Source organism: Amphiura filiformis, chromosome 1 (assembly GCF_039555335.1).
Source record: "Amphiura filiformis chromosome 1, Afil_fr2py, whole genome shotgun sequence".
In the NCBI taxonomy this organism is placed as follows: Eukaryota; Metazoa; Echinodermata; class Ophiuroidea; order Amphilepidida; family Amphiuridae; genus Amphiura; species Amphiura filiformis.
In genome coordinates this window covers 49,089,182-49,212,821 of record NC_092628.1, presented here as the reverse complement: position 1 = coordinate 49,212,821, position 123,640 = coordinate 49,089,182, and the positions used below count along the sequence as shown (strand labels likewise).

The 123,640-nt window shown below is 38.0% G+C and overlaps 3 protein-coding genes and 1 long non-coding RNA gene across 4 annotated transcripts; 2 read left to right on the top strand and 2 right to left on the bottom strand.

Annotated features, from left to right (window-relative positions):
- The first annotated feature begins 21,668 nt into the window (after window positions 1-21,668).
- LOC140161322 (ileal sodium/bile acid cotransporter-like) lies at window positions 21,669-23,090 on the top strand. Its single transcript, XM_072184805.1, has one exon. The coding sequence runs from the start codon at window positions 21,669-21,671 to the stop codon at window positions 23,088-23,090; it is 1,422 nt and encodes a 473-aa protein (XP_072040906.1).
- A 3,829-nt stretch (window positions 23,091-26,919) lies between these two features.
- Window positions 26,920-39,401, bottom strand: LOC140148249 (adrenodoxin-like protein 1, mitochondrial). Its single transcript, XM_072170139.1, has 6 exons — window positions 39,247-39,401; window positions 37,089-37,143; window positions 35,997-36,106; window positions 32,451-32,538; window positions 30,279-30,331; window positions 26,920-28,866 (listed from the first exon to the last, which is right to left on the bottom strand). Exons 1-6 carry the CDS (start codon window positions 39,392-39,394, stop codon window positions 28,763-28,765), a joined length of 558 nt encoding a protein of 185 aa, XP_072026240.1. The 5' UTR covers window positions 39,395-39,401; the 3' UTR covers window positions 26,920-28,762.
- Window positions 39,402-39,642: 241 nt separating this feature from the next.
- LOC140161312 (KICSTOR complex protein ITFG2-like) lies at window positions 39,643-53,701 on the top strand. The gene is given in 16 exon segments (XM_072184793.1): window positions 39,643-39,738; window positions 41,009-41,132; window positions 42,947-43,042; window positions 43,849-43,890; window positions 44,679-44,750; window positions 45,046-45,352; window positions 46,052-46,137; window positions 47,090-47,152; window positions 47,679-47,818; window positions 48,830-48,921; window positions 49,498-49,563; window positions 50,374-50,462; window positions 51,572-51,689; window positions 52,845-52,961; window positions 52,964-53,017; window positions 53,619-53,701. Coding segments are annotated over 15 exon segments (1,521 nt in total). The 5' UTR covers window positions 39,643-39,738; window positions 41,009-41,036.
- A 3,738-nt stretch (window positions 53,702-57,439) lies between these two features.
- LOC140148248 (uncharacterized) lies at window positions 57,440-59,064 on the bottom strand. The gene is made up of 3 exons (XR_011858459.1): window positions 58,859-59,064; window positions 58,363-58,451; window positions 57,440-57,919 (listed from the first exon to the last, which is right to left on the bottom strand). It is a non-coding gene; the product is annotated as an uncharacterized lncRNA (long non-coding RNA).
- Window positions 59,065-123,640: the final 64,576 nt, after the last annotated feature.

Below are 123,640 nucleotides of genomic sequence, written 5' to 3'. Positions count from 1 at the left end.
CACATACACATAATGACACATTTTAGGGAAACCTTTGCAAAACTTACATCGGTAATAATCTATAATGTGAGCAAGCGGGTAATTTTGAATTATTGGATCATTTTAGTATTATTTTCAAAATCATTTTTAGAGCGTTTTATTTTTTTTTAAATTCACTCCCTCAATTTTATCGTCCTCGGGCTCATTATTGCACTGCCCCCTATGATATGATTGATCTGGATTAAGACATGGATCTGGATTAAACACTATCGGGATCTGTGTATAACAGGGATGTGAGAGTAGACGATGTGCAAAGTCTCGTGTTATCTTGATTCAATTGCCACTTCAGAGTTGCAATATCATCGGGGTGGACGTATGGTGTTATGGAGCTTATTTTCAAGTTCAAGTTTGCAAACCAATAAATCCGATTCAATGTAAGTATATTTCAATTGATATCAGTTTGGCTTTTTTTTACATGCAGTCGTTTCCAGTTTTGTGTTTCTTTCATTCTTTCTTTCTTTCTTTCTTTCTTTCTTTCTTTTCATTCATTCATTCATTCATTCATTCATTCATTCATTCATTCATTCATTCATTCATTCATTCATTCATTCATTCATTCATTCATTCTTTCATTCATTCATTTCAGGTCTTTTGATGTGTTGTTTTTGCTTCCATTTATTTTGTTTTGTTTTCTTTATTTTATTTTCCACTCTTACTTTTTTCTCAAATTTATTAAATTATTGATTCTACACTTACTACACATAACTCATCCATTTTCTTCGATCAATCACATCAAAATGTTGTACATATTTATAGTGTGTGATCACTATAGATACGAATAACCGGATCTGGTGATGAACAAACTGGGACAGGTGGGATGATAGACTGGGATGTAGGCTTCGAGGGGTCATTTGAGCGGAAAACGGCAACCGATAATCGAAAATCGCAGTGACGTAACCAAAGGGGTCGCCGGGTACCCGCCGACGGTCTGCCATGATCGTAACCCGTCGGTACATTTCGTTGATAACCGTGATTGTTACGTGCACGAAGACTTTTCTTGATGTAAAATGGGCTAAAATCATATACTGTAAAATTGTTGAGAACTTATCGAAAATACACACAAAAGCAATTTTCGACGCTTGTCCAGAATGGGCAGTAATAATAAATTTGGAGATTTCGTGCGCGATGCCAACCCACAGGCTTTTGCACACTCAGTATAGATTTTCGCTTTTCACTGCTGATGTGGCCCCAGATGCACCTTGATAACCCATTTAAACAACAAAAATCGCAGCTCAACATTATTACAGTCGATTTTCGTTTGCTCTATTAAAGTGATCGATCACTGCTCTCTATATTTACGGCCGAACAAAGTTCAACGCAACAGCGTTAAATCTTAAAGGAACAGTCCGGCAATCACAACTTTATGCCTTATATGGTAGAAAAATAATTATCAAGCACGAATCACGTGGTTTTATTTGAAACAAACTCATATTGCCTTTAAAAACGAATAAAAACAACCGTCTCTCACCATGCGATATTTAAATTCCCCGGGCACCGAAATTACCAGTGGCAATGACGACCCAGTAACACAATGAAAGCTGACGACAATTGAGCACAAATAACCATGACGTCAATTGCCACAGGTAATTTTGGCGCGGGAATTTTGAATATCGCGTTTTGAGAGCCGGCTGTTTTTATTCGTTTTTATGGTCAATATGGGTTTGTTTTAAATAAAACCCGGTGATTCGGGATTGATAATTGTTTTTTTTAACATATAAGGCATAATGATTACCAGACAGCATGTTGCCCACGCTGACGGTTATTTATGAAAGTCGTCTTGATCTACATGCCGCACTGTCTTTTAAGATTCTAGACCCTGTTCGAATCGGACCGCGCAGCTACTGAACTTTACCAGAACAGAGCGCTAAAAGACCCTTGATTTATATCATATAGCTCTAACTAACCCCGGGGCTGAATAACAACACCCTCTAATAATGCATATTGCTCATTCCTCTATTTAGGTGATTTCAGCCAAAACCAAAAAAGACTTGAAGTTGATTTGGACAGTTTGCAGCTTCAAAAGGTCCTTTTCAACGACATGCCGCCAGTTCCAAAGACCCACCATTTACCAGTTCCGCGGGGAGCAATATAATCAACAACGTGATGGTGCCCCCCCCCGAAAAAAAAACCTTGTCCTTCGTAAATCAGCAAACTTGTATATATATGGTATCTTTCAAAGAATTTACTGCTATCAATAAATGCAAACTTTTCTAGTCTCAAGTGTGTCAAGAATGAAGCGTCAATAAAATAAATACTTTTAATTCTATAACACTTCTCTCTTTCGGCCGCGCGGATTCTTTGAACTTTCAAGAAATATTTTACAATCAGCAGAAATCATAAAGCGATTCCTTATTGCGATGATAAATAAATAAGACATAGATAAAGTGTAGTGTTTGTTATACTATTGCTTTCTTATAAATTTATCAGATGATATGTCAAATTTCGGAAAGAACTACACATCCATTGTAGACTAGAAAAAGTATACATTTAGTTGAATTCCATGGTATGTACTTCAGGAACCCCAGGACTGGATTTACCTTTGGGGGCCCCGGGTCAGGCCAAAATTTTGAGGCCCCAAAACTTAACGTGAGGAAGGCATGCACATGTGCACTCAAGTTTTGGTTTACTTATAAGATCAACATTAAAATTGAGAGAGAGACGAGCACGACATTTGCGCGCGAAGGTACAAAGCGAGAGAAAAAATTTCAATTTCAGACTATTTTAGCCCGAAATGATGTTGAATTTTGCTATGTAAAGGGATTGTGCAATATTTTGGCCCAAATCAGGCCCGTACGCAGGATTTCATTGGGGAGGTGCTGATTTTGAAAAAGTAAACTTTTTTCCAGGGGCGATTTTGTGAAAAGTGGACTTTCTTTCCAAAATTTGGACCTTTTTTGTCCAAAAAAGCGTACAAAACCTGATTTTGGGACCTTTTGTATACTTTTCCAAATTTGGGGGAGGGGGTGCGTCGCACCCCCGCAACCCCGTACGGGCCTGGCCCAAATCATGGTGTTTTCGGGCTAAAAAGTCAGATGCACATAGCAATTTTAGGGCCCCAAATTTTGCGAAAAAAAGACGCGAAGTCGGCCGAATAAATGATAAAGACCTAAATGCTGCTTCAAAATGAGTTCGATATACTTTAGGACAAAAGTGTATTCAGCTTTATACCAAATCGTCATCCTTTATGGAACACCAAATGGCCAAATCGTACAAATCAACTTCTATAAAACTGCGGAACATGACAAGCAGTTTTCGCAAATACAATATGACCCTTTTCTGAGGTTAAGTTGCTTTTTATCTATCAAGCAAATTGTTTGTTAAATAAAAGAATATTAATTCAAACATTTTAGTCACGATTTGGGCCAGACTTTGCCCGTCAAATAAAAGAATCGTCAAGATAACACACCCTGCACAGATTATATGATGAATGCATGCACAGTGACAATTCACACAGAAATTCACTTTTTTAATGGGCAATAGTCGGGATACTAACATAATATTTTTAGGGTAGGCCCTATGCTCCACGAAAAAAAAATCTTTATTTCCATAATTTCAGTTGATTAAGGTGTGGGGTATGAACGTTTGGACAGTATTTATTGTGGGACATTAGAGCACATCAGACATGTCGAATTGCATTCTGATTACGAAGAATGTCCTTCTAATATCAAATAATTTTGTGGCAAATTATTAAAAATTGATATTTTTGATATTTAACAGTACTCGAAGTAAACTTTATCAATCTGATGATTTATTCTTAAAGTGTATGTAGGTGGGATGAAAAGCCGATGATCAATTGAAAACGTTGACCTTTCGTATGGAAGATATGGATTTTTTCCCCAAAATTAGGTCTTTTTGGGAAAATAAGCAAAACAAAGGTTCGTTGTCTGTGTGGCAGGTCACATGGGAACAAGTGAACACGGAACAAGGGCACACGCCACAAGGGAACAGCCTATGGATACAGGGCCTTATGTGATGAGTGCAGCACATATATAAGTACAAGACAATACATTCAAAAATGGGTTTTCAACTGTCGCTATGGTAATAAATCCTATTACACCACTACTTCTACGGCGAATTGCAGATTGCAAACCTGATTTATGAGCATTTCAGCATACAAAACTGCGTCGAACTATTATTGATACCCACGTAATACCGATGGTAGTGACGCCACGGGGAGAGGGGACACTGGGAAGGGGTGGCCATGGGCACAATAATCAACAACAACAACAACAACATGATCATCATCATCATCATCATCATCATCATCATCATCACAAGTTATAGTCATCATCATCATCGTAATTCGTAATCGTCATTTTTATCATCATCTACTCAAATCCGCTAATCCAGGACTTCCATAACACACCGCCACACCCCACGGCTTCTTTATCGCTTTTGCATGCAACAAAATTTCCAGGTATTATAATCGACCATTATATATACAGTACCGCATGCGGTACTGTACTGCACATATCCGCTTGCAGTTCAGCATGCGGAACTGTACATTCCGTCAGACACTTCCGCATATAAAGCACAATAGCTAAATGTATTTTCATATTGTGACACTTGAAATGACAATAAATCATCTCTTCATTTTCTTTAATGCAGATACTCTCTGAATACTAGCAACGTCGAACATCCAAGATGGCAGCGTCTACCTCCACCGTACTTGTGACTTTGTTCGTTACGATCCTGTACATCCAATCATCATCTAGTCAGGCAATACCATCGGCCAATTTTTCTACTGGCATTAAGTTCGCCTTCTGGAGACCAGATGCTGTGTTTGTTCAAGAACGCAAGCAGGTCCCTGTTTACGTCAATATAACGCTGTTAGAAGGCGTCCAAGAAGTGGAAATAAAATTCTTCAATCCTGACTCTCAAGAGGGTAGGCCTATTTCGTACACCATCATTGCAAATGACACTGTGCATATATCACGGGATTCCCTCGGACCTGATGCGACTTTAATACACTCTTTCCTTGTGAAGGGGAAAAAGCTCGGAGTCGGGCGAGTTTATGCCAATGGACACCTTGACGGCGAGGAATACCTCAACGAATTTACAGGATACCTCATCAAAGTCATAGTGTGGGCACCCCCGTACAAGGCCCTCATCGATTGGCTCCTAATTGCATGGGTCTCTGTAACCTACGTGAGCATGGGTGTTAAGATAGATCTTCACCTAGTATGGGGTCGTTTAAAAAGACCATGGCCCGTGTTTATTGGCTTTCTCTGTCAGTTCGTTCTGATGCCTCTTACCTCGTTTTGTCTGGCCTTGGCCTTGAATTTAAACACGTATGAGGCCATTGGTTTAGTTACAGACGGTGCCGCCCCCGGTGGATGGGCTAGTAACATTCTTTCTATACTTCTCGGGCTCGATTTTGTACTTAGTTTAACGATGACCGTGTGCTCGACACTTCTTGCTATAGGAACTATGCCTTTTAATTTGTGGTTGTACGGAAGTCCTTTTTTGGACGAAGAATTAGGTGTAATTGTGTTACCATTCAAACTATTAATAATGCAACTCGGCTTGCTTTTGATACCAATCATTGTGGGCATGCTAATCGGGTATTTCTTGCCCAAAATTGGTAAGTATGTGGCAAAAGCGCTCAAACCACTGGCTATCGCTATGATTGTCCTCGCTATTGGCTTAGGCATCCCTGTAAAAATGTACGCCTTCCTGACAACCTGGCAAGTCTATGTCGCTGCTCTTACCTTGCCTCTTATCGGAGCTAGTCTTGGTATTGGTATCTCGCTAATCTGCCGATTGACAGTCAGACAAGCTCTTACCGTCGGACTAGAAACTGGATTGCAGAATGCGCTTCTCGCTACCACCATGTTGGCACTCGCTTTCTGGCCTCCCGAGAAAGATCTGATGGCTCGCGTACCGCTACTCATCTCGTTGCTATCTTTAGGAGAATGTCTAGTACTACTTATCATTAAAACTATCTATGAAAAAGTAACCGGAAAGACCCTTGGTGGCGATCAGGAACTCGCAACTTTGGATGACGAGCTAAGTCCTGCTGCCGTCGATGTAAATGCGAATTTCGAGAAAGGGGAGATGGAAATGAGAGAAGTTCATGATAATAAAGCTTTCGCCCATGGTATACCAGCTAAAGTCACTGTATATGACGGAGTTACCATTAGTACACAAACAATCAACGTAGGCACTGGTCGCCTTCATACACTAGATTATGATAAGTAAATCAACCAAGAAAATGTGTCAATCTCTATAGGCCCTACTGACTTTACAGTGCCAACCAGAATATGACATGTTTAATTATTGATTTATAAAGAAGTGACATTCTAAAAACGGAGATAACGGAACGCAAAAAGAAGAAGAAATCCATCATTAAGTACACCGACTCAAAGAAAAAAGTGTTAAGATTGGCTAAATATAATAAACATCTGTTTATAATTTAAACATGTTTCGATATAAAATGTATACAGACATTATCACATTTAACCAGCTTTGGCTAAACCTATTGGGGCCTGTTGTTGATATATCTCTAAACTCACGGGATTTGCGATGTATAAAATTTAAGCAACTTAAAGCCCCCGTGTACGTTGGCAGTCCCTTTTAAAGGGATTTCTTATTTACCGTGTCTCCCGGCTGTATTGTTCAGCGTGTCTGACCGTCATTTCGTTTGTTCGGCATAATCACCTGCCAATCAACAAAAAAAAAACCGATTAGCCCCCCCTACTAATGACTTTTTAATAGGTAAGGGGTAAGGTACGGTTTTACTGTGGTGTGTGCCGAACATGGGATGTGATGGGTGGGTGGGATGACGATTTGAAGACTATACATTGGCTTAGGAAGATTTTCAACATGGGGGGGGGGCTGAAACTTGAAAATGTTTTGGTGGGCCACCCTGGGGTGCCCGACGGGGGTTTTCCCCCTCTGAGTCAGAAAATTTTGCAAAATATAGGTCACAAACACCCATTTTCCCTCCGCTATTTTATCACAATTTTTTGACTTCATCTAGGATTATTGTGGGGGCTAAATGGTATTCCAGCCCCCGCACCAAAATGAGCTCCCAAGCCCCCCCGGTTCCTAAGCCTATGCTATACATTTTCACAGCACAGTGGAACTATTATAAAAAGTTTAACCTTTCATCATGAGGCAGAGGCGTTCCAAGAGCTGGGGACGGGGTGGGCAAGTTTCCCCCTGGCTCGAAATACCGTAAAACCCCGTCTACAAGGATATACCTAAGAAACGCCCTCAATAAAATTGGTTGCTTGTTGTATTTGGAGTTTGAACAAATATATACTGGCACTGGGTGGCTATGCATTCCATCTAAGTATGTTGTAACACCAATCAATTGTATTGACATAATAACGACTGTTTCGTATATCAGGATCGTATAGCTCAATTGATAGAGCGTCAGACTTTGGAACTGAAGACATGCTGAAGAGAGCATGGTCCGGGCACCGGTTCCGTTTTTTCATTCTCGTTTAATTTTAACTTTTGACATGTTCTTTTTATCTTTCTTCAAATCTACCTTTCTACTTTTAATTTTAGGTGTGTATTTTTTTTATTTTTTTTTATAGTTTTTTATAGTTTTTTTAGTAATTTTGTGGTTTTATAGAAACTAGTAAAAGCATTTATTCTAAATAATAGCGAAACCCACGGTTAGACAGATGTGTTGTAACTACTTGTCTGTCCTCTTCTTTGCAATAAAACCTATGTTGCACCTTTGTGCCATCCCAATTCTTGAGGAATGGTAGGTAGGGTGCGTTTTTGGCTTAAGCACGATTTTGTTTCTACTTGAAATGAAATCAAAATAAATATTGTTCTGTTGCCACAATTGCAGTTTTTAAATAAAAAAAAATAGATGAGGAATAATAATTATTCCATATTTGAATCTATTGTCCCATCAAGAATAGAGTGTCTTCAAAAACTTCAATCAATTCATCTGACAAAGGAAACTATTCTGGTCATTCAATTTTGTTTCGCTTGCACCTGTTATATCACAGGCGTTGGTAGAGAAGGCACACTTCTCTTGTCTTCACCGAAGTAGTGATGTAAACACTAACAACATGATTAATTACCATAGCTAGCAATGGACATACACTATTTTTTGTTCCACTTGAACCCATACTATAGGCTATTCGCTGTCGATGTGACGTAATTAATCGGATTAACTACCATAGCAATTGATGAATACAATTTCGAATATATAGCCCTGCACTTCATCGTTCACGTGGCACCTATGCATTAAACCATAGTTGTCAAAGAAATGCTAATCACTCGCCATGTAAGATTAGTATTTATGAAAAGAGTGGTATTCAATCTATGTTTGGTGACATACGCGGGTGATTAGTGCAATCTGCTTGATGGTAGTTATTGCGATTATTACGTCACTTCGACAGCGAATTGTAGTATAGACGAATCCAACAAGCCAAGTGATGGTCAGAATTTATTCGGCCATTATACGCTGGTGAAGTTGCGTAATTAATCGGATTAATTACCATAGCAATAGGTGAAAACAATTTTGAACATATCGCGCTGCGCTACAAGCAGGTTACACTCATCACCTGTACTGTGTATGTCTGCAATCATAGATTGAATACAATACTGGTCTTTTCAAAGATCTTACAGGTGCAGCATGATATGGTTCAATGAAGAGGTACCGCCTGAACGTATCAGTGTATAACGCGGTATATTCAAAATTGTTTTCACCTATTGCTATGGTAGTTAATCCGATTATTACGTAACTTCGCCAGTGTATTGACTAAAACAGGAGGATGTGAGTTCATAAGGGCAATGTCGGGGATTATAGGTCACAATCGATGTGGAGAGATGAGAGGTCCGACCAACAGCCATAGCGAATGGTTCATGTTCAACTAATTCCAGCGGACGGTCTGTGGCTATAAGGAATCGTCTTTGACCACATGCGCAGATCTGTCTCGTCAGGAAGATATTTAATATCCCGAATTTATAATAGGCCTATGCCTACCAGTTCCATCGTATAACCGATCTGCTAGAGAATATTTGTTACCATGTTTAATAAATTCGTATTTATCGTATAATAAAATGTAGCCAAATGTATATTATGTGTCACACGGTTTTCTGCTGAACCACTAGCAGGCTATGTTACCACATCTATGACAATGACAAAGGTGAATTTTGATGATTTTTACGATCGTCCGGATGAGCAAATCACTGAATGGGTCTTTAGTTCCTCCTCTCCTTATCCTGCCAATATTATATGAATCAAAGAAAAATAAAGAAAAATAAAATTAAACAAGAAAAAAGACAAAGAAAAGAAACAATAAAAGAAAAACAATAGAATAAATTAAACTAAATATGAAAAAAAAATGATCACGAAAGGAGTCTTTAGAAAATGCAAGAAAATATAAATGAAAAGTTTGAACAATATTTTGTTTATAAAAGTTTGTGTGACCGTGATGAGGCTCGAACTCACCATCTTCCGATCTGAAGAACCAAAGTCTTATGCCTTGCCAAGTGAGCTATGCTCGTGAGATGCGAAATAAAGATAAATAATACATTGTATACCTGCTTGTGTCGGTAAATGATTTGCTCAAATTCCATAATGATATAATATTGTGGAGGGCGCTAGCGTGACATATGCTATCATCACAGTCGCTTCTATTCCTTATAGACGGGTTTCTACGGTATTGGGACAAAATGTTCTAAATAGAGGGCAAAATGATACACCGGGACAAAATTGACGAATAGTTGTAATGGCCATATTTTTTTTTTTTTTTGGCCACTTTAGCATTAAAATTGCAATATTTGTTACTAGTTACAAACGAAAATTTCGATTTTATACCTCCACTTTTTAGATTCTGGAGCGCCTGGGCTTCGGGCCTGTCAGAGGAACGATTTGGGAGTTTTGCTCCCTTGCCCCCCACCACCACCCCCCCACCCCCCACCCCCAAATCGGTGGTCCCGGTACGCCTCTGCATGTAAGATTACTTTTCGGTAAAATTAAACTCGTCATTTTGGATATCCTGATACTTCCAAGTAGGCCTACTATAGGAACATGTAGGCTATAATTATTTATGTAAAAAAAATGAAGGTCTTCAAGTGAAAATTTGTCACATGTATATCTATACATTATAGATATAGGCCTGCTCTTGTATATAATATGAGGTTAAAATATTTTGTGTTACAGGCTGAACCGACGACAATAAAACGAGGATTCTCGGCTATGTATTTTACCACAGCCTCGTTTCCGATCCTCGGAAACACCCCTAATATAGTGCCTAACATACAAGGAACAGCATTTTGTCCTTTATATATCCCGGGCATTTAACTTCTTTTTTTACTTCTGATTATTTTACTTTTTTGTTTGTGTGTTTCTTTGTATATACGTTTACTTATTTTTGTTAAAAATATTATCTAGGCCTATACTGATTGTGTAGAAGTCTTTTAAGGGCTCGCCACCCACCATTTATACACAGTATTTTGGTGGGACCTGATGAGAGCACATCAGACACATCAAATTGTATGCTGAATACTTAGAATATTTTTTTTTTTTGAAATTCGCGCTATAATACAAATGTTATGGCAAATTATTAAAAATTGGTATTTCTGACATTTAACAGTCCTCGAAGTAAACTTTATCAATCTAATGATTAAATGATATGTACTTAAAGTGTATGTAGACATTTTTAGGTCTTTTGGGAAACTTCATGCATATCTTCTATACAAAATGTCACAATTTTTCATATGTTGGTCGGCTTTTCATCCCAGCTACATACACTTTAAGTACATAGCATTAGATTTACAAAGTCTACCTATATAGTTTACTTCGAGGACTGTTAGATGTCAAAAATGTAAATTTTTAATATTTTGTATAAAATTTGTATCATATATATCGCGAATTTTACAAACAATCTAAATTATTTGATATGGACATTCCCCGTATTCAGAATGCAATTTGGGGTGTTAACAGAAATGGCAGAGGGCTTAAGCCGGGGCCAATTACTTTTACGACAGATTCATTGGGGGTGCATTTCAGACTTTTTAGTATAACTTTTGGTCGCAATTTCCAGAAAAATGATAAGATGAGATGTTTTTGCAAAATTTTCTTCAAAAATCTCAACCAAAAAAAGCGCAGATTCTTCATTGTTTTTCAGCCAACATTTCCCCCAATTTACCGTAATTTGGAACAGCAATAATCGATAATTAGGATACCTTTGATTTCTTTTTCTTCAAATTTGGTATAGGGCCTATTATTGGGGTATGTTTTGGGGAATCTCAGCCGCTCAACTCTATCCAATCCAAAGAGCCCTCGTGATAATGCTGCATTTTCAACCATTGTTCCTTATAATTTAATATCAAACATAATTTTGAGGTCGTATATTGTGATGTATAAAATTCTTAGTTGTACATGTACACATTTTAATTATTTATATCTTCGAGTTTAAATAAACTGCATAATATTCTGCAAAGCAATAATTAGTCCATCGTTACATGGAAAAGTAGATAAGAATCTAGCATTTCCATGGTTATAACATGACAAGTATTTACTCAATGAATTATTTTGATATTATCAGGAAACATCAATGGCTAAAATATTCCGCATGGCACTGCTAAAATCACAAGTAGGCCCTACATGCTGAAGAAATCAACGCCATGACATGAAAATTATGGGTCAACCCCGTAGAAAAGCATATATATAAACTCAATTTTCCCAGGAAAATTTGTGGTCATTTTTTTTCAGCCCCCCCGCTTAGGAGGGTCGAAACCATTCAGGGGCCCCCTTTTTGCATCATGCCCCTAACAAGTGTTTGTGAACGGTCCCTTACCATGATTCAAAATCATAATCAAAATGTTGATACATGTATGTGCTAATGAAATATATTTAAAACATTCGATTTGCTGTATGTGAACCATTTTATAAAGTTATATTGAAATGTAAATAAATTGTACATAATAAATATCTTTATACTCACCAAATGATACCTAATAAGTTGTCCAATGTATACATTTTGACTGTGTTTATAATTAGTAATAAGTGCATCAACATTGTGAGATTACGAATATTGAGGTATCGTTTCAGATGCATGATCGCATATTATTTTTGCGAGTTGAAGGCACTAAAGAGAATTAACCATGATGCAGTCATGTCTACAGCAGAATTCAATTCGACCTTTGCAGGACTTAAACCCCATTAAAAGCTATTAAACCAAGATAACACTCATTGAAAACAGCTCAACTGATTAAATCATATCTTCTCTGGTTAAATACACACATCATATGTTTCTGCTTTTACACGTACAATGGAGCAATGCGCTGGGATTATCCTTTCAGTTGGGTGAACGATTATAAAGCGAGCGCTAGAGAACAATTGTGTGTGGGCTTTGTTTACGAAATGAGACAATACGTGCTTATTGTTAACCAGCGTTCTTGAAAATGAGAAACATGGTGGTTTGCAGACTTAACACGGTTTGGAAATAATTTTTGGTGTTATCTGTCGTTTACATATCCTTCCTAAAACACCAAAGTGCGAATATTTCCAAACATCTAAATTAGCTAAAAATTTAGGACATGTTACAAAACTATATTGTCTAGAATTTTAGAAGAGTACTTTTAATATTGGCCGGTTATTTTTCACACAGCGACGTTAACTAGGCAATGTACTATTACCTATAACATTAACTAAAACACCAAAGTGCGAATATTTCCAAACATCTAAATTAGCTAAAAATTTAGGACATGTTACAAAACTATATTTTCTAGAACTTTAGAAGAGTACTTTTAATATTGGCCGGTTATTTTTCACACAGCGACGTTAACTAGGCATATCCCCATACTTTTTACGTAGGCTATTTGTAGAGGTCACGCGTCAATGGGAAAGAGCACTGTGTATTATGTATAGGAAAACGGACAGTAACTGCAGTATGCCAGGCTTATTGGTGTTATTTAACATGTTTAATCCTTTGCAGAACCAACTTTGGCCTTTATTTTAGAACCTTTTTGGTTCGTTAAAAACCGCCGAGGGTTCCATTTAGAGGACAGATCCCCTTCCTCAGAGATGTGGAGAATTGGGCTATTCCAGCTGAAATCCATAGGCCTACACCCCTATGGAAGACATGTTCTTAATCTTCTACACAGGGAGTGAGAATTTAAAATAGATGACTCCGTTTGAAATCTACACCCCTGTGTAGGAGATTAACTTAAGGGGGTACTACACCTCTGCCCAAATGTGTGCCTATTTTTGCATTTTTCTTAAAAATGATAGCGCACTGGGGCAAGTAAGATATGTATATTATAGGGGCAAGGACTACAACTACTTCACTGTAAATTTTATTTCAGCACAGACAACAGTTGTGGGGTTACATTCAAAAATGAGGGAAACCCAATATTTGATCAATAAATCAATAACTGCTTGCTTTGAGTTGCTGAATTTTCAGTACAGTAGTTGTAGTCCTTGTTCCAATAATATACATATCTTACTTGTCACCAATGTGCTATAGGCCTAATGTTTGAGAAAAATGCAAAAGTAGGCATAAAATTTGCCAGGGGTGTAGTACCACCTTAAGGTCATGTCTTCAATATGGGGTGTATGGATTTCAACTGCAGGAATAGCCCTTTGTTATTGTTATATTAGGGTTATGCACCATTATCCTTCGGTTTTTATCAATTTATGAAAATAACATGATCTAAAACATAGCAACGCATTGAACACAACCGATAACCACAGGTTGCATGTGCTTGAACATTTTATGACACTTGAACTATAAATCTCCAATGTGATCCGATGCTCGATAAATCTCATAAATAAACAAACCATCACCTTATAAACCAAGACACGGAAACATTTGTCATCATTACACGAACTTGTAACATTTTGATGGATCATCATAAGGAGGAAATAGTTCACCGTACCAGTGGAGACTTCCTAATCCATCTTTTCTGGAATAACCAAACAAGTTGATAAACACCCAGAAATTTCAACATCGGATCATCATATGGATTAAAAGGTAGGTGCAACTATACTATATTCTAAACTACTCGTATATGACTGGGACAAAATATTTCATACAAAACTATTAGACGACTAAAACAAATACACCTGTTCTGCTAGCGGACGAACTTAGTAGGGTTACCGTTAGTCGCTCGGGATTTTTTTTTAAATTCTGGAAGAGGCTAAATTACCTAAATGACAATTAAAAAGTTTTATCAGGGTACACAATCTGACCAAATTTGAAGATATTTAGATGATTTGTTTGGAAAATCACCTTTACAACTTCAGTGTATCCTTAACATGCTTAATTAAGAGTGAGATGTGTCACAACATATTTCATCATGCGTCTCACCATACATGTAAAGCAACTTATACTCAGGCAATATTATCTTCAGTGTCAAGGGCACGTTTTACGCTAAACAAGTAACCAACGCAATGCTATCTACATTATACAGCAGTGTGTCATGGGCAGGCATTATACTAAACAAGTAACCCACGCAATGCTATCTTCAGTAGACAGCAGTGTGTCATGGGTAGACATTATACTAAACAAGTAACCTACGCAATGCTATCTTTAGTAGACAGCAGTGTGTCATGGGCAGGCATTATAAACAAGTGACCCGCGCAATGCTATCTTCAGTAGACAGCAGTGTGTCATGGGTAGGCATTATACTAAACAAGTAACCCACGCAATGCTATCTTCATTAGACAGCAGTGTCTCATGGGCAGGCATTATACTAAACAAGTAACCCACGCAATGCTATCTTCAGTAGACAGCAGTGTGTCATGGGCAGGCATTATACTAAACAAGTAACCCACACAATGCTATCTTCAGTAGACAGCAGTGTGTCATGGGCAGGTATTATACTAAACAAGTGACCCGCGCAATGCTATCTTCAGTAGACAGCAGTATGTCAAGGGTAGGCATAATACTAAACAAGTTACCCACGCAATGCTATCTTCAGTAGACAGCAGTGTGTCATGGGCAGACATTATACTAAACAAGTAACCCACGCAATGCTATCTTTAGTAGACAGCAGTGTGTCATGGGCAGGCATAATACTGAACAAGTAACCCACGCAATGCTATCTTCAGTAGACAGCAGTGTGTCATGGGCAGGTATTATACTAAACAAGTAACCCACGCAATGTTATCTTCATTAGACAGCAGTGTGTCATGGGCAGGTATTATATTAAACAAGTAGCCCACGCAATGCTATCTTCAGTAGACAGCAGTATGTCAAGGGTAGGTATTATATTAAACAAGTAGCCCACGCAATGCTATCTTCAGTAGACAGCAGTGTGTCATGGGCAGGCATTAAGTAACCTACGCAATGCTATCTTCAGTAGTCACCACTGGGCAGGCATTATACTAAACAAGTAACCCATGTAATGCTATCTTCAGTAGACAGTAGCGTGTCAAGGGCAGGCATTATACTAAACAAGTAACCCACGCAATGCTATCTTTAGTAGACAGCAGTGTGTCACGGGCAGGCAAGATACTAAACAAGTAAACCACGCAATGCTATCTTCAGTAGACAGCAGTGTGTCATGGGCAGGCATTATGCTAAACAAGTAACCCACGCAATGCTATCTTCAGTAGACAGCAGTGTGTCATGGGCAGGCATGATACTAAACAAGTAACCCACGCAATGCTATCTTAGTAGACAGCAGTGTGTCATGGGCAGGCAAGATACTAAACAAGTAAACCACGCAATGCTATCTTCAGTAGACAGCAGTGTGTCATGGGCAGGCATTATGCTAAACAAGTAACCCACGCAATGCTATCTTCAGTAGACAGCAGTGTGTCATGGGCAGGCATGATACTAAACAAGTAACCCACGCAATGCTATCTTAGTAGACAGCAGTGTGTCAAGGGCAGGCATTGTACTAAACAAGTAACCCACGCAATGCTATCTTTAGTAGACAGCAATGTGTCATGGGCAAGCATTTCACTAAACAAGTAACCCACGCAATGCTATCTTAGTAGACAGCAGTGTGTCATGGGCAGACATGATACTAAACAAGTAACCTACGCAATGCTATCTTTAGTAGACAGCAGTGTGTCATGGGCAGGCATTAAGTAACCCACGCAATGTTATCGTCAGTAGACAGCAGTGTGTCAAGGGCAGGCATTGTACTAAACAAGTAACCCACACAATGCTATCTTTAGTAGACAGCAGTGTGTCATGGGCAGGCGTTATACTAAACAAGTAACCTACGTAATGTTATCTTCAGTAGACAGCAGTGTGTCATGGGCAGGCATTATATACTAAACAAGTAACCCACGCAATGCTATCTTCAGTAGACAGCAGTGTGTCAAGGGCAGGCATTATACTAAACAAGTAACCCATGCAATGCTATCTTCAGTAGACAGCAGTGTGTCATGGGCAGGCATTATACTAAACAAGTAACCCACGCAATGCTATCTTCAGTAGACAGCAGTGTGTCATGGGCAGGCATTATACTAAACAAGTAACCCACGCAATGCTATCTTCAGTAGACAGCAGTGTGTCATGGGCAGGCATTATACTAAACAAGTAACCCACGCAATGCTATCTTCAGTAGATAGCAGTGTGTCATGGCCAGGCATTATATTAAACAAGTAACTCAGACAATGCTATATCTTCAGTAGAAAACAGTGGGTCACAGGCAGGCATAATGCTAAACAATTAACTAAGGCAATGCTATCTTTATTAGACAGCAGTGTGTCAAGGGCAGACATAGTATGCTAAACACCCAAGCAATGCTATCTTCAGTAGACAGCAATGGCAGACATTATGCTAAATAAGTAACCCATGCAATGCTATCTTCAGTAAACAGCAATGAAGTCAGGCATTATGCTCAACAAGCAACCCAAGAAATGCTATTCATGCTTCATATATCACAAGGCTGCTATTACTTCTTAGCAAAACCAATAATATTACTGCATCGAAGTGAACTTATTACCCCAATTTCTTGAAATATGAGCATGCAATCAGTTGAGTTTTGAAATTGGTTAAAAAGGGACTTACATTGTTTGCAAAAAAAACACCCAATATTTCAGTATAACAATTACACGAAACTGTATTAAAAAACCGCAGTGATTTATAGTGCGCTCCGCACGTCCACATGGTGATTCAAAATGAAGTAAACTCATGTTTGTGGTGCTTTTGTACGACATCTAGATTTTTAGGTGGTTTTATTCAAATGGATATAACTCGGTTTGCATTACCCAAATACAACCATTCTTTTTTATTTAAACGTTCAAAAACTGCTCTTGTCAGTGATAGTTTCTTTTAGATATTTTCCTTCTAGATTTTGTACAAAAGCGCCACAAACACATGATGCAGTCATGTCTACAGTAGAATTCACCACGACCTTTGTCGACTTAAACCCCATTAAAAGCTATTAAACCAAGATAACACTCATTGAAAACAGCTCATCTATGTTAAATCAGATCTTCTCTGGTTAAATCCACACTACACATGTTTCTGTTTTACCTGTGCAATGAGCAATGAGAGCTGGTATTATAGTTTCAGTTGGGTGAACGATTATAAAGCAAACGAAAGGTAACAATACTGTGTCGGCCTTTGTTTACGAAATGAGACAATAGTCTGCATATTGTTAACCAGCATTCTCGAAAATGAGAAACATAATGGTTGCAGACTTAACACGGTTTGGAAATAATTTCTTCATATTTGTTGGTGTTATCTGTCGTTTATATGTCCTTCCTAAAACACCAAAGTGCGAATATTTCCAAACACCTAAATTAGCTACAAATTTAGGACATGTTACAAAACTATATTTTCTAGAATTTCAGAGAGTACTTTAAATATTGGCCGGTTATTTTTCAGACAGTGACGTTAACTAGGCAATGGCCCTATTACCTATAACATGCACTGTTTGTAGAGGTCACGCGTCAATGGTGAGAGTACTGTGTATTATGTATAGGAAAATGGACAGTAACTGCAGATATGATGAGTTTACTTCATTTTGAATCACATTGTAAAACCACAAGCCTCAGCATACTTTATAGGAACTCGCTGGTCACTGTGGTCCAAGACACACCATGCACGTAAATAATTTAGTAACAAATCAGGGACTTGCTGCTACTGAGAAGTACACAGCCTATAGTACCACAATAAACCATCGCACCCAGGATCAGCTCCCCAAGTTCTGGTACGGGTAACAAGAGACAAACATGCATTTAGTTTATTGCCCAAGGGAATTTCGAGTTGCCTCAATAATTCAATATATCAAACAGAAATTGCGCGGGGACTTGAATCCGCATCATCCAACACCAAACATTGCCAAAGAAGCTTTCACTATGGTCATGATGATGTCCATGAAATATAATATTCGGAGAAGTAAAAATGCACGTTTATGGAACCTCTTTTAGTCAACCTTAAAAACCTGATGATTGTAAGGAAAGGATCAGAGGAGTGACCTGACTGACTGACTGGTACATACTGCAGTTATTGTCCGTTTTCCTATACACAATACCGGTACACAGTGCTCTCACCATTGACGCGTGACCTCTACAAATAGTGTATGTTAGAAGTATAGGATATTGCCTAGTTAATGTCACTGTGTGAAAAATAACCGGCCAATATTTAAAGTATTCTCTGAAATTCTAGAAAATATTGTTTTGTAACATGTCCTAAATTTTTAGCTAATTTAGGTGTTTGGAATATTCGCACTTTGGTGTTTTAGTGTATGTTATAGGTAATAGGACATTGCCTAGTTAACGTCACTGTGTGAAAAATAACCGGCCAATATTTCAAGTATTCTCTGAAATTCTAGAAAATATAGTTTTGTAACATGTCCTAAATTTTTAGCTAATTTAGCTGTTTGGAAATATTCGCACTTTTGTGTTTTAGGAAGGATATGTAAACGACAGATAACACCAAAAAATATGAAGAAATTATTTCCAAACCGTGTTAAGTCAACAACAATTATGTTACTCATTTTCAAGAATGCTGGTTAACAATAAGCAGACTATTGTCTCATTTCGTGAACAAAGGCCCACATAGTATTGTTACATTGCGTTCGCTTTATAATCGGTTACCCAACTGAAACTATAATACCAGTTCATTGCAATACCGCACAGGTAAAACAGAAACATGTATATTGTGGATTTAACCAGAGAAGATCTGATTTAATCCGTTGAGCTGTTTTCAATGAGTGTTATCTTGGTTTAATAGCTTTTAATGGGGTTTAAGTCCTGCAAAGGTCGTAGTGAATTATACTGTAGACATGACTGCATCATGATAAAGTACGAGACAAACCATTTGACCTAATCAGAACATAAACTGCATATCGTAAAATGTGCACTATCATCATAACTATGTTGAATGTTCTCTTCAGTTCAAGTAGGCTATGCACATATTTACAGCACTAATTTATAGTAGTCTAAAACAATAAAACACTTGTAATAAATGTAACATCTAAGCAGTATTTGCACTAAGACAAAATATATTTGAACAAAAGCTACCAGTAAAATTTTTCACATTATTTGTTGGTAGTTGCCTTCTTTTTTGTGTTCTTTATCTTCAATTCTGTGTCTTTATTTAGTTTTCTTTCCAAAAGACCAATCATCATCATCATGCTGCGGAGCAGACGACTACAAGCTTTCCCCAACTATTTGCGATCTTTGGCAAGCGCAACAACTTTGTTTGGCTGCAGGTTATACGCTTATAGAATATAATTAATAAACCATTTAGTCTTGCTCGAGCATTAAGTCTGGTCCCATCCACCATGTCCAACCTAAGTGTGTCTCCAAACGGAGCGACCGTGTAAACAAACAAACAAACACATTTTAGGATGCATATCCAATTAATCGTAACTTAGCCAATTATTTTTTATAATAAGGAATCTTAGAATGGTATGTTAGGCTACAGGAAGCTGTTTCAGTCCTAGCACATTCTCTTGCAACAACTTTTTGTCTAATATAAAGTAAAGTTCGCTCAAAATTGCGATAGAACGGAGTAGATCTTCTCAACTATAAAAAGACAATTTTCAATGACGAGCTGCCAGTTAAAAACAAGAATTACCTGATTACCCGACAAAAGAGACTTTACTCTGAACTTTAAACTACTACCGACTTCTTTATCCGCTGCCTCTTTGTAAACAAATTTGACGTTTCCCTTCTAAATTTGGATTATATCTCTATTTCAAGTGCAATCATTATACCGTAGTCAAGCAACAATAATTATTCGGGTTCACGATTTGAACTTCGACACTTCTAAAATTAGAAACGGGAGATGTTATCAAGTACCCAAATAGTTATACTATCAAAATCACGCCTGAGAACATGAACACGAAATTGTAATCAGACATATCATCAGGCATGTCTTTGTCATGTGCAATGTATCGTAGTGGACAAAATTGCAATGATTATTCAGTAAACACAGTACAAAAGTGTTTTTAAAACGTTATAAACATGCATGTTATATACACCAGTGGCGTTTTTCAGAGGGGTGGGGGTGGGGGTGGGGCAGGGTGCATGAAGGCAAATTTCCAGGGGGGGGGGGAAAAAGGTTTAAAATGACACAAAAAAAGGCCGGGGGCAAGACTTCTCACAGGGAGGAAGCTTCCCCCCTTACCCACAGTGTCCCATTAGCTCATGTCAACAGAGGGGTCACTGACTCTAGACACACTTGACCTGAAAGGGGAGGAGCTTGTTAGATATATATAATAGGTTCCTATTGGCTGAAAGTTTGCAAGCCTGGAACGTGACTTGCATATGGTTTTCTGGGTCACTGACTAGATTTTTATTGGCGGATTGAAAAAGGGTATAGTAGGCCTATGTTATACATGATTGTGAAAGGGATGGGCTACCTACTAAATATATAAATATTAAAGGAAGGTGACCTGGTATATGTGGAAAATCAAATTCTTTAAAACTTTTGTATAACATAAAATGTCGTCCCTTTAAAGCACTAGCATTCATGCAAAAAGATCATGTAAATGTCCTTTGTAAATGCGACTTATTGTTTATGGAATTACTGACATTTAATACAGTTGTATATACCACATGCAGTTGAGACTAATTCGACAGTTTTTTTTGACGATTTCTTCGGAACTAGACTGATTTGGAACACCTAATTTCAATGTTTAATGAAAAAATATGAGCTTTCATCTGATACCAAAATCTGCATTTTGTTAGGGTAAAGTTGGGGATGAGGTATATGTATAGTATATGTATGGTGTGAAAGGAATGTTTATGTTTCAAGAAAAAAGAATGAATGATTATCAGTTATGGTCTGCTAATAAAATAAATATACATCTAGGCCTATTCAATTATTGCTAATAATATCCTGAAAATTGACGTACGCGTTTCTCTCTGTCAAAAAAAGGGGTATAATAGACCTATCTTTAAAATATCATTCGCATTTTAACCAAAAAATGGGGCGTTGCTGAAAGTCAAAAAATCACTAAAAATATATTTCACCGATAATACCGGGTCAATATGATGTAACCGGGAATTTTTCTTAGTCCCCTGACATTTTTATTTTGCCCCCCCTCCACCGGGACCGTACCACCATCAAAAAAGTTGACTACGCCCCTGATAGCGATATACATGCTTGGTATAATCACTTATATGGCTCTTATACGACATGCCAGATATCAAATTCCTTAAAAATTTATATTCTTCCTTGTATTTCAGATACTTCAAATGTGCAAGACACAAGACAAAAATGTCAAAAATGGCGTCTTCAAAAGGATTATTCGTTACCATAGCAACCATCATCTTCCTGATCAATATTCATACAGCATCCAGTGTCGGAAACGTCACATTTTCATATTGGAGACGTGAAACGTACGTGCAAGAACGGACTCAAGCAGACGTGTACGTCAATATATCACTTACCGATGGAGCTGAGAAAGCACACTTAGTCCTCTTCAGTCCTGACGAAGAAACTTACAAAATTGTCGCTAACGAAAGCGTCAATCTTGCAGTGGAAGAACTTGGGAAATCTGCTACCTTGATTCACAAGTTTACAGTGGCTGGGAAGAAGTTGGGCGTGGCACAGGTGTATGTTAGAGGGAGCATTGATGGAGAGAAGTTTGAAGAATATTACACCAATTATCTGATCAAGGTCATGGTTTGGAGCCCACCTTATAAGGAACTTGTCGATTGGTTCTTAATCGCGTGGGTATCATTGACATATATCTCTATGGGGGTTAAGATTGATTTAAAGCTAGTTTGGAAACAACTTAAAACCCCATGGCCGGTTTTTATTGGGTTTCTTTGCCAGTTTATTTTGATGCCTTTGACAGCGTTTGCGCTAGCGATGGTCTTACAATTAGATACCTTCAGCGCTATTGGTTTGATAACAGATGGAGCGGCTCCCGGTGGCTGGTCCAGTAATGTCTTGTCTATCCTATTTGGGTTAGATTTTGTGCTCAGTTTGACCATGACAACTTGTTCAACTTTAGTTGCCATCGGTAGTATGCCTTTTAATCTTTGGCTTTATGGAACGCCATTTCTGAATGAAGAATTAGGTATAATCGTTCTTCCATTTCAGGTTTTAATCATGCAACTCGGGTTGCTTTTGATACCAGTTATTCTGGGAATGCTCATAGGTTACTTCTTACCAAAAGTGGGAAAGTATGTAGCGATGGGGTTGAAGCCCCTATCGATAGCACTGATAGTTTTGTCCATTGGGTTAGGCATTCCTGTGAAGTACTACGCGTTCTTAGCAAGTTGGGAGATCTACCTTGCCGGGCTTCTCCTGCCTGTAGTCGGAGGTGGTCTCGGGTTGGGCATCTCTCTTATATGTAGGCTCTCTTGGAAGCAAGCAATGACCGTAGCCTTAGAAACAGGGTTGCAGAACGCGCTCCTAGCTACAACCATGTTAGCACTGGCTTTCCGACCACCAGAGAAGGACCTAATGGCAAGAGTCCCGCTTTTGATCTCCATCCTTTCTCTTGGGGAATGCTTGCTTGCTTATATTGCAAAAACAATCTATGATTTAGTTAAGGGTAGAAGATCATCAGGTGATCCGGAAGATGATGTTAAGGAGTTGACTCCAATAGATGAAGAGAAGGCTGACGTTAATCACAACGAACCTGCCGATGGAGAGACAAATGATACGAAAGACATGTCTATGCAAACATCACCATGATTCATTGAAAGTCGGAAACTTTGTGAACAATCGTTTTTGAGACATTAACCTTTTAAATAATTGAACTACATTCCAGTTGAAATCCATACACCTGAATACACACATGGTCTTAATCTCCCACACAGGGATGTGAATTCCAAATGGGGTCATCGTTTTAGATTTATAACTTCATTTGAAATTCACACTCCTTGTGGGGACGATTAAGGTCTTGTCTTCCATATGGGGTGTATGGATTTCAACTGGAATAGCACATTTTTTTCACTAAAGATTTTATCAATCTGATTGGTACCCATCACTTTTGATGTGCACTGGAAAATCTGCTCCTTTCAAATAAAACATTTGATCCTCTTGCACAATTCATTTTATGACCTTTTACCTACAAATCAGGTAGATCTTATGATGCATTTTGAAATGGCATTTTTGTCCATAATCAGTGGAAACTGATGGATACCAATTATTTTGAGACAGCGTCTCTCTTTGAGAGAAGATGTAATTTCAACTAAACTTTGAGGATATTAACATAGGCATTCCACAGGGCTCAACGTTAGGATCATTGCTATTTATAATTTTTGTGAATTGTTTAAAGCAAGGAATGAATTTGATCTTCAAACATAATTAGAGTCAAACATAGGCCTACATGTTTATTCTTATATTCAGATGTTTAAGAAATCTTTGTCATCACATATTTGGAATAATGTGTCACCTGCTATTCAAGCTGAAATGGAAAATATGTCTTAAGGGCTATTCAAAGCAAATGTTTTGATTTCAAGTTGATTTACATTTCAAAATTGCATTTTCTGTTAATTATTGTTGAACCATTTCATTTCATTGTACAATGTACAGCATGTATTTTATATGCATGAGGGCCTGCTTGTAAATCAGTGCTAGTCACTGAACTTAAGTGTGTTACACCCTCAGTAAAGAAAGATTAAACTAAACTAAACTAAACTAACTAAACTAAGTCTGTATTACTAATAGTGTAGCCACCCTGTATGATACTCAGAATGACTTAATTGTAGCCACCCTGTATGATACTCAGAATGACTTAATTGCCCTTTCAATCTACATTCAGATCAGTAAACACTAGATATTGCTAATAAATAGATAAAAACAAACTTCAGGATTGGAAATAAATCAATTGTGCATATTATTGTATATCAATTTGACAAGTATAATCAGAAAAAAGATTCCCCGTTTGTTTGTTTATAGCTGGATTTCTTGCGCCTTGAATCCCTAAGCAAAGGGAAATACTTGTTATGTTTTGTTATGTTATAGTAAATAATGTCGATGTTTTAAGATTGTAAAAAGTAACACAATTTGCCTATTTGCCACGATGTTATTTTCAATAAATATGAAATGATATGTTATGTTATGTTATGTTATGTTATGTTTTAAATAAACCTGTATGTACATTTATGTGCACCGAACATGGTGATAAAATTAGCCACCTCATAACCCTGATATTTTATACTTCATAGTTATACCATTATACCAATAGGGCAATATTGAATACATAATATATTGTGTTTGGTTTTTACAACTTTTCCCATACATTTTGGAAAAATGTCAAAACCTTTGGCTACAGTGAGGCAAAATTGGGTTATTTATTGAAAAATAACCCAATATGATGCCACATGCAATAGCCTGATAGTACTTATATGAACTTATATTTTTAGAGTAATAGAAATACATGCCCATGCTCTCCAAGATTGAAAGTTGCTATAAAAATATGACCATGTCACTTTTCCACCCAATCCAGCTCAATCTTTTTCCCTATCTAATGAATGATAAATTATTATAGGTGTCATTCCAGGGATGTCACAATGAAGTACATAGCTATCGGTAGGTAGTATCATTCTTTTCACAATATTGAAATGAAAAACTTGGAAGGCTTTTAAGAAAAAAAAATGGTATCCATATTCAAACACCAACTATCCCCAAAATTTTCAAAAAAGGCATATTGTTTGATAACAATCATTTTGACCTGTCCTATCATGATAATCATCACCTCACCCAGATATCAATAATTGGTTTCTGAATTGCCGAATCTTTCATTTTAGTTCAAATGAAACATAATTGACCCAAACCACAATGACATACTTCGACTGCTTAGTGCCAGAAATGAGTAAGTGCAATAGCTGCCATGTGCAGCAGCCATATGTAGATGAGTACAATATACTGTGAAAATTGCCATATGTTTACACAGCAGCTATTGCACAACACACTTCTAGTATTGAACAGTCGACTTTCTTTATCATGTTTATGTGTTCAGTAGGAGGTGACAAGTTAGCCAATGGGTCAAAGATCTGCAACAAATCTTTCAACCCACTTTTATCAGTTCATTGTTACTTTTACAGGTTGTTTGCAGACACTTTTGAGTACTGCAAACTAATATAGTTAACAGATGTTTGGGTTATTTCCAAAAGGACACACCACTTTTCCATATAGCACTGAACAAGCATGATAATATACAGCCTGGTAAACAACCATATCTGAGAAAATACATGTATATGATCCTTATTTTTTGATAAATATATACTTATTTGTAAACAAATTTGGTGATATTTGCAAAATACAGACACATCTTATTATATAACTGAAAAGGATACTATATTTTTGTATGGTAATGGCAAAAACAACTGAATAAAGTCAAACTCTCAAATATTTCAATTGCACTATATCATATTGTATTTATAAACTTATCAATTTACAAGTTTGTGCTTTGACATTTATAATAAAAGATGGAAGTTCACATCTTTTTCAGCAACTATGATTAAAATCAACCTCTTTTATATCCCTTTCTTAATTAGGGTACAAACAAAAAGATCAACTGAGTCCCATAAACGCTTGAACAAAACTAGTTAAGCTTCATTACTGATCCCTTCTCTGTCCATGTGTAATGAAACCAGATGTGGCTCCATATAACATCCAATATTTCTAAAGAGCATATAATAGGAGAAATGTATTCAACAGGTCCCTTTAACAAAACTAGTTGCTTTCATAGGACTTCACTGATCTTTTGGCTTGTTTCCTTAATTGTTTTAATCAATGTTATAAACAAGATTAAAAACCTGAGCATGGGAGTTGCTCCTATCAATAAACAACCATATATACTTTTTGTATGAATTTTATATTAACTCATTTTGCACCTCTATTTATGAATTTTAGATGTTATATTATGTATAGTGCCCTCATTATGTACCATCAACAAGTGAATATTATCAGTTGATGGCTCCCATTCACCATATTGTATAGCAACTGCAGTGAAGCAAGGCCCGTAGCCAGGGGGTGCCATAGTAATCAATTCAAACCCCCCCTGCCAATCCATGAAAAAGTCAAATTTTTCTGTAAAAATCCTTTGAAACCAGCCTTTTCTTGAAGGAAATGTTCACAAAAGGTCTACTTTTTAACGCCATGCACCTCCCCCAAATAAATCCTAGCTACGGGCATGAGTGAAGCACACAATGGTTTACAGTACACACACCTTATGGCACATAATGTGACACTCAGTCAACATTATCAAGTCATTTATCATGAGACAACAGTGTGAATTTCTTTTAACATTCCTGGGGTCCAATTCGCTAAACTTTTAACCCTTTGTTACAAAAGTAACTGTTTGTAAATTTACGAATACCCAATACTAGATATAAATTTACAAATGGTCCCTGTAGTAAAACCCCATTACTTACGAAAGGCACCGTTCGGAAGTAAGTGTTGTGAAACGGAACTTACGACTCGTCGCAAGTCATGACGATTTTGAGACTTACAAAGCTTCGTAAAGTTTAGAGAAATGGACCCCTGCACATATAAATATTCTACAATATGCTCCATTAAAACTTGACTTCGGCAATAGAAACAAATTAGTTTGATTCGATCATCGATGCTTGGTTGATCCTTATTATTTATGAAATCAATTAGTTGACTATTGTTAATTGTGATAACATATCTCTGCCTGTATTGATATTGACCAATATAAATTTAGCATTAATTCTGATGAATTAGTTGTTAGTTCATTTTAAATAACAAGCATCGAAGCAGCATCGACGGTTGAACCAAAGATCGAACACAATTGTTTCTTGTTCCTGAGATAAGACTGTAAAGACTCTACATGCTTCATCCTGTCATATATGTAACAAGATCTGATCCAAGCACTGCAGAATGAAATAATGAAATTAATATATAGGGAACAAAAATAAGGAGGAAAAAACAATAAAACCATAAGAAAATGGACATAAAAGTTCATTAACTTTCCACACAAACACGTATGCCAGTGATTTAGGGATTTCAACATCAGTAAGCTGAAGTACTGAGCAATTCAAGATTTCGAACTTGTTCTGGGTGGAACAGATCATGTCACACATGCTTTTCCAATTTCATTACCTTCAATCAGGACATAGATCAATTATCAATATTGGTCTCCACTTCCCAAGCAGCAAGAGATGAATTCACTTACACTGTTGACAAAATGATGACATCTTAAGAAGAACATGATTTAGTAATTTTATAAAATAAAAGGATTCACAATTCTTTGGGAATCAAAGAATTCATTCAAGTAATGATTCTCCCAGACTTAAGAATTTTCACACACATTTTTGCTTCTAAACTTGCTGAAATTGAACCCCTGTTGAATACAAAGGGCTGTAACTGACCAACACAGTACATGACAATTGTGGGTTTAGTTTGCCTGTGGCCCACAGGCTGTGGACAAGTAAAAGTATTTGTTCCATTAACCACAAACAATTCTAGATCTGTGCAAGTAAGACAAAATGTCAGACATGTAATGTTGAAATTGGGTAAGTATTTTTTAATTGCTATATAATTGTTCATCCAAGCATGGTTGGTACTAGCCTGCATGTGTGTTTGTTCCCCACCTCATTTCCACCAAAATTCAACATCTCAAGAACCTATGGACCACTTCCTGGACCCCAAGTTTTAGAGGCTAGCACTGCCCCTGCATCCAAAGCCCAGCTCAATCAACTTATATATTTATGGTCAGCACCAAATAGGTAGAAATTGTATTGGTTTTGCCACTACCCCCATAGAATTAGACCATACTGTTATTCATGTTGTGTTTAACTAGAAGAATATCTACGATGTTTGTTGTTCACACATGGAGAAGAAGATAGTGTACCTCCCGATTATCACACATAGGTAAACATCCTATATTATGTGTGTGCAATTCTTCACAGATTATTGACTGATCTTGGGCCTTCATCAAAAATGCCATATACTCCAATTGTTTTATACAGTAATAACCATAACCCTAACTGTCCTAACCCTTACCCTATTAAACAGTCATAAGTAATCTGGTCTTTGTTTTTGATTGGCTCAGGGTTGATTATCATGTCAAACAAGTGGATCAATGTGGCCAGATGTACACTATTTCCGTCCCCATGCATGCTAATCCAATATGTCAGATTTCTCAAAGCATTACACACAGGGCTCTCCTAGTTTAACTTCTATTGTTTGTCAGGGTTACCTCTAACACTTACTTGTAGCCCAGCGTTCCTAACCTTTCATTGTTATGTAACACTAATTTGTTATTACCAGTGTGCTCCAGTCCAGTCTCAATATAAAATGTTGCCGAAGCTTGAAGTCAATCTAATTACTGGCCATGATTTATTCACAAGATGTGCAGATGTTTCTTGCTTCTCCTGAGGTACCTTGCTACATCAATGAGGTTGCGGTACATGTCCATCAACATAAAAGTTTCTTGTGGCATGAGGTAACTCCACCTTCATCCCATCTAGTTCTTTTGTCAAAATAATTTGGCAACCTGTGAAGATCCAGAAAAAAAATGGTTACTTTTTTATCAAAAAGATCTTTTTATTATGTCAAAGCCAGGGGAGTAAAAAATCGGAAAAGGTAATTTTCATGCACACACCATGACAAATGTCTGCATTCCTGCTACTCGGCCAAGACAATGCATCTACAGGGAGGTTATGGGATGTATGGAATTATGTGCACATCTGTGTTCATTCAAAGATAAAGACCCAGCCCTCGAATTAACCCACGGCACCCATGGCATTTTGCTGTGGGTGCCCATCCACACTGCCGTAATGCCCTCAAAATATGTCCTTCACCCAAGGCAGTCACTTGCCGTGCCCTCTAATGAAGTTGCCGTCGGTGCCCCAGCCCTGCCCCTTCATTATAAAATCATCTATCAGACTGTTTGTGTGTATTTTGTTCACTTTGCCTTGGTGCCCTTCTCAAATTTTCAACAGTTGCCATGATGCCCTCTTGAAATATTACAAACCGCCGTGCTGCCTTGCCTTTTCAGTGAAAATCCAAGGCAATTATCAACTTGCCCTAAAAAAGTTGCCATGCCTCTTCAGATCCTTAATTCGATGGCTGTAAAGACCTCAAAATTAGTCTGTTGATGTAAAGACTCACTGGTCATTTAGTGAAAACCTCATGCAATTTGGAAAATGTGAGGTCCTCTGGCATCAAAATCTGTGAGGATTGGAGCTTTTGGATCACAAATTGATCTACCAAGGTTTTTGGGTGACTGACCTATTAAAATGTATGGCCTTCCCGTTGAAATTACAGGGTGTTAGCTAGTCACCCATCCACTGGTCATTTTGGATGGGCAGTTTGCTCCAAGAACCAACAAAATTAATGACTGTGACAAATGCTAAATTTGTAAAAACAATGTTTAAGTAAGTTCTGTGAACTCAAAAACAGACTAATGAATTAAGGCTATAGCAATAGCTACTTGAACTGATTGGGGGGGGGGGGGGGGGGGGGGGGTCAGAAGGGGCAAATGTCTATGTGTTCTAAGCAGTGTATGTGGATTACAACCAACGTAAACACCATACACAGGTGCCCCAACACATCTCTATTTATTAACACTTGTACACAACCTCAGGGCCTAGATTTCGACGAGAATCACAGAATCGATTCTCGTAATAATTATCATAAGATTCGGTTGCGAGAATCAACTTCTCTCATTGTATCATGCAGTAAGTGCAGTGACTATGATGGATTTTGATTCTCCCAAACCAAGACGAAATCTAGGCCCTGAACCTGCAGGTTATAACCCATTATACAAAATATACTGTTCTAAGTTTGTTGTAATGAGTAAAAGTTGGTACAATTCATACTAACTGTCCTCACATGAAACATGTCAAACAATTACCATCTTCTGCCTATTTATGTGATAATCTATCAACATCAATATGTACTTACTTAATCTTGATGTAGCTGTTAAAAAGGGTGCTAGGTCTAACATATCTTCTTCCCTGAAAGCATAAAATACAACTTATTAGAACAATTATTCAGATATTATTTCGCACAATTCCTATGATCAGAATCTTGTTTACTATGATTTGAAGGTTTACACTATGGTTTTGGCAACAAGTCTGTCAAGTTTAGAAGACATCAGCAAACTCCTGTAAAAACCAATGTTCCGGGTTTAAATTCAGCTCAAGGGCACTTTCTTTTTCCATTCCTTCCTCAACAAAAGTCAATCAGTTGTTTTTAAAGTGCTTAATATAAACAAGAGAAGAGGCATGCACTGGAACATGGAAATATTCAAACATTAGAAACTAGCGCACGAGATCAAATTAATGATGCTTAATCGTTATTCTTAATATATCAATATACAGGGGAAAGAAGAATCACACATTGCACACTAGCACAATTAAACATGAAATTACAATTGGAAACATGTTATGTTGTACTATGTGTTGTTTGTACTGTTTACCCTGACTGCTCATATCCATAAGTACCAGACTTGAGTCCTGTTTATCAGGGACAGTCTGTGTACCTCAGTGTTTAGAGCACTCACCTTGCAAGGGAGAGGTCTGGGGTTCAAGTCCCAGCACAGGCAGGTAATTCACACTGCAGAATTCACTGCTGGCTAAAGGACTGAATTTCGCGGTATCGGTGGATAGGATTCCTAATGAGGATTTCATTGTTGCCACAGAGAAAGCAAGTTGGAAGGTAACATCAGGAGAAGTGCAAAACCTCAGAGCGGAAGACGCAGGAGTGTTAAAGTCCGCGAAAATTCCAAAATAGAACATCAGCAAAGATGAAAGACAAGCCTTAAAACAACTGAAACAGGCAGGTATGTTCCAAATTTTTTATCTGGTTTATCTATCTATGTATGTTATGTTTCCATTTGTAATTTCATGTTTAATTGTGCTACTGTGCGATGCGTGGTCCTTCTTTCCTTTGTGCATAATATACAAATATGACTCATTTTATACCATGATGGCAATTGTTGCAGAAATTACACAATTTCAATCTTGTTTATCAAATGTTACTGTATTTCAAGACAGTTTGATGATAAATCACATAACTGTTAAGTTATATTCAAAATATCTTTCTGCAAAAATAAAATTTTAATATCACGTTGGGGGCACCCCCCCCGCATATTTTCTATAATAGCCCCTGTAAACTGAGCAATACTTTTATGGACAGTGGTCTGAAGAAAACCAAATAGCTATATGAATTCTTTGAGCCCTGACCCTGCTGCATGTTTGCCATATAAAGTGTTAAATGTTCTGGAATAAATATCAGTTTTGCTAAAAGGACTTCTCATAATACATTGTCCCAATCTGTTTGTATTATTCTGATTGTAGACTGTAGAGGGCAGCATTGGGTTATTACCCTCTATGGAAGACATGACTGTAATCTTACACACAGAGTGTGAATTTCAAATGGGGGTTACATGAATTAGTGACCCAATTTGAAATTTACACTCCCTGTGTAAGAGATTAAGGTTATGTCTTCCATAGTGAGTGTATGGACATCAACTGGAATAGCCTACTGTCAAATTATTTACTAGTGTTACACCCTTTTGGCCCCAGATGGTCGCTATATGCATTCGGTGAATGACATAAGGCACTTCCCTGGTTATATAGGAACTTTAGAGTGCACACCAGTAGGAATCTCCTATACCCTTTGGAGGAAAAATCAGTGTTTCGAAAAAAGATAAAGTGAACAGCACATAACGTAATACATTAGAAAAGGCTTAAAATCCAACTATTAGGCCCTGATTCCTATTTAAATTTAATCCTCATTTTGTCTATAAAAAATGAGCAGAATCTGACTTTTTATAAAGATTTGGCTAAGCTTTCAAAATGTGTAACATTTCAGAAACACTATGCTACTTTAAAGCTGACGTAGGCTGTATGCGTATAGGGTGATCTAGTTGGCAATTTCCTTGGCAAAAATACTCCTTATGTTTCCTCTGCACTGGTTGTCTTCATCTGACCTTGAACTTGCAGAAAGTGCTCTCAAGTCAAGAAAATGATGTTTTCTTGGACGCTAATTGTAAAGAAAGTCAATGGCGACTATTTACTGGTGTGCCCCCAAAATTCAAAATGATATAAGACATGTTTTGAGTTGACTTACTCTTCTGTGGCTTCCGGTATTTTATCAAAGTATTCATCTTGGACTATTACATGACAGGTACAACAGGCTAGAGATGCTTCACAGGCACCTAAATGAGAATGCAAAATGACAACATAATTATAAATCCCGCTGGAATAATTACATACCGTAAAAACTCGATAGTAAGCACATATGCTTACTATCGAGTTTTTACGGTATGCTTACTGATCTCTAAAGCACACTGGCACATAGATTTATTTGCACACATCACATATACATGCAAACTATTGCATGTTCAGCATTTTGCTTCAAGAAGGATTAAGATTGTTGCAGTCTTTTCATCAAGAAAATTAATTACATTTCAGCTTAATACAGGGTGTATCAAAATGAGTGGTACCTGTCAGTTTATTATGAGCAAGACTGCCACATCAAAGTACAACATAAGATCTACCTAATTTGTAGATTAATGTTCTAAAAGGTCCTAAAACAGTCAGTTCTGATCATTTCAAGAAGACAAAATGTTGCATATAGAAGAAGCAGACTTTTCATTAAATATCAAAACTGACTAGGTACCGATCATTTTGATACAACCTGTATATTATTTATCAAACAAACATATCAACAAACAAGTATGAATAATGCAGCTCTCGAATTAAGGATCTGAAGGGGCACGGCAACTTTTTTAGGGCAAGTTGATAATTGCCTTGGATTTTCACTGAAAAGGCAAGGCAGCACGGCAATTTGTAAAATTTCAAAAGGGCATCACGGCAACTGTTGAAAATTTGAGAAGGGCACCAAGGCAATTTTTCAAAAGCGAATAGATGAATTGCTGTCAGCTGAATTCGACACCAAAGTAAAATTCGACTCTCAACTTTACACTAAAACTAACCTGATTGCTCAAAAAACCTGCTTTAATAATACAAAGCAGTCAAAAATCAACAGTTTAATTTACTTAAATTTTGCGATCCCTAGTTCTGAGCTGCAAAACTGACTCGAAACAGCGGTGAAACAGCTGTAACTTTGGTAATAATATTGATCAAATTCGCCGGGATAAAACTATTTCGTGCAAAACATATCTAGAGATGGGCTCACATGTACAAGATAAGACGATACCGGAAGGGTATCGCCATCGGTTTGCAATGGGAAGTCAATGTTTCCTAATCGAGAGATCAATTGATTTGCCCAGCACTCGGATTTTGTTCACGACACGAGGTAGCTTAGTTACTATTAAACAGCGTTTCTGATTGGTCGATAGTAAGCTGAAGGTATTTCTCCGACCAATCGAGAAAATGAAGTCAGATTTCTAGCAACCAGATAATGTATAAAAGCTGATGTGATTGGCTGAATATGTAAGCTTACGTAGGGGTACATGAATATTAATTCACAACAAACTATTGATTGATAGCTGGGTTACGATGCTCAAAATAGCGATCGTGTTCAAGATTTTCGATTTTAATTTTCCACAATTTTTCGGGGTTTTAACCAGTACTTGTTAATGATTTTATAATGAAGGGGCAGGGCTGGCTGGCTATGGCACCCACGGCAACTTCATTAAAGGGCACGGCAAGTGACTGCCGTCGGAAAGGACATATTTTGAGGGCATTACGGCAATATAATGGGGGTGGGCACCCACGTTAATATGCCGTCGGTGCCGTGGGTTAATTCGAGGGCTGGAATAATGTTTAAAACCTACATACCATATGGAATAAATTTAATAACATATCAGATTAGTGCGATGTTTTTATACCAGCTGCAAACTAACACTAGGTTTACAGATGTTCTACTTGGTTAAAAAACTAACACCAACATTAACAAGAAAGCAAACAAACAAATAAATAAATAAATAACTAATTACATTTACATGAAAATTCAAAGAAAATAAGACAACAAACAAACTAACAAATAACATAAAATTATATTCCTTACTGTTACTCTTTTCAGGGTCTGTGGTGCCATACCCTCTCACTTCACTAAACTACTAAACTGTATTCATTTTGTGACCATTCATTCATCATTTCATTCATCATTTCAATTTGCTGAGTGAATATAAAATCTACACAGAGGTCCTGCATGTAACATAGTATGTAACAAGCCATGTATCTCTAACATACACAATAGTTAGCTCCACAGAAAATATATAACTTGCACCACAGGTGGATCCCAACAGCATATTACCGTAACCACCCGGGTATAAGCCCACCTTCAGGTATAAGCCCACCCTCTATTTTTCAAAACATTCTGGGAACAAGGGTGCAGTACTAAATTTGGCCAAGTTCTTAAATCAAATCAATGCTTTTCTCTCACATTTAAGAACAAATAAAAAAAATATCTGTTGATAATTAACATTCCACACTTAGAATTTTAAGAAATTGAAATAGATGATACAAATTACTGGTACTTTGGGCATTTACAAATGGGGATGATTTTTCTTATTTCTAAATTCAAGTACTAGCCCCTCCCCCATTTTTGAAGTGAAATCTGCCATCTAGGGGGGTGGGCTTATACCAGTGGTTACGGTAAATACAGTATTACGGCCCGGGCCACAGGTTCAAACCCATTGTTTGAAGCCAATCGATAAAAGAGTACAGGGCATCTATTGGTTATTGGGGTTATAAGAAACACCACTTCAATTGAACCCAACAAATGTGACATTTCATGACAATCGACATGACATCAACTAAATAATTTTTTATTACCGTAACCACTCGGGTAGTATAAGCCCACCTTCGGCTATAAGCCCACCCCCTATTTTTCAAACCATTCTGAGAACAAGGGTGCACCCGGGTATAAGCCCAGTGGTAATTTTGGCTTAGTTCTTAAATCATGTTAATGGTTTTCTTTCACATTCTACAACAAATATAAAAAAATATCAGTTAAAAATTAACATTCCATACTTATAATTTTAAAAAATGATATAGATGATAGAAATTACTGGTACTTTGGGCATATTCAAATGGGGCAGATTGTTCTTATTTTTAAATTAAACTACTAGCCCCTCCCTGGTTATAAGCCCACCCCCATTTTTGAAGTGAAATTGCCCATCTAGGAGGGTGGGCTTATACCCGAGTGGTTACGGTACTTCTGTGGGCCAGGTATATATGCGCTGGTGATCGGCGATCGTGTAGAAGTGGCGAGGCCTCCTCACCTTCTCCGTGCTGACGACCAATGGGTCAACCATGTTATTGTCAGCCAATCAACATGATTGTTCATCACTTCTGTGTTTACATTCGGGGCACAGCACAGACCACGGTAGCAGAGGTAGCGCTAGGTTGCTTTTTGGGGTCCCGGACCCACCGAAATAGAGTTCGGAACCCAGTTTTAAAATTTTCTGCAAGTTCAGGGGTCCCTGCAGACCCCCAGTTTTTCAATCTAGCGCTATTGCAGACACACTATTTATGCTGCATTTGTGCAACTTGGACTGACCAAACTCTACTCCGGACCCCCTACTTTTTAATTTTCTGCAAGTTTGGGGGTCCCTGTGGACACTGGAGTGTTTAGTGCTAGCGCTACCCTTGCACAGTAGTAATGAAGAATTAACTTTACATGTATATCTTGATTTCTTGATACCTTCTACATCCAGATCATGTCTATGGGCTAGATACATAACATTGTCACCAACTTTCCCTTTGATATGATGTTCAGTTTCTCCATCTCTATCTAAATATGTTATATTGACTCTGAAAAAAAGAAAAGATATAACATGTCACATCACAATTTGAACAACAAAACTAGTTATTTACATACAGTTCTCTGTAAACACAAAAACAAAAAAGCAAGTAAAATTTATGAGCCATTATGATAACAGTGAGAGGTGAGAACACATGGACCCTTTCATAAGAGGGGCACAGAAACAAGAAAACAGAATGCAAGCTTGTCAATTTCCTTCATCACATGATAAGATGACTCTCTGATTTTAAGTTTTAAATGACACCTCATATACCATTAAAAATAATTTGGGAAGTGCAGTGATCCTGGAAAATCTGTTATCATGATTGCTAATCCTCACAAACCTTTTAACAGGATACAGCAGGGACAGCCTTTTGAGGAGAGCGAGAGCAATAGCTCTCTACTGCCCTCCTTAAATATGATATAGGAGAGTGATTTTAGCTCTCCTTAGTTAACCATTCTCTACTTAAGTTCTATTATAAATACCCTAAACAGCTCTTTTTGAAGGCTCCAGAAGACAGCCCTCGAATTAACCCACGGCACCCATGGCATTTTGTCGTGGGTGCTCAACCCCACTGCCGCAATGCCCTCAAAATATGTCCTTTACCCAAGGCAGTCACTTGCCGTGCCCTCTAATGAAGTTGCCGTCGGTGCCCCAGCCCTGCCCCTTCATTATAAAATCATCTATCTATGTTTGTGTGTGTTTTCTTCACTTTTGAGAAATTGCCTTGGTGCCCTTCTCAAATTTTCAACAGTTGCCATGATGCCCTCTTGAAATATTACAAACTGCTGTGCTGCCTTGCCTTTTCAGTGAAAACCCAAGGCATTTATCAACTTGCCCTAAAAAAGTTGCCGTACCCCTTCAGATCCTTAATTCGAGGGCTGCCAGAAGAGCTATTTAATGCTCTCCTTCAAATTTCAAAAGACAATCCCTGATTACAGATGGTATTCTGCATACAAAAGTCACTGATCATTCACATTTATAATACTTACATATCTTCTGGTGACTTTGGAGCTTCATATTCATATTCCCCATGTCTCAAAGGCCCTGGAATTTAAACAAAATAAACATGTATCAAAATCGTCACTTTATGTGAACATTCCACTGTCAATCTGATGCAATATCACATCTAAAACCCCCATTAAAACTAGTAAAAAAATGTCTAAATGAACTCCCAGACATCAAAGCCAAGTAAATAAATACAGAAGGTCATTTAAAAGACTAATACTTGCTCAGAATGATTGTAAATGTGGAAAAAAGATGTGGGGTTAAATCCCACCTACTTTGTGATTGTTTTTGCCCGCACTCTCTCATTTTTTAACCGATTTCCATAAAAAAAAGGTGTCAAAATGCTCAGGAGGATAAACCACTTCAAATGAGACGTGAAACATTTCATTTTTTTTACTATGTAACACAAAGGTACCCCAGGTTGTGACACAGGACCCTATATATACTGCAGTCTGGTATCTACAGGGATGTGTATGCTGATGCACCTGATTACTTAAACACCAGCCCGACAGCTAGAGGTTGGTAATTATATGCCCTTAGGCTGGTAAAATTGCAAAATTAGCAATTTGGCCTGTTCACTGACTCACTCTTGAGTAGAGGAAGATTAATGCCATTGGTCATTCCAGTTACAGTAGATTCACTGTGCCTTATGTTTCTATGTGCTGCCTAAATATTTTGGTAGAATATTAGTAATTAGTAATCAGATTCTTATTTTGATGATGCGATGGTGACACATTTCTGGTGTCGTATTTTTGTTGTATTTGTCGTGTTTTTCCGTAAGTCACATAGTTTGTTTGGCAGTTGTAAGCAGTTGCCATACAGGGCACATTCCGCCACAATGTCATGAATAAAAACTTCTTCCTCAAGTTAATTATTGTCTCAAAAATGACACATTGTGCTATATTCTTTCATCAATTCATCATGATTGTACTTTACAAAATGTCATCTTGTGTAATTTTTTCTGGAGTGATCATCAGACATCACAGTCGCCAACTCGCCATTGTAATATAGGCCCTACTGATCAACATATGGTAGTGCAGGGCTCACACGTTCAAGAAAATACGACACCGGAAGGGTGTCACTATCAGTTTGCAATGACGAGTCAACATTTGCCAATCGGGAGATCGATTGATTTGCCCAGCGCTGGATTTTCCCAAATATTTAATGAGTGGCGCTGTTTTCTAAGTGGTCAATCGTCAAAACAACTTTGATATTGAAAGCGACATCGCAGAATTAAAAGGACTCCAGCGCCTGTGTTTACGGTTAAACGTATAGTAAACCCTGGCCTTCTGCTAAGATACATAAATGTTAGCCAAGCTAAATTATAGCCAAATTGGACAATCTAAAAAATAGTTTTAATGCGTTTCAAAACTGATGATGACGATGCTATGATGACTTAAAACATGTTATACTACATGTAGCACCCTCTATCTTCTATCCACACAGCAACTATCATGTCGTCGTGGATAGTAAATAGATTTCTCGATTGATTTTGTTGCACCGCGAAAATATCCTGTTCATGTGTTTCATGGGCGCCGCCATCTTGAATTTGAACTTGAGGTCGGAAGGGAGTGATTCTTCAGAGATTCACGCTGATTGTGAAGTATGTTCTTTTTCACTGAAAATTCACAAATTTCGAACTTAATTTTATAAATGCCCCCTCCCCCTTTTTTTTTCTTTTGGAAAAATGCATTGCCATGCACGTCACGCGTCCCCGCCCCCAGCCTGCCCAGGCCATATACGCAGGGTTCGAATTCGTTTAAAAATTTTGTGTAGCAGTTTTTGGCCAATTCATCATAATCAGGATACTTCCATATATACTAAAGAATTATAAAAAGTGCTATACAAATGCAAAATTGGGTAGCAGTTACTTCAAAATAAGGAGCAAACTGCTATGCGATACAGCCGAATTCGAACCCTGAATATACATGTATACGGTACATCAAAGCAAAGATACATCCATACAGAATAGTGATTACATAGTCCCTTACATACGGCGAGACAAAAAGTAGAATTGTTATGCTAAAGTACAATGTACTTCAGGTTACAGGTATTGGTAGTTGGTGCCGAATTCGACATGTTTGTCAGCTCGTCGCTTTCGTAAAGTTAAAAGCTTAAATATAAACGCACAAAAACACTTACCACAAGCTGTATGAAACGAGTTTACGTGATATTTAGGTTTAGCTAACAAGTTTAAACATGATTTACAAAGATTTTGCGCAGGCGATGACCGTAATCTAGATAAAATAACAGAATTTGAACCGCGTAGTGCTGCTTTTGCGAAATTCATGAGCAGCGCCATTTTGGATTGTGCAAGACCAGTTGTTCTAGATTTTGGTACTAATAAAATGTAATTTTTTTCACAGGTATTTCCTTGTATGAAACCCTGATTTTAATATGATGTTAATCTACTATTATATACGCACTTTCTTGTCCGATATTATATGCCCTGAAAAGTGATAACGGTACTTTTTGAATTTATTTTAGATGAATTTAGAGATTTCATCAGGCTGTTGTTTGATTGCATACAGGCTGCGAATACAACAAATTGACGAAGTTTGCCGAAGTTTTCAGACGGATTGTGGTGGAAGTCAAATGTCTTTGCCAGAAAGACACACATTCAGCCATTAGAAGGTAACATATCAGCCAAAAACGAGTCCTTTTCATGTATGCTGGGCATTTGTTCTCAAAAGTGTAGCTATTTTGGGGCTGGTGCATGCACCAAAAGTGTTGAAATTTGAATATGTTTAAATTGAAATGGCAGGAAGTGTCACTGACACTCTAGCTTGCACTGAGTGAGAGTCTGTCAATTATTTTATTTATTATTTTGGATTCATCTGTTCATTGGTGCAAAAAGATGCAACGTTAGACCATGCACCAGATACAGCTTTTACAAGCGTGAAAATCTTACCATGTAATTTTATGTTCTGTGTGCATAATTTTGACATTTTGTACTAAAAATATAACCGTATCTAAAACATTGATTTCTCACTCAGAGTTTATTTTAGACAACATTGGTCATTGCACAATTTTTGAGATAACTTGACAAATATGGTTCCACGGGGCACGGTATGCAAGCAAAAGGTTATGCGCGGAGGGCTGGTTAGTATAGTGGTCTTCTCACTCGCTTCTCACCGCTGTGGCCGGGGTTCAATTCCCCGCGGTGCCACATGTGAGTTGGGTTGCCGATCCATGGTCGTCCTCACAGGTTTTTCTCCGGGTGCTCCGGTTTTCCTCCTGCATCTAAAATCGGACCTCTTCCCATATCCCTGTCCCGTCATATCCGGATGGCATCCCTTAAATTTAGTAGCCTCCGAGCACTATTGGGCTTAGCCTGGCTTCGGCCGAATGTTATTTAAATAAATAAAAAAATAAAATTTGTGCTGAATAGAGTGACAAAATTGCTTTTTACACATGGTTTTTTTTTCAATACTGGTATCATGGTATTAAAAAAAATGAGGCAAGTTTAAAAAAAATAAAAATCCTTCCCTATTAAATTTGTGTCTCTACTTTATGAAAAGCTAACTGAAAAAATCCTACTTGGAACTGATTTTGTGTGTGTGTAATGTTACCAGGGGTGTCTATTCTTCCAGAAAATTTTAATCATTCCCTCATGCTACCATGCTGTGGTCACATCCTTCCCCAGATTCTTCAAATTCTTAAAATTATCCCCCCCCCCCTTTGGGGGCAAATAACGGAAGAATAGACACCCTGTGTTATACACAAAAATGTTTGGGTAAACAAGTGTGTTTTTGTGATTTTTTTTTCAAAATCTGAACATTTTAAAAATGTAAATCTGTTGTTACCGTAGGAATTGGGGTCAACTCATTTCCTTTCCAAAAAATGTATAGTTTTACATGTAGACTCTAACATTTCATTTTGATATGTTTATGTTTGTTTTTAGGTTTGTTACAGGCTGAATTAGTAATATCATGAGGTCTGTTGTCTTCGTAGAACGACTTGAGTTGGATTTTGAAGGCAATTTATTTGCTAATGGTTTGATGCTTGGAGATGTTGACAATGATGGGGTGAGTACCTCTGTAAAAATGAGGGTTGATGATGAAAATATTGATGACTGCAGTGGCACCTCATGTTATATTCATGATTTCCAGATATTGCTGAATACCATATAACCATCCCAGTATGACCGAAGGAGTGCCTTTGGTGATTCGATGAGTGGTGATAGTGACCAGAGAAGATTTATAAGCAGTCCCATGATACAACTGAAACATCCGTGTACTTGAGAACCAGTCTAATAATCACAGAGTTTCACACAATTGCTCACTGTTGATTCCCGTTCCAAAGGCGCGATTTTCAAACACTCAAAATATGTCCAAAACTTGGGTCGATATAAAGCGTTTTGAGATGATCCCTGAAAATAGCATCGGTTCCCTGTTCAAATGAGCTATTTTGTGTTACTATCGACCTAGTCCTGCCAGCAAGACTTCAGTCTTTATCATAATGACATCTACGGACCTGAATGACATCTACGGACCTAGGTATGACGAGTTACAGTTACTGGAACTAACTATCGACCCACATTTGAATGAGGAATAAAAGTCTGAAAGTACAAGAAATCGGTATACTGAAAGTAAAATTTTCAATTTAATGGACACAGCTGCCAACAGCTGTACGCGATCGCGACCGATTTCAGTATGTCGCGATTTCAAAGTACAACGCGATTTAACGCATCGACCATGGATACAATAATGAAAATACTAACCAATCATGAGTGAGTTGGCAAGGTTGGATTCACTTCTGTGTTACGCACATGCGGGATGCTCATCACACAGTGTACGAGAGAATCATCAAGCTTTTGACAGCTGTATTCATTCAATTGAAATTTCTAGTAGACTGGTTCTCAAGTACCCAGATGTTTCAGTTGTATCATGTGACTGCTTATAAATCTTCTCTGGGTAGCGACCAATGCAAACATGGCTATGCACTAAATGTGATAACATCATTTAATACAAAGGCGTGTGAACTTAGGATGTTTTATTTGTCTGATTTTGTCAGTTCACAATGATATCAATGAAGCTGAGAATTATTTTGCAGCTCTCAAAATTAGTGTGACGATTTTAATACAGTATTTTTAGAGTTGACACTGACGTGAAAACTGTAAAATTTCAAATTGGATCGACAAACCCAGATTTTCTCATTAGAGCTGAAAGAATATAGGAAGAGGAGTGATTCACCCCCTTATTTTCTAAAATGGCCCCGTAAAATAAACATCACTGAATGGACAGGACGATTTTTCTCAAGAAAATTGATAAAATATCCTCCACACAAAAACATTATTCTTTGAGACTTGCTCTGCATACATGTAGGTCCACATTGCATACATGTAATGTGGGTGTTTATGGTAGTAAGACAAAAAAAATTGTTTGATTGTCCTCACCCGACTGACCCTAATCTGGAAAATCTAGAAAAAAGGTTGTTTTGGTTTTGCTATAGTGTATAAAATAATTACCGACCCTCATATTGGAAATTCCAGAAAAGTTTTTTCATACTTCTAAATTGTTTTAAAAACATGAATGAAGTGGTATACAGCAAATAAATATCCCACACCTATTTGTTTAAAAAAGCTAATTTGGGAAAAATGTTTTGGCTATGACCTTTAATTTAAAATAAAATCCGACTGACCGACACTACCCCTTTGAAAGGATCTATGGACAATTTTTTCTGGCATAAGGGTTATGTTTCAATTATGGTATAAATTTTGAATTTGCATAATATTTGCCTAAAATAGGCAAGGTAACAATTTTTTATTAAAGAATCTACACGACATGCTTCCAAGAATTTATAAGTGATATGATGATAATGATGTATTGTCTTTTTCCAGGAAAATGAATTAGTTGTTGGCAATACGGAGGGACAACTGTATGTGTTCAAGGGAGACAGTACTTCACCATGGGCAGTAGCATCTAACTTGGGCATAGTAAGTACAAGGTAGTTTCCATGTAATTTAATGATTTTGTATTGTTCTTGCTGTACCATTTTTCAACCGTGATGTGGCAATGATGTCAGTGCGCATGTCAAATTGCTAAGTGTATTAAGATGCCGCATAGACGTGCGCGTGAAACGGCTGCCTCGGCGCGTTGACGTCACTGCCACATCAAGGTGGGAAATGGTATACATTATTTATCATGAAGGAAGGCCTGTATATGAAATTAATGATGTACCTGCATTCGCAGAAAGAAACTTAAAAGAACTATCCCCTTCTAATTTTGGAATGCACAATATACTCCTCATCTGCTCACCACAAAGAACAGAGCACTTTACAAAAAAATCATACATTACATGTACATAGGCATGTAGATACATAGAAAACCACAATAATATACAATGATGCAAATGGATTAATAATAATACGAACATATAGCATAAGGCATGCGGATGAATTTTCCATAAATACATGTGTTTTGAGTTTTGTTTTGAACAGCCAGCGTGTACAGGCTTGATGTCACAAGGAAGTTAATTCCATAGCTGGTGTGTAACAGAATGATGGCCATGAAGTATTTTGGGCCTTTTTATCTCTCAGGATTTCTTTGTTCTTTATCGTTGGTTGCCTTCCTCCTATGGGTTCAGAGTCTTGGATTTCCGAATTACTCCTTGGAAGGAAAAGTTTAGGAAATCATCAGACACAGGGTCATATAGATGGCGCTGCTTAACTGCTAGGATCTAATTAGGGTTTAAGACTAAATTTGTTTCATTGAACCAATGGCATTTTTGTTTAATTTGCAGACAACTTGTGTAGGCATTGGAGATGTATGTAATAAAGGAAGGGTGAGTAGAAAACAGTATATATTGTGATCCCAAAATCAAACATAGCCAATTGTTGCGAGAATTGATATTAATATTAAGTATAAAGTTCAAAGGAAGTGCTCAAGTTCTTGTGTGTTTTGTTGTTTTCAAAGATAATTGTACATCAGGAATCAGATTTGATGGGATTTTCAGTAAATTGCAGCCTATTAAAGGCCTATTCAGCGATATTTGCTTCAGAAAATCATAACAAATCACCCAAATTAAGTTTTGATTTTGTAACGCTAAAAAGTTTTACACCTACCCGTCAAAGAAGTGATCGGCACAGAGCGGCACTCATTAAAGCAGGCATATGTCGCTCCTTAACATTGCACATATGTCAATCTAAGCAAGGGAGTGCCGTTCTTCTAGAAGCGATAATACTAACTGCATTTTCATGCACTAGACTAAAAATGTTTGTTGCTCCCAGAAAGGGGAATGTGTGTTTGATGTAATTTAACTACAGAGGAAGCCCAGAGGAATCTAATTGGTGCAATAACATTAAAACATCAATTAGTGCCTGTCAAATTCAGAGATAACCTTGTCACTGATTAATTTGATAACCAGGCAGGTTTGCTTCACCCCAGAAGAACTGCTCTAGTGGGGCTTCCTCTTTAATAGTGAATACTTGTTAGAATTGGAGAGATGTTTGACAAAACTGTCGTTAAAAATTAACAAGTTATTGGTGACAAGATTATTTTCCTCAAATCAGTGAAACTTCCTAAGCTTTGTACTAACATTAGAACCTGTTTCTTCTTCTCCTTTATGTTTAGAATTTCATCATTACAGTGAGTGCTGAAGGATTATGTCATATATTTGATCTTGAAACCGTCAAAAAATCAAAGGTAAGGAATGATTATTAGCTGAGCTGGCGTCCACTATATCAAATAATTATGTTAATCATCTGTCACATGGTAGTGGATAGTCAAAACAAAAGAAAATGATTTCTATATTTTTGTTTAAGAAACTAGAGGGGAAAATGGCCAGTTTTGTTCAAGAAACTAGACAAAAATACTCAGTCAGAGAACAAATGTCACACCTATTGCAACTCTATGTTAAGATGATTTAGTTCTGATTCAACTAACGTTTTACCCTTTATCATGCTAAAAGTGATGGTACAAATGTTTTTACCTTTTGTAGGAAGTGGAGGCTAAAGGTCAAAAAGATGCCAGAAATAAAACTGAAAGCAAAGGATCTAAAGATGTCAAAGGGCAGAAGGATGCCAAAGGTCAGAAAGATGCAAACCAGAAGGGCCAAAAAGAACCTAAAGCATCTAGAGATGGCAGCAAAGTACAACCAGATGGAAAAGGTCAGCCAGAAACTAAAGGTCAAGCTGAGGGTAAAGTTCAGAGTGAGGTCAAGGGGCAGTGTAAACCCTTTGAACTCTACCCTTGTCACACACAGCATTTACCAGCTAACACAAAAATGTTGCTGATACAGGATATAGGTAAGTTCATTTGTGGGAATCTCATAAATTAGGCTATTCCATTTAAACTCCACACTACTCCTAAGATTTTGGAAATACCTGCCACAGGGGGAGTATGTTATATTTTACATGGAAGTTACCCAATTGTCTATTCTATTCAAAACTTATACTCCCTCTGTGGAACACTTTAGCTAAATCTTCCACAGGGTAGTGTGGATTTTAGATGGAATAGCCAGAGATGCCGGTTTTAACCTGAATTCAGGTTTTTTGTGAGTTCAAATTCCTGTGTTTTTATTTATATTCAGCCTGTTTTGGGGCTTTGTGGCCTGCATTCACGCACTTTTTTGAGTGAAACTGACTGGCATCTTTGAATAGCCCATTGAGGGGTGGTTTCTTATGTAGATTGAAGGAAGTAATACTAGAGTATAATAGTGCATGTGCATGCATATACATACAGTATAACATTGCTAGCATTGTATTATGACATGCATTATGTAGCACTTCCTGTTGCAGTGATGCCTTGTGTATATTGTCCAAGATAGGATATGCTCACTGGATTGGCATGTCTTGATTGTAATTGTTAATGCTAAGCACTACGGCAGCTATAAATTGATCTTTCCAAAGTCAAATTCAAAGAAAAATTATATTGCAGGAGGTGGTCTGGTAATTTATATCATTGTGCCCAATGCAATAACTGTATCCCTTCAATTTGTATTGCAGATGGCGGTGGCAAAGTTGAGTTAGTTGTCGGTCACACAGATAGAACTGTCAGAGCCTACACTTGGAGAGACGCACCACCAAAAAATGTAAGACTGATCTATAATAATAAACAATAAGGGACTGTATAATTAAACATTTTGCTAGGCAAATCCAATAAAAAGAAACTCACTTCTTTAGCTTTCGCCATCTGGGCTGATGGCTTGATCACAAGTGTCTTGGTCCACTGCTTTTCCCGCGAAACGCTTGTTGACATTTCCCGGAAGTGATGTTATTTTTGTTTTGAGCAGTGGATCGTATACGTGATCGAGAGAGACGATACCTTCGTCACAGTTGATTGCTTTGGCCCCCTTTTTGCGGATTTGGATGGCTTCCCTTATTCTTCTGGTGAATGCGTTTGAGTCCCTGTCAAGTACTTTTGCTCCTTCCCATTCAATGACATGGTTTTTCTTTTTATTGGATTTGCCTAGCAAAATGTTTAATTATTTAATCTACAATCCTACAAAATGCATCTATTTACTGAAATAAGGGACTGTGCGATAATTATGTGTACCTCCAGGATAGTGTATTCTCAAAATTGCTTGCTCCTCTCTTGGCTTTGCCAAAAAAATCTTTGCCCCACTCCTTTGATGTGCCAACAAATCTTAGCTCTGCCTATACACATGTCAGATTTGTGGGAACTCAAATTTTGAACTGTAACTTGTATAATCATTTGATTGGAGCACAGCAAGCAGGAATTGTTTTTGCATATTTTAATGTTTTCCTTACATGTTTTCTACACCTGTGAGACCTCAATAGCGAGAATATGTGTACCAAAAATAGCTCCCCCTTTCGTCCTGGTAACAATTTGCCCCCCCCCCATACAATTCATAATTATTACACCACAGTATCATAAACAAGGAGGAAATTTAGCTCATAAGGGTCAGTGTGAAATGTCCTCTGCGAAGTATTCTTAACATGATACATTTATTTTGATTCAATTCTACTTAACAACAGCCATTTATTCAATTTTATTCTTATATTGTATCTCTCTACTAACAGGATGGTAGAAGTTTGCTCGGTGGGAAGTTTGTGTTGTTGCAAAAGTGGAATTTACAAGGCCAGGTAATGTTTCCTACATGATTTATCTCTAGAAACTGTTGATCTCAATACAACATTTTAAATTTGTAACTGTCACTTATAAAATAAACAGCAATCTTGAGTGGAATGACTTGATCTGCCTTGCTGATATAAATAAGGTGCAAGAATCGTGCATATATTTTGTATAGAAATCAAGAGTTTGCTTTTCTATGTATGGTGTATAAATTCAGTGATTTGATGTACTGACTGATATTAAGCCAAAAGCATGTATTAAAGAAAAATAGGACATTCTACATGTAAATGTAATATCTCTACTTAAAGTAGATACATCATTTGAATGGTATTCAACTTTACCAATACTGTTGTTTTCCTTGATGTTTTGCTAATTATTTCCTATCAAAAATTTAAAAAAATAGTAGTTTTAATGACTTTTCCTTTACTTTAAAGCAATTTGTACACAAAAATATAATTTTTGAAACACTTATTGTGGGATCACAGAATGAGCCTTTAATACAATCAGGAAACAAGCTTTGTTTTCCTCTAAATGCAGGTCGGTTCATTGTCACTGAGCAGACATGCAGATGGGTCACCTAAACTAGTTGTCTCACAACCAGGATGTAATTATTCCGAGTTGCTGTGCAACTGGGTCAAAGGTCAGGAAGTGGGTACTGGAGGAGCTGCCAATCAAAGGTATGGATGCTTTGAAGTTTTGAAGTTTCCAGATAATGTACATGTATGGTTGTACATGTATACATGTGATTGAGTGAAAAGTTTTTATTGTTAGTATTTCAAGAAAGGGTGAGTGATTGGTTACAGCAGCACTCCAAATCCTTTTAACTTGTAAAGAATAGGGAAGTTATTCAGATTTGTGGATTCTGTAATAACAGGCACTGTCCTTAAAATCAAAGATATCAATTGCACTTGTTACTGCCTGTGAAACACATTTATGCATATTCACTTGGAACTTATTAGTTTGTCAAAATGAACAAGTACCCCTCCTGATATGCAGTCTCCAGATGTAGAATGGACTTTGCTGCAGAAAAGTGAGCTTAGTGTGTGAGGCCTGAGAACTCAGGTGCAATTTGTCCTTGTTTTGTGCAGTCCCCACAGAATGCTCTTACGACAGATTCTCCAGGCATATATACACCTGTTCAAATTGTGATATCAGGTTGACTTGGTATGCTCATATCAGAGTGATGCTTATTGACTTTAGCCAATGTGATGGTCAGTGACATAAACTGGCCTCAAAAAGAAACTCATAATTTGTCACAAGGCCATATCTTAAAATCCTCTCCATAAAATGAACAAAAATTGCACACAGGATTACTTCAATACTCTACTCTAAACACATGTCAGTAACCAAGCAGTTGTCCAACTGACACAACAGCAAAATGCACTGACATGAAACACCTTCCTGAACCAAAATTCACAGCCCAACAGATTTCTTTTGTTGGGTTCCAATTATTCACATATTCATTGACATGTGTTTAGAGTAGAGTATTGAAGTAATCCTGTGTGCAATTTTTGTTCATTTTTATGGAGAGCATTTTAGGATATGACCTTGTGAAAAATTATAAGTTTCTTTTTGAGGCCGGTTTATATTTAGTGTGCAAATAACATGGCAGGTTTGGAGAAGTTCATTATAGATAATTATATAGAACATAAAATGTTCACTATATTTCTATTATAATTTTCAAACAGTGATGAAGCTTACATCAAGTGGCACCCAATATCCAGTAGAAGAGCTCGTAATTCCAATGTATCCACAGAAATTGTTGCCGATATCAGGTTGGGTAAGTAGACAGAATAGATGAGTTCAGTGTATGTTTATTAGTAACACAGGAGGATCATATGGGTTTGTAGCAAATAAGCCTAACATCTTATGCCATACCAGGATCTTGCTGTTTTCTAATTAAGGACAAAATGTGAACGTAGCTGAATCATCAGATTGAGGGAAACTGGATCACAAGATTGCCACTTGATTTTATGATTTGCCTTCCTACTATAGTTCAAGCTCAGTGAAGCATTTTAAGAATTTATCAGTGACCTTGCCACATTCTCAAAGTTGATGATGATAATGATGATCCAGTATTATATTACTGGATTCAGCAACCAGTCCAGTTCTGTCACACAAAAGAGTCTTTAATCTACATGTAAACAAAATGTGAAGAGCTTCAACAAAAAGAAAATTTCTTGTGAGAGTATGTTAGTTGATGGCTTTAGAATATAGTTGTTTCTTTTTATGGTGAGCCGTAACTTTCATTACATTTTCTGAAATGTGATCAGTGAGTGCATACAACTTGTTGACCGCTATCCAGTGTTTGTCTTATTATTATTATTTTGCTGGAATTTTTTGATTGCAGGTGAAGTCACATCAAAAGATAACCAGGAATGTAGACCTCATCTTGACAGGCTAGCATTGTGTACATTAGATGGTAAGGACACTAGTCATAAAGGAGTTTGGTCTGATTCACAGCATCATCCCCACTTTTTATCCATCAAAACAAGAGATTTTTTTGGTATCAGTGGAAAGTCCATGTTTTTCTCAGTGACACAAGATTTTACAGCTGAAAGATGTCTTGTTCTGATTTTGTAAGCCCCAAAATGTGTCAAAAGTTAGGTAACCCACTTAGTATTCATACAGTATTCTATGTGACTTTCAAATGCACATTGGTGGCTCTCACATCTAAAGGGATTGAAATAAAAGTATGAAACTTCATCAGTAGGGAATGGGGGGGGGGGGGCAAGGCCATTCAACCATGGGGGGAAAAGCACATTGTGAAAGAAGACAATCCTCTGTCAGATTTTCAACCTGTGTGACCTCAAACTGAATAGACATAATTTGAATAGTTGAGACATAAAAAAGCTAATGTTGTTACAAGTATGGAGAATAATTGAATTTGGAGTAACCTCTTGACGTAAATGGAGCAAATCAGAATTATGTAGCTAATAGAGGCTGTTAGCATTTTTCAAGCATAACTCATGACAAAAGTGTTTGTATTCATGATTCATACCCACGAGCTCCTCGTTCACGTGCTTGATATGATTGACTTCTAATAGATTGACTGACTGCTAGTATTGCTCTCTACCTAATTCATTCCCTGAAACTTTGAACAGAGTTTACTAGTACCCACAAGATGGCCACTGTGACGTCACACTGACGTCCTCTATAAGAAATCATGTGTCGTGAAATGACAATAATTTTGGTTGATAACAGTACTTTAATATTTTGGTCCCTAATACAGGAACATTAATGATGATAGAAGATGACAAAATCTTGTGGTCACTCCTAGTTGACCATCAGCTGTTTGCTGTCACAAAACTAGATATCAATGTAAGTAAGAAAATCTACTACTATAACTATCATCATAAGAACCAAAATTGACTTGATTTAATTAGTTTTCTGTATTTATTCTGGCTCATTTTCACAATAACAATAGAAAAAGTCATAGATTAATATCACATAGATTGGAATATTCCATGCCTGTGCCCTCTAAGTGTACTTGAAATAAGCTGACCCCAGTGCAGCGTTTGGCCCTTGCGACCAGGCTTCCTGTTAGTGTGCGTCATTGCGTCCAGACGCGTATTTTACAAATTTGGACGCCAAGTTTCAGATGGCCGGTCGTATTTTGCGTCCATGTCACTTGAATGTGGACACAGACAAAACTTCGAAATTTAATGATTAATTGATGATAAAAATAAGAAATTTCCATTCTTTTAACACGTTAATTTAAGAGGTGCAGAACTACGAAAATGGGTTAAAAATTGGCAGAGTTTGTGCATGTTTTTGCATCTGTTTCTGACCATGTTTTGAACCAAAACTGACACGGAAATGAGAAAATTTATCATTGCGACTGGAGATGGAATAATCATGGAAAATGCAATCGACATTTGAGGTGTAGACCTCGACCGTGGGGGTATGTGTGGCAACAGGGGATTGCCGACCGTTTTGATCATGGAATGCTGTGGCGTTTCCCGCTGTGGCGTTTCCCGGTATGATTGATCATGAATATGGACGCACATTTTTTAAGCCTTAACGGGAAGCCTACTTGCGACATCGGTCATCTGAGCATGCACACGGGCGCTGAACTTGTCAGCACTTATGCGCGAACTCTCTTTTGTGTATGCTCACACTATTTGCATTATTTTTGAGTTCGCTATAATCGAATCAAGTAAATTTGCTTCAAAATATTTCTCAGAATTTCATGATTTTACAGCAAAAAACTGAAAAAACAACATACCAATTGAATTTGCCGTTTCAGCTGAAATGTACGCGCTATGAAAGCGAATTAGCGCGGGCGCTTTGAGACATTTAGCATATTTTTATTTGGCCTTACAGATTTGAACATAGCATACGTAGCTACTGTACAAGTTAGTTATGGTAGTAACTCATTCTTAAAAATAGCTAACTTTAATTGCAGTTTCAATATGTTTCTGTTTCAGTGTGATGGTCGCGATGAAGTAGTGTTTTGCGCTTGGGATGGGCAAACCTACATTGTTGATCATGGTCAGGAGGTTGTCAGGTTTCAACTGGAAGAGAATGCTGCTGCATTTACTGCAGGTAATATGTCAAGTACTTTCTTTAATCCTTCAAAAATGGCTCACATCTTTGTGATGAGTGCATACTGATGAATCCAAGATAACTGCAAACGGGCCCTTTTGTATTTTAATGGATACAGAGGGCAATTTTATATCGACTTTTTTGGTGCAAAGGCGTTCTGCCATTGTCAGGGAATGGTTTATAATGATCTGTTATTTGTCAGTATGTACACCTGAGATTTACAAAATTGAAACTGCTGATGTACTTGTATGTATAATTGTTCAGAATGAATCATTTGACTCATATTGTGTTGGGGGTAAGGTAAGATTGTAAGATATTAACAGAGATTGATTAATTGGGTGTTTGTTGATTGATCAAGAAATATAATTTATTGGGAAATCAATTATAGCCATGATAGATTTGTTTTAAGAAGATACCCTCAATTTTTCTACAAATTATGGTTTTCACATGATTGTAGCGTAGCCTTATACTATGGTGAACTAAAATATACAATTAAATATAAAGCCCATTGTGTTGTAATGTGACATATTGTGAGTTTTTTTCCATTTTATTGTGGGATCCAATTAGCCAACCAAACTCAGTGATACATGCATTCACGGTTAAGAACAAGAGCAAAATAGACTTATTCCTACATTTTACCTCATTTTACCTCGTTTAAAATGAAAAGGGAAATTAATAGTGGAAACTAATATCAGTTAGTCAATAATTGTGAAAAAATTTGATTGAAAATGTATTTTTTTTAATATTAAAGTTGTTTGAGTTTAACTTTCATTCAAATCAAGTGTATGTTTAGCATAATGTAGGTTTTCCAAAATGTGAATTGGTCAGAAATCTTATATTAGGGCAAAAAAAAAATAATGGTTTGTCTCAAAGCTCACGAGTGGTTTGAAAACAAATCTGAAATGCAATTTTTTTTCATGGTATTTTGAGAAAAAAATCTGATTTTTGCCGAATTTTTCTGGAAAAACTATAAAAAAAAAAAAAAAAATTTGAAAAAAAAAAATTCTGCATTTCTTTTTTTCCAAATCTCATGATTTTACAAATGCCTTATCGCTTTGATTTTGGTCAAAAATTCTTATACTATTGCTTTGAGATTGGTCAGAAATGTCATATTATCGCTTTCTTGAGAGAATAAATTTTTATTATTCCTTACAGGTCAGTATAATGCTAAAGGACAGAACATGCCATGTCTGGTATATGTGACATTTACCAAACAGATTTATGTGTATTGGAATGTGTGCTTACCGCGCATTGAATCAGCAAGTCTACATGATCTATGGAATCTAATGATGAAGTGCAGGAACAACTCAAATTGCTAGATTTAAATGGTAAGTGTTTGTGTGCCTGCTTTGTGTCCGTTGACAGTTACAAAAGTGGAAAACCATTATTACACTCTGTTTTAGAGAAGAACAGCAGTTCCTTATTTTGCTCATATTGATGTGGCGCACGGTTAATGAGCATTGAGCAACATACGAGAGCGTTGTGTTCCCTCCCGATTGGTGGTATAAAAGTAGGTTAAAAAAAATTGGCTATTCCAGTGGAAATCCATACCCCCTATGAGAGACATCTCCCACATATGGGGTGTAGATTTCAAATGGAGTTGCCCATTAAGGTAACTCCATTTGAAATGCACACTCCCATGTGTGGGAGATTAAGGTGAATGTCTTCCATAGGGGGTGTATGATTTCAACTGAATAGCTCATTTCAAAATGGAAATAAGAAGGCAGTGGTGCACTGAGCCCTCGATATGTTAAAAATAAGAAGGCAGTGGTGCACTGAGCCCTCGATATGTTAAAAAAAAAGCGATTTGCTCTTTTATAATCATTTTTCCCCATGATCTTAACTGTAAAGTTTGCTGAGGCTTGTGGATCAACGTCTAGGCGTTGTGCCTGTAAATCACTGCGCTTTATTTAAAAATTGCATTTACAGGTTGTACAGCTAAGGACATGAGGCAGTTGGTGCAATGGTGTATATATGGCAATCACAGTAAACCTGCAGAGGAGAAGAGGTGACACCTAACAGGCTGAAAACAGGCAAAATATTTTGTATATGTTTTTACATCAAACATCACAGGAGATATACATACAATATTCTGTTATGATATTGGATGGACTAATTTGTAAAAGAGAGGTTCTGTGTCCTGATTATCTTTCACTCATGCTCTCCTGTTATTTTTGATCAAATTTCCATCAAAGTTGTCATCCATTACAGTCTTTAAATGCACTTACTATTGTGTAGCATGTGAATACGTATAGTCTGGCTGCACTAGCTAAACAGACATCAATAGAGGTGTGTAATGCCCAGCCACAAATCCCCCTAGAGGCATTGACCAATTAATAGTACACACAAGCAAAAGTAAGCTGTGCAGAATAGTAAGTTATCATGTAGATGTGCCAGAGTTTGCTCAAGCTATGAATCGGACCATAAGAGGCAATAATCCAATAGTGAGCAATTAGTGGTTTTTGCTCACTTCTGTCTCGTCTTAAGTTGAGAGAATGCCATGTTGGATTTTATAGTGACATATTCGAATCATGCACACTAACCTAATCAAGTGGGGCGTATACACACATAGAAGGGCGATTTATCCATACACCGGGAATGCAACCGTGTAAATATACTGATTCGAATCTGCCTTTTCTAAATCCAACATGGCGTTACTCTCAAGTTGAGGCGAGACACAATATATAAATGTATAGAATTTAAAGCAATATTGGGATCTTAATGTGTGATAATACCATAATACCATCCCTACCCCAGCATTGATGTCTCTATCATGGTTGGTGTGCATGACAGTAAGTGTGAAAAGTTTGTGATGACAATTTTATGATGGCAAAAGTCAGAGCCACTAATCTTTTTCACTTGATTACAAACCGGTTAGGTGCACACTATTGCTTTCAGTAATGTAAACAAAAAGTGCAGTTATGTACACTCTAGTTGATGGGAATGACCAGCAAACAACATGTATGTAAACCGGGAAAGAAAATAGTGGCACAGACTTCTTGTTAGTAGTAATTTACAAACCATATGTATATTTCATAAAATGGGTTGCTATATTGTATACATGTACTTACCTATTGAACAGCTTGACAATAAGTATGCACTTTGAGGTCAAAATGTCCCACTAATTTTGGAACTTATGTGTCATCAGTCAGAGATGCCTTGATCTTTTGGAAATTGGAGGTGAACAAAGAAATCCAAAATTGGTTAAAAATTTTGATGTCAGGTATATAGGCAACAGTATCAACTCATCATTGGCATGGAGAACAGTCTGCACTGTATGTAATATGTAATTCCACAAGTTGTCTGGACAACAACAGCTGCAGGAGCAACAAGATTACCAAAGGTTTGTAATACATAGTTTTAAGTTTAAAGAAGCATCCTAACTTCTGTCTGAGTTGTTACTTGAATTTTCATGCATGGAATGGACAAGTGCTGTTTTGGAAATCTAAAAACTGTGAGGCTCCTGATGAATGTTATACAATTTATTTACATTCCAAACATAAGCTGACCATCCCAGGTTTGAGTGAGTAGTAGCACAGACAAGTTAAAATCAGAGCCAGAGATAAAAAAAATACTTTTTTGTGTCTGACGATCAACACCCCACAGCTCGTGATTGGTTAATAGCACAGACAAGGAAGCTTGATTCATCTGGTGCCTTCATTGAAGAAAGGGAATCACAGAATATGAGGAAAAATGATGGTACTTGTACAAGGCTAAAAGCAACTTTTCTTAGGCATTGTTGACATGGTATCTTCGTGAAAGAAAGTTTACAATTACTGAGACCTAATGATATGGTTGCATGTTTGAAGGTACAACATTAACCATAAGGCATGCTGTTTAACAGCTGCCTTCAGAAATTTCAATCATCATATCAAATCGTAAACAAATCATTTCTGAACTTGATTGACAGGTGACATCAGATGCAAACTAGTATTTTTAATTCAGTTTCTGATTATAGTAACGTTATTTCTTATCAGTTTAACCATGCAGTTTCATTTTGTCAGCTGCACATAAACAGCAGACACTTTACCAAGGAATTTAATTCTATTTGTCATGTTTGAAACCTCAGCATATTTACACATTGCGATATCTAGATGTTCCCGATCGTTTTCAATTTCATGTGGTCAGTCCCCTCAACAAAATAACATAACATAAAACACTGCAAATGTTATATTGGAGGATTTGCGCATCAAAACTAATGTTATAATAATTGTTTAAACATGCTAAACTTTATTATTTTTAGTATACGCAAAAACTCCAAAATCTGAGTTTTTGCACCGGTCGCAAAAACTCTGATATTGGAGGATTTGCGCATCAAATTGTTGAGCAAAAATCTTCTAACCACCCAAATACTTGTCTGTAGTTGATGCTGCTTTGGAAACTGTAATAGTTCCCTTCATATGTGATACAAAGTAGACAGATACTCATTGTTGTTTATGTTGATGTCAGTCTGAAACCCTCTCCAAACACCATTGTTTAACACATCCTCCTCCAATAGCGCTTGAGCTTTCTGAATTTTTCCCGACTCTATGCTAGTCGAAGCCTCCTCTAACTTGTCCTTGATGTCCTCATTGAACTGGTACTGGTGCTGACCCCAGCACCGTTTCTTTTTAAATACTGCTGGAACAAGTCTGGCTGTTTTCACTGCTGTATTTAGCTGAATCAACGATTCTTTTCCATGACTCTACATGTATGTCAGCTTCCAGCATTGTAAATTCATGAACAAGGTGGCTCTTATCCACTTTGGGTAATGTGCTTGTGAGTAGTTTGTTCTTGATATCATTTAGCGTATCTTATAACTCTGCACATCTTTCACAAACAAGTTCATGATTATGCTCACATTTAGAACTGATTTATCTGGCTCTTCCTTCTCACTCAGCGCGAATGTTATGCAGTGGTCTGCACATTCATCATGTAAAGTCACATGTGACTTGAAATCAATCTTAAACTAGATATATTGCATCCTTAGTAAGGCTGCGAAGTCTAGCCGTGACCTTGAAATGACATCTGATGACCTTGAAATGACCTTCACCACATTTTGCATCATATCCACATAACATAATTATACTAATTTTCATTCAAATTGAATAAACTTTGTAATTTGACCCCTTTTGACCTTTAGTTGACTTCTGGTGACCTTGAAATGACCTCCAATAAATTTTGAATCATATCAAGATCACATATACTAATTTTCATCTAAATTGGACAAATATTAGAATTTGACCCCTTTTGACCTTTCGTTGACCTCTGGTGACCTTGAAATGACCTCCAATATATTTTGAATCATATCAAGATCACATATACTAATTTTCATTTAAATTGGACAAACTTTAGAATTTTACCCTTTTGACCCCAAAACAGACCCCTCCTCCATGTTTAAGCCAAATCTGATTACAATCAGTATATGAACATAATGCTAGAGCCCTTTTGGCATTATTCTGATGATCACAGCACGTAATATGCAGAAAATATTGAATTTTAAAGTGATTTTCAGTAATCAACCATTTTTGTCCCCTGTTTGACCTTGAACTCAAAATCTGTGAGGACCCCATAGACACCAACTAATGTCAATGCATATGTGTCAGTCGCATCTCTGTACCATAGAATCTGTAGGAAAAGAAGCATTTTGAAGGTATTTGGTTATGTGCCGGAAATACCCCCTTAATGACCTTTGACCCCAAATCTGTGAGGACCCCATAGGCCCCGGCTATAGCCAAGGTCAATGTATAAATCTCATTACTGTACTGTAACGCGCAGGGGGTCTTAGTTAGGATGGAATTAATAAAGTAAAATGCTGCCACCACCACCTAACTTGGAATTCCCCGGACCGAACTAGGGCTAAACAAATCAATGAAATGGACCCGTTTGAACACAATATATGTTCACCTGTCAACCTAACTCAAACACGTAAATGACTTATTTCCACACATAATCTTAAATCTGACAAACATTTTAATAATATAAATGCTACCAACTCTGGACCTGACAATATTCACAGTCACAATGTTATGGCTTTTGACCTGACAATATTCACAATCACAATGCAATGGTTTTTGACCTGACAATATTCAGTCACAATGGAATGTATATATGTATATGGCTCAGTATCATCACTTCTTACTAATTAATGTTCAGTGTTCATAACTTCATAAAGTTTCAGACTTGACTTGACTTTGCTTGACTTGACTTGACTTTGCTCCTGGTTTATAAAATCCTGACTTCCTGACGGCCTGTAACGTATCAAGAACACAATACCAGAATACAAATTACACACTCAAAAGATGACCCAGCAGGACATGGTTAACACTTACAATACTTGAAGATACACACATGGAATCTTACACTTTGTAACATTATTTCCATACTATTACTTTCCTTTAAAAGGTCATTGAGCTTACCAGCAATCAATTTTCATACACATCTCAGGTCGTTATCTTGGATACACAACTAACATTATGAACTTTGCATGCAATGAATATTTATGAAAGGTCTGAACAGCATTATGCATGGTTTAATTGGTTTTACCAAAACAACATCAACATAGAACAATCTTTGGTCTATTTTCAACTATGAAGTCTTAAATACTACGAAACATACACAAGTACAATGTACTAGCACTAGTATAAACAATGGATTTATCTTAACATGACACTTGCACTTTGTTTATACGCACCGGAATTCATTTTCTGTCGCATGAGACGACGCATGCGCACACCGCAAGCTACAGCAGTGCGAGTTACCTTCGATTATTTGAAGTCAGCACTACAAAGGGAGAAAGAAAGAAAGACAAAGAAATGCACTCATTTTGCCATTCAGTTATGAAATTCACAGAGCCTGTGTGTTAAACCAATGTGCATTCAGAATTTAGGTGTTTTCATATCATCCAAACTACAATCTCTATTTGGCCAACCTGAATTAATGTCATACATACATTTAAATCATATAAAGCAGTGATTAAAGATCATTCGTGCCATAAGTACTCATGCCAACACAGCTAACCTGTCAAAATGCTCATCACCAAATTAAGGTAGCAGAATTTTGAAGCTTGGACACGCATGTTTATTTTACAAAATGACCAGTCGTACTGCAAAGCTTATTTCACCTCAAGGATTAAGTCCTTCAAATCTATCATTTATCTACATGATAGAGAATACTTCTTACACTCTTACCACTTATTCCCGGCAAGATAATATATCACAATCAGAAAATCTGCAAACCATTTGACACTCGTAGCTTGTCAAGTTTGTTTACAAACACCCGCATGGTTCCTTTCATCCAAAAGCTGCCGTCTACGTCATAACTTTTGTGCTCACGGCAGCACATCAAACTTTTAATCACACATCGCTGGGTGGTGCAATGCCAAAAATGTAAACAGACTTTCTTTGATCTTGCAATATTGAACCAAGTTCTAAAATACTTAATATTACATGTTCTATTCGACACCAAGCTACTGATAATGTACCATTTTTAGAGAAGAATTGGCTTCACAATCAGTAATACAAATACATTCGCCTCTTGGCAGGTTTGGGTTGCCAGTTCAAAGTTTCTTCTGTATCTTAAATACTGTAACTGAAATCGCAAGTACATCAGTTTCACCGGGAGAGTTTTAGAATGACAAGAAAAAGCAAAAGAACCACAACCAATTTATGAATTTAACTACCCATTTTAAATGAAACAAAAGCAACTCTCCAGATAGATCTGATGATTTCTGATTTTTGTTACAGAGCCCCCCACCAGGACACAGGCGTCTCGACTGTTTGGTCCGAATACAAACAAAAATCAGTGTACAATAATCTCCTATTTACCTTAGGCACACATTTCCTTTTATGTACTAAGTTTTTAATATACAACACCTCTTTGAAGATCATGCATCATTATAAAACAAAATTATATATTCAAACACATGTTTGAAGTTGCAAAATAAAGTTTACTTTCATCCAAAACTTGACATGTGTTAACACACAATTTGTATTTGTAAACCTCAACAAAACAACAGTATTGTTGTTTCATACACAAAGAGTGACAAATTTTAGTCAACTTTATAATTATTTGGTACAAATACATTACAATCTTGAGGATAACCTCAACTTTACTCACCTAGAGGAACTCTATGATTGTGCAAACCCAAGATTTTGGATTCTTAAATTTGGGGTACAATCATTCATGGATCCCACAATTTATATCAAAAATTTACCATTTTAACTACCTGCATTCAAAGTGAGAGTAATGACTGGGAAAGGCAATGGGATATGGGAAATTATCCTGTTTTTGCATTTTAGAATAGTAGTATCTTTTGAGACAAGTAAACTTCCATGTCAGCTGTCCTTTTTTTCCAACTAGACAGGTACTTGTAGTCACCTACTAACTGGTGCATGAATTTCCAACTCCCATCACATGAAAAATATTTCCATCCTTCAATACACTTTGGTACATTTCAAGGCATAACTCCTCCATGTGAAAGGTAAAATTGTTACTTTAGAAGCTTTTAGAGCCTATTAACATCAAACTTAAAGTAACTCCAGTATCACCAGGTACCAGTAAACTTCCAGCACTCAGAAGCCTGCCAAACACAATTCCATACTGAACCTTAACTCATCTCCATACCAGTCCACTCACTGTGAAACAACCTCAAAACTATGGAACTCAATTGATGAATGAACTTTTGAGAAAACCTCTCAACCACCTGTTGCCTGTTTGTTGAGACCAGCTCGACAAGCCTTATTCTGCAACCTTAAAACTGTTCGCCATCAAACTACCAACAAAACCAGCCTGGTAAAGTTTGAACATGACAATTCCAAACACTACCAGCTAATTACCTGAGGACCAAATTTCACGAGTGACACACCATACTCTTGTGTTTTATACTTCTGATCAATGAACTGGAATTCACACCAAGCAACACTGTACTTCACACTCTGAAATAGTTTATACATCCCCCTTATACTGTAAAGTTTCACAATGTAACAGCATGGGACCATTATGAGTGGTGAATCTGCACCAAAGTTTCAAGTCTGATTTTTGCTTATTGAAATAATGCAATTAACACTTTTTTTTCTTATTAACATACTTTCAGTATGCTGCTACTTTTGTACTATGCAGCCTTCTGTAACGAGCAGGCAGACGCCTTTCTCGGGTAGGATTTCTACGCCCATTACCCTTTTCTTTAGTTTCAGCATCAGGGTCTATGGTTTTAGATTTCAATTTTGGCTCATTTTGATTTTCACTTGCGTTGCTGTTCCCTTTTCCTGCATGTTGGATGGGAAACTGTTTCTTTTCACCAGGTTTGTGTACAGGGAGCAAAGGTTTTCACCCACCTCATCCTGGTGCAGTTTTGTGTCAGCTGATTTGTCCTTGTTTTCTGTGGTTTCTACCCGTGGGGTACATGTTATGAGCTCATTCTCAGTTTGACATGTGTCTTCCACTGGTTTGATACATTGTGATTGTTCTTCAAATGACTCAGGGTATTTGGACGACCACTGGTCCAATTCTGGGCCCTCATACATCTTTAACCTGTCCATGTGGACAACTTTAAACTTGGCCCTGGGGCTGCGCTGTATGCGGCAGTGCACATCGGACAGCTTTGTGACCACCAGGTATGGCCCTTCCCAGGGTAGCCTTAATTTCTTGCTGATACCTGGCTTCCTTTGGAAGTTATATAGCCACACAAAGGTACCTTCAGATATGCTACTCCCGTAAGCTTTCCGATCATAATATTTCTTCTGCCTCCGAGCACTAGTTTGTATATCCGTCCGGGCTCGGTCATGGGCAGATCTGAATTTGTCTCGTAATGATTGGGCATAATCTGTCTCTTCTTCATCTTCATGTACTGCTTCCACCAGGAGATCAAGTGGGGTCGCTACCTCACGGCCAAACATCATCATGTTTGGGGTTTCTCCAGTTGATTCTTGAACTGCGGGACGGTACGCATAGCCCACAAATGGCAACTTTGTATCCCAGTCCCTCTGTTTCTTATATGGATCAAGGAGGATGGACACTAGATTAACGAGTGTTCGGTTATAGCGTTCTATCATTCCGTCGGACTTGGGGTTATAACCACATGTACGTGTCTGAGAAACTCCCAAGAGCCTTAATGACTCTTTGAAAACCTTGCTCTGGAAATTGGTCCCTTGATCAGAGTGCAATTCCAGGGGCATTCCGTACCGACACACAAATTCACCCACAAAAGCTGTGGCCACGGTTTCAGCAGTTTGGTCTGGGATGGGCAGAGCCTCCATCCACTTTGTGAAGTAATCCCCGATTACTAATACATATTTGTTACCCGACTCGGTTTCTGGGAGGGGTCCCAGGATGTCCAAGGCAACTCTTTCAAGGGGGCCACCCACCTGATACTGTCGCAACCGGGCCCTCCTTTTCTTTGGGGGAGTCTTACGTTTTGCACATCCAGTACATTGGCGCAACCATGATCGAACGTCTTCAATCATTCTAGTCCAATAGTACTTTTCCTGTAGTTTACCTAGAGTCTTCTTTTGGCCCAGATGACCAGCAGCGGTTGTACCATGGCATTGCTCTAGTACTATTTTACGTAAGTTGGGAGGGATTATTACTTTGTATACTGTCTCTTCTCCCTGGGTTGGCACCCAGCGCCTACACAGGACAGCATCCCGCACACACAACAGGTCCCACTGAGCCCAATACACTTTGAGATCAGGGACACAAGGTGAAATATCACTCCATTCTGGTCTGGGTTCACCTGCTTCCAACTTTAAGAGCAAGGAACGCATACTTGGCTCCTCCAGTTGGGCTTCCCTGATTTCGGCTAGTGTCAGAATGGGACTCACTCTAACTGTCCTTATGGTGGCAGTAGATGATGTAACCATGTCTTCATCTTCACTCTTTTGGGAAGTATGCTGTTGCTGCATACTGTCATAATTGGCTGCTGTGTCATAATTGGCTGTGTTGTCAAAATTGGTAGTTGTGTCATAATTGGTTGTATTGTCACAATTGGTGGTTGTGTCACAATTGGCTATGTTGTCACAATTGGTTGTAGTGTCACAATTGGTTGTGGTGTCACAATTGGCTGCGGTGTCATAATTAGCTGTATTTTCACAAAATGTAGCTATGTCATAATTGGCTGTGTTGTCACAGTTGACTGTATTGTCACCATTGGCTGTTTGTGTGAGACTTGTTTTCGTCCCATTTGTTTCACTGTCTTGTTTTACACAATTTGTTTCATTAGCAGGGGAACTTTCTAGAGTTACATTTCCTAATGTAATTTTCTCATCAGTTCTACCACACTGCTTACAGGGGGGACATGGCCGTCTTGATAATGCATCAGCATTATTGTGTCTGAGTCCTGGCCTATGAATCAACTCCATATCATAACTACCAAGAACTTCCAACCATCGGGCTAATTGACCTTCGGGATCTCGGAAATTTATCAACCATCTCAAAGCACCATGATCTGACCGTACTATCACTTTTCTACCATAGATGTAGTGACGGTAGTGTCGCAAGAAGTGCACAACAGCCAGCAGCTCCTTCCTGGTAACGCAGTAGTTGCGTTCAGGCTTTTTAAGCGTTCTGCTTCCATAGGCTATAACCTTGTCAACACCATCTTGTTCTTGGGACAATACCCCACCTATGGCATATGCACTTGCATCACAGTCTACTGTATACTGACCTTCAGACCTGGGGTAGGCGAGTATTGGAGCAGTGATCAGACACTGTTTCAACTCCTGAAAAGCCAATTTGCAATCATCAGACCATCTAAACTCTGAATTCTTTTCAGTCAATTTGTACAGGGCTTTGCTATTTTTGAAAAGTTGGCTATGAACCGCGTCTGTAGTACGCAACCAGACCCACAAAACTCCTTACATCTCGGACACAAGTTGGGGTAGGCCAATCTTTGACAACTTGGACCTTCTCTGATTCAGTGTGCACCCCATTAGGAGTCACCACATGGCCTAAATAATGCACCTCAGTCTGAAATAAATGGCATTTGCTGGGTTTCAACTTTAACCCTGCCGATTTCAGACGCTGGAAAACTGTCTCAAGTCGAGCAATTGTCTCCGGTACTGTACTACCATAGGTTATGACATCATCAAGGTATACAAGTAAAGTTTTCCAGTGAAGGCCACTCAACACCCGTTCCATTAAACGCTCGAATGTGCTGGGGCGTTGCACAAACCGAAAGGCATTACGTTCCAACAATACAATCCACCTTTGACTGCAAAAGCCGTTTTCTCACGAGCACTGTCATCAAGTTCTACCTGCCAGTACCCGGACGCAAGGTCCAAGGTACAGAACCACTGAGCACCCGCCAGCGCATCTATGGATTCGTCAATTCTGGGGAGGGGATACGAATCCTTCTTGGTCAACGCATTAACTTTACGCAGGTCAAGACATAGGCGTTATGTACCATCTTTCTTCATTGCCATTGTCACCTGCGACGACCAAGGCGAGTTGCTGGGGCTTATCAATCCCCTATCAAGTAGGCCTTTAACTTGCCGATCAATGTCAGCCTGCTGCATCTGGGGCGCTCGTCTAGGACGTTGTTTTACTGGCTTGGCATTGCCTGTGTCTATGGTATGTTTGACTAAGTCAGTCCTCCCTATGTCATCATCTGATTTGGAGAAAATATTTGCATATTTGCTCAACAATGCTTTTACCTGGGGAACATGCTCCGTTGGTATGCAACTAATACTTTCTGCCAACAAACCTTGCAAGTAATCAGGGACAGTAGACTCAGTCTGCGTCCCATCTGGATCAACAGTCTCCACCGTTTCCCTGACCGTAGATACCTGACTTTTGGCAATCAAGTTCCACGACTCCAACGGTGACATGGATGCAATCACTGTCCCCCTCTTGACCGTTCTAAATTTTTGACCCAAGTTGCAGACGGGCACAATGACAGTTTCCTCCACATTCACCACACTATGGGCGACTATAATATCATGTTCGGTAAGGGTGAGAGTTCAAGGGTTCAACCAGACCAACAATCCTGTCCGTCCCTTTATCAACAGCACCACCCGCCCACATTCTGTCCTTTGCCCGGGTAACAATACAAGTTTCATGACCGGGGGGAACTACAGTTGTTTCTGAAACAATCAAGCGTACACAAAACACTTCACCACTTGTAGTTTTGCACGGGACTCTCTTGCCTTTTACTACCAGTTCTAGTTTCTTGAAATCCAACTTGCACCCTTGACCTACCAAAAAATCCATACCCAAGAGACCACAAGCCTCCACATTTGAAACTCTTACTTCCACTGTTTGCCGAACTCCACCGACTTCAATCTCCATCCAAGCTGCACCCCATGTTTCTAGGGTTGCACCATCAGCAAGGGATGGATCTTTCTTAATTGGGATCAATGGAGGTCGTTGAACTTCAGGTATTGACATATAGGAGGCAAAAGAAATGGTGGTGTGTGTACACCCACAATCCACCAATAGGTCCAATTTGAGCCCCCTGAAACTAACTGGGACATACATATCAAGGACTGGTTTATTACATGTATCTAGTTCAATTGTGTCATGGGCCCTCCGTCCCCCTGTAGTGACCGTCCCATGGCCCTCGGGGCGGCCGACTGTCGCTTCCCTGTCTCGACTTGTTATACGTGGCATACCCTGCCGGATCTTGGCTCTGGAATTTAGGACACTGACCCTTGTAGTGGCCTGCCTCCTTACAAAAAAAACAAGAATTCTTTTTTGTTTGGTTTGCAGATACTCGACCTTGGAGGCCCTCTACCAAGGTCAACAGGGTATGCATCTTCTTCTCCAATTCCTGTAGCCGCCCATCATCAGGACTGGGCTTCACATGCGTTTCTACTGTACGCATATATCCAGATTTGGGGCCCACTTTTCTACTTTTCTCAGCCTTCAGAAAACACTCCATGTCAAGGGCTGCTTTTACAGCATCGGCTAGTGTTTTGGGGCACTGCCTAAATATGGCGGCCCGTAACTCACCATCCTCCAGCGACTCTTTAAATTGCTCTTTAGCTAGTTGCTCTTGGGAGTCAATAGGGATGTCTGGGTAGGCTCTTGTCACCAATTGTCTCAAGCCTTGGGCTAATTCCTGCAGGGTTTCCCCAGCTTTTCTTTTCCGATTCGAACTCTACCCGATAATTTTCTGGGGTACAACTGGGTCCAAAACAACGTTCCAAAATTTGCTTTAGCTCCTTATATGTACACTCCTCTGGCAACCACTTAGAATCTAATGCCTGTACGGCATCTCCCGTGAGGCAAGTGGCTAGCCAGGAGCACGCCTCGGTATCCCCCCAATTATTTAGCTTTTTACAAGCTTCAAAATGTATGATATAACTTTCCCAATTCCCCTTGCCATCGTACTTTTCCGGTTGTCTCTCCTTCCTATGTACTTTGACAGATGCTTGAGAATAGTCCCTTTGTACTGGTGTAGATTGATACCTCAGTACTTTCCGGGGACAATCTATTTGTTCCTCATTTAACTTACCCACTGAGACTGCCTTGGGTGTACTCTCATTATTACCAAAACCCTCCCAAGGACCTGGGTTCCCAAAACCAAAGTATGACAGACCCTCATTACCATGAGTTACCTTGAGTCTGCACTTGGGCCTCTTTCAAGTCCGCAAGTTCAGCTTCAAACTGTGCTGCACGCTGTTTTGTCTCCCAAAGCTGACTTCTGAGCTCAGAGAGTTCCTCCAGGGTCTCCCATTCTTTACTGTCAGACTTAGATGCACTCTTTGGTACCTTATTATCCATATCTTGACACTGAGCCATATTATCACAATTACTTGCCATTGTGTGCTGTGATTACTATTCAATGACTAAAATAAAAATTGCTGAAGTTTTCCGAACTGGCCAAAACAACACGTACGTGTTCGCAAAACTAAATTGACAGGATCCCACCGCTGCCACCAAAATTTGTAACGCGCAGGGGGTCTTAGTTAGGATGGAATTAATAAAGTAAAATGCTGCCACCACCACCTAACTTGGAATTCCCCGGACCGAACTAGGGCTAAACAAATCAATGAAATGGACCCGTTTGAACACAATATATGTTCACCTGTCAACCTAACTCAAACACGTAAATGACTTATTTCCACACATAATCTTAAATCTGACAAACATTTTAATAATATAAATGCTACCAACTCTGGACCTGACAATATTCACAGTCACAATGTTATGGCTTTTGACCTGACAATATTCACAATCACAATGCAATGGCTTTTGACCTGACAATATTCAGTCACAATGGAATGTATATATGTATATGGCTCAGTATCATCACTTCTTACTAATTAATGTTCAGTGTTCATAACTTCATAAAGTTTCAGACTTGACTTGACTTTGCTGACTTGACTTGACTTTGCTCCTGGTTTATAAAATCCTGACTTCCTGACGGCCTGTAACGTATCAAGAACACAATACCAGAATACAAATTACACACTCAAAAGATGACCCAGCAGGACATGGTTAACACTTACAATACTTGAAGATACACACATGGAATCTTACACTTTGTAACATTATTTCCATACTATTACTTTCCTTTAAAAGGTCATTGAGCTTACCAGCAATCAATTTTCATACACATCTCAGGTCGTTATCTTGGATACACAACTAACATTATGAACTTTGCATGCAATGAATATTTATGAAAGGTCTGAACAGCATTATGCATGGTTTAATTGGTTTTACCAAAACAACATCAACATAGAACAATCTTTGGTCTATTTTCAACTATGAAGTCTTAAATACTACAAAACATACACAAGTACAATGTACTAGCACTAGTATAAACAATGGATTTATCTTAACATGACACTTGCACTTTGTTTATACGCACGGAATTCATTTTCTGTCGCATGAGACGACGCATGCGCACACCGCAAGCTACAGCAGTGCGAGTTACCTTCGATTATTTGAAGTCAGCACTACAAAGGGAGAAAGAAAGAAAGACAAAGAAATGCACTCATTTTGCCATTCAGTTATGAAATTCACAGAGCCTGTGTGTTAAACCAATGTGCATTCAGAATTTAGGTGTTTTCATATCATCCAAACTACAATCTCTATTTGGCCAACCTGAATTAATGTCATACATACATTTAAATCATATAAAGCAGTGATTAAAGATCATTCGTGCCATAAGTACTCATGCCAACACAGCTAACCTGTCAAAATGCTCATCACCAAATTAAGGTAGCAGAATTTTGAAGCTTGGACACGCATGTTTATTTTACAAAATGACCAGTCGTACTGCAAAGCTTATTTCACCTCGAAGGATTAAGTCCTTCAAATCTATCATTTATCTACATGATAGAGAATACTTCTTACACTCTTACCACTTATTCCCGGCAAGATAATATATCACAATCAGAAAATCTGCAAACCATTTGACACTCGTAGCTTGTCAAGTTTGTTTACAAACACCCGCATGGTTCCTTTCATCCAAAAGCTGCCGTCTACGTCATAACTTTTGTGCTCACGGCAGCACATCAAACTTTTAATCACACATCGCTGGGTGGTGCAATGCCAAAAATGTAAACAGACTTTCTTTGATCTTGCAATATTGAACCAAGTTCTAAAATACTTAATATTACATGTTCTATTCGACACCAAGCTACTGATAATGTACCATTTTTAGAGAAGAATTGGCTTCACAATCAGTAATACAAATACATTCGCCTCTTGGCAGGTTTGGGTTGCCAGTTCAAAGTTTCTTCTGTATCTTAAATACTGTAACTGAAATCGCAAGTACATCAGTTTCACCGGGAGAGTTTTAGAATGACAAGAAAAAGCAAAAGAACCACAACCAATTTATGAATTTAACTACCCATTTTAAATGAAACAAAAGCAACTCTCCAGATAGATCTGATGATTTCTGATTTTTGTTACAGTACCATGTAATCTGTAGGAGAAGAAGCATTTTTGGTAAAAATCACATTTTTAGCCAAAATTACTCATGCATGACGTTTGACCCCAAATGGGTCATGTCAAATGTAAAGGCTGGGGTAGTGGAGCTTGTGCCCAAGTTTGGTCATAATCGGTCAAATAATAAAGGAGCTAGAGCAAATTATGTTAAATGTTGACAGAAGAAGAAGAAGAAGAAGAAGAAGAAAGAAATCGCCCAGAAACAGGAGTCTAGCCGCCGCTCGGCTAGACTAAATATCTTCTGGCTTTTCTGAGTTGCTCTTTAAGTCTCTTCTGCCAATCGTTGTCTGCGTTTCCTGTCTCCACCAATTTTTCAAGTAGTCCTTCAAGGTTGTCAAATGCCTGGATGCTATCTATAGCAATGTAATCTAATCCCTGCATCGATTTCTGCTGTGAAGCACCGCACGCATTTATGATTTTGTAAAGTGTACTGTCTGAGAGAGGTTCAAAGTTTGCTGTTTCACAATATATCTTATATTGCTGGATGATTCGGGATGGTATTGCTGTTCGAATAGCATTTGGAATGAGAAGAGTTTCTCCAGAATCAAGCTTCAGCTTCTTGGTGCCATAGGCTACATCTTGCAAAAGTGCTGGTTGTGAAATAAAGTCAATAAAGTGATCGGCCTTTAATGGATCAAGTTTTATTCTGGTTGTGGATACTTTTTCTTTACATGAATGTCCCATGCCTGTTGTTAAAGCATGTAAACGGGCCTGGTCGATACGCCAGATTGTTAGCCCAGGTATCAGTCTTTGAAGTTCACTCTTTGTAAAATCATTGGCAAATAACGACAGTATTTGTTGACGAGTCTACCATGTATCTGCTGCAAGGTATGCTTCAAGAAGAATATCTATGCCTTCTCCATCACACTTCTTTCGTTTCAGTCTTGGCTCTTCATTCTCAACAATGCTACGAGATGTTTTTACTGCTTCCCACAAGAGTTTTTCTTGTCCAGGTGCAATTATTTCTATTCAATGGAGAAAAATAAATTTAATTATATTTATTCAAGGGTAATAACACCCATTAGCCGACGAAAAGCCGGACGTTTTTTTTTTCCTTGAGGCTGAAATTACCCTAAAATGTCGCCAACATCTGACAAATCTGAAATAGATCTTTTTGCAGATATATTTTCTTAACATTTATGCCAAAATTCATTAATTAATCAATTTTGGCCCCCAAACGGCTGATTTGACATGCTTTTAGCAAAATAAAAAAATAAAATCAAAGTCTGGGTAGGTCGGGCCCATAGAACAGGGTTTTTTTCCGTTGAATTATGGTTAATTTGAACAAATAACCAATTCAAATGTTTTACCGAATGGATCGTCTTTGAAAAAATATTTAAAATGCACTACTTTGCCTTTGAGGTTGCAGAGCAATAATTCGAAAATATCATAAAAGGTGTAACAGATCTGCGGTACAGTTTGTTCGGCTTATACATTAGGAAACGAATTTGGATAAAACCTTCTGTTAATAAAATACTATGCTGAGCCACCAGCCTGGGTGACTCACGCTCCAGTAATTTCAGATGATTGAGCTCAGTAATAGCCCGGTCCCCGCACTCCGTGCATCCGCGGGTATACATGCTTGTCGAAAATTGTGCGAAATAAGGGGTGTTTTCAGATGAAGAAACGCAGTTCGCGAAACACACAAAAAAAGGGTGTTTTTTCAAACCACATGTTCGCGAATTTAAAAAAAAAAGAGGGTATTTTCATCGAGCAGCCTACGCGTTTCTGCCAGAAAAGGGTATATTAGAAATATCGTTCGCGTTTAAGCGAAAATAGGGGTATTGTCGAACGGCAAATAATTCGCGAAATCGCTAAAAAAATGGGTCTTTTTCCCCTAAAAACTTCGCGAAATGAGGTGCAAAAGGGGGTGCTTTTAAAGTTCACCGACAAGCATGAATACCCGCGGATGCACGGAGTGCGGGGACCGGGAGTAATAGATAATCAGCTTATCGGATTAAAGGCTTAGAGGGAAGGTCTTGCTGCTCAGCGAGTGTTTGTAATTATCAGAAGGTTTTCTCCAAATTCATTCTCTAATGAATTGGCAAAAAAATTAAACTTATAACATTGTGCATTATGATATAGAATGACGTTCACATATAGTTGGGTTTAGTACTTACGCTCATTGCATGTTGCGTAAGGTTGCGTTAGGCGTGACTGGCGCACGCTTTATGTAAATTTACGTGAGCGGGACTCGCGCAGTAACTAAAACCGAACAAACTTTAGAATATTCAATATACATTTAGCAAAATTATCTCCTTTTACTATGCCACAAATATTCCGGTAGAATTGTTTCACTTACCAGATCCTATGGGAAGTATTGACTTGTTGATCTCGAATACCTCTCCTGACATTGCTTGGTTGGCGCGCCGAAGTCGGTTAGAAGTTGTCTTTTTGCCGACGTGACCTGGATATTTACATTGTTGCAGTCTTGCACCAGACCAATTTCTTCCTAAATCACTTCTGTGTTTTTGGACAGATAGAGTTTTTCTAATTCTTGGTCATCACGTTTAAAGAGGCCAGCCCTGTTTGCGATCAGTTCCCACTCACAAAGTTTACTATGACCTTTCCCAAATAAGTGAAGAAAGTGCAAATGTCCAGTTATATCGTCTTTGCATGATTTTAGTGGAATTATTTTCTTGTCATCAACTGCAAAGTAGGCAGCTCCGCAAGGAGAGTCGTCACTGCTGAAGGAATTAGGGGTTCATTCATAGGATTGAGGGCATAAACAGCGATCATGCCGAAATCCTATGAATGAACCCCGCTCATACATACCCATACAACATTCTTAGCAATTCAATACAGATGAAAATAATAAGGGTTTACAAGTTTAAATAACATTTCCATACCGTTTTCCTTCATAAATTGGAAGAAAATGTGTAGGCTTACTTGCAGGAAGCAGCTCGGCTCATGAGGTCAACGGCCGGGAGTCAACGCGTGATATGCGTCATCTTTTGCGCTCCGCGTGAGATGGGCGCGGTGACATGCGCGTGTACGCAACACTAGCAAATCGTGGATCGTGTTAATTGGGTTCCAACGCTGCATGACGCAGCTTGTTTATGCCCTGCGTACTGGTCATAAACGGTATATATGACCAGCAAAAAAAGGCGCAAATCCAATCAGAAAAGTCGTTATATCGTGAGTATGTATGAACAACTCATCTTGAATATCAATTTGTAGAGAATTCGCCCTTGTGCTGATGCAAACCATGAATACCAAATACTATTGCAAATGAGTTACAGCATGCGCGTATTTTTGGGGGCTTTGGGGCACCAGCCCCGGGTAAAATGGGGCGGCGAAAATGAAAGGCGGCGGAAGAAGAAGGCGGCAAAAACAGGGGCTGCAAAAACGAAGGGGCGGCAAATGAATTAGTAAATAAAAAAGGGCGCAAAAATTTGATAAAGCATTAAAAAATGGTACTTTACATCAAAATGTGCTGCTTTTAGGGCGCTAGCGCCTGAAACCCTTTTTTTTCTTTTTTTTTTTTTTGCTCTTCACTTTTTCAAACGACCGAGAAAAAAAATTGGGTCAACCTTTTCGGGCTTTTGAGGAAGGGGCGGCAAATTGAATTTTCTTCAGCCCCCCGGGGTTGGGGCGATCATGGTACGCCACTGTACAGTGCTATACAGTCAAGTAGACAATGAACAGTACCACCTCTAAAAATAGATGTCTCATGTTAGGTTGCAACACCTTCTGATATCTGAGGATTCCCTTGGGGCATCTCCCTTGTACATAAATAGAAAGGAAATTTCCAGAAATGTAATGGAATTTCCCTTACACATCATGTACACAGTACAGAAAAAAATGGAACAAAGCAGCCAAGTTCTATGTTGATTATTATTTTGGAGATGCCATTTCAAGGAAGATTTTTTTATATCAATCGTAATTCAGGGTTCATTCATGAAAACTACGCATATACATAACATTTTGTGATTATTGTTTCATTAAAATGATTACAAAAAGTAACATTAGCATATAGAATTAATATTAAAACACACGTTTCTACCCGCAATTGTCACACATATCAGTCAGTCAAAAACGCTGTACCATCATTGTTGTATGACCGGCTCTCGACCAATCGTGCGCGCCGTTGTAACACGTGTGTGTAAATGTGAATTTTTAACCAAATACAGCCTAAAATGGGACTTTTGGACATTAAAAAAGTCGTTATTAGGTAAAAAACATTGCACTCAGTTGTTAATTATCTACATTCTGACGTTATATAGTAATCTCCTTTTGAATAATTCAGATTATCAATAGTATAAGACAATATTAATATATGGTCATTTTGATTTGAGTAATTTACAAACTAATGTAAAATGCCTTTTTTTAAAGACCGCTTGTTAAAAATTGAAAAAAGATACCACAATAGTGAAAGCAATTTTCTATACACAATTTTATCTGAAAAGATCATATCAAAATCAGCCTGAATAAAGGCAATAATTACCGTATTTCGTCAAATAAACGCCCCCGGGGGCGTTACATTTTCCCAAGGGGGGGCGTTTATTCAAGGTCAATTTTAGAACAACAATTCCCGTTAAAATCATTAGGTAAAGTAAAAACACACGCTAAAATGACGAACTATGAACTAGAAACGCTGACTTCTGGCTCACTTCCGGGTTTCTGATCCAGATTTTCGCCAATTATTGACACTTTTATCGACCATGTGCGCAACTTGGTAAGCTTACTACACAAGATAGCATGGAAATATCAGCATTTTTGAAACATCTTGGTTGAAAAATGTGGTGGGGGGCGTTTATTTGAGGGGGGCGACTATTTGACGAAATACGGTAAGTTCGAAATTAGGTAAAATTTGCATTTTTTCCCATTTTTGACATTTTGAAAATATTGCTATATTAAGTTGCTGAAAAATCCACCTTAATATAATTGCTGGCTTCTGAAAATTTGTGAGAAGATTTACTAATATATGCTTTTTCAATACCAATTAATTTGGGACCTGTTGAGTAAAGCGTTTTTCTACAGCATTTCCTGGAAATATGATGAAAAACTGCTTTTTAAAACATATTCTACATGATTTCGGGGCGGTTTTTTGGGGGTGGTCATATTTTTTTCCGGGGGGGCTCCAGAGAATTTTTTAGTGTTGTGATTGGAATGTGTTATTAGAACCTATCAATGTCCCAAAATATTATTGATGGCAGCCGACCTTCATCAGGAAATTAGAAAATATTCCACTTAACAACACCCGGCTGCAAATGTACTGTACTCTACTCGTAACGTAGAGAATTGATAATTCTAACTTCCCTTTACATTTACATTAATTATTTGGAGAATTAGTTTTGTACTTTTGCCACCTTTATCAGCGGACATGTGCAGCCAAAGTTGAAATAAGCCGGCATCTCGGAGCTTGTTCACCATTTTGGACATAACTTTCTTGACATCCTCCACTCTTACAAATGGAGTTTCATCACTGGTGTTGCTGGATGGAGTATGTCCCACACTCATACTGAAACTCCATTTCATGCATCTCCTCTTTCATCTTCACTTACGAACACATCATGTCCTACTTCTGCCTTTAATGTCCGCTTCAACATGCTCCACATTGTCTGTATCATGACCGTGTGGAGGACAAGGATATTTTTTGAAAAGCAGCCAATTATGTTCAGCCCTGCTTTGCTGTGTTTATGTATGTATCTTTATTTCTCTTGATGACAGATGCTATCTGGCAATATACATCTTTATCAGCAACTGGCCTACTTGAACGTGGAGTATTGTTACTTGAGCGAGAATTGATTTAACCGCTTAATTAATTTTGCTTGTCTTATTTGTGTGCTGTTTGAAGCATTAGAGCTAGAGAGTTGTGCATTCCTCAAGAAGCTTTGTGGAGGTCCCTCTAAATAGGTCCATACCTTTCCTTTTCAAATTATAGCTTTGTATATTAAAAACACAAAAACTTTTTCTTTTTTTTAGGCAGTTCAAAACTGACAAAAAAATCCGATTTTTTTTTCGAGTATAGTCCCACCTGATTTTTTAACCTAAAAAGGGATCAGTATGGTACGGTACAAATAACAATACTGACAATGAGAAAAATAATATTTGCTTTACATAAATTATGCTAAAATTTGTAGACTGTCTTACAGTTATACCGCAATTTCATGCAACATGAACTTTTTTGCATTTTTATCAAGCAAAATTAGTTGTTGACTGTTGCATGTACATTGATTTTGAGGTACCTGTATATATATGCATTCAATTAATGCAATAAATTTTGATTAAAAATTTTCAACAACAAAAAAAGCTGAAAAAGTTAACAGCAACACAAATTATTAAAATTGAATGTGATGAGACAACTTGTATTCACACAACTCAAAAAACAACATGCTTGCTGAACAAATAATTTTGCTTGAATTTTTGTTTGTTTTACTGAACACTTTTAGATGGAATGTGGCCGTGACTTTTTTCTCGGCAATGGAGAATTTACAGTTTCTCTATTAGGATCAGACTTTCTTCGCTTGGTGTTACCTCTCAAAGGAGCAAGTGCAGATGAGCCAACAACTCTTATTGTGATGAGGTGCTTAACATTGTCTATTGTGGGGTTATCATTTGCCCCTCCTTTGTGGCGGTAATGTCCAAAATGTTGCTCTAATGCGTCCTGATTAAACACTTCCGTTAAAACAAATGGTGCACCTTCCTTCAAAAGGTGCCTGACACAAGCAACTATCGATCTGACAGTAATTTTGAAGCCGTCAAGTGTCTGTTGACTTAGCTGCATTTTTGCATATTGTTCTTTTGAAAATTTGCCTGGCCTATTTTTTACACTATCTCTCCATGTGTCGAAGTATTTCAAAAAAGAATCGCTTAACCATGTAAGACGTTCATCGTTGCAATCGGTGTATGGATCCAAGTTTGGATTCCTTTTGTTTGTTCCTTCATACAAGTTTCTAGAATTAACACAGTCAAAAAATTTGTTCACATGTCGAATAAATTCCAGAGTCCCTGTGACTTCAGCGCCATACTCTTGTTCAAGGTGTGTTCAAGACTTGGGCAGCTAAATTGACTTTCATCTGACTGTATGAAGTCAAGTCGATGTATGCTCTGTTCAGATTTGATTTTGTATTATTATATTACTATTTGCTGCCACATGCAAATCGGATTCTTTTGTGTTTGGATACACATTGGTGTACTAGGATTTGTTTTTCATTTTTGTTTCCGAGGCTCCACCTGGAGGTCCACTATATAGGTTAGGGTGCATCTCTTGCCCCTCATGTTACCCAAATTTCTTGTCCCTAGTCTCAAAATGTTCCATTGGTCAAAATATTACCCCATACCAAATTTAAAATTATTCAAGTCGTTTAGGGGGCCTCCGTGACGTTGAAATTGTTGGTCAATGGCCATACCATATGCATAAAGCAGCTATTTTGTTTTGCATGGTTAACATTAGAAATTACTGCTGCCTTATGTATTTTGTTCATGTAGTCAGGACTATTAATGAATCAAGATGTTAAAATAGTCCAACTCAAAAAATAAAACATAAGGGAGCTATCTACAGAGGTCAAGTTTATGTAAACATAAATGGCTGCCCTTTGCTGTATTTACTGTGTAATTGTGAATTTGCTTCGATATACATATCTTTACTGTTTTCGTGCCAACTTTGACCTATTAGGCTGATACTACTACAGAAGAGTGATCGCACACTTGCAAGTTGTACAATTTCTAGACCTTGCTCAATTTGATGAGACAGTACAGCATCATGTTAAATACGTTTAAAAAAAGAATGGAAGGCTAAAGTCCTTCAAATCTTCAGACCGCAGCTCTCAGCAGAGATGATTTTGCGAAGTTGTGAATTGCATTAGTGAGCAAACTCAGAAGTTAAGTTTAAGATTCCAGAGCATTGTAGATGCTAGGCCAGATGAATGGCAAAACTTTTGTTCCCAAAATCTGCTTGAGGTTCCAATCCAAGAACTACATGTACCTCATGGAAATATTCATAGGCCTATACAAAGGTTAGTATGTGAATCATATAATTTCAAAAAGTGCCAGTTAAATCATATTACATAAAAGAAAGTTACAATGTAAAACCAAACAAAATGGTACACTTTGCAGTTGCATTCTCCAGTGACATTTGACTAAGTACCAACACAGGAGAAGCACTAGCTTAAACGGCAACAACAAAGACAATGTATAAAGCTGAATAAGGTAAATGATCATGCCAGTACCAGTCGGAGATACCCAAATCAAGATTTGAAGAACCTCAGTCCTGTGTGTGTTGTCTCATCAAATTCAGCAAGGTCTAGATGCAAGTGTGTGATCACTATAGTCTGTAGTAGTAACTATCAGCATAACGGTTCAAAGTTGGCATGGAAACAGGAAAGTTATGAATATATAAGTAATTTCACAATTACACAGTAAAGACAGCAAAGGGCAGCCATTTATGTTTACATAAACTTGGTCCTTGTAGATAGCTCCCTTTTGTTAAATTTTGGGACATGAGCTTTTTAACATCTTGAATCTTAATAGTCCTATAACTACATGGGCAAAATACATAAGGCAGCAGTAATTTCTAATGTTAATCATGCAAAACAAAATAGCTGCCTTATGCATATGGTATGGCAATTGACCAACAATTTCAACGCCACGGAGGCCCCCTAAACGACTTCGAATAATTTTAAATTTGGTATGGGGTAATATTTTGACCAATGGAACATTTTGAGACTAGGGACAAGTAATTTGTGTAACATGAGGGGCAAGAGATGCACCCTAATTATTATAGGTCCATACCTTTCCATTTCAATTCTTGTTGCCTATCCTTCGCCATTCTCTCCCTGAAGCCGGACACCTTTCTCATGAAGAGCCTTGGCTTTCGAACTGTTCGTCTGTGTATGAAGTCAGGGAAGGCTACATGAGAACGACTAGGGACAATGGTGAAAAACTTCTCCCTAGTGTAGCAATTCAATACAATCTTTGAGATCATCTTTCCTCTTGGCAGAGCCTATTTGATAATAAATGCAACAATGAAACAAAATTATGATCGAGGAATAAAAGAGTAATGGCAAGTGGAATACAATTATTATACTGAAGGTAATGGGGGGCTGGAGGGGCTTCTAAAACGTTGCTGGGGTATGCAGCTGGCGCAAAATGTGGTATTTCATATTTGTTTATTCATTGATTTCATAGAACCTATATTATGCACCCAGCCTGAATCTTCAGTTACCTAGTTCAAGACGTTCTAAACAGGCGGGAATGCCGTTGGCACGGTTAAAGATTTTGTTTCTTCCCTTGCCCTTGCTATAAGGGTGTCCAATGGGGTCTTTTTCCTCATTCCTTCTTCTATTTGCCATGTGCAAATCAGATTCTTTGTGTTTGGATACACATTTGGTGTACTTAAATTTGTTTTTGTTTCTGAGGATCCACCTTGTGGTCCCACTATATAGGTCCATACCTTTCCTTTTCAATTCTTGTTGCCTATCCTTTGCCATTCTCTCCCTGAAGCCAGACACCTTTCTCATGAAGAGCCTTGGCTTACGGACTGTTCGCCTGTGTATAAAGGCAGGAAAGTCTGCATGCGAACGGCCAGGGACAACTGTAAAAAACTTCTCCCTGGGTAGCAATTCAATGCAATCTTTCATATCATCTTCCCTCTTGGCAGAGCCTGTTTGATAGTAAGTGCAACAATGAAAACCAATTATGATTGAGGAATAAAAGAGTAATGGCAAGTGGAATACAATCATTATACTGAAGGGGATCAGGAGCATCAATATCAGTTTGAGCAATATCAGTTTGAGCAATATCAGGAGCATCAATATCAGTTTGAGCAATATCAGTTTGAGCAATATCAGGAGCATCAATATCAGTTTGAGCAATATCAATATCAGCGTCAATATCAGCATCAAGTAGTACAGGTTGAACAATATCAATGTCAATATCAGCGTCTGCTTCAGCCAGTAAATTTACCGCATCTGAGTCTATCGGAGAAACTCCCTTAACATCATCAGATTCAGAATCCAGAGCGCTGACATCAGCATCAGCAACATCAGCCATCATAATAGCTGTGTCAACATCATCACTAAGTTTATCATGATAGTCAGATATATGAACAGACTTTGATTTGTCTATATATACAGTTACAGCATTTACATCTATTCCTTTCAAGGCTAGGAATATCAGAGCATCGTCTATCGTATTAAATCCTTTATGGCAAGCACATTTGTATTTATTAGTACTATTGTAAGCTTGTGACCATTGCAGGAAGATACCTACTGACCTTCCTACAGCCACAGCATAAAAGTTCGCAGTTCGTTTCTTAGGAGCCATGGCGTACATGTAGAAACAGTGTCCGTATACGGATGACTGCCGAATTCGGCATATAATTAGGCTTGCCAAGAGCCTGTTGTCGATAAGCCACTGAATAACAACCATAAATCGGTGCCAAAAGAAAGTGGTAAAAAAAGAAAGGGTTATTCCAAGCTGTAAATGTATGATCTCTATATTGAGGCTTTGGTTGCCGTACCCATCCCCCACCGTTCCGTGTTTTGGGCTCCGGCTGCACATCATCAGGGTGGTCGCTAGCACTATCAGCCATTGCTTGATTAGAAAATAAATGTCGTTATTCTTGTCCAAATCCAGAAAAATAAACGATGAAAGTATTCCAATTATCTTTTTAATTTACCAAACAAAATGGTGCAGAAAATTTGCATATTTTTATTCATTTACATTTTCTTGGACTCACCCATTCCAAGATTTTTATCCACTTGGTCATTACCTATTGGCTAATGGACAACGAATTTCATTCGACTTGCATCCACTTGGTGATCATTCATTGGCTAATCAACTCACCTCTTTAACAAACCACCCTTTTATGTAAATTTATGCATCTTCTTAAACGCTCATAGACCTAATTCATGGACAAACACTGAATTTCAAATATGTTCAAAAGAAATGGACAATACAAAATATGGTAAAGGTACTTACCTGTCTCTCCTCGCGTGTATCAGCGAATAGTGCCATCAAGATATTTGTATTGGCCATTGGACACATTCCATCCATATAAAGTATATTGGCATCCTTCCTCAAATAAACGGCAAAGGGCACATAAATGATTTTCTGCAGCTCTGTCTTGGCATAAATGAAGTAATTCTGCCTATTCATATAACATAACAGGATTTAATCCATTAATGAAACAAAATGTACAAACTAACATCAGTTGAAAATGTCTTAAATTGCGCGTCCAAAATAATCGACGAATCATAAAAGGCCAAAGTTTCGCTGCTCCAATAATATCTTGAATATCGTCCCAAAGGATGGAAATTTGACGACTACGCGAAAGCCGGTCAGCCATGGTTCACCATACCCAGCAAAAATATCATGCGATTCCAACAAAAGGACATCTTTTGTATTTTACGACAGGTGTTCAGTGACAGAATCTTACTAAACAGTAAATTTGTAAAAAGAAATTATTCACCCACGGCCCTATTCCAATAACAATACATTCTCTGTTAATCTTTTCACAATGTTATAAGTTGTTCAGGTATGTCTAATACCTGTCAATTATTCTGTTTGAAGGATTAAAACATAATCATCCACATGCGGGGATTTAATTTCTAAAATACGCAGCTGAGCTGATAGCTATTATATATATGTATATATTTTTTTTAAATAAATGTTTTCGTTGAGTAATGAAACTTAAAAAGATACCCTAATATAAATAGTTCTTTCCCTTCCATCTTTTTCAATAAATAGCAAATGTTACGGGTGATAAAAAATCTTCGAAAATGTATAGAATTTTCCCCACCCGTAGATCACTCTTTCCTTCTTGCTTAACATTCTTTCCCAAAAACTACAGAGCCCCTCTTTGCTGGTATAAATATCCCCAAAAGAAATCCCTTTTCTCACCCTCCGGCGGTTGCTAATTAAATTTGTTGGTATCCAATACACTATACTAATCGTGTTTCACCACCCGTCACCTACATTGTATACTCGCTGTATAAAACCTCTGTATAGGGACGGGTGGCCAAACACGATTAATATATAGGGTCGTGGATAGCATCATGCTTAAATTTTCACAGATTTTTAATCACAAGTGTTTTAGTTAGGCATATTGACCTATCATGAAATGAAACATTTTAAATACTCACAATGTTTAAAACGTGTCTATTTTCGATAACGGAATAAACCAAAATATGACAGAATGTCACATACCTATTTTGAAAATATTCAAACATTTATATAAAATTTTAAAATAAATTTCGATAAAATGCAACGGAATAAATCTAAATATTACACAATGCTGCGTTAATCTAGTTAAAGTTTCAAGCTTGATACTTTGCAAGACACTATATACTAATCGTGTTTCACCACCCATCCTTATACTTTCGTACAGAGGTTTATTTACTTCAGTAAGTATAGGGAACGGGTGGTAAAACACGATTAGTATATAGTGTCTTAAAAACGGAATAAACCAAAATATTACAGAATGTTGTATAGTTTACAAATTTAGAAATAAATATTAAAATTGTGTTTTGACTTGACTCTGTTTATTTAATAATTATAAAACAGCACTAGTGTAAAGCTTGATACTATCCCAGACACTATATACCGATCGTGTTTCACCACCCGTCCCTATACTTTTGTATATAGGTTTTCTACAGCGAGTATAGGCGACGGTTGGTAAAACATGATTAGTATTATAGAGACTAATGAATCATCTTGGTCGCTATACTTGTCCTTTTAAGAGGAATTTTATTTCTGACAGGTCATTCAAGGTGATTTTATGTTATTACTTTTTTTCAGTAAGCTGCTTCCTCCAAAAAGTCCTTGAATTCACAAGTTGATGCTAGTTTGTGGAGTTCTGCTAAATAAGTTGCAATACTTTCATGGGGCTGTTGATCCCTTTTGTACCTTTCTGCAATTGATAACGGTTTTGGCCTGTAGTGTTCGTCGAGGGTCTTCACCAGCTTTTCATACGTTTGTTCCACCGGTTTTGCTGGAGCTAGTAAGTTTCGGAGCGTTGTATAAGCCCCCTCATTTAGGTGTGACAAGAAGTCAAATTTGGCATATTTTGTTACCATGGCTGCCAAATTCAACAACCTTAGACAAGAAATAACAGGTTTTCCTCCCTCGTTGAGTAATGAAACTTAAAAAGATACCCTAATATAAATAGTTCTTTCCCTTCCATCTTTTTCAATAAATAGCAAATGTTACGAGTGATACACCAGGACCCAGCTTCGGAAGCCGCCTATTCCTCCATCAATGGTTTGATTAGCTCAAACTTGCTCGTAGGCTCAGATATATGTACCCATAGACAATGCATCTGTGACATTTGAGTCATATGATCACATATTTTGGGCACCAGGGGACCCCCGAAATGGCAAAATCACACTAGCGGTTGAATAAACTTTGAGTGCTCATAACTTAAAAAGGAAAGCAGATATCTGAAATTGAGAGCCAGATTCTGAAAATATGACATAAGGTTAGCTAGAATACAAATGTGCAGCTCAATATCTGTTCAGAACAGAAAGTTATAGGCTACCAAAGTTTGTAAAATCACCAATGACACTCATGAAAGTGCCAAAAGGGGGGGTCTGAGCCAAACTTCAAGGGCCATTTCTCAAAAAACGACATGACCTATGAGGCCAAATTTTGTATGGGTTCATTGTGGCCACAAAAGATTATTCTGATGGAATTTCATCAAAATCTGAGAGGGTCACCTGGAGACCCCTGGTTGATTTGACATGGACTGACCCATCTCCAGTAATGAGTCTGTAGTGAACATACATTACAAGGGGGTCAAATTTATTGATGACGTCATCGGGTGGTGAAACACGATAATGCCGAGAAATCAAATACTGAATAAGGTATCTTCACTCACTATACCAAACTGTATTATATGTGATTACAAGAAAGTATGGCATAAATTTTCTGTGCGTATCATGGACTCGACAACGACAAAAAGCTCGCCATTTTTTAGTTCATGCACTGGTCACGGGCTATGACCTCGTGGTTTGTGTTTGGATACACATTTGGTGTACTTTGTTTTTTGTTTTTGTTTCTGAGGCTCCGCCTGGAGGGCCAACACTTACTATTTATTTGCTGCCACATGCAAATCAGATTCTTTTGTGTTTGGATACACATTTGGTGTACTTATATTTGTTTTTCGTTTTTGTTTCTGAGGCTCCACCTGGAGGTCCCACTATATAGGTCCATACCTTTCCTTTTCAATTCTTGTTGCCTATCCTTTGCCATTCTTTCCCTGAAGCCGGACACCTTTCTCATGAAGAGCCTTGGCTTACAAACTGTTTGTCTGTGTATGAAGTCAGGGAAGTCTACATGAGAACGACTATATAGGTCCATACCTTTCCTTTTCAATTCTTGTTGCCTATCCTTTGCCATTCTTTTCCTGAAGCCGGACACCTTTCTCATGAAGAGCCTTGGCTTACTTAACTGTGCGTCTGTGTATGAAGTCAGGAAGTCTACATGAGAACGACTATATAGGTCCATACCTTTCCTTTTCAATTCTTGTTGCCTATCCTTTGCCATTCTCTCCTGAAGCCGGACACCTTTCTCATGAAGAGCCTTGGCTTACTGAACTGTGCGTCTGTGTATGAAGTCAGGGAAGTCTACATGAGAACGACTATATAGGTCCATACCTTTCCTTTTCAATTCTTGTTGCCTATCCTTTGCCATTCTTTCCCTGAAGCCGGACACCTTTCTCATGAAGAGCCTTGGCTTACAAACTGTTTGTCTGTGTATGAAGTCAGGGAAGTCTACATGAGAACGACTATATAGGTCCATACCTTTCCTTTTCCATTCTTGTTGCCTATCCTTTGCCATTCTTTTCCTGAAGCCGGACACCTTTCTCATGAAGAGCCTTGGCTTACGAACTGTGCGTCTGTGTATGAAGTCAGGGAAGTCTACATGAGAACGACTATATAGGTCCATACCTTTCCTTTTCAATTCTTGTTGCCTATCCTTTGCCATTCTTTCCCTGAAGCCGGACACCTTTCTCATGAAGAGCCTTGGCTTACAAACTGTGCGTCTGTGTATGAAGTCAGGGAAGTCTACATGAAAACGACTATATAGGTCCATACCTTTCCTTTTCAATTCTTGTTGCCTATCCTTTGCCATTCTCTCCCTGAAGCCGGACACCTTTCTCATGAAGAGCCTTTGCTTACGAACTGTGCGTCTGTGTATGAAGTCAGGGAAGTCTACATGAGAACGACTATATAGGTCCATACCTTTCCTTTTCAATTCTTGTTGCCTATCCTTTGCCATTCTTTTCCTGAAGCCGGACACCTTTCTCATGAAGAGCCTTGGCTTACTTAACAAAAGCGTCTGTGTATGAAGTCAGGGAAGTCTACATGAGAACGACTATATAGGTCCATACCTTTCCTTTTCAATTCTTGTTGCCTATCCTTCGCCATTCTCTCCCTGAAGCCGGACACCTTTCTCATGAAGAGCCTTGGCTTACGAACTGTGCGTCTGTGTTTTAAGTCAGGGAAGTCTACATGAGAACGACTATATAGGTCCATACCTTTCCTTTTCAATTCTTGTTGCCTATCCTTTGCCATTCTCTCCCTGAAGCCGGACACCTTTCTCATGAAGAGCCTTGGCTTACGAACTGTGCGTCTGTGTATGAAGTCAGGGAAGTCTACATGAGAACGACTATATAGGTCCATACCTTTCCTTTTCAATTCTTGTTGCCTATCCTTCGCCATTCTCTCCCTGAACCAAGACACCTTTCTCATGAAGAGCCTTGGCTTACAAACTGTTCCTGCTGAATGGTAAGCTTTGCCACTGTTTTCTTGTACAAGGCCAAGTGCTTATCCTTCTCTGCACATGTATCAACCCATGCGTAATAAAATACAATTAGGGGTTCCATCATGTCAAGATTTCTTGAGACAATAGATTTATGCAACATAAGCTATAAATTGTCTCTAATACCCTATCACCATGTCACATCAATGCACATTTTATTGGGTGCAGCTTCAACTTGTGAGTAGTCACTCGAAGCGTGGGTGTACACATGGATGAATTTGAAGATGCCGCATATAGCTGCATCAACGTGGCGACATCACTTACTCGCCAAGACGAAAGATAGTATAAAATGTCTAATAGATACAGGGTGGCAAAGGCATCTGATAGTGACCATCGACCTTGCTGATCTCTTTGGACATCAGATCCATAAATGTCTGATCTTCTTGTGACCACTCTGTCTCTTTTTCACTGAAGTCCTGATTATACATCTCTATCAGTCTTTGTTCAATGTCGCCTCCTATAATTCTGTTGGCAGACACTGTCCTGTGTGGTCCTTTCTGTTTATTCGTCCACTTACAACACAACCAAGCAATGTCTTTAAAGCATATGGTCCACCGTTTTGTGAGTGGATCACCTCTTACGCTTCAGTTGCTTTCCGAACATTACTGCCAATCAAGAGTCCCACTTCAGCTTCTTCTTTTAGAGTAGGCAATTTGATGTCTTTCAAGTGCTGGTACTCTTCCTGCCAAGCCAAAAAAGGATTGCATGTTAAATTTGGATTAATATATGCCTTTACTTAAGTTGACTGGACATTGTATACCAAGCGATAGATGCCATTTGTGCTGAAGTCCTTACTTACAGCAGGTTTATGTGGAGATTCTTCTGGTGAACCACTTGTGCCATTTGGACCTGTGATAATATTTAAAAGGGATAAAAAGCTGGACTTTTCATACATTTCTAGCTTGCATCAAAAATTAGTTTGCATAAAATAGAATGCTTTTTTTGTATAATAACTCACAAAAACATTTAGTTGTTTATTTTGTGATAATATAGAAAACTTGAAATAGGAAAACATCATGGAATACAGGGTTGTAGCCACGGTGGTCGGCGCTGGTCGGCAGTAACAGTACTCAGCCTGACCGACCGGCACTCAAGGGAATTATAGGTCTTGCAGACTAGCACTAAAATGATAAATTGTCCTCAAAACTGCTGTCAAATGGCATTACTGTCAAGTAATAGGCATTGTGATTCAATTTTCTCTTAATTTTAGCCGGCACTAAAATTTGGCTAGCTACAACCCTGGTGGAATAGTACAAAGCGAGAACTTGTGTGAAGATTATATAAATGCTTTGTAAGCGCCAAATTTCTACCTGCTTTCCAACAGACGTGGTTGCCCTGCCCGTTTGGGGTCTTTCCTACAGATGAGGTTTTAGTTGAAATGCCCATTGGTATCTGCTTTCCAACAGATGAGGTTGTCTTTGAGATCTATCAAAATATTGAAAACAAAATGTGTGTTAAAAGTGGCATATTTGCACTGCTTTAGTTATAACATATCTTGAACTTGAACTAATGCTGTCCTCTTTCTGAGCCGGGGCCACAGGGGGAGGGGGGAGGGAGAGAAATGTCTGTCTGGTTCAATTGGAGCTGTGGCGGTGGATGGAGCTCTATTGCGATTATTAGGGCAACACCTTTCGTGACGGATGATGTGGCTTTTCTTTCCAGTTTGATAGAACTGACAGTGCTGACAGGTGTACTTGGGTCTTTCTAGCACTGCGGTGTGTCTGCTTGTGGAAGGCATGCTCCTCCTTAATTTGTACCGTCATCCTCAAAATTCAAAGCTTTCTTTGCTGCGGGTGTAGAGGCGGCCATGTTGTTTACATTGACATCTTGAGCTTGACCTCTGACCTCTGATGATTTACTGCCTGTCTTTAGTTTATTTTCGCTGGGCTTCACGAGTCAGACATGGTAGTATTTCTTTTATCAGAATCTCTAGGGTGCTTAGGAAAACTCATAATGAGCACCATAATGTCCCTTGATCTATTATAAACAACAAAATTAAGGAGGAAATAGTCCTTCTACACATACACGGCCAAACTTTGGGTGAAAACAGAACATCAACCACGGCTTATTTCCCATCATGAAAGGTCTCGATTTCTTTAGACTCAAGGAGGACAAACAATTGCTTGAGTTCCTTATTACGTTGATCTAATACTTTCCTCTTTTGGGTTAGTTGTTTTACATAATCCTCCCTAAAGATCTTGTTGGTCTCTCCTCTCCTCTTTTCCTCCCTCTTGTCCATATACCAGCCATGTTTGTGCAAACTCATCTTTTCTTTTCTTTTTTGGACCAACTGGTTTTGAAGCATGTTAATGGCAACCTCCTTCCGTTGAGCATCATAAGTAGCCAGGGCAAGTTGTTGTTTCACCTGGTCTATTTTTAACCTAACATTTTCAACTTCTCCTTTTAACACTGCATTTTCTATTTTGAAGACTTCTATATGATTTCTCTCTCGTGCCAATTTGTTTATTCACATTTCTGGTGTTCAGATGGGAGACCTTGTCCTTGGCCATGGTTTGTTGATATGTGGTCATACTCTTGCAGAGTTGCCATCTCCTTGTACTTCTGTATGTAGTTCTGAAGGTCACTCTTGACAGGGTCAAATTGATTGATTAGTCTTTTCTGCCTGAAGTTTTGCATTCTTTTGCTTTTGAGCCTTTAACTCTTCTTTTAGCTTACATTTCCGTGGCGAGTCCTTGGTTTGTGTCTGAGGCCATGGAAAAGGTGACTCCAGGTAATGCTGTAACCTCATCTCCCGGTTTCTAGTTGTTTTCTTGATTGATTTGATCTCCTTCTTTGCTTCCCTCATTGATTTCCTTACAGATGATGGATTAGGTGAATATGGGCAAAACTTGCTGATGTACTCTGCTATTCCGGCATGTGTTAAGATTCATTTCAAAATATAAAAACTCAAATATTTCTAGAACTAGTCCTACTCTAACTACATCTAATTTAACAAAAATTAGATCAGTGCATGTTTTCTTACTAATGTTGGCCTTGTCTCCGTAAGGACCAATAGATCCTCCTGAAAATCAGATGGAGAGAGGAAATATGTTACGCCGTATTACAAATTAAGCGATTACATGTTAGATGGTGACAAATAAAAAGAGGTTTAACTTACATATGACAGAGTTGCCCATTATGTTTGGAAATCCAAACAAACCTGCGTAAATCACACATTATACCGCTATGCACGGAACTTTTTGGACTCAGTGGTGTTAAGTTAAACTTCTTTGGTGTTGACAAATATATTTAACCAGCAGCACAAAACTGTTAAATGTTTTTTTCATTGTTCACTAAATTAAACTTTAACTGGAGTTGGAACAGATAATAGTACCATCAAGATCAAAATATATATAGGAGGAGCGTCCACAAGACCTTCCCTAATAATGGTTATAATCAATCAGCGATGAGTAGGTTTTATCAATTAAACCACCATTATCGCGACATCTGAGCAGAATGATGTCACTTTTACCCACAATGCATTGCAGCTGTGATCATAAACATAGGAAAACAATTTATAAACAGTAATTTTATAACACCAGTATTTTGTATGGCAAAGCTTGGCTGATCGTAGACAACCTTTCCAAATTATTTCAACTAGTCTAAAAGTCCTGCATATTCCTGCAAGTAATACTAATCATGGACAGAAACAATACATAAATTTGCCATAACTTTGAAAGGAAATGAGGGAATTTGATCAGGTTTTTGCTAGTAACAATCAATTTATTTTACACAATGTATTTCATGTATTTTTACTTGCTGTCTGTGATATCGCTCTGACTTCTGATTATCTAGGCATCTACCCAAATCGTAGTACACCTCTTGCTCAGCCGCCATCTGCCTGTTCGGTGGCACTGGTGGGCGTAGTGCCCGTAGAACTGCACGCACGGCCCTCGCAAATGGCAGTCCCCCGTCGTGTCTCCTGGTCCTCACATCACACATCTTGATCGCGTACCTGATGTTTCTCTGTAAAAACAAAGAATTTTAACAGCAACTTATTTTACACAATGTATTTCATGTATTTTTACTTACTGTCTGCGATATCGCACTGACTTCTGATTATCTAGGCATCTACCCAAATCGTAGTACACCTCTTGCTCAGCCGCCATCTGCCTGTTCAGTGGCACTGGTGGGCGTAGTGCCCATAGAACTGCACGCACGGCCCTCGCAAATGGCAGTCCCCCGTCGTGTCTCCTGGTCCTCACATCACACAGCTTGATCGCGTACCTGATGTTTCTCAGTAAAAACAAAGAATTTTAACAGCAATTTATTTAACACAAATGAGTCGCACCCATCAAGCCGTAAAGGTCACAGGGGGTATACCACACATCACGTTTGACCTGAGGTCGGGATCAATGTAATCACCCACGGGGACCCTGTATGTACTTGAATTGACTATCCAAGCGCGGAGGTTTTTTTTTTTTTTCTGACAAGGAACATTGACGTGTAACACAAACACATTTTAGGGGGATTAAGGTACCGAAGTGTTAACATGTGACCCCGATGCAAAATGATACAACAGTTTCTTATACCATCTCTTTCCGGTACGGGTCACGTAGGGGTCGATTTGTATGACAATGATGATCAATGAGCTGTAGGGAATGTCGCATAACCATGATAAACATGAAAGGCCGTGTTGGAGTGACCGCACTTATAAAATCCATGTCTTAGTTCTTTGGTTTCTTCTGATCATCTCGCGGTGATGAATTATCATATTGTGGAAATCTGGTCAAAACAAAATTTATATCTTACAGTGAATCAGCTACATGTTGCAGTATTTAACATAATATTATGAGCATACATTAAATTATAAAAATGGTCATTATAATTGGCCAATCTCCGCCCAATAATGAGCACTCCTTTTCTTTCCTTCAACACACCTTTGTGGTGCGTGTTATCACTTCTGTTTCGCAGTGTAGTTACCATATGATTTGTTTTTACCACGTCTTTGCACTCCCTTATTTCTCTAATCTCTGGCTCTCCCCGATGTCTCTTACTAAAAATGTGTTGTCTGAAGTTCCTCACCAGCCTCTCACAAAATTGACTTGAGTTGATCCATTTGAATCCACATGTAGAACCATCCTAGCACTTTTTATTCAACATGATGTACTGCAAACAACTTTTCATCATTCTTTTATTCATGCATTAAACCACTCGTTCATTCATTCAAAGCAATAAGATGAGTGCACTTTGAGACCTCTGTCTTTCAAAGAAAATTACTCAGCCATGGAATAAGTTATCGTCACAAATGAGGTGTCATTGTTGACAGGAAAGAACAATGGTTACACTGATATGAAACAATGTGGAGATAGATTTCAAAAATTTCTGATATACAACCCTTTTTGAAAGTTTCCAAACTTTTTTTGAGGAGTTTAGAAAACACAGTAAACCAGGAGAATAAAATAGCAAATTATATTGAACTGATATATTGAACTGGTATATTGAACTGCTATCATCAATGTCCTCTGCCCCAGCATGCAGGAGTGAGTAAACATCTGCATAATCATATTCTGATAAGCATTTTGCTACTTTTGCTGTGTCTCCATCGCTTGGGCTAGCTTCCGAAGTTCACTTCGCATTTAAATTATGTCTGAACTGGGGCTGCTTACAGCCTTAGAGGCCAGATTTTTATCAGATTTCTTCTGCGCTTCAGCGCTAAATCCATCTGTTTCGCCGTGTACGGCTTTGCCTTGGCTGTCGTATTCAGTTTTGTCTTGGCTGCCAAAGTGTGTCCTTTTGGATGCTGTTTCCAGCGCTCGATATGGAATCTTCAGTCAAGTTTATAGAGAGTAACAGTCTCGGATACTTGTATTTCTTGATTCCAAATATAGGTATTATAATTCTCAAACTTATTTGAAAATTATTATGAATAAAGGTAATTTCTTGCAAGAAATTTTCTTGATCAGCATCGAAATGTGCTTCTCATACACATGTTGCACTAACTTTCTGACCAAGCGTGAATGAAGTTACGAGATAAACTTGTAGCTTCATCCAAATTTAAGGAAAAATAGTTATTCTGCATTTGAAGAGCTTATTTCCAAACCGTGTTAAGTCCACAGACACATGTTTCTGATTTACCTTTGCGATATTGCAATGGGTTGTGATGCTATACATTTAGGTATTATAATTTCACTTGGATGCACCATTACAAAGCAAACAGTGGATGGATGCACAGTAACAATACTGTGTATGGCTTTTGGTTCCCAAATGATAAGTCTGCATAATTGTCATGCAGCATTGTTATGGTAATGGCTTGTTGATGGTACAACTCATTGTTGCTAATGTCAAACTTGTCAAAGTAATTGCGATTGTATCACACAAGTAAATAAGAAACATGTGGTTGTGGACTTAAAACGGTTTGGAAATAAGCTCTTCATTTGATGAATTAAACGTTTCTGAGCGACAGTACCCATTCCATGCACCATTTTGTATGATGCAGATGTCCTCTTCATTTCTACACTGTCAAGAGCTTTTTATCTAGTGCCATTTCTTTAGCAAATGCGGGGCATCACTAAAGTGGTAGTTTTTCAGCCATAAAAGCTAATGTACGTTCCTCAGCATGTGATATCCTATCCTTCAGGTTAACATATGGTTGGACTCATTGAATTTGATATGCTTTATAAAATGTTTTTAAACAAAGCAACTAGTAAACATTCATTACTTGAAAAACAAAAATTATGAAAACATGTTAACAACTTCCTTGAAACCATGTAACAGCACTGAAGTATATCAATCTCAGATTGAACTTGAAAGGAAATTAAACTTGAATTGTTAAGTACATTGGTGAATGGATAACCTTAAGGGGCGCAGCTCCTTTGATCGCTTGAAGTCTGTAGAGTTCAATTGGCACTCCTTAAACGTCATAACTGGAATTTAGAATTACAAAATGTAATGTCAAAAATTTGAATTAAAAAGGTTTAAAATAATTTATGGTAAAATGGTTTTCTGAAAATTAGTCAATTTTTTTAAAAAGAAGGCATTAAATCCACTAATGTTCGAAATGTATGTAGGAAATAGAGCGAAAAGGAATGGAATCAAAAGAAGTTCAGCATCCTTATCTTTTTCTGAACTATATAAAATTAATTATAAGAACGTCTTTCAGAAAGAAAGTATTACCTCTGATTATGATTTTCTTTAGTAAATGCCCCAAATGCTGTAATTTCAGTTGTGTTGAGTTGCTATCGTATACCACCGATGGCATCTTTTAATAGAATTTTTCAACTGTGAGGACTCTTCTCTTTGTTTCTGGAGAACACTTTCAAGTTTAGAAATTCATTGGGTCTTCCACTGGAAAAAATCATTGTCACCTTCAGATAGTTTCAATGGGGACTTTAGTCTGATATAATGACAAAATATATATAATATTTAATGAATCGTTTTGATTTGCAAGTTGCTAGTTATTATCTAATTGAAAGTATGAGTATGAAGGAGCAATACTGTGGAACGCCTTGTACGTGAGGAGGTGAATTTTGAAGTGGATTCTTTCCTCAATTGCGGGGAGCCAGTGGAGTTGGTCACGTAGAGTTATGTGATCCCACTTTTTGGTAAGAGAAATTAGTTGTTGACTTCACTGGTGAAAGAGATGCATTGGTTTCTTTTCTCTTTTTGGCTGCCTGACAATTTTTTGAAGTTGCATATCGCCGCCTACAATGTCCATGCCATTTAGGATGTAATTCTGTGACAAAATCTTCACACATGTCTTTTGTGAGGCTGTCAGAAACATCATCCTGTCAGTCTTTAAATGACTTCAGAAAATTACCGTAAACTATTGTGTTAATTTATTTTGTTAGAAATTGTACAAGTATACATTGTAAGTGTTCATCAAGTCAGTTTAGTTAATATACAGACCTGGGTAAATCAAGTGATAGGATAACCTTGGTTTGAGGATATTCGGATGCAAAGTAATCCACAACCGAATGCAAGTAATTTTCGCAAACTTCAGGAGTTTTCCCATGTGATACATCATTAGTTAGGCCTAAAAAATAGTTTGATTGGCGTAACCTGACCTACCCTAAAATTAGGCCCGACCCTAACATTTTTCTCCTTTTTTTTCTGAATGCCTTCAACACAGCCTGTGGGACTAAGCGAGGTGCTTCAACTGCAGCTAAATGTGAGTTCCCACTAACAGTGACCCTCGGTCTAACTGATGGATTAAGTGATATATGCTGATTCTGTGGATGATCACGAATTTAGCCAAATAAGGTTTATATGACTTACTCATCCTAGTGTTCCCCAGAAACGATACCACAAAACGTGTGGTGAATGAAAAACCTCCCTGGCATCAATATTGTGTTGAGGTTAAAACAAAAGTTTCTCCTTAAATTAATTCCTTCTTCAAATTAAATCATGGCTACACATGACAATTCATTCTTGAAGATATGACAATTCATTACTTCCAGACTTGCCTTCAACTTCTCTAAGGTAGCGTACAAAGTGACTGTAGATTTCCTCTTCTTTTATCCTCCAATTTGTGTCTTCATCACTGAATTTGACATCAAAACTATTTATTAGTTTGGTTGCAGTAAGTCGTATCGGTTCAGTGCTCTTCCACTCTTTAAGATTATTGGTGTTCCGCAGTGGCTAACAGCAGATCAATTGTCGCGGCTCAAAAATGGCCGACTGGCAGTTTGTCATTAATATTCAATACACATAACAGTTCATTACTTTCAGACTTCTCTGAGATATCTCACAAAGTGACTGTAGATTTCCTCAATGAATAGATACACTGGTACTACCTGTCCCATTTATGAGGGATTGAGTGAAAATGTGGCTGCCCCCTCTTCTATGCCCTCTGAATATACATATTTTCTGGAAGTGCCCAATATGTGATGTTCAGTTCATCTTCTTACATGTTTCTTAACATTTATATATTGGGTCATTATGCTAAAATGAATCTTAGTGGTATGTACCACTCAGGATCTGATGCATCACAGCCTCTTACTGCATGCACTGGTCTAATGGAGAAGGTCCTTGTGCTTCTTAGATATCACAGGATGTATTGAATTCTTTTTAATTGCATAAGCTCTCAGATGTGCATTGAAATACTTAGTTTTAAATGGATGAATTATAAAATTCACAGCGACGCCCTCAATTTTACTCGGATTTCTACTTTTTGCATAATTATAATGCCCATTGGTGTACTAAAATACCACGTAAAAGACTAAGCCTGAAGCGCTTTAATAACAGTAAAATTATTCAGAGTTCATCGATCGAATGCTTGCTAACATCTCCCGTGGATGTTAGCTTATGTGTAGACCTACACACGTCGAGCGCGATGCTCCATGCAGTGTTACACGTAATGATCGACGAGCGTAGTACACGCATTGTTGGCACTGGAATAAAATCACAATTTTCTTCGTTAAATACGTACCTCATTTGTTTGGCTCGAGATCAAAAGGGGATAATGTGATCAGTGAAAACAAACATAAATAGGAATCTATTATTTATGCAAATCACACATTACTTTAATATGAACCCTGTTTATTTTTCTTATTCAATTGAGATTACTATTAAATGTACGTGCATTAGGAAAATGTTTAGAAATCTCATATGTTTCATGGCCTTAAACAGAATCATGTCTCACCTCCTTTTTCTACCAAATAGAAAAAGGCAGAGCGTTTTGTGTTTTTTCAAGGAAAAATGGCTAGCACAAATATCAATCTATTTCTTAATGGTATTTTTGGCCCTTTTTCTTTTCTTAGGGGGGTGGGGTGGTGGGTGCACTTCAGGGCCAAATTTTATCAGATTTTATTTAACATTAAAAAAACCCAATCACCATATGTACCAAAAATGCATTTAAATAGTGCCATCTCCCAATACAAACCACTTTTTTTGGTCTTATGGAAACAGGTACATAGATACTTACTTGGGAGTCTGACAGAGGATTGCCCTCTGTGTTTGGTCCCATTATCCCAAACCGAACTTCTGGGGCACACATCTCTCTCACTAGATCAAGTATTTGATTTGATTTGACTTATAGAGGATTATAAATAAATTAAAATCCATAGATTCCTATTTATAGTAAATTTTTAGAAAAAGAATTGGAACAATAATAACAGGAATGTATTGAATATAAACTGGCCTCAAAAAGAAACTTATAATTTTCACAAGGTCATATCTTAAAATCCTCTCCATAAAATGAACAAAATTGCACACAGGATTACTTCAATACTCTAATGTCAGTAACCAAGCAGTTGTCCAACTGACACAACAGCAAAATGCACTGACATGGAACACCTTCCTGGACCAAAATTCACAGCTTAACAGATTTCTTTTTTGGGTTCCAATTATTCAGCCTGTGAATGTGGTCCCGGATGCTGTTCCGTGTCAGTGCATTTTACTGTGGTGTCAGTTGGACAACTGCTTGGTTACTGGCATGTGTTTAGAGTAGAGTATTGAAGTTATCCTGTGTAATTTTGTTCATATACAGGCAAATAATTGGAACCCAGCCAAAGAAATCTGTTGGGATGTGAATTTTGGTCCAGGAAGGTGTTCCATGTCAGTGCATTTTGCTGTTGTGTCAGTTGGACAACTGCTTGGTTACTGATATGTGTTTAGAGTAGAGTATTGAAGTAATCCTGTGTGCATTTTTTGTTCATTTTTATGGAGAGGATTTTAAGATATGACCTTGTGAAAAATTATAAGTTTCTTTTTGAGGCCAGTTTAGGTTATTAACTGCTATAAAAGCAAATGTGAACTCTAAGAAAAGCTGAGAGTAAATGTGCCATTACTTTATAATTATTCATGCAAGATATATAAAAGTATGCATGTTTTTAAAGGCAGGACATCACAGGATCTAAATATAAATTCAAATTTGGTGTAAAAGGCAACAAATTCAACTTTTTAAAATTCACACACACAAATCTGCACAAAATGATGCACTAAATCAGAACGATGAGCATATTCGCTTACCTGTTTTTTTATTTTTTATAATAGATGCAATATTTATAGTGGTCAGATTTTGCACTTGGACCAAAGATTCAAGAAGAATGCGACACATTAGCCCCTTGAGAAGTTAGATCGAAATCTATCCATTCATTCATTTATTTATTTCCACAATTAACATAAAAATTGCAAAATATGCACGGAAATATCATTACATCAAAATACCATCAACAGAGATGCCAGTCAGTTTCACTCAAAAAACCTGAAAACGCGCGTGATAATGCAGGCCAAAAAGCCCCAAAACAGGCTGAAAATAAATAAAAACGCGGGAATTTGAACTCACAAAAAACCTGAATTCAGGTTAAAACCTGAAAACTGGTATCTCTGCATCAAAAATTCATGGAGGAGATGGCCGAAAGGCCAGTAAGGCCAGTGGAGTGGTAGCCATCCCCTTTAACATAAAAGTTACCAAACAGAAAACACAAAAACAACCATAAAAAATTAAAACAAACAACCAAAAAAATGCTTGGCAGTTAATCATATTTTGAAATTAAAAGGGCATTTCGTGATCCACAGCCTCATCCCCCCCACTTTTCTCAAAATAAATTGAGATTTTTATACCACTGGATACCTCTGGCTACATAATGTTTATGTACCAAAAATTTCTTGCAGATTAATTCGTTTAGCAAAAATATCGCCAAATTTTAATTTCGTTCTGGTATAACAGAACAAAATTACAACACATCGTCTCTGGAGCATTGTGATATACATAATCATGCATAACTCGTAAACGCAGAATCGGAATCAACTGAAATTTTGTGAATAAGCTTTTTTGTGGATATCTACTGAAAAATGTCATAAAAAGAGGATGCTAGGATCACGAAATCCTCCTTTAAGGTGGCTGTGTACTCTCAGACATGCATGTAGTAAAAGTGCAATAACTTTGTAATTATTCAAGCATAAAACATATAAAAGTATACATTTTATGAAGGCAAGACATCAATAAATCTTAATATAAATACAGATTTGGGGTAAAAACAACAATTTTGAAGAAAATCACAAAAAGTGAGTTTTGGCAATATTTGTTAGGTACATCATAACAAAAAACACTCTTTCCAAAATATTTTATTTTGTTTTAGCTCAATCTTGAGGCTCCATTCCAAAACGGTTTTTTATTTTTTTGATATTGGCCTTATTTTTGAGATATTGACCATATAAGGCATCAAAATGAACTTTTTAAAATACAAAAACGCCTATTTGCAAAAAATGATGCCCACAAACGGAAATAGACCAAAAAATAAAAAAATGAGAAAACCGTTTCTTGAGTCGATAATGCTTTTACGATGATCATATTTGCTTACCTATAGATGCTGTATTTATTGAGTTATCGTAGTACCTAAATCGTCATTTTACCGAGAAAATGAACATTGAAATAATGGCCGTTGAAGTTTAAAGTGGTCACATTTTGCACTTTCATCGAATCTCACAGGAGAGTGCGACAGTTTTCGTTTTTGAAACTTATATTACGTGAACATCGGGTAAATCCACAGCCCCTTGAGAAGTTTGAGCGAAATCCATTCATAACTTGATCTTTAAATCGCGGGAAAGAACTTGAAAAAACCCACATTTTATCAGCTAAACGGAGCCATTTGACCACTAGGTTTTTGTGAAATCAGTGCTTCCGTGGTGTTTCCATAAGATGCGCTGGCGCATGCAGATAAGCGTCAGCAGATCGTCAGCAGTATCGTCAGGCGTATCGTCGCTGCTGTATTTGTGCGTTAACAAATTGCACGATACATAACGCGATGAGTTGTTAATGCTGCGTGTACCTTGCTGGTACAACAAAGATTTTCTTTCCTTTTCAATTTCAAACACGAGTGGAATAGTGAAATAAAATCCTTAAAATATTGCAGTTGGAGTTTACAAATCTGGATTTTCATTCCTTGTATTTATAAAAAACATAACAAGGTACAAACATATCATAAAAACTCAATTTTGAGAAAGAAACAATGGCTAGAGTACACAGCCGCGTTAAGTGTGTTTCGTACACGTTCTATTTTCCATTAATTAGGAGTGCATCTATTGTCTCATAATAACACGGACGATATCATTATTTTACAATTATTGACATGGAAAGTGTAAAACAAATTCTAATTTGTTTGTTTTATTGTTTTACATACCAGTCTTTTTATTTTGCCTCTTTATGCTCAATGCATCAGATTTGAGCAATTGCCATTTTTTGCGGCAATCTTCCCAGTCCCTCTTGATGCTTTTGACCTGAGTTACCTCCTCAGCAATCAACTTCCAGTAGCGCTTCTTTCTCTCCTCAACCTGGAAAAGAATTTTAAAATCTGATTTGAATCATTCTCTTACATACTATGCACTTATAGTTAAAACAATTTCATGACAATACAAACAAGGGACTCCTGATTGAAGTAATGAATGCAATTTAAAAAAAAGGTTACAAAATGACAAAACTGATTTTCTAGGTTTGTCATACATTTATAAAGCTATAATTTGCCCATGTCCAGGAAGCTGAAAATTGACACAAATCGCAAAATACATGTTCAGTTTCATAATTATCTTAGATTGAATGTTCCGAAATTTGTAGTTGTCAAACAATCAAACAATTTAAATGAAAAATATTACGGTGCTAAAATTCACTGGGATAGTGAGAAAATATTAGCTTTCTTATGATACTTTAGCTTAGATCTACAAAATGCATTGATTTTGCATCCACTCCCCATCGAAATATAATTACCTTCTGATTTTCATGACCGGGCTTGCCCGCGCTCCCAAAAAGCTTGTCCTTGTGCAATTGTATCAATTCCAGGAGCACGTGCAGCTCCTGCTCTTTAAAGTTTTCCTTTCTTGGAGTCTTCTTCTTCTTCTGCAACAAGATAATTTATTTGATAAAATGTTCAGAGAAAATATTAAACATATGTAGGCCTACTATTTTTATTTGAAGAATAATAATGTGACATTTAAAATCATATCACTGTCAGTTGCTAACTAGGCAGGGTGTAGATAAAAAAAAAAAGAATTAATTCTCAGACTGCTGAGACGTGTTTGTGATATGATCGTTTTTATTATTGCTATGCTGACAAAAAAGATTTTTGCCTGGAATGGCTCTTGCTTATTTGTGTCCTTTTAATCCTCCATAGTCAGTGAGATAAGCATTTAACTCTATAACCTATCGCAGGTATTTCTAAGTGCGGGCATTTAAAATCGACAATGAATGAACTGCCAATCACTGCAAGAGACTCTGCGATAATTTCAAAATGCAAATTATAACTCAAAAGCAGTTCAAGTCTGCTTATTCAATTTTTATTTCAATTTTGTTTCCATTATGGGTGTTTGCATTCCCTTTTTTCATTGTATTTTCCATAGCTATTATTAGCTATTATGTCTTTTGTATTGCTTCTATCTTGGTTTGTTCAGCGCTACGAGACCTCCTATTTTGTGCGATATACTTTTCACACATTAAGTGGCATCAATGTGGAGATGAATAAAGTTAAAACATAAACATACCTGTACTTGCACTTCTAGCTCATCATCAGATGAAGGTGCCGCACCAAGTGCGGCAGGCACTGGTACATGTATGTTGTTGATATTTTGATTCTAAAATGATAATAAAGGCAAGTTGGGAAACAAACACAGTTGGTAATATTATAAGAAGTTTCAAACATTTAAATAAAGTAGGATATGGTACAGGTCATGTTGAATCCACTGTAGAGTTAGCCGAATGATGTGAATATGCTAAAACTCAACTGCAATAGTCATGGCAAGTAAAATTTACACCAGACACAAAACAGTTAAGTAATTGCATTCCACCAAACAAGCAGAATCATTCGTTGAAAAGGTACAAGCAAGTGCAGAATGTGCTGCCTCCACTCATCCAGTCAACAGGTGTTAGGATTGGTTGGTAGTTTCCTGTAACTGTTAAGTGAATTCCATCATTTTTGAGGATTATACAGCCTCTAACATCTTTCAAGTTGATAAATCTGACATTAGGCCTCAACTTTCTGAGAGCACTGCTAACTAAAAAATTGAGTGTATTTGCTATGTTAGCAAGTTCTGCAGAGTGTTCTCTAATCAAAACAGATGTGACCAATACAGGCAGGTTGTATCTATCTTCAACTGTATCAAGCAATTTGATTAGGTTATTTATGTCTGTCTTGGGCAATGACCAGCTTGCTACATTGTTAGTGTCACAGTGTATTAGCATGTACAGCTGACTCTGGCAATGGGAATAATTCCACCTCTCTGGATTAATTAACTTCAAAATTTAGTTAAATTACAGTTAGATATCAAGAATGTAAGATAAATTTATTCCAAAAGTGAAGATTTACCTAGTTTACATAATTATGAAACAAGATGGACAGCTTAGTTTAAACCATTTGGAAATTAATTTTAGTCCTTTATTAATTGTGGTTTGAAGGGATTGATGATCTTTGTGAGAAAAAAAATATTGGTACCATCAGCAAATATGAAGTTGGGCAGTTTTAGGCAACTAAATAAGACGCCATGATGTTGCCTTCACCACCTTCACCTGCCTCATGGATACCATCGAAATTTGCTCCTCGTGCCCCCCCCCCCCCCCGGTAGCATAGCTGATAAATGGGATAAAAAAATTGACAAATGGGAACGAAAATTTGGCTTTGCACTCCCCCCTACACACACACTAAACCGTAACAGGCTGGCTACGCCCTGCCCCTCCATCTCTCTTTTCCTTTCCCCCCTCCTAAAAATGTGGTAAATTGTCAAAATGGTTCATTTCATGGAGACACTATCAAAATCGTGTCATAGGCCTATAGATAATAATAGGTCTAACATGCCTAATATAAAACAAAAAGCCTTACCCATTGTATGCTTGTTGTGCTGGTGCTCCAACTATTCTGAATGGGGTCATCACCTGGGTTAGTTGGACCATCATAATCAACTTTTACCTAGTCGCCAACACCCCAATCGGCCATGTTCCTGGCTCATGTATGTATGCTGCATCATCATTATCTCCACCATTTGGATTTTGAATGCTATACATCTGTGATTGAAATGGTGTGCCTTTGTCAAACTTATCACTGAATTGGCTCTGATGGAAGAATTCCAAAGTGGTAGTACATTTATCGTTGTTCACAATACGATTAACAAAGTGCATCTTTCTTGTGTCAGGAACTTCAGGGACTTTGCCAGCCAGTTGTGGACGTGACTCTTCAACGTCGTTCTTTGATACAAAAAAAGTCTCAATTTTGCCAATTCTTTCATTGGTGTGCTCTGCAAATTGCATTACACCTTGGATAATCACCAATCCGGTTTTCACATCACTGTAGATGGTTGATTTAACTTTACAGCCTACCCCATCCACAGGACCCTATCTTTGGTGTGATTCAAAAAAGCTCTGTGTGATGTGAAGATCAAATGGGTACAAAGTTGCAAATAAGTTGAAGCAAAATTTACTTTTAAACTGGGCAGCACACCCATCAGACCAGAAATGAATTGCATCTACGTCAGGTTTTATTTAACAGATTTTTTCAATGATCACCTTGTTGAAATGCAGCGCTGCAATTTTGTCATGCGTGCATGTATCACTTGTTACACAAAAGCTTTGCACATCAGTGCTACCTCTTCACCTTCCCCATACCAAATACAAACGGTATACAGTGAAAAATTTTCATGTCCAAAATATGCGCTCTGGATTTCATTTTTTTGCTTGTTTGAGTAATTTCACTAAAGAAACTTTGTTACATAAAAAATAATGAATGATCCGTTCTACAAGGCCAAAAACAATTGTTATGTTGGCGTAACGGGCTGATCAAAATGGCTAGGTAGGTAGGGATTAAAAAAAAATATTTAGGAACTGTTTTTGAACAATGTTGAACAAGTTAAAACATTCCTTTTAGTTTGTTAGAAGTACCCACCAGTATGAGTCTTAAATATAATACACAATAAACCATAGTTTCAAGTTCTTTTTGTTTCAAACAAATCAATCAGCATGTTGTATATTTGGTCAACACTTGACAACCTCCCACCCGTCATATATTAGACTTTATTTCAACACGGAAAGCCCAAATGCGATTGCTCAAAACTTTTTTCGCAGGCAGAGCTCTTGTATTTGCAGTTACGATCACCATGAGCATGACAAACGCATCCTTCGCAACTTCACCATCTTCCTCTCTTTGTACTTCTTCAAAACTGCATACCAGATGTCAGTATGAAAGGTCCTGTATGGTTTGCATTGGCTCAATCAATTGCATGTCTCGATAGGGACTGCAAGTCGAATCATCCCTCGCTGTTGGAATTCATCACACAGTTTCTGCGCGAAGTCCCCGACCAAAACGTGCAATTCCACCCTTCTAATCGATTGGAATATTGTTTTTGAACCAGATTTACCAACCACTGAAACAGAGTAGCCGGAGGCTGCCATGACGAACACTGGTTTGGTACTCCCGGGTTGAGTAAAATTCTGGTTTTTTTTCTCAAGGAGCACCGTCATATTTTTGGCGAAATTTTTTTTTTTTTAAGGTTTCGCCTGTTTTAGGGTCGGTCGATTGTTTTTTTATTATTTCTTTTTCAACAAAAAAAAGAAAAACTGTGTAGGGTCGGGCCTACTAATAGTGTCGGTCGGGTTATGCCAACGTAACAATTTTTTTTGCCTAACCATGAGATATAGTACAGTTATCAAAACATGCTTTTAGTGTTTTTGTAATTATGAAATAATCCAAACGACATAATATTAGTGGGTCACCATTAGATTTCCATGTAAAACATTTTGTATTTTGATTCATATCGCGCCAAATATCAATAAGACATCTTTTTTCCATAAATTTCAATATCTCCAATCTTGCCTTAAAGTTTGTTTCATTTAACAATATAGGACTGCTGGGAAGTTTACAAACACTTTCCTGCCTGCATGGCTTCTCTTGTAATATCTCATACAGTTTCTTCCAGTCTTCTGTCTTTCTGCTTGCAACTTCTTACTCAAGTACTCAAGTCTTCTACTATTATCACTGCTTTGGGGAATGGATTGTCTTTAAGTTTCACTGCAGCATTCAGCACCCATTGTCTACATATCGCAAAAAGGCGATATGAATTGGTCCTGGCTTATTATGTTTTGTTTATTCGCAAACATTGATGTGCGGTGCATCCTTTCAATTTCTATCTATTCAACTTCCAGGTGATCTTTAAAAAAAGTTCTTAAAGAGTCACGTTGATTGCATACTTTTTAATAACCCTCCACACCTTCTGGCAGGTTATTTATATGGAGCCTGTTTGCAAGATTGTCTAATTTATTGAAATCTTCTATGTTAGCTTTAATAAGTTGCCATGTCATCCGCCAATGATTGCTGACTCTCTTCGACTTGTGTTACATTGGATTTGACAGGCCTTCATTTTTTTTAATTGCAGGAGCTCTGTTAATCACTCTCCTGAGTTTACTTAGGTGCTCTACAAGGAGCTCAATCTTTTAATATCTGTATTAAAACATAGGGATTCAAGTAGTAAGGAGCTCAGTAATTCATACTCCTGAAATGGTGTTAAGGAGAGCTGTAGGAGCTCTGGTGCAATTGAGCACCTCAAAAATGAAGGTCTGATTTGATATCAATATGGTCTCTCTCATAATCACATATGGCCCCTGACAAAGCAGGGCCAGCTTGGGTGGATATCTCGACTCGTCTGGCAGGGCTATGAACCCAAACTGGTTCACTGCTGTGAAACTTAAATAGTGCAACTATATGGTCGTAGGATCTCTTTTGTTTCTTTGTCGTTATCTTGAGATTTTGATGGGCAAACCCATGGGCCCAGTTTCAGCATTTTACCTGCTCTAGAATCCTCCCGTCTTCTGTTTCAATCGTTGTTGCTTCAAATGATGATTGAAAATCCCATTTATTCAACATAGTGAGCTGGACTTGATTTCCTCTTCAAGGGACTTCCGCCGCCTGAGCAGCCATTGTAAACATTTACACACATGCGAGGAATGGTGCACGGATGATTGACGTCTCGTGGTGCCATAACATTTTAGAACACTGCCTGTAATTGGTCAAGAGAAGCCAGCTGTGGCTATTCTGGACAATCGCGTGAATGAATAACTAACAAGCATATTGAAAGGTCAAATATACGACACAATTTATTGGCTGACATTGATGGGGTCGCAATATAATGAATATGAAAGAATTAGCAAGCATTGAAAGGTCAAATTTATACGATACAATTTATTGGCTCACAGTCACACTGACGATATAATGAATAGGCCTATTTAGTAGTACAGACATTAGGTCTGTAAATAGGAATATCCAAGCATTCCATACACTCCCTTTCAACCTCAAGAGAGGCGTGGTGCATCTGTTCTTTTAAATTATGAGTATGACGAGTCCAGACATTAGGTCTGTAAAACGGGAGTATCCAAGCATTCCATACACCCACTTTCAACCTCAAGAGAGGCGTGGTGCATCTGTTCTTTTAAATTATGAGTATGACGAGTACAGACATTAGGTCTGTAAAACGGGAGTATCCAAGCATTCCATACACCCACTTTCAACCTCAAGAGAGGCGTGGTGCATCTGTTCTTTTAAATTATGAGTATGACGCAGTACAGACATTAGGTCTGTAAAACGGGAGTATCCAAGCATTCCATACACCCACTTTCAACCTCAAGAGAGGCGTGGTGCATCTGTTCTTTTAAATTATGAGTATGACGAGTACAGACATTAGGTCTGTAAAACGGGAGTATCCAAGCATTCCGTACACCCACTTTCAACCTCAAGAGAGGCGTGGTGCATCTGTTCTTTTAAATTATGAGTATGACGAGTCCAGACATTAGGTCTGTAAAACGGGAATATCCAAGCATTCCATACACCCACTTTCAACCTCAAGAGAGGCGTGGTGCATCGGTTCTTTTAAATTATGAGTATGACAAGTCCAGACATTAGGTCTGTAAAATGGAGTATCCAAGCATTCCATACACCCACTTTCAACCTCAAGAGAGGCGTGGTGCATCTGTTCTTTTAAATTATGAGTCAGGCATTGAGTTTTGCAAAGTAACAGGTGTGCTGTAAATCGCACACCTGGATAACCCTAGGTGTGCTCTTAGGTGTGCTGCAAATCGCACACCTAAATAAACCAAGGTGTGCTTTTTTCAATCTGGTGTATGACTACTATGATTTCGCAATATATATATATCCTTACTACCGAGTTAATAGGTTAGGCTGTCACTGTGGGGTATTGTATAATTATGTTGGTGCATTGGGGTTATGTTAACCGTTAATTAAATTTACTTCATCATGAGTTCAGTTGACTATTAAAAGTCTGACTCAAATGACTAGTTACATATTTACACTGACACAAATTGACAAAATTGAACACTTGTATGACTATTGTAATTGGTTTCAATAAAGTTTTAATATGACAACAGTTATGTTATTCAGTGTACAGTATTGCATGATTGAATTGTGATTAATTTATTTTCAGAATGACACTGTTACAATAAAGTAAATTAATTCGGGTTTCAAAATACTTACAAGAGACTGTAGGTGCCGTTTTGCAGTGAATTTGGTTATGCTATCCGTTCCCTCAGCATATTTTTGCACCTCCTTTACCGCAAGGCCTTTTATTGTTGGATCAGCTACGATGCGATTCAAATACTTTCGACAAGTATTGCACCATATAGTTTCGACCATTTCGATACCATCCTTATTTTTTTCTTATAACCATAAATATGCTCCAGATTCTAATCTTTAAATGTCTTCAGTTTCACAGCGTTCGCATCTTTGTAAAATAATAAAACACCAAAAACTAATCAAAAGAAAAATGTTTTCGTTCCCTGCGACCCGAAAAGATGATCGTCAATGCAAAATCAGAAAAATTCCACGTGCGATCAGGCGGCTAAATAGAGTGCACTTGGTGCTTGTTTACAAAATATCTTTCCGTGCATTGTTAATGCATTGCACAATCGCTTCCGGGATTTCCCAAACATCAATTGACCGGTAGAAATAGTAATTAATATTATAATTTATTTTTCAGTTCCGTGAACTCGCAGATCTTGGCGCCTTCTTCGCAAGTTCTGAACTACAATTCATTGGTTAATATCCTACTAAACATAACGGAAAATGCCGGAATCGGTCGAGATGGATGATGTCATTTACTCATGAATAAATTTTCTCAATATTTTTCATCGGACGAACGAAGATATTTTGCCACTTCGAGACGATCATTTTCGTGACTTTTTAGCTCAAATTTTTGACAGTTTTAAACATTTGATTAACCAAAATTTAGGCGTGCGATCAATCGCACCCCTGGACGTATTTTCAGGCGTGCGGCGCGTGCGAATCGCACTCGCACGCCTCAAAACTCAATGCCTGATGAGTATGACGAGTCCAGACATTAGGTCTGTAAAACGGGAATATCCAAGCATTCCATACACCCACTTTCAACCTCAAGAGAGGCGTGGTGCATCTGTTCTTTTAAATTATGAGTATGACGAGTCCAGACATTAGGTCTGTAAAATGGAGTATCCAAGCATTCCATACACCCACTTTCAACCTCAAGAGAGGCGTGGTGCATCTGTTCTTTTAAATTATGAGTATGACGAGTCCAGACATTAGGTCTGTAAAATGGAGTATCCAAGCATTCCATACACCCACTTGCAACCTCAAGAGAGGCGTGGTGCATCTGTTCTTTTAAATTATGAGTATGACAAGTCCAGACATTAGGTCTGTAAAATGGAGTATCCAAGCATTCCATACACCCACTTTCAACCTCAAGAGAGGCGTGGTGCATCTGTTCTTTTAAATTATGAGTATGACGAGTCCAGACATTAGGTCTGTAAAATGGAGTATCCAAGCATTCCATACACCCACTTGCAACCTCAAGAGAGGCGTGGTGCATCTGTTCTTTTAAATTATGAGTATGACGAGTCCAGACATTAGGTCTGTAAAATGGAGTATCCAAGCATTCCATACACCCACTTTCAACCTCAAGAGAGGCGTGGTGCATCTGTTCTGTTAAATTAAGAGTATGGCAGTACAGACATTAGGTCTGTAAAACGGAGTATCCAAGCATTCCATACACCCACTTTCAACCTCAAGAGAGGCGTGGTGCATCTGTTCTTTTAAATTATGAGTATGACGAGTCCAGACATTAGGTCTGTAAAATGGAGTATCCAAGCATTCCATACACCCACTTTCAACCTCAAGAGAGGTGTGGTGCATCTGTTCTTTTAAATTATGAGTATGACGAGTACAGACATTAGGTCTGTAAAACGGGAGTATCCAAGCATTCCATACACCCACTTTCAACCTCAAGAGAGGCGTGGTGCATCGGTTCTTTTAAATTATGAGTATGACGAGTCCAGACATTAGGTCTGTAAACGGGAGTATCCAGCATTCCATACACCCACTTTCAACCTCAAGAGAGGCGTGGTGCATCGGTTCTTTAAATTATGAGTATGACGAGTCCAGACATTAGGTCTGTAAAACGGGAGTATCCAAGCATTCCGTACACCCACTTTCAACCTCAAGGGAGGCGTGGTGCATCTGTTCTTTTAAATTATGAGTATGACGAGTCCAGACATTAGGTCTGTAAAACGGGAGTATCCAAGCATTCCATACACCCACTTTCAACCTCAAGAGAGGCGTGGTGCATCTGTTCTTTTAAATTATGAGTATGACGAGTCCAGACATTAGGTCTGTAAAACGGCAGTATCCAAGCATTCCATACACCCACTTTCAACCTCAAGAGAGGCGTGGTGCATCGGTTCTTTTAAATTATGAGTATGACGAGTCCAGACATTAGGTCTGTAAAACGGGAGTATCCAAGCATTCCATACACCCACTTTCAACCTCAAGAGAGGCGTGGTGCATCGGTTCTTTTAAATTATGAGTATGACGAGTCCAGACATTAGGTCTGTAAAACGGAGTATCCAAGCATTCCATACACCCACTTTCAACCTCAAGAGAGGCGTGGTGCATCTGTTCTTTTAAATTATGAGTATGACGAGTCCAGACATTAGGTCTGTAAAACGGGAGTATCCAAGCATTCCATACACCCACTTTCAACCTCAAGAGAGGCGTGGTGCATCGGTTCTTTTAAATTATGAGTATGACGAGTCCAGACATTAGGTCTGTAAAACGGAGTATCCAAGCATTCCATACACCCACTTTCAACCTCAAGAGAGGCGTGGTGCATCTGTTCTTTTAAATTATGAGTATGATGAGTCCAGACATTAGGTCTGTAAAACGGAGTATCCAGGCATTCCATACACCCACTTTCAACCTCATGGGAGGCATGGTGCATCTGTTCTTTTAAATTATGAGTATGCCGAGTCCAGACATTAGGTCTGTAAAACGGAGTATCCAGGCATTCCATACACCCACTTTCAACCTCAAGGGAGGCGTGGTGCATCGGTTCATTTAAATTATGAGCATGCCGAGTCCAGACATTAGGTCTGTGAAACGGAGTATACAGGCGTTCCATACACCCACTTTCAACCTCAAGGGAGGCATGGTGCATCTGTTCTTTTAAATTATGAGTATGACGAGTCCAGACATTAGGTCTGTAAAACGGAATATCCAAGCATTCCATACACTCCCTTTCAACCTCAAGGGAGGCGTGGTGCATCGGTTCATTTAAATTATGAGTATGCCGAGTCCAGACATTAGGTCTGTGAAACGGAGTATACAGGCGTTCCATACACCCACTTTCAACCTCAAGGGAGGCGTGGTGCATCGGTTCATTTAAATTATGAGTATGCGAGTCCAGACATTAGGTCTGTAAAACGGAGTATACAGGCGTTCCATACACCCACTTTCAACCTCAAGGGAGGCGTGGTGCATCGGTTCATTGAATTATGAGTATGCCGAGTCCAGACATTAGGTCTGTGAAACGGAGTATCCAAGCATTCCAGACACCCACTTTCAACCTCAAGGGAGGCGTGGTGCATCGGTTCATTTAATTATGAGTATGCAGAGTCCAGACATTAGGTCTGTAAAACGGAGTATCCAAGCATTCCATTTTCTCAAGTAATAGCTTACCGCAGAAGTAGCAACTATATTTTGTCTTTTTGCCTTCAGGTAATTAAATGATGTCCTGAGTAATAGATAAAATATTCCCCCTCATCTTCAAGGTCACTACCTTTGCTGCATCACTGATCCCAGTTGCCCATGCAATTGCAAACCAATGAAATAGTCATGTGGTACTATCTGGTTCACTGTCACAATATTTAGATGGTCTGCTTCTGGTGGCCATTGTGGTGGTGAGCTGGCCGGGGGTGTCCTCATTCTTAGGTCCTTACAATCATAGCTTATATGGCCAACCCTACCACACCTGTAGCAGGTCACCGAAGACCTCCACCCCCCTCCCAGGATCTCCCCCTGCCTACTCCCTGTGGTCCATCCTCGTTTCTCCTCCACCCTGCTGTCCCTCTCCCCCTTCCCCTTCTATCCTCCATCACCTTCCTTTCACCGCTCCTTGCCCTCCTCTCCCTGTCATCTTTCCGTTCGTCTGCCGTTCCTTTTCCTATTTCCCCAGACTTTCCTGGTTTTGCCTCTAGCTTCTCTCTCTCCTTCCTTTCCTTTTCCAATTTCCTCTCCTTTCTCCAATCCCCATATCGCCACTTGTCAGTAGGACTGCCTGGTTAGGGTCGGGTAGAATCAGAGGCCCCACGGCCGCCTTCCCCTCCGCCACTTCCTTCTCTCCCTCTACCACCTTCTCTCTCCTCCCTCGGTTCATTTAAATTATGAGTATGCCGAGTCCAGACATTAGGTCTGTAAAACGGAATGTCCAAGTATTCCAGACACTCCCTTTCAACCTCAAGGGAGGTGTGGTGCATCTGTTCTTTTAAATTATGAGTATGTCGAGTCCAGACATTAGGTCTGTAAAACGGAGTATCCAAGCATTCCATACACTCCCTTTCAACCTCAAGGGAGGCGTGGTGCATCGGTTCATTTAAATCATGAGTATGCCGAGTCCAGACATTAGGTCTGTAAAACGGAAGCATTCCATTTTCTCAAGTAATAGCTTACCGCAGAAGTAGCAACTATATTTTGTCTTTTTGCCTTCAGGTAATTAAATGATGTCCTGAGTAATAGATAAAATATTCCCCCTCATCTTCAAGGTCACTACCTTTGCTGCATCACTGATCCCAGTTGCCCATGCAATTGCAAACCAATGAAATAGTCATGTGTTACTATCTGGTTCACTGTCACAATATTTAGATGGTCTGCTGCTGGTGTGGCCATTGTGACTCTATTCTTTCCATCAGTTTGTCATACATCACCATCGTGATCTGAGTGCATGCATGCCCATTCAGTGTTAACTGTACATCTGGCCATAAGCATTCCACCATGATTCTGGTTCTGGTGGTTTCTTTGGTACCCTCACTGCTAACATTCCCATATCAGTCTGACACCAACTTTGTTACCAAACCCACACCACTTGACTAAATTTAGTCCAGTGTACACAACTGTCTCTGGAACAAGTACAAGCTGCAATTTCAGTTGATACTCAGCATATATAGTAGAAAAGCATCAGCATATGATTGCTCAACAATTCAGTTTCAGTTTATTTTTACTATGCAGATATATACATGATACAAAAGTAAACATCTCAAAAAAAGTAACTAACCCCCCTTAAACAATGGCCATTGTTCAAAAGGGGGCTATTGTATTGCAAATCTGAAAAATGTGTTGGAAGCAGAATTTATTTCTGCGCATTTTGATACCTCATTTGATACGATAGCCCAGAAAACAATAAAACACCGGTCAATTTAATGAGGTCCAGATTTGAAAGTTGCACTTACATACAAATTTTTACAATACAAAAACACTCAGATATCATTACACAGATTTCCTTCCATTACAATGAATGCTAAATCAATAGAATTTACTGCAACTTTCAGATCTTGGGGTACATTGATTTAAATGTACGCTGTGGCGTCAATATTTAGTCAATTGCTACAAATGAGGTGTCAAAATGTGCAGAAATAAATTCTGCTTCCAACGCATTTTACAGATTTGTAATACAATCACCCGCTTTTGAATAATGGTCATTATTTAAGGGTCAGTTACTACTTTTTTGAGATGTTTATAATGTAATTCAATGGAGGATACCGCTAGCTTGCTTCATGTGAAAATCTCTTACTGCATTTTGATTGTGGGAAAACAGCTCTTAATCTTTGTCCTGCAATCTGTACTTCTTGGACTGAACATGTGTCATACATATTTATAGACAAAACACATTGTACAATGTGTTTTGTCTATAAATATGTATGACACATGTTCAGTCCAAGAAGCTTTTGTTATTGATTTTATATGTTTAGAGCCAGTCACAACTGATATTCGCCACTTGCACGGTTCCGCCATTATGCACTATGTGCGGGGAGAGCCTCGAACTGGCAGCATACATGAATGGGAATTGAACCAGTCATAACATTCTGTGTAAGGTTACGTAATTCTTCCTTTCATGGATGCTGCCAGTTCGAGGCTCTCCCCGCATATAGTGCATAATGGCGGAACCGTGCAAGTGGCGAATAGGGTGGTTAGCTTGCAAGCGAGTCCCAGTAGGTTCATCCCCTATCAGTTTAACCTGATCCTGGGTTAGCATCCTTGTTCATCTTTCTTTGTCTCTGTCTATATTCTTATAGGGGCACAACAGTTTTCAGGCTTTTCCTTTTGTCATACTTCCTCTGTCCGTTTTGTCATTCTTTTTGTTTTGTTTATTATAATAGCTAACAATCCCATACCTGTTCAGTTGGGATTCATTTCATTTCATTTTATTTAGCACTCAATATACATCAAAAATTGCAAACAAAAAGAAAATACAATAGATTGCACATTATGAATAAAATACTTTAAAATCTACTGTACATGTATGTAATTCAGGGTACCAGAATAAACTATTGCACGAGGTGACAATGGAATAAATACCAATGAGTACCAAGGATAGCCCAAAAAGCCTTCCGAAGAAAGCTTAATTCCATTGGAGTCATTGTAAGGCAAAAACAATAAAGCAGCAGCAGCAATGATTAAGGCAGGAGGACGAGCAAAACATAACAAAGACGAAAAACAAACGAGCAAAAAAGGGCCTAATAATTTTCGTGATGCATAATATCATGTTCAGCTAGCCAAGCCTGTTCGGAAAGGTGCTTCTTGACAGCACGTTTGAATTGCGGCAAATTCCCAATTTCTTAGATTGATTTGGGTAACAAATTCCAATGGTGAATAGCAGTGAAATAAAAAGTATTGTATGCTTGGCCTTTGACTTTGGGGACAATGAAATTGACTGAGCTACCCCTGGTACTATATTTGTGAATGGACGAAATACGGGTAAAATTGGAATTAAGATAATCTGGGGCGGTACCCTGAAAAATTTTAAAAACGTTATTCATTTTCATTTGAATCACCCTGTCTTTCACTGAGAAAAATCCAACTCTCTCTCCAATATGAGAGCGAGGACCTAAGTTTAAAATAAATCTTACAACTCTGTTTTGCATTGTCTGTAACCTTTTCTTGTAATGTACAGACAAACCTGAAAACCATGAAGAACATGCATAGTCATAGTGACATAAAATCAGGGCAGTGCTCAGAGTTTTACGGCACTTTTCATTCAAAAATGAGCATGCCTATACAAGAAAGCCAGTCTAGCGCCAGATTTTTAAGAATATCACGGGCAATTTCTTCCCCAGATAACGAATCGTCAAGGGTTACCCCTAAATACTAAATTATACTCTCAGTCTTTCCAAGATGTAAGGAAAGTTTGTTATCAACAAGCCATTGACGACAAGTCTCTAACTCTTTACTTAATTTATCAGCAATACACTTTGGATCTTTGTCTGAAACTAGCAGAGCACTGTCATCTGCATAAAGCAGGAGTTTGCACTTTCGACACTGACGGCCATGTCATTTATATAGCACAGAAAAAGGAGTGGCCCTAGGATACTGCCCTGTGGAACTCCACAAGAGATTGGAAGGGGGTCAGAATCCACCTTGTTCACGTGGACAATCTGCTTCCGACCGCTCAAATATGATCTAAACCATTCCACCGAGTCAATACCCATGGCCCCAAGTTTTCCACATAGAATGTCATGGTCGACAGTGTCGAATGCTTTCTGGAGATCCAATAAGACTAGTCCAGTGTAGTTGCCTTTTGAAGTTTGACTGTTTATATAATCTGTAAGATGGATTAAACATGTATCTTGCAGATTGCATAAAAAGGCCTATGTGAAACACTGTGATTGTGTCTTTTGGCTTGCATGCAGAAACCACCTTTCCCAACTTTCTGAAAGTCAGCCTCTATGGTCTCAATTGTTCTCTCTTCTGACGTTTCATATAGCTTATCTTTGAGGATGTGGCATCTTATACATGGATATGTGGCTGAACAATAATAAATAAAGTTGTAATTAAACTCAGTCATTTCCTTAGACCATACTTGAAACATAATTCTGTAATCTCTGATATTTTTATTGCTTTATAATCATATTTGTTAAATACTTACATCTCATGAAATTTGAGTAATTTTTGACTATAGTATAAAGTGCAAATGTGATCCTATTTAGAATATCAGACTGAGAAATTTGAAGTAATAAATAAGACATCTTTGAATCAGACATTAAAGTATGTATCATATCTTGATCTTGAACTTGGCATACCTGCATACCTGAGGCTCACTGAAGACCTGCAAGCTTACATTCCATGGCATAAACAACACCCTCACATTAATTCATCTGGTATAGCTGGTCCCCAGTTGCAGGTGGGAAAGTATGCTATACTGGTGTGCAATGGGCAAAAAATTCCCGCACCACCACAGACAAAACATGCATCACTAGCTCTGGAGCCTCAGCCTTTCCCTTATAGGCTAATCTTCTGGAAAATTCCATGTGTTCATTATTAACACCTCGTATACATGTAGGTCTGTGTACCCAATCAGATGCCCTGTCTTTGTCTTATAAACTAGTCCAGTCTTTACTTTGATCTCATCAAACAAAATGCTGACATTTCTCTTGAAGTCGTGTCTCCTGGCAGTTTCCCTATTCCAGAGTCATCCATCAATTTTTAAATCGCATCTTCATTGTAGCCTGGTTTTGGCTCAGTCAAGTGGAAATAACATCTTAAAGTTGATTTCAAAGGCAATGAATTCACACCCGAATTACGTAATGAAGTCATAAGCTGCTGTTGACTTCTACTGTAGGCCAATATACAAATATATACTGCCATGAGAGGTTCTGGTTAAAACTATGGTGAGATCAATAGTACTATATTGATCTCAGCGAGGGACCATAGTTTTAACCAGTACCTCGAATGAAGGCAGTATATGTTTGTTTTATATCCTTCATTCATAGATTTTTTGTTCATTGATCGGTAGGCCGGTTTAGGCGGTCCAAGGACTCCCACTGTAATGTCATACATGTTCATGTGCTCATGGTTTTTTAAGCTTACTCATTGTCAGTGTATCTTATTTTGTTCAAGTTGTATCTTCATTCCACTTTGCCTTCATTCATGTCATTCATAGATTATTTGTACAAAGATTAGTGAAAAGATGTACATGTAAAAAGATTTATATGTAGGCCTAAACTTGAAGGCCATTCATGCATCGGGATAGGCCTCCGTGACGCACGGCACTCATGCACTAGGTCGGCTAGGCGTCAGCGGCTCGCACTGTCAGTGTTTGTTTTAAGCTTACCATGTCAGTATTGCTCTGAATCTGACTGTGTTGGTCTAAAACATATTCCTGCGCTAGAACTGGTAACAATTCAAATTAAACAGCTGAAATTGTGAATCTTCTTCGGCAGTAGCAGCCCACTCCAGCTAGATTTATATTTCGCCATTTTGGTGTTGTCGTTTCTCGGCAGTGACAAAATACTCTTATAGTCAATGTCGACATTCAATGTTATTGTTATGCTTTATGGACTGCGACGTGGGTATGCTATCCGTAAATAGTAAATATCCAGAAGTACTATTTACGGCTTGAAGGTACTATTTACGGACGTAAATAGTACTTTTTTGCACTTCCTCACAGAATAGTGTGTTTATTTTTGATCATGTGACACACTTTTAACCAATCAATGAACAAGAATCTATGAATGAAGGATATAATATACACCATTTGAGCACAATGGGTGCCATTTATTCTGCATATACTCCTTGTGACAACACAAAGTGTTTCGTCTATAAATTAGTGCATTGTGAGCCAGTCACAACTGATATTGAGTGGTTAGCTTGCAAGCGAGTCCTATAGGTTCATCCCCATCGTTACGATGGATTCTTCATCATGTTTTCTTGCTAAATGTCTTGGGATTTTCTCAAATAGGTTACAACATGCTGAATTTTAGAATTTGCTGTTTTGACTTGTCATTCTTGTTGTTGTTGTTGTTGTACTACATTATACAAAAACCGCTCAGTGAGACAATACTATTTCCCGTTTTATCAATAATAATCAATGTCTTTGATATAGAATGAAATTGCAGTAAAATAACACTTAACGGAATAAACAACAACACGCCGAGGTACAAACAAAAACATAAACATAAACCAGATGCCTGGACCATACCATGCATGAAGTACTGTACAGGTATGGTACCACCCAGCTGGAGTGTGGTGTGTCGATCGTTCACAACGGCAGTTTTATGGAAACTTTTTGTGACTTTTATCGGTAGCACAGAGCGTAAAAAATATTTAGGAAAGTATTACTTTTACTAACCATTCGGTATTTGTCAGTCGACCCTGATCTTCATTTATCCACTGATTGCGGTAAGCACCGCCATTATTTTGCCTTCCTGCATCACCATTACGATTCCCTGCTAGTAGCTCAAACTGATGGGGTCGGTTGCCACAAACAATGATCTCTCCTTCCAAGTTGATATCATCATATTCATCCTCATTTTCCTGCTCCTCGTCATCTTTGTCTAACGGTACTTCTTCCTCTTCCTCAGGGTAGCATTCCATACTCAAATTACTCATGATTTTTCCTTTTTTTAATCTCAATATTTCAAACTCATGTGTTTTCATTGGTTGCGGACAACCACTTGTAGTTCATACAGTCTCCTACACAGCCAGTTTGGTTACGCATAACCAAACTGGCTGTGGAGGAGACTACTCTTCATGTAAGTACAATGTACATCAGATTGGAAATCAATTTCACTGCGAACAGGGGAGGGCGGCATACGAGGCAGCATTTTACCATCACAGTTTCTATTTTTCAGGAGAAATACGAATAAAAAAATTGCAACAAGTGTCAACTTGTAATGTAATAATTATTCTCTTCCAATTGAATTCAACTTGTTTTTGCAATAGATACGCCCTTTTAAGGTTCAAGTTTTTGTTAAATTTTCTTTTTTCTTTAAAAGCTTGAACATTGAAAAGTCACTACTGTAACTCAATTATCATACATCACACTGAACAGTTCAGTGTCTTGTCATCATCACTCAATAAACACATGGAGAAATTTCTTCATGCTGTGGAGACCAGTTAACTTCCCATAAGGTCTGGCCAGCACAAACTGTTTTGTTCTCAAGATCTTTGCATGTCTTACACAGTGAAAGTACAGTATTAAACTTCTTTAAGAGTTCCACATATATAAGACCCCACCCATACACTAGAAACCCACAAAGGCGAGAAAGTACCCATTTTTGGCGATAAAAGGCGAGGTGTGGCGATAAAGGGCGAGGAAAGGCGAGGTAGCCTATAAAAAGGGCGAGGAATGGCGAGGTTGAGCTAATTAAATTAAGTAAGCTTAAAACTTGCATCAGTCATATCAGTGACGCTTGCTAAATTGCATGGAGGCAAACTCAAACTTTCATCCAGTTCATTGCTGCTAATTTCTTCAGATTCTTGCTTGTTGATGCACTTACGGATGTAATTTTGTTGTACCATGAAAATATCATATTCTACACAGTTATGTGTGCACTGCCATCTTGAAGTTGAACCCGGAAGTGAGTGATTCTTAATGTTCGCCGCCAATTTTTTTTCACTGAAAATTCACTTCTAATTAACACCCCTGGGAAAAGGCGTAATACAAGCAGTACAGTATATGAATTAAAGAAACAAACTCTGAAAAGTCTACAACTAGTAGTAGTACTTCTATAAATACTAGTAGCCCTGTTACATTTGACTCATTTATAGTATACTAGTACACTAAAGTTATGATTATCTTTTTATAGTAATTTATCTTCTCTGAGATTAGCTACACACATTTCATGGGTCAACAAAAGTGCATCAAATTGTTAAAAAAATATTATAAGGGACAACAACAAAATGGACATTTCTATACAAAATAATTTACTAAATAACCAACAAGTACAAATAGGTAAATTTGTATGATATGATCATAAATGATAGTGCATGCTTATTTTTTTAAACATTACAAATGAATAGAAGTTTTACTTTTTAGTTTTGATGGCTATGATACTAATTTCCCCTGCTGGCATTAGCATGAAAACTGGTTTCCGGATCTGGCAGCCTCACTTACACGTATATAATAAGTATCAATACAGCATCGATCCTTCATCAGATTCAATCAATTCATTTGCATGCTTAAAATTTGTCTCAAAAATACTCAAATTGGGATTTTGATTATTTAAAGATATTTTGCTTCCCTGGGGGAGGGGTACTCAATACAAATGACCATACAGGGATGTGCCGCAAACATGGGTAGCATTTTCAGCCTTTTGGTATATCAATGACCCCTTTTTCTAGGCCAATTTTGGTATATGGATGTTTATGGGTCCTTTTTTCAAAATGTTCTCAATTATTTTTGAAAAATAGCAAAATTTTGCCTGGATCACTGTAGCCAAAAATTTAGGGGGAAAGTTGCAAAAATTAACACAAATTTCTTGAAAAATTGGTATATTGATGGGTCCACTTTCTATTCTCAGCGGCACACCCTTACCCAAACCAAAGTTGAGTACCCCGGGTTCTGGTCATCTACTCATCACCTACAAATGTATGGTCCCTTTAACACAGTAAATGCCCAATGATTTTATTTGCTGGCATAGTGCACCTTAGAATATATGATCGTTGTTGGGTCAACTGGCTCACGCTTTCTTTGTTACAAACCACTGATCGAAATGATTACAACACAAAGCCTATGGCATATCATAGTTTGGAATAGGTATATTTATGAGCCTATGCTTGAACCAGTAACCAATGGAACCAAGTAACCAAGTTCTTTGTTCATAGTATAAAATGCAGCATTGTGTGACTACATTGAATCTCTGTTGATAGGCTTACCTATACTTTACAACATGTACAAAAAGAGGCATAATATAAAAATTACAAAAATGTGTCTTGTATTATTATGGACTGTATGTAAGCATGGGTTTTAGTTGCAATAGAGGGTATGCACTACAACATTACTCATGATGGAGCATCCTCATTTATGGGCCGTAATGTTGGCAAATCTAGTTTTGAGACTATAGTTCACTGAATATCTCAAAACCAATAGAAAACAAAAGGATTTCCCAACCTATTTTTTGATCTCTTACAAAAAAAGCAATTTAGAGGCATGAAATATATCATTGTAATTTTGTAAAGGTCATTTTTAAGGAGAATTTACCTATATTTCAAAAAGTGAGGATGCTGAAATTACAGCCCATGCAGTAGTAGACAGTCTCAATTATGCTATTGATTGAATGATTTTATGAATTCTCTCAATTGAGTCATATTGCAACAGCTATACTGTTCTTAAACATGTTTAAGTATTTTGGCTATTTGCTCTTTTTCTCTTTGAAGGATTCTGTTCCCTTCTAATCTATACACAATAGTATTGGCAAATATTGTCTGTTTCAGTGGCTTACTATAGCGCATCCATGTGGTTAAGCTTTCTCCATTTTGCTTGAAGTATGTAATGTTTACCTTCAAATGTCCTTTCTGCTTCTCTGCAGATTCAACCTGGGCAACATCAAATGTTGACTTTGACATACCCACTGCAATAAAGTCTCCTTTCTAAAATTCAACTTTTATATCAGATGAGGTTTTACAGACCGTCTCAACTTCTTTGTCGTCTGTGATTTGGTTGGTGTCCCGGTTGGTTGGTATGGATTTCTGTATTGTCTTGGCTGTTCTTGGTTGGTCGTACCTGGCACTTCTACAGGTGTGGTCTGCTTGGCTTGACATGCCCATTGCCAAATCAAGTTTCTGCCTGCTGCTGCTCAGAGCTTGCTTGGAATAACAAACATGCTGCTTAATTGTAGTAGACTTCTAATGAGTATCCTGTAATGGATATAAGATTTATACTCCAGTATCAATTTAAATATTAGCTTTTACAAATATGTTAGTATTCGAAAACTTACATCCCGACCAGGAAGTCCTGCATATAGTTTCATGTCCCAATCAGGGTGTCCTTCATGTGTTACATCCTGACTAGTGTACTGTCCAACACACATTTCCATGCACTGACCTGGATGTTCTGTGTGCTTTTCCATGTCCTGACCGGGGTTTCCTTTACTACATGTGTCCATGTTGTGATCATATGTACTTACTGTTTCATCCTATATGAAGTAGTTTATGGCTACAGGATCTGTGGATGTTGTTCTTGCTTTATACTTGCTATCATTATCAGTTGTCTCAGTTCCAATCACTTCATCAAGCAGGAGGTAGTGTAGGTTATCTTTATCCAGCACTGGGTCTGGTTACTCTGGTAGCCACTGATGTATCTCCTGAGGCAGTTTGGGTTCTTTGCAGCACTGTATACATATGGCACTGTACTTGGTCACCTGTAAGTTAGTAATAATGCAATAATTTAGATCCACTGAGCACTGATATTTACCGGTATAAAGGACGGAGGGTACGAGACAAAGCTGGACTTTTACATGCATTTTCCATTAGACATGCTTTTGCTGATAATATTGAAAAGGCAAGCTGTAAAGTAAAATAAAATGGTGTACACATGAAACTTCCATAGTTTAATGTTGGATTTGTATTGAACCATGTTTGTAGGTCTAAGTACTGTTAAAAAATACCTGAAAACTATATTGTCTTTCTCTGCAGTGATTCTTCATCCATGATGTGAGTTCTGCATGCCTTGTATTGCAGTCCTAATTCCATCAATAAAGCCTTGACCATAGGAGGGTTGACATCGAACTGTAAAAGTAAAATATGTAGATTTGTATCACAACATGAATTTGGTGTGATTTGTAGGGGACAGGGCTGCTGAGAACAAGTTGTCCATGTAGACATGGTGTCCTTTTTCAAGAAGATCAGCTTTCTCCAGAATATGCATGACCACCCAATGAATTTGTGTACAGTGATCATTGTTCTGTGTTTGTGGATCTGGAACCGCTTTCTGTGCACACCTCCCTCTGATACACATACCCTGCACAGGACTCGGCAACTGACCATACATTTAAACCCCATTTATGGTTGGATTATATTTTTCTCTTCCTGCTGCAGAGGTGTCAGCTTCTCACCCTGATACTTGGGATGTAGCTTGTAGGAAGCAAGATGGCATGGTGTTATTGCACACCTCCCTCTGATACACATACCCTGCACAGGACTCGGCAACTGACCATACATTTAAACCCCATTTATGGTTGGATTATATTTTTCTCTTCCTGCTGCAGAGGTGTCAGCTTCTCACCCTGATACTTGGGATGTAGCTTGTAGGAAGCAAGATGGCATGGTGTTATTGCACACCTCCCTCTGATACACATACACTGTACAGCACTCGGCAACTGACCATACATTTAAACCCCATTTATGGTTGGATTGTATTTTTCTCTTCCTGCTGCAGAGGTGTCAGCTTCTCACCCTGATACTTGAGATGTAGCTTGTAGGCAGCAAGGTGGCATGGTGTTACTGCCTGCTTATTGACCATACATTTGTGAGGCTTGGTTGGATTGTATTCTTCTCTTCCTGCTGCAGAGGTTTCAGCTTCTCACCCTGATACTTGGGATGTAGCTTGTGCAGCAAGGTGGCAAAATCCTGATCTATTAAATATCTTTAGGACATATGGCTCAGCAGAGTTGTTAGGTGTTGGACATTTTCGTGCCGTGAAGACAGAGCCTAGGTTCCTTGGAATAGGTTGAAATCTATCTCCAGCTACACTTGTGAGTCGATTGATAATCACAGTTCTTCTCCGCGCATCACCATCTGGGGAGTTCCAAACAATAGGACCCACAAAAGCTTTGATTACAGTCAGGTAGGGAATCCCACCTCTGATAATGAACACAACATAAAAAGTGTTGCATGTTGGCATGATGAGAACTGGTACTTTTGGTATTGCTGGATGTATAGGATTGATAATGACTGGCTGTGCTTGATTGCCGATTTTGAAATTCTGGAAAGATTGGATGATGGTTTACTACCCTTGCGTGTTGTGGGTTTCTGATAAATTTGAAACCTCGCCACAAAATCCCTGCAGTCTGTTCATCGTAGTCTACTCGACCTATATATGATTCTAATCTCATTCTCAGCAAGTAATATGGGAACTTTGGGAGTTGATGTTGCAGCAGCCGTATAAAAATTTATTATAAGTGATGTTTTGTGCATTCTCCTCACAATTCAAACTCTCTTCTCCACTTGTAGATTGTGTGGATCTCTGGTCCACCAGTGTTCATGGCCATGTAATTTGCTAAACGCAAATTAGTAAGCCTCCTCATAGTAAGCCACTTCTTAAAACATTCTCATAGATACAGAGTACCTCCAGCTTGCCATTCTTCCCTTTCACAGCAAGGTTGTATCCTACATCTTGCAGGAAACCCACCAAAGTGATTTTATTATCAAGACTGACTTCCATTTGCTGCTGCTTTGGCTATCTGATGATATACAGATTTCATAGCCCCCTCTTACTGAATTCGGCAAGCTTGTCTCTAATAGAATTTATTCTACACTTTTGTCATAGTTGAACAGATTAAAACAGAAATAGCTGTGACTGGCTTTCCAAGAGAAGTTCCTGTTGAGGCCTCAGCTTGGCTATTGTTTCTGTTCTTGTTAAGAAATGATCTCTGATTTTTAAAAACTAATTGCCTTCAGCTGAAATGACTTGAGTTTTGGGAATCTGTGAACACTCTTAGCACATGTTCTGCTCATAAAAATCAAACCATAAACATTTTACACTTTGAAATGTTCCACAAACGTCTGTGCTATCAGCATCTTTGAATACGTAATGAGGCTCTGTAAACCATGATTTTTCACCATTATCAACACCATGATGTTGATCATTCAATATCAACATTAAATCCACACGTTTGGTAGTGCCACAAAATCCCAGCAGTTGGTCAGTCTGTTGATTCTACTCTAACTATGATTCCAGTCTCATTCTCAGCAAGTAATATGGTAACTTTGGGAGTTGATGTTGCAGCAGCCATATAGAAATTTAGAAATTTATTATGAGTGTGATGTTTTATGCATGCACCTCACAATTCAAGCCCAGTAAATGCTCTCTTCTCGTACTTGTAGATTAGATTGTGTGGATCTCTGGTCCAGCAATGTTCATGGCCATGTACCTCTTGCCATTCTTCCCCTTTACCGCAAGGTTGTATCCTACATCTTGCAGGAAACCCACCAAAGTGGTTTTATTATCAAGAGTTCCATTTGCTGCTGCTTTGGCTATTTGATGACATACAGATTTCATTGCCCCCCCTCTTAATGAATTCAGCAAGCTTGTCTCTAATAGAATTTATTCGACACTTTTGTCATAGTTGAACAGATTAAAACAGAAATAGCTGTGACTGGCTTTCCAAGAGAAGTTCCTGTTGAGACCTCAGCTTGGCTATTGTTTCTGTTCGTGTTAAGAAATCATCACTGATTTTTGAAGACTAATTGTGTGATTAATTGCCCTCAGCTGAAAACACATAAAAATCAAACCGTAAACATTTTGCACTTTGAAATGTTCCACAAACTTCTGTGCTATCAGCATCTTTGAATACATAATGAGGTTCTGTAAACCATGATTTTTCACCATTGTCAATGCCATGGTGTTGACCGTTCAGCATCAAAAATCCACACGTTTGGTAATGCCATGATCACAGTAGTTACAATTTCTTTGGTAAAACCCATGTTACAGAGACTTACTTGCAGACTGACTACTACTATACCTTGTGTACTGGGTGAGGGTGAAATAAATGAAGAGATTTTGTGTGATGATGATGCTCCTCGTTTGGCTTTTTATCTGTGGTATTTGTTAGTAACATGACTTGTAGCATTTTGTACCACGTTTTTCCTGAATTTCTGACAGCTTGGTTTGTAATGTCTGAAATTGTCTGTCCTAGAATCTACTTGTAATGCATTTCATTGTTAGTATTGATTCTTGTTTTTGAATATCTGACATTCAGAATGAAAAGAAAAGATGCAGATCTTAGATGAAACAATGCTAGTATATATATTGTATATCTTTCTTTTTTTTAACTTGACTGACATTTTATCACAATATTTCTAGCTGCTTTGCTATTTAGGTGAGCTGGTTTTCAAATTTAAACTAGATTTTTACAAAGTCTGTCCCATTATTGTGTTGAAAGAGAGAGAAGGAGGGGGGAGTTTGAGAGACAGAATAATAGCAATTGGGAGTTTAATTGGGCTAGTTTTTTAACATCAATCTTGCCAAGAAAAAAAGTTCCCACAATGGCCACCAGTATTTCTGTCTTCAGAGGTGAGGGTTTCCTAACAGATGTCATGCTCCTCAGTTTTCCAAGTAGAGTTTGTTATGCATTTGATGCAGTTTTTTGTGTATTCTAGCATCAGTAGTGCATTGTTTTTCTTGGTAGTCTGACAGAATCCTTGTCTAATAATCCTCTGATGTGAACCAGCTTTAAGTTGGCCAAAGTGGCACCACCATGAGAGCTTGCACCCCTTCTGCCTCAGCTTCTGTGTACATTTGTTGATTAGCTGAAAGGGGGAAGGAGATACATACCATCATTAACCCATTATTCCGTAAAAGCATCAACATTCCTATTGCAACATTCACCCTGTTGGCCTTTACAGGTCTTATTTTTGTCCCACTTGTCTATCAATCTTCTGTACCAAGTCAGTTTGAGACCATTCTGGGTTGTTGTTTTTGTTGTTGTTGTTGTTGTTTTTTTGGGGGGGGGGGTGAGGTGCCATCAACCACCTCTCAATATTCTTCATTCCAATGGGCTATGAAGATTGGTCTTCAAAAAATATGCAAATCCAATGGATTTCAGTAGATTTTTAATTGTAAATTTGCTTCAACATTTACTCAAAGTCTCCTCGATGAAGCGGTCCTATTCTTTCAATACTTGGCTTTGCTGAAGGGCAGAAAGTACTCTGTTGATGTAAGTTGGAAGCTACAAAGACAAATAATAAATGAATAAATGAATGTAAAAACCAACATTTACAAAAATACAAAGTTTTAGAAAATCATTTATGCTAAAGTCCTTAAGCTACTTTACGTACTTGGTTGATATATCACTTGAGCATTTTCTTTCCAAAATCCATGCCAATAAATCGTGATATTGATCCTGTGCCATATTGCAATTTGGCAATTGC

Coding starts and splice junctions, on each gene's coding strand:
- LOC140161322 (XM_072184805.1), top strand. CDS start 21,669: ATGGCGTCTTCAAAAGGATTATTCGTTACCATAGCAACCATCATCTTC.
- LOC140148249 (XM_072170139.1), bottom strand. CDS start 39,394: ATGAATTTCGCAAAAGCAGCACTACGCGGTTCAAATTCTGTTATTTTA. Junction 36,107..37,088: donor CCAAAGTCACCAGAAGATAT/GTAAGTATTATA, acceptor TCTTTTTTTCAG/AGTCAATATAACATATTTAG. Junction 32,539..35,996: donor ACATGATCTGGATGTAGAAG/GTATCAAGAAAT, acceptor ATTCTCATTTAG/GTGCCTGTGAAGCATCTCTA.